Here is a 118,100-nt window from a genome sequence, read left to right as displayed (position 1 = left end):
TGAGTCTCCAGCTTCAGAGACTTTTGCAATTGGTTCCAGACTGGAAGGATAGGCTTTGGGGGTGACCAGTGAGATATACCTGCTGGAGCGCGTGCTATGGGTGGGTGCTGCTATGGTGACCAGTGAGCTGAGATAAGACGGGGCTTTACCTAGCAGAGACTTGTAGATGACCTGGAGCCAATGGGTTTGGCGACGAGTATGAAGCGAGGGCCAGCCAACGAGAGCGTACAGGTCGCAGTGGTGAGTAGTATATGGGGCTTTGGTGACAAAACAGATGGCACTGCATCCAATTTGTTGAGTAGAGTGTTGGAGGCTATTTTGTAAATGACATCGCCGAAGTTGAGGATCAGTAGGATGGTCAGTTTTACGAGGGTATGTTTGGCAGCATGAGTGAAGGATGCTTTGTTGCGAAATAGGAAGCCGATTCTAGATTTAATTTTGGATTGGAGATGCTTTACAGTCTAAGCAGACACCTAGGTATTTGTAATTGTCCACATATTCTAAGTCAGAACCGTCCAGAGTACTGATGCTGGATGGGTGGGCAGGTGCGGGCAGCGATCGGTTGAAGAGCATGCATTTAGTTTTACTTGCATTTAAGAGCAGTTGGAGGCCACGGAAGGAGAGTTGTATGGCATTGAAGCTCGTCTGGAGGTTAGTCAACACAGTGTCCAAAGAATGACCAGAGGTATACAGAATGGTGTCGTCTGCGTAGAGGTGGATCAGAGAATCACCAGCAGCAAGTAAGCGAGTAAGACATTTAAGCGTGATAACCCTCACAAGGCTGCCGGACCGGACGGTATCCCTCGTCGCGTCCTCAGAGCATGTACAGACCAGTTGGCTGGAGTGTTTACGGACATATTAAATGTATTCCTATCCCAGTCTGTGTTCCCACTTGCTTCAAGATGTCCACCATTGTTCCTGTACCCAAGAAAGCTTCTGTCATCATGAAGTGCTTTGAGAGGCTAGTTAAGGATCGATCGTATGACCTCCACCTTACTCAACACCTTAGACCCACTACAATTTGCATACCTCCCCAACAGATCCACGGATGACGGAATCGTACTGTACACTGCTCTATCCCATTTGGGCAAGAGGAATACCTAAGAATGCTTTTCATCAACTACAGCTTAGCCTTCAACACCATAGTGCCCTCCAAGCTCATCACCTGATTACCAACAATGCTGAGACAGCCTACAGGGAGGAGGTGAGGGCCCTGGCGAAGTGGTGCGAGGAAAATAACAGATGGAGCTGATCGTGGACTTCAGGAGACAGCAGAGGGAGTACACCCCCATCCACATCAACAGGGAAAGGATGAAAAGCTGCAAGTTCCTCGGCGTGCACATCACTGACAAACTGAAATGGTCCATCCAAACACAGACAGAGTGGTGAAGAAGGCACAAAGGCACCTCTTCAACCTCAGGAGGCAGAAAATTCATCTTGGCCCCTAGGGCCCTCACAAACTTTTACTGGTGCACCATTGAGAGCATCCTGTCGGGCTATATCACCGCCTTCTAAGGCAACTGCACTGTCTGCAACCACAGGGCTCTCCAAAGGCTGGTGTGGTCAGCTCGCTCACTTCACTCACCTTAAAGAGGGAGGTTTACTCGGCTGATGCTAGTACATGATCAAATACACAGCTGGAATGCCGTTTAAGGTGTTTGTATGTCCTAATAATTTGAAAGGTGTTTTAATTGGCATATGCTTACTTTGATTTTGAACCGTTTAAGATAAGCAGAGTAATGTGTTTACGTGACTATTGCTTAATCTGCCTACTGCCATAATCAGTATTGAATTATTACTGTACATGTAAACATATTCATTGTTACTAGCCGGCTACCACCCGGTACTCAACCCTGCACCTTGGAGACTGCTGCCCTACGTACAGTGCCTTCAGAAAGTATTCGTACCCCTTGACTTATTCCACATTTTGTGTTACAGCCTGAACTCATAATGGATTAATTTAATTTTCTTCTTCACCCATCTACACATAATACCCCATAATAACAAAGTGAAAACATTTTGCAAATTTATTGAAAATGAAATACAGAAATATCTCATTTACATAAGTATTCACACCCCTGAGTCAATACATGTTAGCATCACCTTTGGCAGCAACTACAGCTATGTGAATTTCTGTGTAAATCTCTTAGAGTTTTGTCAGTATTACTTTAATGCCTTGTTGCAAACAGGGTGCATGTTTTGTAATATTTTTATTCTGTACAGTCTTCTTTCTTTCTACCCTGTAATTAGGTTAGTATTGTGGAGTAACTACAATGTTGTTAGTCCATCCTCAGTTTTCTATTTTCTCCTTTGCCAAGATAATCCATCCACCTGGCAGGTGTGGCATATCAATAAGATGATTAAACAGCATGATTATTACACAAGTGTACCTTGTACTGGGGACAATAAAAGGCCATTCTAAATGTGTAGTTCTGTCACACAACACAATTGTCACGGATCCCTCCGGTACTGTTGCTCATTCTGTGCACCAGTTTCGGAGGTCTACGTCATCGGCCTCTAGGAACTGAACTGTCATTACGCACACCTGGTCCCCATTTTCTCCCCTGATTAGTATTTGTATAAGTGTGCCCTTGGTTCACCATTGGGCTGTCGATTATTGTTCCAATATCCGTTGGTCGTGTGAGTACCTGTGCTGCGTTGTTTTGGCTTTTAACAAATGTATAGTAAAACTACACTACACGTTATTTGGTGACGTGTGAATACACTAAGTTGACTGTGCCTTTAAACAGCTTGGAAAATTCCAGAAAATTATGTCATGGCTTTAGAAGCTTCTGATAGGCTAATTGACATCATTTGAGTCAATTGGAGATGCACCTGTGGATGTATTTCAAGGCCTACCTTCAAACTCAGTGCCTCTTTGCTTGACATCATGTGACAATCAAAAGAAATCAGCCAAGACCTCAGAAAAAAAATTGTAGACCTCCACACGTCTGGTTCCTCATTGGGAGCAATTTCCAAATGCCTGAAGGTACCACGTTCACCTGTACAAACAATAGTACGCAAGTATAAACACCATGGGACCACGCAGCCGTCATACAGCTCAGGAAGGAGACGCGTTCTGTCTCCTAGAGATGAACGTACTTTGGTGCGAAAAGTGCAAATAAATCCCAGAACAACAGCAAAAGACCTTGTGAAGAGGCTGGAGGAAACAGGTACAAAAGTATCTATATCCACAGTAAAACGAGTCCTATATCAACATAACCTGAAAGGCCACTCAGCAAGGAAGAAGCCACTGTTCCAAAACCGCAATAAAAAAGCCAGACTACAGTTTGCAACTGCACGTGGGGATAAAGATTGTACTTTTGGGAAAAATGCCCTCTGGTCTGATGAAACAAAAATATAACTGTTTGGCCATAATCACCATCGTTATGTTTGGAGGAAAAAGGGGGATGCTTGCAAGCCGAAGAACACCATCCCAACCATGAAGCATGGGGGTGGCAACATCATGTTGTGGGGGTGCTTTGCTGCAGGAGGGACTGGTGCACTTCACAAAATACATGGCATCATGAGGCAGGAAAATTATGTGGATATATTGAAGCAACATCTCAAGACATCAGTCAAGAAGTTAAAGCTTGGTCGCAAATGCGTCTTCCAAATGGACAATGACCCCAAGCATACTTCCAAAGTGGTGGCAAAATGGCTTAAGAACAACAAAGTCAAGGTATTGGAGTGGCCATCACAAAGCCCTGACCTCAATCCTATAGAATATTTGTGGGCAGAACTGAAAAAGCGTGTGGGAGCAAGGAGGCCTACAAACCTGACTCAGTTACACCAGCTCTGTCAGGAGGAATGGGACAAAATTCACCCAACTTATTGTGGGTAGCTTGAGGAAGGCTCCCCGAAATGTATGACCCAAGTTAAACAATTTAAAGGCAATGCTACCAAATACTAATTGAGTGTATGTAAACTTCTGACCCACTGGGAATGTGATGAAAGTAATAAAAGCTGAAATAAATAATTCTCTCTACTATTATTCTGACATTTCATATTCTTAAAATAAAGTGGTGATCCTAACTGAACTAAGACAGGGACTTTTTACTCGGATTAAATGTCAGGAATTGTGAAACTGAGTTTAAATGTATTTGGCTAAGGTGTATGTAAACTTCCAACTTCAACTGTATATGTGACCAATCAAATTTGATTTGATTTGATTAGATGTTGCTATGGATGGTCTGGCCATTCTTTCGGAGCGTGTTATTTATATCAGCAACGACAGCCTCACTCCACACATATGGGCCTCATTCTGTAAGCTTAGGAGGATACTATTAATTAGCCTTTTCAATTAGTGTTCCCAGAGAAACCAGACTATCTTTACATCAACAGGAGATAAAACCTGAAGTATTTTCATAGTATGCAATGATATGGGTTTCTAAGGCAAGGACAACATCCGTTGCTGTGAAAGCAAACATCACGTTGACTAATTTCAATGGCAAAACACACACCCTTTATCATTAGCTCTAATTACAGACGTTGGACGGACGCCAATGCTAGTCTATGCCTGTGGGAAACCACTGCAGCTAAAAACAGACTCATAATTAAAAACGTCCATGTATCCACAACACACAATGAGCCTAATGAGATTTCCAGACAAGTACTTTGATTTGTCAATCATCTCCTCAGCTCTCTTCCAGTGGGACTGAATGACACCTTAATCCAGTCTTAGTTTGCTACAGACTCACTGGAGAACACATCGCTCCATTCAACAACAACGAATCACCACACGGATAAAACCAGAAAGTCCCAAAACCTTGTGTGAGCATTGTAAACTAAAGCTAGCTTCATCCTTTTGGTAGATATAGGACTCATCTTATATCTCTGCCATTATAGCATCTGTGACAGCATGGGCAGAACCATATGGCTACAACCCATAGGAATCCCCAGCCAGTTGACTACTTTAAAATGGAGGAAGCATGGTGGAAGCCCTCAAGGGCGCTGCCCATGCTAACACAGCCTTTTTGCCACAAGAGGCTATCATTCTATCATTCTCTATGGACCCGCCATAATATTGTCCTAGTTAGCAACCCTGACCCTCTGTATAATAGACAAGTTAGGCCAATAGGGAGTGTATGAGGAAAGTTATCAGGAGGTACCGCAGAGGGCTTGGAGGCTAGTGTGGCTTGTTTGGTCCCATATGGGTCAGTTGGTAGAGCATGGCACTTGCAATGCCAGGGTTGTGGGTTCAATTCACATTGGGGACCAGTATGAAAATGTATGCACTTACTAAGTTACTCTGGATAAGGGCATCTGCTAAATGACAGAAATGTCAAATGTAGTGCTAGCAGGTGCTCCAAGAAGGGGCAGAGTCTGCAGGCTTTTTTTTGTATGTAGGTCTCCTCATCTGCGGTTATGGTTAAAGTGTTTCATAGAAAGTCTAGGATTTTAACTGGAGATAACATAATGTCACAATAAAAGACATAACCATATCACTTTACTACAAGAATGTTCTAAGACAAAACTGAAAATATATACAGTATATATATTTTTTGAACAACAGAGTAAGCCAAGCCTAACCACAATGACATGACAGCATGGTGTAGCTAATGTTGGCATATCTTAGGTGGAGAGGTGCAATCAGAGACGGAAGAGGAAGTGAGACTATCCACTCCCTAATTTCTTCTGTTTCAATGGAAGTCAATGAACTAAGTAGACCCGAACCAGCTGCTATCACATTGGTGTCTATGGGAGAGCCACCCCCTTAAGTAGACAGGAAATAAAATAAAATAAATCAATGGTAAACAGCCTGGATGAATTATCTTCAATTATCCACCATCTTTGGTGTAATTTCACACCTGAGATGGCTGACAAACACACAAAAGGCTTATTATTACTGTATGAAGATTAAATATTTCATTGGGATTTATACTGTATAGTATTATCAGAACACTGTTAGCTTCAGTCTGACAAAATGAGTAATGCAGCTTTTTCCCTTCCCTCTACTTAATTTTGGCATTACTAATTCAGGCCAACCATAAGAGCGCCCACAGACATCAGTAAATGGAAATGCTATTTAACATTAAACAGTCGTACACTATCCAGATCAGATGGAACCAACATCAAAGACCTATTTTCTCCACTGCACTCCAGTATAACTGCTTAATTCCATTGACAGGTCAGGATAACTTCCCTATCCAGAACCTCAGCTTTCCCGAAAATCGTACCCTTCCTTTCCAGGCAGTTGCTGGCTATAATTCGAACCAGTTTCGATGCCCATGTGTCTCAACAAATGAATCATGAAAAGAATAAGCCCGCTGTTTCTGTTTCCGGTTAATGACCACTATTTTCTGTCAATTGTAAATGAATGCCTCCTGATTGATGTGTAGAATAACAAGGGGAACACAAACCTATCGCAGGAGTGAGTGAGAAAGTCACAAGTGACGTCATTGTAGGTTCTATGCCAACAGTTGCTTGGTACCAGATGGCAATGCCTACTGTATCTGTTTGTCAGCAGAGTGAGTGAGTGAGTGAGTGAGTGGGTGAGAATAAAGCATAAGCTAATACATTGCTCATTATCCTGTTATATTACGCTAATCTGGCTACTACTGAGCTCTGTTTTACCTGCTGATAGAGGGGCTCAATGTATGTAGGCTGGCATACTCCGGTAGCAGAAAAGGGCCGTGATTTCAGCTAACCTCTCTTGGGAGAAAAAAAGACGCTAACCTACGCGTGGCAGGAAGTTGTTGGAATTCAGATAGGAGAGAGGGTAGCTTTGTGCAGTATGCTGAATGGCGAATGGGTAGATGATGCAACGTAGAAAGAAGGGCGCTAGGTACAAACCTTCACAAATCTATGTCTGTGAAATGGAAGCCGAGTACTTTCTTCTATCAGTCAACATATTGCTTAAAGAATTGGTGTTATGGATTAACATCCTCTACCTTATCATGGATGGACCGTTACCTATCCAATAGAACACAGAGGGTTTTCTTTAATGAAAGCTTCTCTAATGCAAATACAAGTGTGGTGGACCGCAGGGCAGCCGGCTTGGAAAATTATTGTTTTCTGTGTTTACTAATAACCTTCCACTGACCTTGAATAAAGCCTGTGTGTCCATGTACATTTACATTTAAGTCATTTAGCAGACGCTCTTATCCAGAGCGACTTACAAATTGGTGCATTCACCTTATGATATCCAGTGGAACAACCACTTTAAAATAGTGCATCTAACTCTTTTAAGGGGGGGGGTTAGAAGGATTACTTTATCCTATCCTAGGTATTCCTTAAAGAGGTGGGGTTTCAGGTGTCTCCGGAAGGTGGTGATTGACTCCGCTGACCTGGCGTCGTGAGGGAGTTTGTTCCACCATTGGGGTGCCAGAGCAGCGAACAGTTTTGACTGGGCTGAGCGGGAACTGTACTTCCTCAGAGGTAGGGAGGCGAGCAGGCCAGAGGTGGATGAACGCAGTGCCCTTGTTTGGGTGTAGGGCCTGATCAGAGCCTGAAGGTACGGAGGTGCCGTTCCCCTCACAGCTCCGTAGGCAAGCACCATGGTCTTGTAGCGGATGCGAGCTTCAACTGGAAGCCAGTGGAGAGAGCGGAGGAGCGGGGTAACGTGAGAGAACTTGGGAAGGTTGAACACCAGACGGGCTGCGGCGTTCTGGATGAGTTGTAGGGGTTTAATGGCACAGGCAGGGAGCCCAGCCAACAGCGAGTTGCAGTAATCCAGACGGGAGATGACAAGTGCCTGGATTAGGACCTGCGCCGCTTCCTGTGTGAGGCAGGGTCGTACTCTGCGAATGTTGTAGAGCATGAACCTACAGGAACGGGTCACCGCCTTGATGTTGGTTGAGAACGACAGGGTGTTGTCCAGGATCACGCCAAGGTTCTTAGCACTCTGGGAGGAGGACACAATGGAGTTGTCAACCGTGATGGCGAGATCATGGAACGGGCAGTCCTTCCCCGGGAGGAAGAGCAGCTCCGTCTTGCCGAGGTTCAGCTTGAGGTGGTGATCCGTCATCCACACTGATATGTCTGCCAGACATGCAGAGATGCGATTCGCCACCTGGTTATCAGAGGGGGGAAAGGAGAAGATTAATTGTGTGTCGTCTGCATAGCAATGATAGGAGAGACCATGTGAGGATATGACAGAGCCAAGTGACTTGGTGTATAGCGAGAATAGGAGAGGGCCTAGAACAGAGCCCTGGGGGACACCAGTGGTGAGAGCACGTGGTGCGGAGACAGATTCTCGCCACGCCACCTGGTAGGAGCGACCTGTCAGGTAGGACGCAATCCAAGCGTGGGCCACGCCGGAGATGCCCAGCTCAGAGAGGGTGGAGAGGAGGATCTGATGGTTCACAGTATCAAAGGCAGCCGATAGGTCTAGAAGGATGAGAGCAGAGGAGAGAGAGTTAGCTTTAGCAGTGCGGGGCGCCTCCGTGACACAGAGAAGAGCAGTCTCAGTTGAATGACTAGTCTTGAAACCTGACTGATTTGGATCAAGAAGGTCATTCTGAGAGAGATAGCAGGAGAGCTGGCCAAGGACGGCACGTTCAAGAGTTTTGGAGAGAAAAGAAAGAAGGGATACTGGTCTGTAGTTGTTGACATCGGAGGGATCGAGTGTAGGTTTTTTCAGAAGTGGTGCAACTCTCGCTCTCTTGAAGACGGAAGGGACGTAGCCAGCGGTCAAGGATGAGTTGATGAGCGAGGTGAGGTAAGGGAGAAGGTCTCCGGAAATGGTCTGGAGAAGAGAGGAGGGGATAGGGTCAAGCGGGCAGGTTGTTGGGCGGCCGGCCGTCACAAGACGCGAGATTTCATCTGGAGAGAGAGGGGAGAAAGAGGTCAAAGCACAGGGTAGGGCAGTGTGAGCAGAACCAGCGGTGTCGTTTGACTTAGCAAACGAGGATCGGATGTCGTCGACCTTCTTTTCAAAATGGTTGACGAAGTCATCCGCAGAGAGGGAGGAGGGGGGAGGAGGGGGAGGAGGATTCAGGAGGGAGGAGAAGGTGGCAAAGAGCTTCCTAGGGTTAGAGGCAGATGCTTGGAATTTAGAGTGGTAGAAAGTGGCTTTAGCAGCAGAGACAGAAGAGGAGAATGTAGAGAGGAGGGAGTGAAAGGATGCCAGGTCCGCAGGGAGGCGAGTTTTCTTCCATTTCCGCTCGGCTGCCCGGAGCCCTGTTCTGTGAGCTCGCAATCAGACGTCGAGCCACGGAGCAGGAGGGGAGGACCGAGCCGGCCTGGAGGATAGGGGACATAGAGAGTCAAAGGATGCAGAAAGGGAGGAGAGGAGGGTTGAGGAGGCAGAATCAGGAGATAGGTTGGAGAAGGTTTGAGCAGAGGGAAGAGATGATAGGATGGAAGAGGAGAGAGTAGCGGGGGAGAGAGAGCGAAGGTTGGGACGGCGCGATACCATCCGAGTAGGGGCAGTGTGGGAAGTGTTGGATGAGAGCGAGAGGGAAAAGGATACAAGGTAGTGGTCGGAGACTTGGAGGGGAGTTGCAATGAGATTAGTGGAAGAACAGCATCTAGAAAAGATGAGGTCAAGCGTATTGCCTGCCTTGTGAGTAGGAGGGGAAGGTGAGAGGGTGAGGTCAAAAGAGGAGAGGAGTGGAAAGAAGGAGGCAGAGAGGAATGAGTCAAAGGTAGACGTGGGGAGGTTAAAGTCACCCAGAACTGTGAGAGGTGAGCCATCCTCAGGAAAGGAACTTATCAGGGCGTCAAGCTCATTGATGAACTCTCCAAGGGAACCTGGAGGGCGATAAATGATAAGGATGTTAAGCTTGAAAGGGCTGGTAACTGTGACAGCATGGAATTCAAAGGAGGTGATAGACAGATGGGTCAGGGCAGAAAGAGAGAATGTCCACTTGGGAGAGATGAGGATCCCAGTGCCACCACCCCGCTGACCAGAAGCTCTCGGGGTGTGCGAGAACACGTGGGCAGACGAGGAGAGAGCAGTAGGAGTAGCAGTGTTATCAGTGGTAATCCATGTTTCCGTCAGTGCCAAGAAGTCGAGGGACTGGAGGGAAGCATAGGCTGAGATGAACTCTGCCTTGTTGGCCGCAGATCGGCAGTTCCAGAGGCTGCCGGAGACCTGGAACTCCACGTGGGTCGTGCGCGCTGGGACCACCAAATTAGAGTAGCAGCGGCCTCGCGGTGTGAAGCGTTTGTATGGTCTGTGCAGAGAGGAGAGAAGAGGGATAGACAGACACATAGTTGACAGGCTACAGAAGAGGCTACGCTAATGCAAAGGAGATTGGAATGACAAGTGGACTACACGTCTCGAATGTTCAGAAAGTTAAGCTTACGTTGCAAAAAAATCTTATTGACTAAAATGATATAGTACTGCTGGCTGGTGAAATAGGCTAGCTAGCAGTGGCTGCGTTGTTGACTTTGTTTGAAAGTGTAGCTGGCTAGGTAACCTCGACAATTACTCTAGACTACACAATTATCTTGGATACAAAGACAGCAAAGACAACTATGTAGCTAGCTAACACTACGCTAATCAAGTCGTTCCGTTGTAATGTAATAGTTTCGACAGTGCTACTATTCGGTAGGAGTTGGCTAGCTAGCAGTGTTAGCTAGCAGTGTTGACTAGGTAGGAGAACGGCAGCGCGGCGGACGAAAATAGCTGGCTAGCTAACCGATAATTACTCTAAACTACACAATTATCTTAGATACAAAGACAGCAAAGACAACTATGTAGCTAGCTAACACTACACTAATCAAGTCGTTCCGTTGTAATGTAATAGTTTATAGTTTATACAGTGCTGCTATTCGGTGGCTAGCTGGCTAGCTGGCTAGCTAGCAGTGTTGACTACGTTAAGTTAGGACGACGAAAAATAGCTGGCTAGCGAATCTCAATAATTACTCTAAACTACACAATTATGTTTGATACAAAGACGGCTATGTAGCTAGCTAAGATCAAACAAATCAAACCGTTGTACTGTAATGAAATGAAATGAAATGTAATACTACCTGAGGAGCGAAAGCGGAATGCGACTACTCGCTCCAACCCGGAAGTGCTCATGTACACGACTCAACTGTATAGACGTTGGCTGCAACAGTAAAATAAATAACTGACACCCTTAACATAGAGCTCCAGTCAGTTTTAGAATGGGTAACTAGAAATAGGCTGGTGCTAAATTTCTCAAAAACTAAAAGCATAATTTTTGGGACAAATCACTTGCTAAACCCTAAACCTCATCTGGATCTATTATTGAATAATGTGGCTACTGAGCAAGTTGAGGAGACTAAATTGCTGAGTGTCACCCTAGACAGCAAGCTATCATGGTCAAAACATATAGACTCAATTGTTACTAAAATGGGAAGAGGTCTGTCAATGATAAGGCGTTTCTCTGCTTTCTTGATATCTCAGTCAACCAGACAGGTCCTACAGGCCCTAGTTTTGTCGCACCTGGACTACTGTCCAGTTGTGTGATCAGGTATAGCAAAGAAGGACATAGATAAATTGCAGTTGGTCCAAAACAGAGCAGCACGTATGTACACAGAGGGCGAATGTCAATGACATGCATGTCAATCGCTTCTGTCTCAAAGTTGAGGAGAGATTGACTACATCACTATTGGTCTTTGTGTGAGGTGTTGATGAGTTGAAGGTACTGTCTGTCTGTTCAAGCAGTTGGCACACAGGACGGACATTCATCGGTATCAGAAAAGACATGCAACCAGATGTCTCTTCACAGTCCCCAGGTCCAGAACAGAGGCTGGGAAACACACAGTATTAAATAGAGCCATTACTAAATGGAACTGTCTGCCACCCCAGGTAACTCCAGCTAGCGACAAATCCAGATTTAAAAAACACATAGAAGAACACCTTACAGCACGACGGAGACTATGAAGAGAGACAAATAAATGTTTATGCATTATGTATTGTATTATGTATGTGATACGTGGATGGGGTACGACTGTGATATGTGGTTGTCTCGCCTGGCTACCTTAAGATGAATGCACTAGCTGTGGGTCGCTTTGAAGGAGAACGTCTGCTGAATGGCTAAATTGTAACGTAAATGTAGTGCAAAAAATATAAGCGTAACATGCAACAATTTCTAAGATTTTCCTGAGTTACAGTTCATAAAAGGAAATCAGTCAATTGAAATAAATGAATTAGGCCCTAAGCTATGGATTTCACATGGCTGAGCAGGGGTGCAGCCATGGTTGGGCCTGGGAGGGCATAGGCCCACCCACTTGGAAGCCAGGCCCACCCACTGGGGAACCAGGCTCAGCCAATAAGACTGAGTTTTTCCCCACAAAAGGGCTTTATTACAGACAGAAATACTCCTCAGCCCCCCCTCCAAACCCCCCTCAGACGATCCCGCATGTGAAGAAGCCGGATGTGGGGGTCCTGGGCTGGCGTGGTTACACGTGGTCTGCGGTTGGACGTACTGCGAAATTCTCTGAAACGACATTGGAGGCAGCTTATGGTAGAGAAATTAACATTAAATTATCTGGAAAAATCTCTGGTGGGCATTCCTGCAGTCAGCATGCCAATTGCACACTCCCTCAAAACTTCAGACATCTGTGGCATTGTGTTGTGTGACAAAACAGCACATTTTAAAGTGGCCTTTTATTGTCCCCAGTGCAAGGTACACCTGTGTAATGATCATGTTGTTTAATCAGCTTCTTGATATGCCACACTAGTCAGGTGGATGGATTATCTTGGAAAGGAGAAATGCTCACTAATAGGAATGTTAACAAATCTGCTCACAACATTTGAGAGAAATAAGCTTTGTGTGCATAACCCGGACAGCTAATGAAACTGTGGGTTTGGACAACCAAAGAATTTCTGTACAAAGTGTCAGAAACCTTCTCAGAGAAGCTCATCTGCGTGCTCGTCATCGTCTTCAGGGTCTTGACCTGACTGCAGTCGGCGTAGTCACCGACTTCAGTTGACGAATGCATACCTTTGATGGCCACTGGCACGCTGGAGAAGTGTGCTCTTCATGGATGAATCCCGGTTTCAGCTGTACTGGGCAGATAGCAGACTGTATGGTGTCATGTGGGCGAGCAGTTTGCTTATGTCAATGTTGTGAACAGAGTGCCCTACGGTGGCAGTGGGATTATGGTATGGGCAGGCATAAACAACGAACACAATTGCATTTTATCGATGGCAATTTGAAAATATTTACAAATCTTTTTTTCTGCTAATACAGGAATATTAAAGAACCACTGCATTACTTATGTGATTTTTTAAAATGTATTAATATTTTTGTAAATATATTTAATATAAAAAATATAGATATTCAAATTTTTCAGGGGGTGCTCTTCCCGCGGCTATGGAGCAGCATAAACTCACTGACTAAGACACCTATTTCTATATCCTCTCACTGAATATAGGAATAGGTGGACAAGCAAGCAGAAGGGACTGATGTCACACGCGCACGGTGAGGTGGTGGTGCCATGTCTTTCAAGCATCAAGACTTGCTTCCTTATCATCGCATTCAAACAGAGTAAAGTTGAACTTTATATAATAAGCTGCTTTGCAATTCGACAAAGTGGCAATTAGATCAAGCAAAGCGTGAGCTCTTCTACGTTTTGGAGCTGCCTGCGCTGAAATGGGCTCACTAGAGGACAAGTTACTGCGTTATTAATAGGCTTAGTTAAATAGGCAATGCTTGCAATAGTTTCGTAGAAAATGAGCTGACATGAACATCTGTGAGGCCTGATCAAGAGATCACAGCAATAGGGACGTTGGATTCTATTTTTAGAAACCAATTTTGTTCATACATGTGATGGGAACATTTCTGCTAGTTTGCGTCGCACCTGCTCTGGAGTAGCGTACACCGCTGGAGAATATGGAATGCAGTTTAATTTATTCATTTTCCTCAAAGGTTGCAAAGTGAAGAGTGGTTGCCTTATGCTCTCCTAGAAAGCAACATGTGAGATAGGTAACTTTTGCACTCTGGATTCCAGAACACGTTTATCTGCTAAAACGGGTTGCTATTCTTGTGGGACTTTATGTACTCTTTTCATCTTTGAAATGTAAGAGCAATTTTGTAAAATGTCATGATGTGGAACATTTTTGACAAACAGACCTGCGACTAAATCCTTAAATATATACAATTTCATCCTATTTTTTTTTTATCCATATCGAGACACCATCGCCGTGGCTCTTATGGGAATGAAACACTCCTCCCGCTGTATGCTCCTCAGGAGAAAAATGGCGGAGTCCGAGAGCACTGAGGTAGGTGTGCAAGTTACGATAAATGAATGTAGGCTACACTAAATATGTGAGTGATGAATAGGCTAGTGCAATGCGCTGTCAGGTTTGATTCTCATTTCGAGGATGCAAAAGCCACCCAGAGTAGGCTGGTACCTCTGAGATGTATTTTCTAGTACTCATCGGGTCCACTCTTGTGCACCAAATGCCCTTCGGTGACAATGGCACGCTCCACTCGTGCCATATAATTTTAATCGAAGCATAAAATAGTGACTTCAAATTGTTCTCTGAGCATAAATTGAGTCTTGTGACACCCTGTTTCATGGTAGCCTAGCTATCCTAATGATAGCCTACTCGTGTGTCTGCCACCAACTATTTGTTTGTCTCTTATTTTGAGAAATGTCGCACTCCGTCACAGGTAAAGATTCGGAGCAATGTGATTTAGGGCGCGAAGATTTGAGCTCGTGCGTCCTCCCTTGTCCTGTCCAGCTGCATTGCTGAACCATGCGCCGAATTGTCGACTAAAAACGAGTGTTATAACCAACATATTTTTAGTTTGTTGTTAGATTGTTAGGCGAGTGTTTAAACAGATTTTAGCAGGAATCTGACTGGCCAAAATCCCGTTCAGATGAGTGAGAGGTCCCTTAGTTTTATCAGTAATGTGTGTTTATCACCAGTAGCTAGCTGAGTGTGTTTGGAAAATGCACATATTTCTATTAAATGTTGGATAGGGTATTGGGAAGTCCATAACTCATATTTGTATGCATAGCATAAACTAATCTGCTCAGCATAATATGACAGCCTAGAAATCAGTTTCACTTTAGAAGTATGAGCAAGGTCCATGCTATCCAGGAACGTCCCAACCCCCATGAAGTTGAAATTTAAAATGGTTAAGGGCAGGGGTGTAAAAATACTTTAAAGTACTACTGAAGTCGTTTTTTGTGGTATCTGTACTTTACTATTTATATTTTTGACTACTTTTACTTCACTACATTCCTAAATAAATTGATGTACTTTTTACTCCATACATTTTCCCTGACACCCAGAAGTACTCCTTACATTTTTAATGCTTAGCAGGACAGGAAAATGGTCACTCACTAATCAAGAGAACATCCCTGGTCATCTCTCCTGCTTGTGATCTGGCGGACTCACGGACTCACAAAATACAAATGCTTTGTTTGTAAATTATTTCTGAGTGTTGGAGTGTGCCTCTGGCTATCTGTAAATTAAAAAGATTCACTTAATATAAGGAATTTGAGAGCATTTAAACCTTTACTTTTGATACTTAAGTATATTTTATCCATTACATTTACTTTTTTCAAACCAAATACTTTTAGACTTACTCAAGTAGTATTTTACTGGGTGACTTTTACTTGAGTCATTTTCTATTAAGTAATCTTTACTTTTACTCAAGTATGACAATTAGGTACTTTTCCACTACTGTGGCAGGGTTTAGGGTAGGGATATCAAGAGTTAACAAAGGGTCGGAAATTTTCTGGAAATTTTCCATGGGAAGTTAAGCCCGGGAATTTTGGGAATTTTGCTTAAATTCATCAAAAAAGTTAGCTTATAACAGTGAACCTTTTTTTTGTGGGATTGACACATAAGGCAATTCTAGGTCTTGTGGCATATTTTGGTTAAACTATCCCCAATTCAATGGAATTGCAACCCTCTGCCTGCACAGTGCATTCTTCCATCACATGTGCAGTGCACTCTTCCATCACATGTACAGCTGATTCTCAAGATCTTGCACACCAATGAGATGCTATTGAGCCCACACTACTACACTGTCTGAGCCAAGGACTACATGCTTCCTGGTAAGTTTTGATTACAATACTGGGTGGAGTGAATATATTTTATGTGACATGCATGACTTTTTTTGTTAACTAGTAAGTAGTAGCCTACAGCAAAGTGTGTTTAAATAATTTCTAACTTGTTAGGAATTTCTGCTAGTTAGTTTTTGCTACCATGTGGGTTTTAGCTTGCTTGAGCCTGCTAACTGAGGAGTGTTAATTCACCTGTTTCCATACATGTTTCATTTTAAAACATTTATCTTACAAAGGAGTTGTTTAATCTGACTGCTTAACTATTTATTTGTACATGAAATTGTATTATTATTGTTTTTACTCATTTTTTCCTAATCTTTATAGGAAAATGCCATGGGCACTATCTGATGTGTGGAGACATTTCACTGCAACTATTGTAGATGGAAAAGCTGTGTACATTTGCAAATACTGTGCCAAATCATTTGTGAAGATGGCAACAAAGATGCAGAATCATCTGGCCAAGTGCATAAAGTTCCCTCAGCGCTCACAACAAGCAACCTCTGACAAAAGTCCCTCTACTTCTACTCGAGGTGAAAATGATTAATCAGACACTTTAACGATAGCAACAGCTCATGGTCCTCCTGGAATCAGAAGTTTTTTTGACTCAATCGTGGAACATAGTCAGAGAAATGCTGATGAATGTCTTGCTCGAGCTGTGTATGCAACTGGTTCACCTCTGATGCTCACAGGCAGTGTATTGGAAGATATTTCTGAATGTTCTTCGCCCAGCATACACCCCTCCAACCAGACATGCTTTATCTACTCATTTGCTGGATGCGGAGTTCTGCAGAGTTCAAGTGAAGGTCAAGCAAATCATAGAGAAAGCAGACTGTATTGCAATCATCTCTGATGGGTGGTCGAATGTTCGTGGCCAAGGAATAATTAACGACATCATCTCCACCCTTCAACCAGTATTCTACAAGAGCCCAGACACAAGGGACAACAGACACACCGGTCTCTACATTGCAGATGAGCTGAAGGCAGTCATCAATGACCTTGGACCACAGAAGTTATTTGCACTGGTGACAGACAATGCTACAAACATGAAGGATACTTGGTCTAAAGTGGAGGAGCCCTACCCTCACATCACACCCATATGACTGTGCTGCTCATGCGTTGAATCTGCTCCTTAAGGACATCATGGCACTGAAAACAATGGATACACTCTACAAGAGAGCCAAGGAAATTGTTAGGTATGTGAAGGGTCATCAAGTTACAGCAGCAATCTACCTCACCAAGCAAAGTGAGAAGAATAAGAGCACCACATTGAATCTGCCCAGCAACACCCGTTGAGGTGGTGTTGTCATCATGTTTGACAGTCTCCTGGAGGGGAGGAGTCTCTCCAAGAAATGGCCATATCACAGTCTGCCGATATGGACTGCCCCATCAAGAGGATCCTCCTGGATGATGTATTTTGGGAGAGAGTGGCAAATCTGGTGAAACTCCTGAAACCTATGGCAGTAGCCATTGCACGGATTGAGGGAGACAATGCCATCCTGTCTGATGTTCAGACTCTGCTTGCACATGTAAGAGAAGAAATCCTTACTGCCCTGCCCACTTCACTGTTGCTCCAAGCAGAAGAAACTGCAGTTCTGAAATACATAAAAAAGCGTGAAGACCTCTGCCTGAAGCCCATACACGCCGCAGCGTACATGGTGGACCCCAAGTATACTGGCAAGAGCATCCTGTCTGGTGCAGAGATCAACCAGGCCTATGGCGTTATCACTACCGTGTCTCGCCACCTTGGCCTGGATGAGGGCAAGGTTCTTGGCAGTCTGGCGAAGTACACTTCCAAGCAACATATCTCATCAGCCACCTGGTGGAAGGGACTTTGTGGATCTGAGGCTCTTTCCCCTGTTGCCTCCATCCTCCCAATCCCACCAACATCAGCCACCGCAGAGCGCAACTGGTCCTTGTTTGGGAACACACACACACCAAAGCACGCAACAGGCTGACCAATACAAGGGTTGAAAAATTGGTGGCCATCCGAGCAAATTTGAGGCTTTTTGAGCCTGACAACGAGCCATCCTCAACAAGGTTGGAAAGTGACAGTGAAGATGAGGCCTCAGAGTCTGATGTTCAAGAGGTGGACATTGAGGAGGTCCAGGGAGATGACATGGAAGCCTGAGAGGAAGACAACCAAAGCTTTAGTTTCTAGACTATGATTTTACTGATGTATGTAGAAAACGTTTTTGGGAGATGCGATGGATCATTCAATATTCATTCTTTTGTTGTTCAGTGAAATCATCCCATGTGAAGAGTCAACCCCTTTCGATTCAAATTCAATTCGTAAGTAAAATTTTATTTTTTTAATTTCTCCTGGAAGGATTTAATCATTTGCAATTATGTCTACTTATGATAAGGTCAAAGGTTTATGTTTCTGTCTCCATGTGATATGGTAAATATATCCAATGCGAAAAACATCTACATTTAAATGGTATTAATCTTAATTTGCATATATTTTTGTTAATTTCCATATGTTCACGTTAATTCCCATATATTCCTGTTGATTCCCATGGAAAGTTTCCACCTCTGAATATTCCCCAAAATGTTCAACCGTAGGGATGCCCCAAGAATCGCGGATAGCATTGACCATATGAGTGCTGCTGCTTTCAATTATTCAAAAACTACTTCTCTCTGCTGACATGTTGGCACATACACTTACGTATAAGAGGCAGATTTGCACTCTGTTTTTCAAAAGGTCTTCTGTAAATTATTCATCCACAGTTTTTTCAGACTCGGATAATATAGGGGAAAAAACATTGTCAAACCCCTCATCCTGTTGATTCTCATTACTAAGGTAGAGTGTTGTAAGCAGACTAAGACCATTATCTGAGGGCAGTGGAGCCCTCCTCTGAAGTAATGGAATGAGCCTAGTTGGATGTGAAGTGTTTGAGTGCCGTGGTGGCAGGAGCCCAGATCCACAGTGGTTTTCTTGACTTCTGAAAGTGATAGACTCCCCTGACCAGGGCCAGAGTACAGAACGGGCACACAGGGCACGCGACCCGGGACACCCGACCCCACAGATAGCATGTGATAGCAAAATGTGTACAATTGCAGTAAATGGGCTTCAACACTTTAAAATGATCTCTGCTTCATGGCAAAATAAGAGGAAATTATCTTTAAAACTGTAACATTTTCCCTCAGCCTCATGGCAAAATGTAAAAAATAGCATGAGATGAGCTATAAAACAGCACATTTTTCTCTCTGACCCATGGCAAAAAGTGTAGAATTGCAGGAATTTAGCTTTAAAACTGCAACATTTGCTCTCAGCCTCATGACAGAATGTGTAGAATAGCATTATACAACTGCAAATTCTTCCCACAAAATGGGCCCTGGGGCCCCAAATGCGGTAGACTAGCCCTGAGAGCAATGATGCCTTCATGCACGAATTGCTCTTAGGGAACTATGGTCAATATCAGTAATTCGTTTATGGGGAGTTTGTCATGTCTATTCTGATGAAGAGCAGCATAATCTGCCATGCACCTATTTCTGTTTCAGCTTGTTTTTCATTTGTACTGTACATAATTCTGATTTATTTGTCTACTGTGGTTGTTCTCCAGACATCAAGGACTGAAGAGGTCACTTGAGGGTTAAGGGGCTGTGGTTTACACTAGCCAAAATAATGCTCCTCCCAAATAACAAGACAACATGTTGAAGTCCAAATCTGACTGGTCAGTGAACAGAGGTTGACGGGGACACATCCTGTACAGTGTCTTAACCTTAAAAAACATCAGCTTGCACGTTCACCTTTTCACACAAAGAGGACCCATCATTCCGCTCTTGCATTCTGAGTCTGTGCTTAGTGGAATTACCTTTTTCACTGTCATTCTATACACCCTGGAACATTCTTCTCAGGCATCTGATGTTGAGCACAGCAACTCTAACAGATTTAGGGACGGATCTCAGCATTTATTTAATTAGTGTCTCCAATTAGCATTCATTCAGATAGTCTGAGGTCCATTGCAGGACAGTACAACTCACTGAACTTTAGCAGATAGAAAGTAGTGGAGTTTTATTCTATTCTTGTGGATGTTCCAGAGTAAAATATTCCCTGCTGTTTTGGGATGCGCTGTCATATTTCACATGAAGTGAATTGCACTCATTGTGTGTCATTTCCCGATGGAACATCAGTAAATAAATAATACCAGTGGATCTCAGCTTGGCAATTCACTGGCAGCGGCTAAAGGCTGCTGTTTTCTTTAGATGTGCTTGACATGGCAATTGTACTATTTTCTGCTTGAGAGTAAAAGTTTGAGGAATAAAAAAATTGTGGTGAAAAAAAGATTACTGCAGTACCCATATAGATGCCCGCTCAGTCCCCTGCTGCTAGACCATCCCCATTATGAAAGAAAACAAGGACAAAGACAAAGCTGCACAGTCAGATTGGCTGCTGAAATCACAAGACAGAGGAGAAGCACTTATTTTTTTTAACAAGACCAGATCAATATCAGTGACAGCCATGAGAGTGAAGTCTAAATCTTAAGATGTATGTGCACTGGGGAATAGAACAAATGGATTGAGTTGAATGCTCACATTAGATTTCTTTCCCCCTCTGTCCTCTGATATGTCCAGACGGGATCATTTTGGATCATTTTTCTCCTGCTGAGCTACAGGCTGATCAGACAGTCACCTGCAATGAATGCTGGGAGAGCAGAGAAAAGCCTATCAGAGTTTTACAGGCACACGTGTGTAGAATTATGTATCTTCTACTTTCCTCAGACGGACAGACAGAAATGTAACATTTACATTTGAGTCATTTAGCAGACGCTCTCACCCTGAGCGACTTACAGTAGTGAGAGCATACATTTCCGTACTTTTTCATACAGACCTCCTGTCAATACTGTTATCGTTGTCTAGGAGAATAGGCTCTGTGAACTCACCTCTGGGGTACCATGGGAAAGCTAATGGCAGCTGAGAGATGAATATAGCAAAGAATATAAACGTCTGCAAGATCTAAGCTTCCCGCAGATTGTGAGGTGAATGCAAACAGTGTTATGTTTTCAGAGTCAATTCATTGGGTTTTTGAGTTTTATCATCATTCAGTATGCCCTTCACCCACTGTTTCTCTATGGAAGACTTGACTTTCAGAAATCTGCCCCCACTCCATGAAGTCTTTATTGTGTATTACCATTCTCTCCAACCCTTAGCAACAGCAGCAGCCGCAGCCAATCCGCATCATCCAGTCTCAGCGCGTGCAGCCAACCTCGCTGCCCAAGCCTGTGCCCTCCATCCACCATGTCCCACAGCCGCCCCACGCTGCCTCCCTGCCCAGCTGCCCTGGCCGGGGAAAGATGGCCAAGTTCCTCAACCCTGAGGAGATGACCTCCAGGGACTACTACTTTGACTCCTACGCCCACTTTGGCATCCATGAGGTAGGGCTGCCCTGTGGCTGTATGTAATGTATCAAGCATTTCAAAGTGGTAGTGCTGATCTAGGATCAGCAAAAGATTAGACTGGGTGGGTTGCTTGAGTTTAGATGAGCCTTCCTACTCTATATTATGATTATGATGATTATTATTCCTACTTTGAGATACCATGTAAATACAGGCCCACTTCTTACCTACTGTGTCTTTACATGACTATGTAAAGTTCGTGCCACAATAGATTGGCCCACTTTAGAACACATCACAGTAGTGCATCTCATCTCCAGAGATGTACTGTGTTTCAGGGAGTAAGAACACATCACAGTAGTGCATCTCATCTCCAGAGATGTACTGTGTTTCAGGGAGTAAGAACACATCACAGTAGTGCATCTCATCTCCAGAGATGTACTGTGTTTCAGGGAGTAAGAACACATCACAGTAGTGCATCTCATCTCCAGAGATGTACTGTGTTTCAGGGAGTAAGAACACATCACAGTAGTGCATCTCATCTCCAGAGATGTACTGTGTTTCAGGGAGTAAGGGAGGAAGATGTCAGAAGGGTGCAGAGCATCTTTCAAGTTAGACCTGTGAGATGAGGTTTGTTCTGTGACATTTTTAGAATGTAAGTCAGATGGGTTTTAATCATTTCTGCTCTGTGAATGTTTCTGTTAGAGAGAGAATGGCTGAAATTACTTAAGAGGGATATGCAGTAACGCATTGTTTTTCACTGTGTACCAGTGTGTCTGAAATGGAAGGGTAGAATTACTGCAGATTAATATCTACATAGCCTGTGCAATTATGATTTTTATCCATACTACACTAAATCTATTTTCACATTGTGACTTACTTGTTGTGTATATGTACTGACATGTATGTGTAACTGATAGATGCACACACACACACTACATGTTCATGTTTTTAAATGTTTGTCAATTGTAAAGTCTTGTCTGTAATGTCTTTTTTGTTTATATGTCGGACCCCAGTAAGACTAGCTGCCGCCATTGGTGTCGGCTAATGGGGATCCTAATACATCAAAAAAATGTAATTGTCATGGAAATTAAAACAGCTTTGATAAGAAAAACACCTTGTTATTCACCTTGATACACAGTTGAAAGAGATTTGGATAACTCCCACCCTGACATCAATCATTTTTCACTGAGCAGGAGATGCTGAAGGACGAAGTGAGGACGCTGACCTACAGAAACTCCATGTACCACAACAAGCACGCCTTTAAAGACAAGATCGTCCTTGATGTGGGCAGTGGGACTGGTATCCTGTCCATGTTTGCAGCCAAGGCAGGAGCCAAGCACGTGTATGGGGTAAGAAAAGCTTTCTCCCTCCATGCGCCCTGTCCGGTCTCAAACTAGAATGTTATCAGGCAGAACCATCGCGACCGACAGCATCAGGAAATGCTGTGAAACCTAGCCTGACAATCTGCTCGCTCTCCTCAGACTCAGTCTTTGTGTGTGAATTTGGACAAATGTTCTGCCAATACCAAGGCTGTGCAACACTAACTTCTCACTGCCTGCAAGTTGCAACTATATCGTTCCATCCGTCATTCTATTTTCCTGTTATATTGGTTTTGATTTTCCATCTATATTCTACTGCAACCTATATGCAGTTTCCCATCTTTGGTTTTATTATGCTCTCACTGTGAGCTCTGGGGCCATGCCGTTATCAGATCCATCACTTAGACTCCACCAGAGAGACAAACCCCAGAGAACAGATCTGGGCTCGAGGCCAAATCTGAACTCTCCCATACAGAACATCACCCTGTCAGAGAGATGTAGTCTTTCACAGAGAAAAGGAACATCTAATGTTATTATAAAAAACAGATCAAAGACCTTTCATACAGAACATCAAACCTGACATCCCAGTATCAAAATGGAGGATCATTCCTAAGCAGTGGTAGACTCTAAATCACACGATTGGAGTAAAATCCTGTATCACCATTGCTGAACTGATAAGCCACAGTCTAGGAGTTTAATTAACAGGAAAATCACACCCAACTACAGCAGTGATGACGTCCATGCTACTGTAAGTCCTTCACACTGAATAGTTTTAACAGTCCTTATGCAGATGTTTGCCTGCCTTAAAGCCTACCTAGTAGAAGTTATTCCTAAGAGGTAGCTGTGTGACTATGGGAGACTATCTCCAGGTAGGAGGAGCTGTGTGACTGCCTGTGGGTGATAGGTAGTGATGCCTCCTGGCACCAGTGAGAGATGTGAGGGGCATATAGATCTCTGTGGGTGAGAGTGCCCACTCAGGACTGGCACTGAAGGTAGATATATGTCCCCGTCTTGGGCAAGTGGAGAAATCAGTGCCAACACACACAGGCTACACATCATCAATGGCATACTCCCCTCCACATGCCTTTATACAGCAGGTCAGGCCTTGGGGAACAGATGTGGTGGCAGGCTGGCAGATGACCATGGGCACTGGGGTGTAGAGGGCCAGGCATGCCCCAGATGACAGCCCCAGAACAGCGAGGCACGGAGCGGGCAGGCCTCACCTTGGTCCCTCTACCCTGCCTTTACGAAGGGCCCAAGCATTAGCCAGCTCCACCCTGTTGCCCTGTCCTCTCTGTTTTCCAGAGACCATTACAGATTGAGAACACATGGGTGGTGTAGAGCATGATTCCCCTTGTACACCTCAGACAAACATAGTAGGCTGTGGAGCGTACATGGAGGAAAAATCAATACCTGCAGAATCCTGACACTTTTAAAGTTCAATATTGATCAATATGACTGTGTCCCGGGGCCTGCTTTAATAATGTGAAGGCTTTCAATGGAAGTCTCCACAGTTGATGGATGAGTGCTTTCATTGTAGAAAAACATGTATAGGGAGCTGTTTGGCTCTCCTGGTGGGGTTCCAGACTATGGGCCTCAGCCCCCTACAGTGTGGCCATGGTGAAAGACAGGCAGGGAGGCAGAGTACCACTGACAGGGGGAGAGATGTTTTTTTTATACAGGCAGAGAGCAAGGTGTGAAAATGTGACATTTTATTGAGATGCCAAACTCGCTGTGCTCTGTGTGTGTGTGAAAGGGAGAGAGAGAGAGAGAATAGAGAGATAGAGAAGGCAAGTGTGCGAGAGGTTCTTCAGGTCCTGCTGAACTTGGGCTCCCGAGTGGCGCAGCAGTCTAAGGCACTGCATCTCAGTGCTAGATGTGTCACTACAGACACCCTGGTTTGAATCCAGGCTGTATCACAACCGGCTGTGATTGGGAGTCCTATAGGGCGGTGCACAATTGGCCCAGCGTCGTCCAGGTTTGGCCGGTGTAGGCCATCAATGTAAATAAGAATTTGTTCTTTACTGACTTGCCTGGTTAAATAAAAATGTACATTACCTGAAGAAAACAGCTCTGACAGCTGAGCACAGGAAAGGACAGACTGTTATATTATTTGTTTCTACATCTCTACTGAAGAAGACTTCAAATCAAATTTTATTTGTCATGCTTTGTAAACAACAGGTGTAGACTACCAGTGAAATGCTTGCTTACGGATCCTTTTCCAACAATGCAGAGTTAAAGGTAAGTATACTAAATTAAATTGTAATAGTGACACAAGGAAACAATACAGTGAATAACGAATAATATTAATAAGGAGTAAAAATAACATGGCTATATACAGGAAGTACTTGTAATGTCGATGTGCAATGGTACTAGGTAATTGAGGTAGCGATGTATACTCAAAACTAAACGCAACATGCAACAATTTCAAAGATTTTACTGAGTTACAGTTCATGTAAGGAAATTAATTAGGCCCTAATCTATGGATTTCACATGACTGGGAATACAGATATGCATCTGTTGGTCACAGATACAGTGCGTTCTTGTCTCACTCCTCTTCAATGGCTGTGCGAAGTTGCTGGATATTGGCGGGAACTGGAACACGTTGTCATACACATTGATCCAGAGCATCCCAAACATGATCAATGGGGGACATGTCTGGTAAGTATGCACTGGGACATTTTCAGCTTCCAGGAATTGTGTACCAATCCTTGTGACATTGGGCCGTCCATTATCATGCTGAAACATGAGGTAATGGCGGCAGATGAATGGCACGACAAGCTTCCAGGATCTTGTCACAGTATCTCTGTGCATTCAAATTGCCATTGATTAATATGCAATTGTGTTCGTTGTCCGTAGCTTATGCCTGTCCATTCCATAACCCCACCGCCACCATGTGGCACTCTGCTTACAACGTTGACATCAGCAAACCGCTCACCAACATGCCAACAGGCGGGTTATGGTAGAGAAATTAACATTACATTTTCTGGCATTCTCTGGTGGTTATATCTGCAGTCAGCATGCCAATTGCACGCTCCCTCAACTTGAAACATCTGTTACATTGTGTTGTGTGACAAAACTGCATATGGTGTTCTTCGGCTTGCAAGCCTCCCCTTTTTCCTCCAAACATAACGATGGTCATTATGGCCAAACAGTTATATTTTTGTTTCATCAGACCAGAGGACTTTTCTCCAAAAAGTACGATCTTTGTCCCCATGTGCAGTTGCAAACCGTAGTCTGGCTTTTTTATGACGGTTTTGGAGCAGTGGCTTCTTACTTGCTGAGCGGCCTTTCAGGTTATGTCGATATAGGACTCGTTTTGCTGTGGATATAGATCCTTTTGTACCTGTTTCCTCTAGTATCTTCACAAGGTCCTTTGCTGTTGTTCTGGGATTGATTTGCACTTTTCGCACCAAAGTACGTTCATCTCTAGGAGACAGAATGCGTCTCCTTCCTGAGCGGTCTGACAGCTGCGTGGTCCCATGGTGGGACATACTTGCGTACTATTGTTTGTACAGATGAACGTGGTATTTTCAGGCATTTGGAAATTGCTCCCAAGGACGAACCAGACTTGTGGAGGTCTACCATTTTTTTTCTGAGGTGTTGGCTGATTTCTTTTGATTTTCCAATGATGTCAAGCAAAGAGGCACCGAGTTTGAAGATAGGCCTTGTGATACAGGGAATTATAAGTTAAATACTCTGTCTGTAAACAATTTTTGGAAAAATTACTTGTCATGCACAAAGTAGATGTCCTAACTGACTCTCCAAAACTGCAGCCGACGTGAGTAAAACATTTAAACGTGTTAACCCTCGCAAGGCTGCAGGCCCAGACGGCATCCCCAGCCGCTTCCTCAGAGCATGCGCAGACCAGCTGGCTGGTGTGTTTACCGACATATTCAATCAATCCTCATCCCAGTCTGCTGTTCCCACATGCTTCAAGAGGGCCACCATTGTTCCTGTTCCCAAGAAAGCTAAGGTAACTGAGCTAAACGACTACCGCCCCGTAGCACTCACTTCCATCATTATGAAGTGCTTTGAGAGACTAGTCAAGGACCATATCACCTCCACCCTACCTGACACCCTAGACCCACTCCAATTTGCTTACCGCCCCAATAGGTCCACAGACGACGCAATCGCAACCACACTGCACACTGCCCTAACCCATCTGGATAAGAGGAATACCGATGTGAGAATGCTGTTCATCGACTACAGCTCAGCATTTAACACCATAGTACCCTCCAAACTCGTCATCAAGCTTGAGACCCTGGGTCTCGACCCCGCCCTGTGCAACTGGGTACTGGACTTCCTGACGGGCCGCCCCCAGGTGGTGAGGGTAGGTAATAACATCTCCACCCCGCTGATCCTCAACACTGGGGCCCCACAAGGGTGCGTTCTGAGCCCTCTCCTGTACTCCCTGTTCACCCACGACTGCGTGGCCATGCACGCCTCCAACTCAATCATCAAGTTTGCGGAAGACACTACAGTGGTAGGCTTGATTACCAACAACGACGAGACGGCCTACAGGGAGGAGGTGAGGGCCCTTGGAGTGTGGTGTCAGGAAAATAACCTCACACTCAACGTCATCAAAACAAAGGAGATGATTGTGGACTTCAGGAAACAGCAGAGGGAGCACCCCCCTATCAACATCGACGGGACAGTAGTGGAGAGGGTAGTAAGTTTTAAGTTCCTCGGCGTACACATCACGGACAAACTGAATTGCTCCAACCACACAGACAGCGTTGTGACGAAGGCACAGAAGCGCCTCTTCAACCTCAGGAGGCTGAAGAAATTCGGCTTGTCACCAAAAGCACTCAAACTTCTACAGATGCACAATCGAGAGCATCCTGTCGGGCTGTATCACCGCCTGGTACGGCAACTGCTCCGCCCACAACCGTAAGGCTCTCCAGAGGGTAGTGAGGTCTGCACAACGCATCACTGGGTGCAAACTACCTGCCCTCCAGGACACCTACACCACCGATGTCACAGGAAGGCCAAAAAGATCATCAAGGACAACAACCACCCGAGCCACTGCCTGTTCACCCCGCTATCATCCAGAAGGCGAGGTCAGTACAGGTGCATCAAAGCAGGGACCGAGAGACTGAAAAACAGCTTCTATCTCAAGGCCATCAGACTGTTAAACAGCCACCACTAACATTTAGTGGCTGCTGCCAACATACTGACTCAACTCCAGCTCACTTTAATAATGGAAATTGATGGAAATTGATAAAAAATGTGTCACTTTAAACAATGCCACTTAATATAATGTATATGTATATACTGTACTCGATACCATCTACTGCATCTTGCCTATGCCGTTCTTTACCATCACTCATTCATATATCTTTATGTACATATTCTTTATCCCTTTACACTTGTGTGTATAAGGTAGTAGTTGTGGAATTGTTAGGTTAGATTACTCGTTGGTTATTACTGCATTGTCGAAACTAGAAGCACAAGCATTTCGCTACACTCGCATGAACATCTGCTAACCATGTGTATGTGACAAATACAATTTGATTTGATAACAAGAAATTTGTGCAGTGGTTGAAAAACATTTTTATTTTTTATTTTTACCCCCTTTTCTCCCCAATTTCGTGGTATCCAATCGCTAGTAATTACTATCTTGTCTCATCGCTACAACTCCCGTACGGGCTCGGGAGAGACGAAGGTCGAAAGCCATGCGTCCTCCGAAGCACAACCCAACCAAGCCGCACTGCTTCTTAACACAGCACGCCTCCAACCCGGAAGCCAGCCGCACCAATGTGTCGGAGGAAACACCGTGCACCTGGCCCCCTCGGTTAGCGCGCACTGCGCCCAGCCCGCCACAGGAGTCGCTGGAGCGCGATGAGACAAGGATATCCCTACCGGCCAAACCCTCCCTAACCCGGACGACGCTAGGCCAATTTTGCGTCGCCCCACGGACCTCCCGGTCGCGGCCGGCTGCGACAGAGCCTGTGCGCGAACCCAGAGACTCTGGTGGCGCAGCTAGCGCTGCGATGCAGTGCCCTAGACCACTGCGCCACCCGGGAGGCCCGAAAAACAAGTTTTAATGACTCCAACCTAAGTGTATGTAAACATCTGACTTCAACTGTACATCTCACTGTTTTTGCTATCTATCATCAAGACCGGACTGCAGACTGTGGTAAGACGAAGGGAGGAGGGGTGTGTCTATTTAACAACAGCTGGTGTGCGATCAATAATATTAAGGAAGTCTCAAGTTTTTGCTCGCCTTAGTTAGAATACCCCGTTATAAGCTGCAGACCATTTTTTTTACCAAGGGAGTTTATCTATATTTTTCGTAGCTGTCTATTTACCATCACAAACAGTTTCTTCAAGTTCTGGACTTCCAGTGCTAACTACTTTCTCAGAACTCATCTGTTGGACGGAGTTAGAGAGCAGCATATTCCACCATTGGTGATTTGATTTGATTTGTCATCCACACATCATCCACATCTGATGCACAATAGTTTTCCTTGGTGATCAGTGGTATCAGTGTCAAAATGTTTGAAGTGATTTTTGTTTTGTTTTTTCCCCAGATTGAATGTTCCAGTATATCGGAATACTCTGAGAAAATCATCAAGTCTAACCACCTGGACAGTGGTAAGAGCTGAAGGTCTTTCTTATTCACTGTGCCTATTTACTTTTCTCCTCAGAGATGCAGTACAACAGGGATGTGTGACCGTGACTGTCATTGTCTAAAAGGGGAGGATTCACCAAGACCGTGGGAAGTTGTCCATCTGTGTGTGATAGGAAATATGGCTAATTTAAAACATAATGCGAAAGTAACCTATATTCTCACTTCTCTGTAGAAAACAAGTGGGTTTACTTCTTGGGGATCAACTTCACAATTTGTACAGTGATATTTTATAGGGGATTAACCACACATTCATGCAAAATGTTTACTCAGCTAACAGCCAAGTTGCAATTTAAGCTCTAACAAATAATAGCAAAAAGTAGCATCGGCAAAATCAATCTTTCCAAAGCCCTGCCTGTTAAATATGGATGGGGTAATTGTGTAGACTAGCTCATTTGCAACCTCCAGTGTGTTTAGGGAAGCTTTTGGAAAGCCAATGACAGAGTGGTAACTGGTACCAAGCCTGGGAGGGTTCATTTTCATGCTGACAAAGACTTCTGTTCTCTGAGAAACTGTATTCAATAACTCCAGGTAGGAGAACAAACGTGATTGTTGCCAACTCATCTCAGCTGGAGTGAGATTCCACTTATTTTCTTTAGCCTCCAGGTGAGCTGATTTATGAGAACACTATGGACTGGCTGTGTGGCTATGTATAGGGATAGCCACCACTTAGAAAACATACAGTGCATTCGGAAAGTATTCAGACCCCTTGCATTTTCCACATTTTATTATGTTACAGCCTTATTCTAAAATTGATTAAATTAAAGATTGTAATCAGTCTACACACAACACCCCATAATGACAAAGCTAAAACAGTTATTTTTTTATAAAAATAACATAAACCTTATTTACAAAAGTATTCAGACCTTTTGCTATGAGACTCGAAATTGAGCTCCGTTGCATCCTGTTTCCATTGATCATCCTTGAGATGTTTCTACAACTTGATTGGAGTTCACCTGTGGTAAATTCAATTGATTGAACATGATTTGGAAAGATACACACCCGTCTATATAAGGTCTCACAGTTGATGGTGCATGTCAGAGCAAAAACAAAGCCTTGAGGTCGAAGGAATTGTCCGTAGAGCTCTGAGACAGGATTTTGTTGAGGCATATCTGGGCAAGGGTACAAAAAATGTATGCAACATTGAAGGTCCCCAAGAACACAGTGGCCTCCATCATTCTTAAATGGAAGAAGTTTGGAATCACCAAGACTCTTCCTATAGCTGGCCGCCTGGCCAAAATTGGGGGAGAAGGGCCTTGGTCAGGGAGGTGAACACTTACAGAGCTCCAGAGTTCCTCTGTGGAGATGGGAGAACTTTCCAGAAGGACAACCATCTCTGCAGCACTCGACCCCTCAGGCCTTTATTGTTGAGTGGCCAGATGGAAGCCACTCCTCAGTAAAGGCACAGCACACTTGGAATTAGCCAAAAAGCACCTAAAGGACTCTCAGACCATGAGAAACAAGATTCTCTGGTCTGATGAAACCAAGTTTGAACTCTTTGGCCTGAATGCCAAGTGAGATGTCTGGAGGAAACCTGGCATCATCCCTACGGTGAAGCATGGTGGTGGCAGCATCATGGTGTCGGGATGTTTTTCAGCGGCAGGGACTAGTCGGGATTGAGGGAACCGTGACGTGAACGGAGCAATGAAAACCTGTCAGGACCTCAGACTGGGGCGAAGGTTCACCTTCCAACAGGACAACAACTCTAAGCATACAGCCAAGACAACGCAGGAGTGGCTTCGGGACAGTCTCTGAATGTCCTTGAATGGCCCAGCCATTGCCTGGACTTGAACCTGATCAAACATCTCTGGAGAGACCTGAAAATAGCTGTGCAGCGACGCTCCCCATCCAACCTGACAGAGCTTGAGAGGATCTGCAAAGAAGAATGGGAGAAACTCCCCAAATACAGGTCTGCCAAGCTTGTAGCGTCATACCCAAGAAGACTCAAGCCTGTAATCGCTGCCAAAGATGCTTCAACAAAGTACGGAGTTAAGGGTCTGAATACTTATGTAAATGCCATATTTCAGTTTTTTATATTAATATATTAAAAACCTATTTTTATAAAAACCTGTTTCTGCTTTGCCATTATGGGTTTTTGTTTGTAGTTTGAAGAGGGGAAAAAACGATTTAATCCATATTAGAATAAGGCTGTAACGTAACAAAATGTGAGGGGTCTGAATACTTTCCGAATGCACTGTATGTGTAGACAAAGCGCATACTGACTGGAAAAGGACTTTAAATTTGTTCAACTTTATTCTCAAGAAGAGATACGTTTTTGTGGCTACAACAGTACTTTGAGCCCACTATTCAGTCATCATTAAAGCGTAAATCTGATTTGATCCGAATGTCAGAAACAACATGTTGTGTAAAGTGAATAGAAATGTTGGCTGTGTGCTGTAGCCAAGGTCACCTAATTTTCCATGATGTATTCTACTCCTTGAAAAGTAAAGGAGAACCGCACACTCTAGGAGCTCAGATGCAATAATTTACCGGTAATAACCAACGTTTCGACAGACAAGCTGTCTTCAATCATCTGTCGAACGTTGGTTATTAAATTATTGCATCTGAGCTCCTAGAGTGTGCGGTTCTCCTTTACTTTTCAGGTGTTCTACACCGCTAGCCAGCACATCGCCTAAATAGGTGTGCGTTTCTTTCGCCTCCAAATTACACTGGACTCCTTGTCATTATTGCGTTACCCAAAAGCACTTCAGCCTAGCTTGAACAGAAAGGGGAATCAGTCGCTCAAGTGAGGGACTTGATTATCCCAAAAAGTTTTCCTTAGCCTAGGACACTTCAACAGGTGACTATCCCAGAAAAAACTAAAGGAGGACTCTGTCTCTGCATAGATCTTTGTTTTTATTCATGGGACCAAACAGACAGGCTTGCGTTTCGGCATAAGACGCCTTCAGCAGAGCCTGATAAACTCATTGGTTTGATCAGAGCTAACATATTTGTCTTTGTGTCATTTGTAAACACACTTACTGTACAGATGATCTTGGGTAAACGTGAAGAAAGCCAGATGGAGATTGTTGTTTGTCAACTGGTACGATACATTTGGAACAACACGCAACACGGGTTTGTCTCTGTGTAAGGGGGAGTCACACAAGGCACAGGGCCTTTTGCAGGAGGTGGATTTAGTGAATTGCCTAACAAATCAGTTCAAAAAGTAGGTTACCTTTGCACATTTATCCAAAATAACAGTGCACTGTGCACCTCCGCCAACTTTCCTTCAATTCACAAGTGGCTGAAACATCTCACTGGAGAAAGCATCCGAGAGAGCGAAACAGCCCCCTCTGTCTTACTCTGTGTCACGATCGTCTGAATGAGTGGACCAAGGCGCAGCGTGCGTAGAGTTCCACATGTTTATTTAAATGAAACTCCCAGAATACAATAAAGAAACAAACGAAACGTGCAGAAATGGAGTGCTCACAGGCACTACACAAAAACAAGATCCCACAAACAACAGGTGGGAAAAGGCTGCCTAAATATGATCCCCAATCAGAGACAACGATAGACAGCTGCCTCTGATTGGGAACCACATCAGGCCAACATAGAAAACGAAAAACTAGAATGCCCACCCTAATCACACCCTGACCTAACCAAATAGAGAAATTAAAAGGTTCTCTAAGGTCAGGGCGTGACTGTCTGTCTTCAAGGCAGAGGACATGTTTGTGTAGCCCGTGTATCTGATGCTGTCTGGCCCAAAAACATTTATGACATGCAATAATCTTTTGGTCCAGACAGCATCAGATACATGGGCTACACAAACATGTCCTCTGCCTTGAAGACAATGGCAGTAAATGTGTAGGCTCGAGTCACTGTGCACCTCGCTGCTGGGTCTCTCTTTGTAGTCCGTAATAGAGCCGGTGTAGTAGGATTCAATCTTAGTCCTGTATTGACACTTTGCCTGTTTGATGGTTCGTCTGAGGGCATAGCGGGATTTCTTATAAGCGTCCAGATTAGTGTCCCGCTCCTTGAAAGCGGCAGCTCTAGCCTTTAGCTCAGTGCGGATGTTGCCCGTAATCCATGGCTTCTGGTTGGGATATGTAAGTACGGTCACTGTGGGGAAGATGTCGTTGATGCACTTATTGATGAAGCCGGTGACTGAGGTGGTATACTCCTCAATTCCATTGGATGAATCCCGGAACATATTCCAGTCTGTGCTAGCAAAACAGTCCTGTAGCTTAGCATTTGATTCATCGGACCACTTCCGTATTGAGCAAGTCACTGATACTTCCTGCTTTAGTTTTTGTTTAAAAGCAGGAATCAGGAGGATATAATTATGGTCAGATTTACCAAATGGAGGGCGAGGGAGAGCTTTGTATGCATCTCTGTGTGTGGAGTAAAGGCGGTGTAGAGTTTTTTTTGTTTTTTTCCCCTCTGGTTGCACATGAGGTAAAACAGATTTAGGTTTGCCTGCATTAAAGTCCCCGGCCACTAGGAGCGCAGCTTCTAGATGAGCATTTTCTTGTTTGCTTATGGCCTTATGCAGCTCGTTGAGTGCAGTTTTAGTGCCAGAATCGGTTTGTGGTGGTAAATAGACGGCTAGGAATAATATAGATGAGAACTCTCTTGGTAGATAGAATCCCTCATGATACGCTGTAGATCACACTATCTTAGGCGAGCAATACCTCGAGACTTCTTTAATATTAGACATCGCGCACCAGCAGTTATTGACAAATAGACACACACCCCGTCCATTATCTTACCAGACGTAGCTACCCTGTCCTGTCGATGAACGGAGAAGCCCGCCAGCTCTATATTATCTGTGTCAGTGTTTTTCCACGTCTCTGTGAAATACAAGATATTACAGTTTTTAATGTCCCGTTGGTAGGATAGTCTTAATCGTAGATTGTCCAGTTTGTTTTCCAATGTTTGCATGTTGGCCAATAATACGGAGGGTAGTGGTGGTTTACCTAGTCGTTGGCAAATTCTTACAAGACACCACGCCCTCCTCCCCCTTTTTCTCTGTCTTCTTCACGCGGATGACGGGAATTTGGGCCTTGTCTCGACAAAGCAGTATATCCTTTGCGTCGGACTCATTAAAGAAAAATCTTCATCCAGTTCGAGGTGAGTAATCACTGTTCTGATGTCCAGAAGCTCTTTTTGGTCATAAGAGACGGTAGCAGCAATATTATGTATGAAATAAGTTACAAACAATGCAAACAAACAAACAAAATAGCAAAGTTTGTTGGGGGGCCCATAAAACAGCAGCCCCCCCGTGCCATCAAATCAAACCAAATTTTATTGGTCACATACACATGGTTAGCAGATGTTAATGCGAGTGTAGCGAAATGCTTGTGCTTCTAGTTCCGACCATGCAGTAATATCTAACAAGTAATCTAACAATTTCACAACAACTACCTTTCACAGACAAGTGTAAAGGAATGAATAAGAATATATACATATAAATATATGGATGAGCAATGGCCGAACGGCATAGGCAAGATGCAGTAGATGGTATAGAGTACAGTATATACATATGAGATGAGTAATGTAGGGTATGTAAACAATATATAAAGTGTCATTGTTTAAAGTGACTAGTGATACATTTATTACATCCATTTTTTAATTATTAACGTGGCTAGAGATGAGTCAGTATGTTAGCAGCAGCCACTCAATGTTAGTGATGGCTGTTTAACAGTCTGATGGCCTTGAGATAGAAGCTGTTTTTCAGTCTCTCGGTCCCAGCTTTGATGCACCTGTACTGACCTCGCCTTCTGGATGATAGCGGGTTGAACAGGCAGTGGCTCGGGTGGTTGTTGTCCTTGATGATCTTTTTGGCCTTCCTGTGACATCGGGTGGTGTAGGTGTCCTGAAGGGCAGGTAGTTTGCCCCCGGTGATGCGTTGTGCAGACCTCACTACCCTCTGGAGAGCCTTACGGTTGTGGACGGAGCAGTTGTGATACAGTGATACAGCCCGACAGGATGCTCTCGATTGTGCATCTGTAAAAGTTTGAGTGTTTTTGGAGACAAGCCAAATTTCTTAAGCCTCCTGAGGTTGAAGAGGCGCTGTTGCGCCTTCTTCACCACGCTGTCTGTGTGGGTGGACCATTTCAGTTTGTCCGTGATGTGTACGCCGAGGAACCATTATCAGAGGAGTCTGATAGCATATGCAAACTAGCACATGGAACAACTCTCTGTCTGAAAACAGTGAGGAACATAACTCGTAGCACCAACGGGTATGTGGGGAGGGTTCTTGAAATATACCATTCAATCAAAATCTTGCCACTGGGAGCCAGCGAACCAAATTCTCCGGACTCCTCAAGGGAAGGGTGACAGTGACCTGATTTTGGAGGAGTGGCAACGTGGGACAATTACTAAGCTAACATATGTAATTGTTTTAAGATGGTCATACAAAGGATGATTTAGCTATTTGATTTAGAATGTTAGGACCCCAGTAGGTATAAAAAAATATATTTAAAAAATGTGAAACATTGAATTTGGCCTTACCACTATTAGCCCATAGAAATGCATTGAATAACAGATTCATACGTTAAAAAACGGATAGTAAAACATTTAATAAGAAATAAGTATGTTTTGAAACGTCTGTCCTATATCTGAGACATAGAAAAAGGCTCTGGGAAAAAAAGGTTTTACAGTGGAATTACCTGTATACCTTTGTAGAAATGCACTATTTACTTCCATAATTTTTTGACCCGATACCGGGTTACTTTCAGACGTGTCGCGGAGAACACCATCGTGTTCGTGAGTCTCATCTCTCTCCATAGAGGAGTCATATTCATTTCTAGGCCAAACTGTTCTGACGCTACAGACATTTTGATGACGAGACCAATTTTCAAAATATCTCCTGGTCTGAAAAACACTGCTATAGCTCTGCCACCTTCCACCGCAGATGCTCAAGGCCAACATCACAAATGTGGTGGATTGAAACGCAGCCCATGCAACAACAAAAAACATATCTCTAGCTTAAACATACACATTTTGATGGGGATTTAACTTTTTTGTTTTTTATTATGCCTCGAGCGGCAATTATTATAATTGTTTTATTATTATATTTTTATGCCCTGCTCTTGAGGCCCCTTGATGATGTGAGGCCTGGGGCAATTGCCCCTAATGCCTAACGGTAATTCCGCCAGTAGCATCTTGGCATCTTGGCATCGTAAGATGCTGACATGATGACATGTGTCAGCAGTGGACGAATGAAAAAAATTCCAAAACATTGTTTTTGAGTGGAATTTTCCTTTTTAAGACCAAATCCCTAACATACACTAACTGGTCAAAAGTTTTACAACACCTACTCATTCAAGAGTGTTTGTTATTATTTTCTACATTGTAGAATAATAGTGAAGACATCAAAACTATGAAATAACACACATGGAATCATGTATTCATGTATGGTAGTGGTTGGAGCGTTGGACTAGTAACCGAAAGGTTGCAAGATCGAATTCCCGAGCCGACAAGGTAAAAATCTGTCAGTTCTGCCCCTGAACAAGGCAGTTAACCCACTGTTCCTAGGCCGCCATTGAAAATAAGAATTTGTTCTTAACTGACTTGCCTAGTTAAATAAAGGTAAAAAAGAGTGTAAACTTCTCTAGGGTATGTGGGACGCTAGCGTCCCACCTCGTCAACAGCCAGTGAAACTGCAGGGCGCCAAATTCAAAACAACAGAAATCACATAATTTAAATTCCTCAAACATACAAGTATTTTACACCATTTTTTAAAGATACACTTGTTGTAAATCCAGCCACAGTGTCCGATTTCAAAAAGGTTTTACGACGAAAGCACACCAAACGATTATGTTAGGTCAGAGCCAAGTCACAGAAAAAGACAGCCATTTTTCCAGCCAAAGAGAGGAGTAACAAAAAGCAGAAATAGAGATAAAATGAATCACTAACCTTTGATGATCTTCATCAGATGACACTCATAGGACTTCATGTTACACAATACATGTATGTTTTGTTCGGTAAAGTTCATATTTATATCCAAAAATCTGAGTTTAGGCGGGACGCTACTGTCTCACTTTGCCAAAAGCCAGAGAAAATGCAGAGCACCAAATATAAATAAATTACTATAAAAATCAAACTTTCATTAAATCACACATGAAAGATACCAAATTAAAGCTACACTGGTTGTGAATCCAGCTAACATGTCAGAATTCAAATAGGCTTTTCGGCGAAAGCAAACTATGCTATTTTCTGAGGATAGCAACATTGTAAACAAAGAGAGAGAAGTATATTTCAACCCTGCAGGCGCAACACAAAACGCAGAAATAAAAATATAATTCATGCCTTACCTTTGACGAGCTTCTGCTGTTGGCACTCCAATATGTCCCATAAACATCACAAATGGTCCTTTTGTTCGATTAATTCCGTCGATATATATATCCAAAATGTCAATTTATTTGGCGTGTTTGATCCGGAAAAACACCGATTCCAACTTGCTCAAACGTGGCTACAAAATATCTCAAAGGTTACCTGTAAACTTTGCCAAAACATTTCAAACTACTTTTGTAATACAACTTTAGGTATTCTTTTACGTAAATAATCGATAAAATTTAAGACGAGATGATCTGTGTTCAATACAGGATTAAAACAAACTGTAGCTAGCTTTCTGGTCACGCGCCTCTAACTAACAGGACACTTCGAGTGACCCTCGTTCAAGATGGCCATACTTCTTCATGACACAAAGGAATAACCTCAACCAATTTTTCAAGACTGTTGACATCCAGTGGAAGCGAGGACTGCAAGAAGGTCAATTAGAAATCTGGATTCCCAATGAAAATCCATTGAAAAGAGAGTGACTTCAAAAAAATAAATATTTGTCCTCGGGGTTTCGCCTGCTAAATAAGTTCTGTTATACTCACAGACATGATTCAAACAGTTTTAGAAACGTTTCTATCCAAATCTACTAATAATATGCATATCTTATCTTCTGGGGATGAATAGCTGGCAGTTGAATTTGGGTATGCTTTTCATCCAAACGTGAAAATGCTGCCCCCTATCCTAGAGAAGTTAAGTGTTCCTTGAATTCTAAATAAATCACAGACAGTGTCACCAGCAAAACACCCCCACACCATAACACCTCCTACTTCATGTTTTACGGTGGGAAATACACATGCTGAGATCTTCCGTTCACCCACACCACGTCTCACAAAGACGCCGGTTGGGACCAAAAATCTCAAATTTGGACTCATCAGACCAAAGGACAAATTTCCACTGGTCTAATGTCCATTGCTCATGTTTCTTGGCCCAAGTCTCTTCTTATTGGTGTCCTGTAGTAGTGGTTTCTTTGAAGCAATTTGACCATGAAGGCCTGATTTCACGCAGTCTCCTCTGAACAGTTGATGTTGATGTGTCTGTTACTTGAACTCTGTGAACCATTTATTTGGGCTGCAATTTCTGAGGCTGGTAACTCTAATGAACTTGTCCTCTGCAGCAGAGGTAACTCTGGGTCTTCCATTCCTGTAGCGGTCCTCATGAAAGCCAGTTTCATCATAGCGCTTGATGGTTTTTATGACTGCACTTTAAGAAACTTTCAAAGTTCTTGAAATGTTCCGTATTGACTGACCTTCATGTCTTAAAGTAATGATGGACTGTCATTTCTCTTTGCTTATTTGAGCTGTTCTTGCCATTAATATGGACTTGGTATTTTACCAAATAGGGTTATCATCTGTATACCTCCCCTACCTTGTCACAACACAACTGATTAGCTCAAACGCATTAAGAAGGAAAGAAATTCCACAAATGAACTTTTAACAAGGCACACCTGTTAATTGAAATGCATTCATGAAGCTGGTTGAGAGAATGCCAAGAGTGTGCAAAGCTGTCATTAATGCCACTGTGTTCTTGGGGACCTTCAATGCTGCAGCCATTTTTTTCTACCCTTCCCTAGATCTGTGCCTCGACACAATTCTTTGTCGGAGCTCTACAGACAATTCCTTCAACCCCATGGCTTGGTTTTTGCTCTGACATGCACTGTCAACTGTGGGACCTTATATAGACAGAGGTGTGCCTTTCCAAGTCATGTCCAATCAATTGAATTTACCACAGGTGGACTCCAAGTTGTAGAAACATCTCAAGGATGATCAATGGAAACAGGATGCAGCTGAGCTCAATTTCGAGTCTCATAGCAAAGGGTCTGAATACTTATGTAAATACCTTTTTTTTTAAATACATTTTTTATACATTTGAGTTTTATTTTATTTTATTGAAGCCATTTTATAATTAGGCTGTAACGTAACAAAATGTTGAAAAAGTTAAGTGTTCTCAATACTTTCCGAATGCACTTTATGTACGACAGAGAATTACGCTATTACAAAAAAACACTTCAGCTAATAGAATTCTTGCCATGGTTCAAGGCTAGCATCATTTGCAGATTGTGTTATTAGAAGCAGAGCTTAAGTGATAATATTAAGTGGTAAGCGAATGTCATAGTTGAGTAAAGGTTAAGATACCATTAATAGAAAATGAAAGTCACCCAGTAAAATACTACTTGAGTAAAAGTCTAAAAGTATCAAAAGTAAATGTAATTGTTAAATATACTTATTTCAAATTCCTTATATTAAGCAAACCAGACGGCACCGTTTTCTTGTTTACGGATAGCCAGGGGCACAGTCAAACAACAATTTGCGTTTAGTGAGTCTGCCAGATCAGAGGCAGTAGAGATGACCAGGGATGTTCTCTTGATAAGTGTGTGAATTGGACCATTTTCCTGTCCTGCTAAGCATTCAAAATGTTACGAGTACCTTTGGGTGTCATGGAAAATGTATGGAGTAAAAAGTACATTCTTTTTATTAGGAATGTAGTGAAGTAAAAGTAAAAACGACTTAAGTAGTAGTACTTTAAAGTATTTTTTCTTAAGTTCTTTACTCCACTGCTCCTATGTTATCTTCACAGATACCTAATGTGATTTACTCCATGTTAATGGTGTGTAATGGTATGTCTTGCAGTTATCACCATCTTCAGGGGCAAGGTGGAGGAAGTGGAGCTGCCAGTAGAGAAGGTTGACATCATCATCTCAGAGTGGATGGGCTACTGTCTCTTCTACGAGTCCATGCTCAATACCGTCATCTTTGCAAGGGACAAGTGGCTGGTAGGTGTGTGTGTGCACATGCACTGACCAGACATGCTAGCAGCATGACGAATGCTCTAACCTCACTGACTTACCCAGGGATAAAAACCATAACCTGGCCTGGTGTTTGCTTCTCACATGCAGCACAGCTGAGAAATGAGATGTACTTCTATGCAGGATTGATTGCAGGTACTTTTTTTCTCCCCAAATTTTAAACAGAAACCCGGCGGTCTGATGTTTCCAGACCGAGCTGCACTGTATGTGGTGGCCATCGAGGACAGGCAGTACAAGGACTTCAAAATCCACTGTGAGTGTGTATGTTTACTTGGCCCTGTGCCCTCACATAAGTCCCTCTGCCCCTGACTCGCTCTCTATTCCCATGGTGGGTCTTACCTGCCTTATATTTCTGCTTTGCTAATCAACCGTGAATGTCGAACAACCACAGCAGCACACGCACCAAAGACACACACTTAAACATACACAATATATACTGTACGCAGACACACACACACACACACGGCAGGCACACACACACACACGGCAGGCACACACATTAGTGTTGGTCATACATTTGAACTTTTCAAAGGCATAAGTGATGATCGATACAATATTCAAGTCAACAAGCCTCTCCATCTCAGTGCTAGCCCACACAAAGCTCTCCTGGTGGATTTGGTGGAATTGTTCATCTCAGCACAGAGACCAGAGCCATGACAGTCGAACAGAAAACATGAAGCAGAACAATGCCTCATACCACCACACACACCCACTCCACATACCTACACACACACCAACAATAGGGAATTCCACACCAACACAATACTCTGAGACAGCGAGTTCCTTTGGCTTACAGAAACCCAGACCACATGACTGAGTGCTGAGGAGAAGTCCAGCCAGTGCTGTTCCTCTTTCTCAGCCATGTGCAGTGAGAGGTTTTAGTGAAAGCAGAGATAGGAGGTAGAGGACGAGTGGGGGACAGTGTCCATATTTGGCCCAGTCTGGTTCCAACAGACAGATGTCTTTTGGGAAAGGATGACATACCTGATCACTTGGTGTGCTAAAAATAATGTTCTGCCATCATGAGAACAGGGTCGTATTCATTATGGCATATCATAGCAAAGCATTTTGAAACGGAAAAAGGAAATGAGCATTTCTTATTGGACAAAGTCAGATAGTCACTCCCTGTTTCAATCTGTGTTCTTACATTTGCTGGAATATTACCCAGGAGTACCTCAGTTTTAGGGCCTGATAAAGCACAGCTGAGGTGCGACCTGCTCATTATTCCCTCCTCCTGTTGTCACGCTTAAGTGTTTCCACTTCAAAGGGACACATAAAGATGCTTACACACTATCTTTTTAAAAATGATTATAATACTTTTTTTTATTAACCCATCCACCACGCCCCCTATTCGGATTACACAAATCTCTTATTTTGTTTTTACATCTTTTATGCTACATATACATACATTTTACATATCCCACTTTACATGTACATTTTATATACAACAATCACATAACAATAACACATTACCAAACATAAGCTCTTAATCTCACCCCTCAGCAACTCTCAGCCCATCCCACCCTCAAAATATACAGAGCTGAGATTGTTGTATGCCCCATATATATAGCATTCTGTTGGTGGCAACAATTTCATTTAATAATTCAACTGGAACAATTTGAAGTGTTGAATCAAGTATTGTTTTTTTGTATCAGTTCATATGCCATGGGATCGGTACATCGAACATCTCTGCCCATTTATATTGCAACCTGTATGGCGCCGCTGTAAAAAAATAAAATGATAAATCCTCAAATGAAACTGGTATATTTGTCTATTTATGCCAATCCTTTTCAGCCAATTCGTATCTTTAATATATGGCAGACAAACAGGTCTTCTCCCCCTTCCACCCTCCATTTTTGCGGTAATGATGCAATCAGTTGGTTGTACATTTGGATTGAGCAGACATTCCCATTTATTTTTGATAGCTGCAAATGTAATATAACTCCACCATTTCTATTCATAGTTAATCATTAATAAATATAATAGAATTTAAACACTTTTTTTCCATAATTTTTTTTTAATCAATCACTATATTTGAGTTTAACCATAATAATTGTTGTAATATTTGTTCTTTCTTTTCTGGAGGATAAAATTGAAATTGTAACCAGCTTTGTTTGGCTTGTTTAAGAGTTTAATTTTCAATTTGTCGGAAATGAGAAGTGGTAATACGTATAAAAGCTCATTCTTTGTTCCAACTTTTGCCTTCTTAATAATTTACCGGAGAACCAGTTTGGGTTTTAGTATAACTTATGTATGAGTGAAGCTTTTAGTGATAGATTTAATGCTTTAATATTTATAAATTTTAGCCTCCCAAACTCATATTCATTATATAAATAGGGACGTATAATTTTGTCTGGCTTAGCATTCCAAATAAAGTGAAATATTTTTGGCTAAAAACGAGTCGTCTGGAGTAGGCAACACCATCAGTAAGTAAACTGTGATAGGAACAAAGAGTTAATCAATGTGATTTTTTCTCATAAATAGACATGTACAGTGCATTCAAAGTATTCAGACCTCTTGACTTTTTCCACGTTTTGTTACTGTCACGATCATCATAATGATTGGACCAAGATGCAGCGTGATATGTTTCCATCCCTTTTAATAGGAAGAGAGAACTCAAAGAACAAAACAATAAAGCGAACAAACGAAACGTGAAGCTAAATATAATGCTTGCAGGCAACTATACATAGACAAGATCCCACAAAGCACAATGGGGAAATGGCTACCTAAATATGATCCCCAATCAGAGACAATGATAAACAGCTGCCTCTGTTTGGGAACCACACCAGGCCAACATGGACATACAATTCCCCTAGATAACCCACCCTTAATTACATCCCGACCTAACCAACATAGAGAATAAACAGCTCTCTATGGTCTATGGTCAGGGTGTGACAGTTACATTACAACCTTATTCTAAAATGGATTAAATAGTTATTTTCACTCATTAATCTACACACAATACCCCATAATGACAAAGCAAAAACTGAAATATCACATTTACATAAGTATTCAGACCCTTTGCTATGAGACTCGAAAGTGAGCTCAGGTTCATCCTGTTTCCATTGATCATCCTTGAGATGTTTCTACAACTTGATTGGAGTCCACCTGTGGTAAATTCAATTGATTGGACATGATTTGGAAAGGCACACAACTGTCTATATAAGGTCCCACAGTTGACTGCATGTCAGTGCAAAAACCAAGCCATGAGGTCAAAGTAATTGTCCGTAGAGCTCTGAGACAGGATTATCTCAAGGCATGGATCTGGGGAAGGGTACCAAAACATTTCTGCAGCATTGAAGGTCCCCAAGAACACAGTGGCCTCCATCATTCTTAAATGGAAGAAGTTTGTAACCACCAAGGATCTTGCTAGGGCTGGCCGCCCGGCCAAACTGAGCAAACTGGGGGAGAAGGGCCTTGGTCAGGAAGGTGACCAAGAACCCGTGTGTCACTCTGACAGCTCTAGAGTTCCTCTGTGGAGATGGGATAACCTTCCAGAAGGACAACCATCTCTGCAGCACTCCACCAATCAGGCCTTTATGGTAGAGTGGCCAGACGAAAGCCACTCCTCAGTAAAAGGCACATGACAGTCCGCTTAGAATTTGCCAAAAGGCACATAAGGACTCAGACCATTAGAAACAAGATGTTTTTCAGTGGCAGAGACTGGGAGACAAGTCAGGATCGAGGGAAAGGTGAAATGAGCAAAGTACAGAGAGATCATTGATGAAAACCTGCTCCAGAGCGCTCAGGACCTGACTGGGGCAAAGGTTCACCTTCCAACAGGACAAAGCCCCTAAGCACACAGCTAAGACACGGCTGGTGTGGCTTCAGGACAAGTCTCTCAATGTTCTTGAGTGGCCCAGCCAGAGCCCGGACTTGAACCCGATCGAACACCCCTTGAGAGACCTGAAAATAGCTGTGCAGCGACGCTCCCCATCCAACCTGACAGAGCTTGAGAGGATCTGCAGAGAATAATGGGAGAAACTCCCCAAATACAGGTGTGCCAAGCTTGTAGCGTCATACCCAAGAACACTCGGGGCTGTCATCACTGCCAAAGGTACTTCAACTATGCACTGAGTAAAGGGTCTGACTGAAATGTGATATTTCTGTTTTGTATATTTAATACATTTGCAAAAAAACTGTGCTTTGTCATTATGGGGTATTGTGTGTAGATTAAGGGGGAAATGTATTTAATACATTTTAGAATAAGTCCAACGTAACAAAATGTGGAAAAAGTCAAGGGGGTCTGAATACTTTCCGAATGCACTGTACATACCTCTCCATGGTTGCAGCATCTTATCTGAGATATGAATACCAAGTATGTCTACTTCACCACCACCATCCACCAATGTTATTGGTAAACTACAATACGTAATATGGTACACAAAATTAGGTTTTAGTCGAGAGAGGCTAGAAAAGTGATCAAGATCTTCATTGAGACTGCAGGGATACAGATTGCGGACTCAATAAAATACTTTATTCATTGCAATACATTGACACTTTTGTTTTTATCCCCTGGATTTCTAACCCCTTGACGTTCTTGTTGGATCTAATTTTAATAGCTAGCATTTCAATGGCAATAAATAGATATGGAGACAACAGATAGCCTTGTTTTGCTCCTCTTAACAGCTCAAGACTTTCTGAGAAGTAACCATTATTTACTATTTTACACCTGGCATTGCTGTACATAACTTTTACTCATTGTATAAGAGATTCACCGAAATTAAAGTAGTCCAGGCATTTATATATATATACTCTAGTTGTACTTTGTCAAACGCATTTTCAAAATCTGCTATGAAGACCAGGCCTGGTATTGTTGGCGTTTCATAGTGTTCAATTGTTTCAAGTAATTGTCGCATATTATCTCCAATATATCGTCCTTGTAAAAAAACCTGTCTGATCAGGATGAACAGTATCTGGTAAAACCTTTTTTATTCTATGTGCAATGCATTTCGCCAGGATTTTCACAATATTGAAGTGTAAGAGGCCTCCATTTTTTTTTTTAAATGGACTGGATCTTAAACACACTATCTTAAGTACTGTAGCCATGCTTAATACATGATGAGTTAGCCTGAGGAGAGGAGCGATTAGGCAATCTCTCTGTTTACTGCGGTGCACTGCACTACAGTGATGGTTAGCCGACACTGAGTCTGAAGTGGCCCCCAATTCCCTATTTAGTCCACTACTTTTGACCAGGTATCTTGGGCCTTGGTCAACTACATAGGGAGTAGGGTGCCATTTTGGACACACACTATGTATTCCTCCCTCTCTAAGACTGATTTATTTAATTGCCCTTCTTCCACAAAGGTGTTCCATAATGCGCTGTGCATCCACAGGGTGGGAGAACGTGTATGGCTTTGACATGACCTGCATCCGTAACGTGGCCATGAAGGAGCCCCTGGTGGACATAGTTGACCCCAAACAGATGGTCACCAACTCCTTCCTGATCAAGGTCCGCTTTGTCTTCATTTCACATGTGTGGATGTGTGTAGAACTATTGTATGTCTCTGTGTGTGACTGTATGTGTGGGTAGTTATTTTTTGTATTTGTATTTGTGGAGAACCAGCAGTGTGAAAGCCCACTGTTGAATCACAAAGCATTGCGTCAGCGTTGTCCCTGCCCGTAAAAAACGACACCCTCTCTGCGAAGTTTTAAACGTTTGTCTTCTGTGCCCGTTTCATTGTACCCTACAATTGATGAGATAGATGTTCTTCTTCTTTGTTTTTCTGTTTTATTATCTCACTGCCATACTATTTTCATCCGTGTTTCAAGAGGACCACAATCCCTTTATTGTGTTATCCTCCATGATTTTACTCATGTGTACCTATGGCTTTTTCAAGTTTTATGTGTGCTTGTTTTTTAAAATAGTTGAAATATTAAAGTAAACAAAAACCTCTAGGCTAATGCAGTGTAGGATTTACATACCCAGTGTTAGTGTTATTAGTATAATGGGCCACCGGGCGATATCTTGATCTGTTCATTAGAATAGTGAACACAGCTGCTAAGCATCAGGTTTTGGACTGCTGAGGTGTGTACTTCTCATCCACGTGCCTCAACGTAACTTGGCATTGTTGAAAACACACTGTAGGAATCAAGACTTTTTAAACTGTTTAACCTAATTCAAAATCAGGAAAGAGGCCATACGTTACAGTAAAGAGACTGTAAATCATCCACATACATATCACAATCTAGTGGCGTATGTCCTCAACTGTAAATGGACAATATTTCACCCTAATGTGATCCTCCAATTCCAGCCTTCTGGCCATGCTTTCTCTGTCCTTCACTACTAGCTACAGATTGTGCCATGCATGTTAATTCCAATGTCTAGACTGCTGATTGTCTGATTGTCTTGTTTACCTAGATTATTGATTCTTGTTTACCTAGATTATTGATTGTCTTGTTTACCTAGATTATTGATTGTCTTGTTTACCTAGATTATTGGTTGTCTTGTTTACCTAGATTATTGGTTGTCTTGTTTACCTAGATTATTGATTGTCTTGTTTACCTAGATTATTGATTGTCTTGTTTACCTAGATTATTGATTGTCTTGTTTACCTAGATTATTGGTTGTCTTGTTTACCTAGATTATTGGTTGTCTTGTTTACCTAGATTATTGGTTGTCTTGTTTACCTAGATTATTGGTTGTCTTGTTTACCTAGATTATTGATTGGATTGCCATTTCTAAGTGCATGTGTTTATGTAGTTTTTTTCTAAAGCCTTTTGTCTGTAATAATAACAAGCAGGGAAATAATCTTTGAAAAGTCAGTGTTTTATCTTCAAGATTTTGGTACTGGCGCCTTCTTTTCACTCACGCCTGGCAAGATTAAACCTGACAACCCAGAAAATGACATGCCACAAGGTGTTGCATGTCTCTGGATGGATTATAGGATGAGTCCGTTAATTAATATTGTACACAGACAGTGCGCAAAGGAGCTTAGGATGTTAAAGGGATCAAACAAGTTCCTCGTGTTCAAAATGTTTCCTTTACTGTGAGTGAGAGGGCGCCGAAAAGGAATTGTCGTCCTGCACTATGAAATATGACTTTAAGGAGTTTGTGGCGCATAACCAAAGTAAACAGTTGTTACGCTTACGAAAGCTGGGAGTTGTTTGAGAAAGATAGCTGGGGGACGTTGACTTTGAATTATGCTGTTTTAACTGCTGATCGCCCGATACATAAACATTTAATTTTTCCACTGCAAATGTGTCACTTTGGAAACAGAGCCAGTTGCCCCCCGCAGTGAATACTATAGGGTACTGCATAACAACACATTATCTGAGCTCTAAACCATCTGTCTGCTTACCTAGCAGCATCGGATTCAGATGGGAGGACGCTCCTGATTTCTCTGTAATCAAACGCTAACGTGATTTGGGAACCGCTGGTGTGTTGACATTTGAGTGAAAGATGAAATGTGGGCCTCACCGGAGCAGAAAGCTGTGTTTCACAACCATATGCTCTCCTCTCTCTCTCCTCTCCCACTGCAGAATCACAAGGCAGTAGATACCCTTTTAAAATATGGGATATGAATCATACTGTAGGAGGTCTATAAAGGAGCAGGATGTGAGCACAATACAAACTTAACAATAGTTACTGCCTTGGTTCTCCAGACAAATGACCCCATCTTCTCCTCCTCGTTCATCCACCTTTAGTGGGGGTTTCTGGGCTGGTCCCTCTGGGGTGAGGGGAGATTAGTGGGGTTTGGTTTCAGCTCTGTGGCCCTTGAACCCAAAGGGAGAGGTTGGAGCAGAGTAGCAGAGAGCAGAGGCTTCAGCTCTGACAGAGAGAACAAGAGGCTCAGGGATAATACAGGACACAATGCCCAGGGGCACTGCCACATAGATCATATGACTCACATATAAGATATGCATGTGACCTGCTCCTTACAAGACTTAAGACTTGTAGGACAACAGAGGAAGAGTTAGGCCTACATGTACATACACAATGGAGAAACCACTGTGCTGGCAGTGAATGGTGTGAATAGAACCCCAATCACTATGGATTATGCATGTGATTAGCATTAACACTGCTAGCTGTAGATGTAACAGGGAAGTGTGGTTGTTGTCCCTCTTCAACAGGAGGTGGACATCTATACAGTGAAGACTGAGGACTTGTCCTTCACCTCAGCCTTCTGCCTTCAGATCCAGAGGAACGACTACATCCATGCCCTGGTCACCTACTTTAACATCGAGTTCACCAAGTGTCACAAGAAGACTGGCTTCTCCACCGGTACATTTTCAACACTCTCTTCCTGTTCTCGGCCTCTCTCTTTCTCTGTTATTGATTTTCACACAGGCTTACACAGGTGTAGCCTAATTGTAGATGTAAGATTGACATGTGATTAATAAGAGGAATGTGTAGGTCAGGGGTCGGCAACAGGCAATTGTTGGGGGACGACAACAATAAACTGGATGATAAGAAAGTATGAGCAATAAAGGAAGTCTCGGTGTGGAAGGCTTATTAGCACTCTTTGTACCGTAGTACTAGCAGCTCTTCAGTTCACGGTGTCGTTATCAGACCAACTTCTGCAGACCTAGGGTTTTATCCTTTTAATTGGCGGCAGCAGCAGCAGATTATAGGCTAGGAGAGTCCTGCTGCTCCCTGACAGGTTAGCTAGAGTTCCTGCTCCCTGCCCACCATCCATCCTCCCTATGGGTTCCATCCCAAGACAAAGAACCCCCTCTAATGAGTTCTTTGATAAGCCAGAAAGGCCTAGACTACAACAGCAAATGCTGATACACTATATATATAAAAGTAAGTGGACACCCCTTAAAATTAGTGGATTCGGCTATTTCAGCCACACCTGTTGCTGACAGAGGTATACAATTGAGCACACAGCGATGCAATCTCCATAAACAAACATTGGCAGTAGAATGGCCTTACTGAATATCTCTGTGTCTTTCAATGTGGCACCGTCATTGGATGCCACCTTTCCAACAAGTCAGTTCATCAAATTTTGGCCCTGCTAGAGCTGCCACAGTGAACTGTAAGTGCTGTTGTTGTGAAGTGGAAGCATCTAGGAGCAACAATGGCTTAGCTGCGAAGTGGTGGCCACACAAGCTCACAGAACGGGACTGCCAAGTGCTAAAGTGCACAGCGCTCCAAAGCAACGTCAGCACAATAACTGTTTGTCCGAAGCTTCATGAAATGGGTTTCCATGGCCAAGCAGCCGCACACAAGCCTAAGATCATCATGGGCAATGCCAAGCGTCGGCTGGAGGGGTGTAAAGCTCGCCGCTATTTGACTGTGGAGCAGCAGAAACGCGTTCTCTGGAGTGATGAATCACGCTTCACCATCTGGCAGTCCGACGAACTAATCTGGGTTTGCCGGATGCCAGGAGAACGCTACCTGCCCCAATGCATAGTGCCAACTGTAAAGTTTGGTAGAGGAGGAATAATGGTCTGGTAATATTTTTCATGGTTTCGGACTAGGCCCCTTAGTTCCAGTGAAGGGAAATCTTAACGCTACAGCATACAATGACATTCTAGATGATTCTGTGCTTCCAACTTCGTGGCAACAGTTTGGAGAAGGCCCTTTCCTGTTTCAGCATGACAATGCCCCCGTGCACAAAGCGAGGTCCATACAGAAATGATTTTTCGAGATCGATGTGGAAGAACTTGACTGGCCTGCACAGAGCCCTGACCTCAACCCCACCGAACACCTTTGGGATGAATTGGAATGCCGACTGCGAGCCAGGCCTAATCGCCCAAGATCAGTGCCCGATCTCACGAATGCGCTTGTGGCTGAATGGAATCCCATTGTTCCAACATCTAGTGGAAAGCCTTCCCAGAAGAGTGGAGGCTGTTATAGCAGTAAAGGGGGGACGAACTCCATATTAATGCCCATGATTTTGGAATGAGATGTTTGACGAGCAGGTGTCCACATACTTTTGGTCATGTAGTGTATCAAGCCTAAAATTAGAAGACCTTTGAGGCCCCAGTTGATTTGCATGTCCACAGAACGTAGAGCGATGAGCTGAGTTCATTTGGATCAGTCAGTGAGCGACCTCTAGTGGTGGTGTGATGTTATACATTTTGTGATGTGATACCGCATAATATCTTCATTCGTTTGCCTTCATTCGAATTTGTGACGCACATAGGAGACTTTGAACTGTGACTTTCTGTGGCGTACATTTTGCAGAGGCAGTGGCAAGATGACCATGTGTTGTCACTGCAAAGTAGACCATGTCTTCATTTTGACCTCCAATCATACAGCTCTTCCACCTTTTTGTATTGATTTGAGCCCTCGCTGCACCCCTGATACGCATCTAAATGCACACATAGAGGCCTAAGTCCTTTACGGCCATTGTTTTCCTATATTCTCCTGGAGGACCGGTATATAGTGTATGGAGCACACAGAGACACTGAGACATGCTGAGTGGAGGTAGAAAAAGTTCAAGTTATCTGCTGCTGGAAAATAACAACTCACGCATTGAATTAGCGAAACAAATCAAAACAAATTTTATTTGTCACATGCGCCGAATACAACAGGTGTAGTAGACCTTACCGTGAAATGCTTACTTACAAGCCCTTAACCAACAATGCAGTTCAAGAAATAGAGTTAAGAAAATATTTACTAAATTAACTAAAGTAAAAAAAATATATGTATGTATGTTTTACAAGATATTTAGATTACAATAACAAGGTACCGGTACCCCCTGTATATAGCCTTGTTATTGTGCGGGGGTACAGGTTAGTCGAGGTAATTTGTAAAGTGACTATGCATAGATAAACAGTGAGTAGCAGCAGTGTAAAAACAAAGAGGGGGGGAGGGGGGGCATCAATGTAAATAGTCCGGGTGCCCATTTGATTAGTTGTTCAGCAGTCTTTTGGTTTGGGGGTAGAAGCTGTTAAGGAGCCTTTTGGTCATAGACTTTGTGCTCCGGTACCACTTGCCATGCAGTAGCAGAGAGAACAGTCTATGACTTGGGTGACTGTAGTCTTTGACAATTTTTTGGGCCTTCCTCTGACACTGCCTAGTATATAGGTCCTGGATGTCAGGAAACTTGGCCCCAGTGATGTACTGGGCCATACGCACTACCCTCTGTAGCGCCTTAGATGCCAAGCAGTTGCCATACCAGGCGGTGATGCAACCGGTCAGGATGCTCTCGATGGTGCAGCTGTAGAACATTTTGTGGATCTGGGGACCCATGCCAAATCTTTTCAGTCTCCTGAGGAGGAAAAGGTGTTGTCATGCCCTCTTCACAACTATAGATTTACCTATTCTGTTTGTTACTGTTTGTTTATGCAGCACCCATGCTGATCAGAAACTCATTTTTTTCCATGAGCCCTCAAATGGCGTATCTTTTTAAGGTGCAAAGTTACCCCAGGACAGCCGGCTGAAATTTGATTAAAGGTGTATTGACCTTTGGCTTGGTCCAGCAATCGTTTAACAGCGCATTCACAAGGGGGCACACACTTTTGTTTGGGGCGGTGGTGTCGGCTATCAGCAGTGTGCAGCTGGAGATGACACACACACATACACACATACAATTCAGGTAGTGGAATGCATGAGGAGTGGCGAGGTAAAGGGAGGATACAGATTGATAAAGACAAATGTCGGTGGGGAGGTCAACCCAGTCAGTTCCTCTTATCTGTTCGTTATACCAATGATATGTATATCCTCAACCAGCATTTTATCATCACACATCTGTGGTGTTTGTAAATAGCATGATGATTAGTGATCAGGGTTTAATTCCCCAGGCTTTCAGACTTATCATGTCACTGTTCAGAGAGCCTAGCTGTCATGGAAATTCACCAATACAAGTTGAAATGCATTTAAACAAATCCTGCAGTCCCCCTGCAGTCCATTTTTGACACTAAGCGCATTCATTCCATTAACCTCTTTCAGCTAGGGGGCAGAATTTTTATGTTTGTAAAAATAACGTTCCCAAGGTAAACGGACTATTTCTCAGGTCCAGATGCTAGAATATGCATATAATCGACAGATTAGGATAGAAAACACTCTAAAGTTTCCAAAACTGTCAAAATATTGTCTGAGTATAACAGAATTGATTTTGCAGGCGAAAACCTGAGGAAATCCAACCCGGAAGTGCCTTTTATTTGGAAAAATCCCTGTTCCATTGCCTGCCCCTCCATTTAAAAGGGTATCAACCAGATTCCTTTTCCAATGGCTTCCTCAGGCTGTGACCAGGCTTTAGACATAGTTTCAAGCTTTTATTTTGAAAAATGAGCGAGATTTTTCAAAACGCGTCAGTGTCCTTTGATTAGTTCCTGCGCGCGAGAGATGTAACTCGACATTTTCTTTCTCTGTAGTATTGAATAGGTTACCGTCCGGTTGATAATATTATCGATTATGTATGTTAAAAACAACCTGAGGATTGATTATAAAAAACGTTTGACATGTTTCTACGAACATTATGGATACTTTTTGGAATTTGTCTGCCTTTCAGGACCGGAACGAGCCTGTGGTTTTCTGAACATAACGCGCAAACCAAATGGCGGTTTTTGGTTATAAAACTAATCTTTATCGAACACAAATAACATTTATTGTGTAACTGGGAGTCTCGTGTGTGCAAACATCCGAAGATTATCAAAGGTAAGCGATTAATTGTATTGCTTTTCTGACTTTTGTGACCAAGCTAATTTGCGGCTAGCTGTTCTTACTGTTTTGTCTAGTGATTGATAAACTCACAAACGCTTGGATTGCTTTCGCTGTAGAGCATATTTTCAAAATCTGACATGATAGGTGGATTAACAACAAGCTAAGCTGTGTTTTGGTATATTTCACTTATGATTTATAAATATTGTTTTGTTTGTTGAATTTGGCGCTCTGCAATTCAGCGGTTGTTTACGAAAATGATCCCGCGTCAAGAGGTTTTAACTGGGAAATGTACAAATAATGAATTTCAATTCCAAAGATTTTACTGAGTTACAGTTCATATAGGGGTCAAAACTTTGGCTCATGATTGTTTTGGTTTTAAGGGTAAATGGTCTGGGGGTCATGTCCACTCTAAGGGCCGAATTCTAAAATTAACTCTTCAGTTGACAATTATGCATAATATACGTGAAAATACGAGTATAAGGGGCAGTACAGTCAAAAACATGATTTTCCTTTGTTTTATATACTGTATATTTACACACTGAGGTTGGAATAATACTGTGAAATTGTGATAATACCCTTTTAGTGTAAGAGCTGGACACCACCTGGAATTTCAGCTCGTTTAGCATGGGTGGAGTTTTGGCCTGCCTGGCTACATCACCAGGAAGTATAAGTTAATAGACCAATAACAAAGATAATTTCAAACCTCTCTGCCAATAACAGCTTGTTTTCGGGGTGCATATCACTCCCATTAGGTCCTTGTCTCAGACCACTCCTGGCAAAATGATTGCTTGAAAAATGGCTTTTTGCTAATAAGCTATTTATTTATTTTTGACCATTGTAATTGAAAACAATTACGCAGAAATTATTTGATATTAAGATAAAAACGGTTGCATTGGACCTTTTAAGCACACTGACCTGAAGTTAGGATTTGTCCTTAACTGCCTGTCTGTCTTCCTACAGCCCCCGATGCTCCGTACACACACTGGAAACAGACAGTGTTCTACCTGGAGGACTACCTGACTGTGAGGAGAGGGGAAGAGATCATTGGCAGCATCAACATGAAGCCCAACGACAAGAACATAGTGAGTATCTGGAATCTATGACCAGTAAAAAGTCATCAACTGAGAAGTTATGCTTATAAGGGTAATTTCTGGGACACAGTCTAGAATCTCCATTGAGAGTGCTTTGTAGTCCAGGACTAGGCTAAATCTGTGTCCGGGAAACCCTCCCCATCTAGGTACCAGGTTTGTTCTGGTCCCCAAAAATGTTTTTTAAAGGCCCTAGCCCCTACCTACTGCATGATAGCTAGAGAACCAGGCCCCACAGGGATAGGTACAGGTCATACTGTCACGGGCGTTTAAAGGAGTGGACCAAGGTGCAGCGCGATTGGAATACATATTTTAATTCAACGAAGAACACTTAACAAACAAACCGTGAAGCCAATGTAGTGTTCACAGGCAACTAAACATGGACAACTACCCACCAAATCAACATGGAAAATGGCAACCTAAATAGGCTCCCCAATCAGAGACAACGATAAACAGCTGTCTCTGATTGGAAACCCACTCAGGCCACCATAAACCTACAACCCCTAGACAATACAAAATCCCCATAGATAACAAAAACCCCTAGACAATACAAAAACTAATCAAACCACCCCTTGTCACACCCTGCCCTAACCAAATCATAAAGAAAGCAAATATAACTTAAGTCAGGGCGTGACACATACATATAATATTTGTACTTGTTTTGTCTATCAAAATAAAGTCAAAAAGACTAATATCGTCATTTCAGGCAGATAAAGCATTTATTCTATCATTATATAGCTAGAAATAAACTCAATTCCACTGCTACTTCTCCACAATAGACAGCTTGTTTTAATCATCTTTGTGATAAAGGTCAAAGGAGAGAAAACACTGATCAGTCCCAGACCAAACAGGAGATGATACAGAGTCCTGGAATCCACCCTCTTTCCTCATCTGTAGAAATTGCCTGTGTGAGAACTCTGTCAAGCCCATGTTCAGGTGACAGGCCTGAAATAAGAAACGTTTGATTTAACACTCACTCTGATTTCTCTCTTTCCCCCCTGGTGAATTCTCTCTGTCTCTTTCTTTCTTTCTCTCTTTCTCTTTCTTTCTCTCTTTCTCTCTTTGTCTCTGTCTTGCAGCGTGACTTGGACTTTACCTTTGAGTTGGATTTCAAAGGACAGTTATGTGAGGCAGCCATCTCCCACGACTACAAGATGCGTTAGCTAGGTGTCCAACAGGGAGAGCCGGTGCGCAGTGCTGCCTGCAGCCCCACAAACACAGAGGGAGGCAGAGGCACTCCCCTTAACAACAGACACTGAGGAGAGAGAATGGGGTGGAGGGAGACGAGAGAGTGGGATGGAAAAATGAGAGAGGTTGAGAGGGAGATGGTGGGATGCAGGAATCAAAGAGGAGATAGAGGGATGAGAGAGAATAGATGGAGAGGAAGGATGAAAGAGAATGGATGGAGAGAAATGGTGGGATAGGCCAGATCAGAGGAATCAGGTGATGATGAGAGAAGAGTACAGGGGTGGCACTCCAAGCAATATCAACATGCCCACATCAACACCTCTCACCGGCATTTTTTAAATTTAACCTTTATTTAACTAGGCAAGTCTTAACTGTTAGGCCAACTGTTCAGAGGACAACTTTGAATGTAACACCTTGTGAATTCAAGAATGTTCTAGTCATAATGAATGTTATTGATTATTTATCTATATTGTATGTTATCTTGATTTTGTTCATTGTTCTTCCAAAATAATCAGGCCACAGGATTAGTTAGCACTTTTTAAAATGTCTTCATTTTCCCTCCTTTTTTGGGAAAATATTTTCTGTGAGCTTCAGTGTTTGGAGTCCATTATGATCAGTTACTGTACTTTACATATATATTGCATATAATGATACTTTTTAATATTCTACATCCTAGGCCAGTATCTTCTATCTTCAAATATACTTTTAAATTACCCAATTTTGCATGTTTGTAAATAATCTTCACCATATCTGATAGTGCAGTAATTAAATGTATCGGCCAAGAAAAATTCAGTGCTGCATAATAATGTATGTGTAACGATGTGAATAATAGTGTGTGTTTGCAATCAGGTCATGTACTGTAGCTTTTTGGGAGTGTGCAATATAACAGTATGAGCGCTCATACATTTGCGCAGCTTGCACTCCAAAGTGTGGTCTGTGGTTTTTCTGTTAGAGCTGTGATGTCGGTGTTGTAATCTGCGTAGTCAGCGGCTCTTGTCTAGATGCCTGCAAAAGCTCCTGATTACAAGGCCTACCCCACTGGGCAGACACTGATCTTTAATAATAACCATTGTCTCTTAAATTCTGTGTACACACTGAAGCCATACCAAGAAGTGGAAAGTGTGACGCAGCATTTAGTGGGTGGGGCCTCACATCAGTAGCTGCTGCTCACTGAACTTCTCTCAACTTGAGGGCCTTGTAGTTACCATGCTTTCCCTGGCTTTGCTGATCTCGGGTCAGTGACTGGCCTGTCCTCAGAGCCTGGCCTAGCAACTGTCAGCAGTTAGTCCTGTCCTTAGATCAGTAGCAGAGAGTTAATTCCAGCCTCTGCTCAGCGCTGGAGTTGGACACTCAGGCGGCAGCTCCTTCCCTTCACCTGTGCTCTTACTAACTCTAAGGTCATCGCCAAGGCAACAACTGGAGGTGTCCTCCAGTCCAACTGTGTGACCTCCCCTCACAGTTGTGTAGTACTGTTACACCATCCTTCCTTACCAAAGACATTCTATCTGCAGCCAAGATACAGACGCTCTTCCATGCCTCTCAATGAAGCTCATCAGCACAACACTTATGACTGTTCAGAAGACGTACAGTGTGACATGCCATGTATGAATAGACTAGTGGCTAGTAATGAGTGAGTGACATTTGGCTCATGTACAATATGTTCCGTAAAGAGTCTGCGTTTTGATCTAGAAGGGCAGGGACCGGTAGTTTCATGTTGAGAGAGCTGTCTCTTGTGAGCAGATAGTATGTCTTTACCTTTTTTGCTTTTGATCCAGTATCAACGTGTGTATGTCTAGCACAGCGTGTGAAATAGAATAAAAAAGCAGAATATTATGAAGAAAATCTAACTGAAATAGTATCCACTAAGTAGATTGCGTGCAATAGCATGCATACAACACTGTTGTCTTTGGAATTAAGTCAGTGATTTAAGCTAACGAACTTTAATGTTTACCCTTCAGCAGATATAACACTTGCTAAGTGTTATTCCTGTTTACCACTCATGGCAATCATTTAATTATTTACACCTGGTAACCTGCCTAAGTACTAAAACATGGTTACCACTAGTTCATTCAAGTCAGCTACTGAAATTGTGCTATATGTTCATTTTGTATGACAATTACATTTTCAATAGAGTTTAAAAATAGTGCTATTCAAGCATTGTATTGTATTGTTAATTTTACCTGCTGTCGTGTAAGAGTTAAATAAAAGTTAAGCTAAAGACTAACATTGTCCACTAGGTGGCATCTGTAATTCAAGTTTTCACAAGATCCCTGAAATATACAATATCCATTTATTATTCAGAGAAACCATAACATTTTTCATATTTACATTTTCACATTATTGTGCAAGAACACAGGTACAGTAACGTGGCACAAATGCAACCGGGTTGGTTAGTTTAGAGTGGCCATAGCACACTGTCAAATACACAAGAGATACTCTACACTGGAGGACCCCAAAGGATGATTTGTCAGTGTTCCTCAACATCCCAGAACATACACGTACTAATGACACCTCCATTGTCTCATAGGTATCTATTGGAAGCTAAATTACTATACTGTACAAGTGCAGTGATGGTGTACATTACAATATGTTATATTTACAACAAATTCCCAGCGGGAGCACAAGATAATTTGTTCAACAATACTTGGTGCTATATCAACTTTTATGGAATTATTATGAGAAATGTTTTAGCGCGTCCACAAACAAATACTTTAAGAGATCTGGTTATGGAAAAGGCATATCACTTGGCAAGATTGAGCAAACAACTGCAGTTCAACAGACAACTCCTTCATAGAAATAAGACTGCGCCAATTACATAAAAAAGCCAAATAGTGGTGACAGTTTGCATGCAGACGCTTTGATCGAGGTACAGTATGGCAGAGCTCTACTACCGGCCACTCATTGTAAAGGCATTTCTATACACATAGTTGACTTCTGGACAATCATCCCCACATACAACAGTAAACCTTATGTTTGAGAGAGGCTAATCTAGTAACAAAATTGATCTGAGATAAATAGAGTCAAAATCTGACAAATAATATGAACTCTTCTTTACTGTTGGAAATGTTCAAATGGTTCTGAACAAAATCCACATTTCACAAATTGTCGAAAACCTAACCCAGCCATAAACAAAGATTTACTTTCTTAACTTTTATACAGTATATAACTCACTGTTGGTTTTGGCTTAGCTGGTTGAAAATACATTTAATTAAAAATAAATTGTAGTTATTAGGAAAATACATCTATGATATTTTAATAGTACAATACTGTCTTTTTTAAAATTTAATTATATTCACCAATGGTAGTGTCATCCCATAGTCTGGCTCTTTCATGGTGTGAAGTGCTAAGGTAACATCTGAAAGAGAGCTGTTTTAAAAGCCACAGACTCATGAAAACAGGTGTACACACTGCATGTGTAGAGAGAGAGGGAGTTAGACCGAGAGAGAGAGAGAGGGAGTTAGAGAGAGAGAGACTGAGAGACCGAGTGAGATCGAAAGAGGTACAGTTGAAGTCGGAAGTTTACATACACTTAGGTTGGAGTCATTAAAATTAGTTTTTCAACCACTCCACAAATTTCTTGTTAACAAACTAGTTTTGGCAAGTTGGTTAGGACATCTACTTTGTGCATGACCAAAGTAATTTTTCAAACAATTGTTTACAGATTATTTCACTTATAATTCACTGTATCACAATTCCAGTGGGTCGTTGTGGGTACGTTGACTGTGCCTTTAAACAACTTGGATAATTCCAGAAAATGATGTCAAGGCCTTAGAAGCTTCTGATAGGCTAATTGACATCATTTGAGTCAATTGGAGGTGTACCTGTGGATGTATTTCAAGGCCTACCTTCAAACTCAGTGCCTCTGCTTGACATCATGTGAAAATCAAAAGAAATCAGCCAAGACCTTCCAAATGCCTGAAGGTACCACGTTCATCTGTACAAACAATAGTACGCAGGTATAAACACCATGGGACCACACAGCCGTCATACCCATCAGGAAGGAGACACGTTCTGTCTCCTAGAGATGAACGTACTTTGGTGCGAAAAGTGCAAATCAATCCCAGAACAACGGCAAAGGACCCTGTGAAGATGCTGGAGGAAACAGGTATAAATGTATCTATATCCACAGTAAAACGAGTCCTATATCGACATAACCTGAAAGGCCGCTCTGCAAGGAAGAAGCCACTGCTCCAAAACCGCCATAAAAAAGCCAGACTACGATTTGCAACTGCACATGGGGACAAAGATCGTACTTTTTGGAGAAATGTCCTCTGGTCTGATGAAACAAAAATAGAACTGTTTGGCCATAATGACCATCGTTATGTTTGGAGGAAAAAGGGGGATGCTTGCAAGCCGAAGAACACCATCTCAACCGTGAAGCACGGGGGCAGCAGCATCATGTTGTGGGGGTGCTTTGCTGCAGGAGGGACTGGTGCACTATATAAAATAGATGGCATCATGAGACAGGAATATTATGTGGAAATATTGAGGCAACATCTCAAGACATCAGTCAGGAAGTTAAAGCTTGGTCGCAAATGGGTCTTCCAAATGGACAATGACCCCAAGCATTCTTCCAAAGTTGTGGAAAAATGGCTTAAGGACAACAAAGTCAAGGTATAGGAGTGGCCTTCACAAAGCCCTGACCTCAATCCCATAGAACATTTGTGGGCAGAACTGAAAAAGCGTGTGCGAGCAAGGAGGCCTACAAACCTGACTCAGTTACACCAGCTCTGTCAGGAGGAATGGGCCAAAATTCACCCAACTTATTGTGGGAAGCATGTGGAAGGCTACCCGAAATGTTTGACCCAAGTTAAACAATTTAAAGGCAATACTACCAAATACAAATTGAGTGTATGTAAACTTCCGACCCACTGGGAATGGGATGAAAGAAATAAAAGCTGAAATAAATAATTCAATCTACTATTATTTTGACATGTCACATTCTTAAAATAAAGTGGTGATCCTAACTGACCTAAAACAGGGAATTTTGACTAGGATTAAATGTCAGGGATTGTGAAAAACTGAGTTTAAATGTATTTGGCTAAGGTGTATGTAAACTTCCGACATCAACTGCATTGTGCTATAGATCCTTGAGTTCCTAAGGACCGGAGGTTAAAATGTACAGTGAACATCTGAACAGGTACACTATGGTGTTGTGAAGACAGTAACTAATAGCCATTTTGTTGCTAGCAGCAGGACCTCTTCTGTGAAGGGCTGTTCACCAGATGGATCGTTTTCTCTTTCTCTCTGTCCTCCTGCTCTTTCAGAATTCTAGAAGACATAGCAGAAGAGATTTCACCCAGAAATGCGCCAGTCATACATATACTTCAGGTTAATTGTTTATTATTGAGAGTGAGAACTCAACCTCTATTACAGTGACTTGACTAGAGAAGAAATTGCACACAATATAACATTCTGATCCTATTATTGAAGTTCTAGGATAAAGTTATGTACTACGTGTCTAAAGTGTATATTTAGGAATGATAAGATTGGTCATTGTTTTCTTAATCTTGCCGTGACACATTTGGCTTAATGTGAGTCACTGCAGACCGCATAAAGCCCAGTTTGGACTATGTCCAAGCAGACAGTTATTACATTTTTGGCCTGACAGTATTAAGTTTGTTTTCCCGTCATATATAGTCTTGTTAATTAATGGCTTAAATTAAAATGACAAATAGTGTTAAGACAATAGATATGTGGAAGAAGTAGGAATTATGTCCTGTTAAAAATCCCTCACAGCACTTTACTCAACTCACCTTGCCAAATTTACCATTGAGTCTACCACGTTTTGTCCGGAACAAGCACTGCACTCGTAGAAAATCAACTGGCAGTCCTGCAAAGGAGATTTGATAAGTCTTTACCGGATGACAAACATGAAGTCAATGGGATGTACAGACCAGCGCTGTGATTGCAAGCGGCTGTAGTAGGTCTATCAGTCTCCTCTCCCACACAGCCATCTCCTAGTACTCAGGCCTCTTTAGTAGCATTAAGGTAAACATCATCTGGACTAATGGCCATAGGAGCAAAATGAAAAAGAAGAGCAGCTCTTGACTGATCTGAGGCACTTAGCAATTATCTATCACCATAGAAACTACAGACCCAAAGAAAGGAAAAAGAAAACATAGATGAAAGAAGGATGTAGGAAGTAGAAAAAAAATCCTGGGCCATATTAATAAGACCACACACAAGTCTCGTTAAAAAGCCTCATTTTGTTGCTTTTACTTATTCAGGGAGAAGATCTGTGGGCACTGTGAAGCCTGTGGGTTGAAGACTGGACCATTAACAACGCCCAGGGAATGGCTGATAGACAGACCTTGGCTAATTTTTCACCCACTCTCGTCTGAACCTTCCGCTCACTCCCCTTGTCCATTTTGTTCCCCAGCAGCATGATGGGAATGTCCTCGCCAGCCCCCTCCTGTGAAGAGAGAGGAGATGATGGACACAGAGGCATTACATTAGGGCTAGATCTCTCTCTCTCTCTCTCTCTCTCTCTGGTAGTACATGACAAAGCTGGCTTTATCAGTATAGTGGACATGATGTACTCTGAACTGTGTCACTGAATACGTAACGATATTGAATGGTAACATGTATCGTGCCTCTACAGATATCCAGTATGAATTACAATAAGTAGCACATTTGATCTGGTATTGTATATCAATGTTATGTAGGCATACAGTGAATGTGCTATTGAGCAGGAGGAGGCCCTCAGTGCGATCTACATTTTTATGAGCTACAGTGGCAAGAAAAAGCATGTGAACCCTTTGGAAATACCTGGACTCCTGCATTAATTGGTCATAAAATTTGATCTGATCTTCTGGTCTGCTTAAACACACAAACAATTATACGTGTTCATGTCTTTATTGAACACACCGTGTAAACATTCACAGTGCAGGGTGGGAAAAGTATGTGAATCCTTGGATTTAATAACTGGTTGACCCTCCTTTGGCAGCAATAACCTCAACCAACTGTTTTCTGTAGTTGCGGATCAGACCTGCACAACGGTCAGGAGGAATTTTGAACCATTCCTCTTTACAAAACTGTTTCAGTTCAGCAATATTCTTGGGATGTCTGGTGTGAACTGCTCTCTTGAGGTCATGCCACAGTATCTCAATCGGGTTGAGGTCAGGACTCTGACTGGGCCACTCCAGAAGGCGTATTTTCTTCTGTTGAAGCAATTCTGTTGTTGATTTACTTCTGTGTTTTGGGTCGTTGTCCTGTTGCATCACCCAATTTCTGTTGAGCTTCAATTGGCGAACAGATAGCCTAACATTCTCCTGCAAAATGTCTTGATAAACCTAGGAATTCATTTTTCCGTCGATGATAGCAAGCTGTCCAGGCCCTGAGGCAGCCCCAAACCATGATGCTCTCTCCACCATACTTTACAGTTGGGATGAGGTTTTGATGTTGGTGTGCTGTGCCTTTTTCCTCCACACATAGTGTTGTGTGTTCCTTCCAAACAACTCAACTGTAGTTTCATCTGTCCACAGAATATTTTGCCAGTAGCACTGTGGAACATCCAGGTGCACTTTTGCAAACTTCAGACGTACAGCAATGTTTTTTTTTGGACAGCAGTGGCTTCTTTGGTGGTGTCCTCCCATGAACACCATTCTTGTTTAGCGTTTTACGTATCGCAGACTCGTCAACAGAGATGTTAGCATATTCCAGAAAGTCTTTAGCTGACACTCTAGGATTCTTCTTAACCTTATTGAGCATTCTGCACTGTGCTGTTGCAGTCATCTTTGCAGGATGGCCACTCCTAGGGAGAGTAGCAACAGTGCTGAACTTTCTCCATTTATATACAATTTGTCTTACCGTGGACAGATGAACAGCAAGGCTTTTCGAGATACTTTTGTAACCCTTTCCAGCTTTATGCAAGTCAACAATTCTTCATCTTAGGTCTTGTGAGATCTCTTTTGTTCGAAGCATGGTTCACATCAGGCAATGATTCTTGTGAATAGCAAACTCAAATGTTGTGAGTGTTTTTTATAGTGCAAGGCAGCTCTAACCAACATCTCCAATCTCGTCTCATTGAATGGACTCCAGGTTAGCTGACTCCTGACTCCAATTATCTTTTGGAGAAGTCATTAGCCTAGGGGTTCACATACTTTTTCCAACCTACACTGTGAATGTTTAAATGCTGTATTCAATATAGACAAGAAAAATACAATTTGTGTGTTATTTGTTTAAGCATACTATGTTTGTCTATTGTTGTGACTTAGATGAAGATCAGATCAAATTTGATGACCAATTTATTCAGAAATCCAGGTAATTCCAAAGGGTTCACATACTTTTTCTTGCCACTGTATGTAGTACTATGTCAGAGGTGAGCAGTAAAGTGTTTGGGCACTTCCTACCTGTACACTGGTCAGCCACTGCCTCACTGCGGTAAAACTCTGCTCAGCAGTGATGTCATACATGACTATCACACCGTCAGCCTTGCGGAAGAACTGCTTGGTGATGCTGCGATACCTGAAATCAAATAAAATAGTATTCATCATATGCTTCTTAAACAACAGGTGTAGACTAAGAGTGAAATTCTTACTAACGGGCCCTTCCCAACAATGCAGACAGAAAGAAAATAGAGAAATAAAAGTAAATACACAAAGAGTAACGATAACTTAGCTATATACACGAGGTACAAGGATATTGTAGTCATTTAGCAGACACTCTTATCAAATCAAATTTTATTTGTCACATACACATGGTTAGCAGATGTTAATGCGAGTGTAGCGAAATGCTTGTGCTTCTAGTTCCGACAATGCAGTAATAACCAACAAGTAATCTAACCTAACAATTCCACAACTACTACCTTATACACACAAGTGTAAAGGGATAAAGAATATGTACATAAAGATATATGAATGAGTGATGGTACAGAACGGCATAGGCAAGATGCAGTAGATGGTATAGAGTACAGTATATACATATGAGATGAGTAATGTAGGGTATGTAAACAAAGTGGCATAGTTTAAAGTGGCTAGTGATACATGTATTACATAAAGATGGCAAGATGCAGTAGATGATATAGAGTACAGTATATACATATACATATGAGATGAGTAATGTAGGGTATGTAAACATTATATTAAGTGGCATTGTTTAAAGTGGCTAGTGGTACATTTTTACATAATTTCCATCAATTCCCATTATTAAAGTGGCTGGAGTTGAGTCAGTATGTTGGCAGCGGCCGCTAAATGTTAGTGGTGGCTGTTTAACAGTCTGATGGCCTTGAGATAGAAGCTGTTTTTCAGTCTCTCGGTCCCTGCTTTGATGCACCTGTACTGACCTCGCCTTCTGGATGATAGCGGGGTGAACAGGCAGTGGCTTGGGTGGTTGTTGTCCTTGATGATCTTTATGGCCTTCCTGTGACATCGGGTGGTGTAGGTGTCCTGGAGGGCAGGTAGTTTGCCCTCGGTGATGCGTTGTGCAGACCTCACTACCCTCTGGAGAGCCTTACGGTTGTGGGCGGAGCAGTTGCCGTACCAGGCGGTGATACAGCCCGACAGGATGCTCTCGATTGTGCATCTGTAGAAGTTTGTGAGTGCTTTTAGTGACAAGCCGAATTTCTTCAGCCTCCTGAGGTTGAAGAGGCGCTGCTGCGCCTTCTTCACAACGCTGTCTGTGTGGGTGGACGCAAGATTACCTGGGGTAATTTTGCGTCCACTCCAGGGCCCTGAGCTTAGTGATGAGCTTGGAGGGTACTATGGTGTTGAAGGCTGAGCTGTATTCAATGGAATGCATTCTTACATAGGTATTCCTCTTGTCCAGATGGGATAGGGCAGTGTGGAGTGCAATTGAGACTGCGTCATCTGAGGATTTGTTGGGGCGGTATGCGAATTTGAGTGGGTCCAGGGTGTCAAGATGATGGTGTTGATGTGAGCCATGACCAGCCTTTCAAATCATTTCATGGCTACAGATGTGAGTGCCACGGTGCATAAGTCATTTAGACAGGTTACTTTGGCGTTCTGGGGCACAGGGACTATGGTGGTCTGCTTGAAACATGTACGTATTACAGACTGGGTCAGGGAGAGGTTGAAAATGTCAGTGAACACACTTGCCAGCTGCTCAGCGCATACTCTGAGTAATCCATCTGACCCTGCGGCCTAGTGAATGTTAACCTGTTTAAAGGTCTTACTCACATCAGCTACGGAGAGCGTGATCACACGGTCATCTGGAATGGCTGGTGCTCTCATGCATGGATCAGTGTTGCTTGCCTCGAAGTGAGCATAGAAAGCATTCAGCTCATCTGGTAGGCTTGCGTCACTGGGCAGCTCGTGGCTGGGTTTCCCTTTGTAATCCGTGATAGTTTGCAAGCCCTGCCACATCCGACAAGCGTCAGAGCTGATGTAGCAAGATTCGATCTTAGTCCTGTATTGACGCTTTGCCTGTTTGATGGTTCGTCAATGTCGTTGATGCACATATTAATGAAGCCGGTGACTGATGTGGTACAATCCTCAATGCCATTGGATGAATGGCGGAACATATTCCACTCTGTGTTAGCGAAACAGTCCTGTATCTTAGCATCTGCTTCATTGGACCACTTCTGTATTGAGCGCGTCACTGGTACTTCATTTGAGTTATTGCTTGTAAGCATGAATCAGGAGGTTAGAGTTATGGTGAGGGAGAGATTTATATGCGTTTCTGTGTGTGGAGTAAAGATGATCTATAGTTTTTTTCACCTCGTTGCACAGGTGACATGCTGGTAGAAATGAGGTTGGACGGATTTCAGTTTTCCTGCATTAAAATCACAGGCCACTAGGAGCGCCGCTTCTGGATGAGCATTTTTCTGTTTGCTTATGGCCCCTATACAGCTCATTGAGTGCAGTCTTAGTGCCAGCATCGGTTTGTGATTCTAAAAAGACTGCTATGAAAAATATAGATTAAAACTATCTTGGTAAATAGTATGGTCTATATATAGCTTATCATTAGGTATTCTAACTCAGGCGAGCAGAACCTCGAGATGGCACACCAGCTGTTGTTAACAAAGAGACACCTCCGCTCTTGAGATTACCTGACGCTGCTGTTCTGTCCTGCCGATGCATGGAAAAACCAGCTAGATGTACACTGAGTGTACAAAACATTAGGAACACCTTCTCTTTCCATGACTGTCCAGGTGAAAGCTATGATCCCTTATTGATGTCACCGTTTAAATCCACTTCAATCAGTGTAGATGAAGGGTAGGATTTTTAAGCTTTGAGACATGGATTGTGTATGTGTGCCATTCAGAGGATGAACAGGCAAGACAAAAGATTGAAGTGCCTTTAAATGGGGTATTGTAGTAGGTGCCAGGCGCACCGGTTTGAGTGTGTCAAGAACTGCAACGCTACTGGGTTTTTCACGCTCAACAGTTTCCTGTGTGTATCAAGAATGCTTCCCCACCCAAAGGACATCCAGCCAACTGTGGGAAGCATTGGAGTCAACATGGGCAGCATCCATGTGGAACGCTTTCGACACCATGTAGAGTCCATGCCCCAACGAATTGAGGCTGTTCTGAGGGCAAAAGGGGGTGTTCCTAATGTTTTGTACACTCAATGTATATTATCCATGTCCTTGTTCAGCCACAACTCTGAGAAACATAAGATATTACAGTTCTTCAGGTCCCGTTGATAGGATAGTCTTGAACAGAGCTCATCCAGTTTGTTCTCCATTGATTGTAGAGGCGGTTTATGTACTCGCCAATGTAGTTTTGTCAGGGTGCCCGCATGCCAGCCTCTCTTTTCTCTGGGATTAGGGTCTGGTCCAGAATGAGCACTATGTCCTGTGCCTACGACTTGTTGAAGTAGAAATCTTAATCCAAATCAAGGTTATTGATCGCTGTTCTGGTGTCCAGAAGCCCTTTTCGATCATAGGAAACGATGGCAGAAACATTATGTACAAAAAAGTTACGATCAGCGCAAAAAAAAAAAAAAATTGTAGAATTGTTCAGGAGCCTGTAAAACGGCTGCTATCTATTGCAGGACCATTCTGATAGTCCTCTCCTGAAGTGGTGGAGAAGTGAGTAATTGTAAGACTGAGAATTCCCCCGTTTGTACTTTATCCTCATGCACAACATTACATGTCATTTGATCTTTTAAAACTTTTGTCTCATTATTAAAATACGTAAAAATATTGACATTTAACCATAGTAGCAGTAGTGCGCCATACAGCCTAACTGCATGTAGCAAAATAAAAGCTGCTGAGGCAAAAGGTTGAACATGTGTAAATCCACCCAGTAGAGTTCCCACCTCTCCTGTCCTGCTGTATCCCACATCTGCAGCGCCACCTGGCTGTTGTCCACCCGTATTGTCTTCACACTGTAGTCTATGCCTGTTGATGATGCAGGACAGACAATATATCATTAATCTGATTTAAGTCACTTATTGTCACTTATAGTCATTTACTATCTTTTGCCTTACAATAATATTTTGTTCCTGTAACTTTTTATCCATATTCATTTTCAAAAGTAAACCCATTTTCAGAAATGATGGGCACGTAATAAGATACAAAAATGATAAAAGGAACCAAAAATTGATTTCCGGGCTAAATCTGGATAAAACAAGGAACTTCAAAGGATAACATGTGGAACTTTATATGGCAATGTCCTTCTCTGAGTTTCTGAAATGTTACTTATCCATTGATGATTCCAATCGACTACATTTGTCCCCAGTGCTCAAATAGAAACAGAGGAACAACATGTTTTCTGTCAATGCTTGCGTCACAATTGCGTCAACAGGAGTTGATCGGATATTGTATATTGTTCTAAAGGGACCACACAATTTGAAATCTATCTGACTTTCTCAACAACAACAAAAATACATTCTCAGAATTGTATGACTATTTTGAGAATCAAATGCTTCCAAACAGGGCCTAAATAGAGAGGATATGAAGAAATGTGGAGCTGTTTGTACCAGGCTGCAGAATGACAGGAGAGGAACACTGTGACTTCACAAGCTGTTTCATGTGGCGCTGTTTGGTCTGCCTAGCTCTACTGGTAAAATTACAAGATCCCCAATACACTTAAAGTGCGCTTGATTCATGTCTACAGAATGGTGCACTGACTTACGATGGGATTGCACAGCACTGTATGAGTGAAAATACTTAATTGAATTAAACCAATATAAAATGGTATGGTGAGTCATGACATAATTGAGTATGCTCTCAGTCACACACAGAACAAACTCGTTTTGGGTGTGCAACATTAACCTACAGTACAACAGAAAGGCCAATCGGAAGAATCCAAGTCATGGTCAGTGTGAGTCAAGTCAGTCAATATACAGCACCACAATATGGTTTCTCTGCTTATTAGGCTGTGGCCTATAAGTGCAAGATCAACACAACATAATCAGCTTTCTACAGTGTTAAACAATCAGCATCTTAAAGTGCTTAGTGAGTAAAGCCAGTGTGAGAGGGAGGGTGAGGTCAACCAGCCACAGGACTGGGGCTCGGCTCTGGGTCGTGTTCATTAGGGCACACCGTAGCGAAACATTTTTCAACGTAAAATAAAATGAGAGATTCTTATACAACAATTCCAGATAGTTCCTGTTTCAGTTGGTTTTGTTCCATTGGTGCCTAATGAACACAACCCTGCTCTGCTGTAAAAAAGGAAGCCTGGAAAGGCCACTCACCGACGGTGGCAGAGGTGCCTGGGTAAAAGCAGTCATCACAGAACCGCCTGAGGAGGGAGGTCTTCCCCACACTGGAGTTGCCCACCAGGACGATCTTAAACAGGCGGTCTGGGGCCAACGCTGCAACCTCCTCCTGTAAACACAACACAGAGGGAAAGAGGGATGTGTGTGTTAAGAGTTCATAGTATAACTTTCATCCAACTCTTTCAAACTCACTATGTACTCAAGTCTACTTTTCCTCAAGTAATTACCAGGATAATTCAGATTGCAAGTATCCAATTCGATATATACTGGGAGAGAGTACACTACAAACAAACACACTACAAGAGTACACTACAAACAAACATGACATGGCAACAAATATTTGAGCATTGAGCAGCAAATTTGAAAATATTATGAACACTGCATAATTAGCCCCCTAATTCCAAGAAACTCCACAACTATTATCCTATTATATTATTCTGTTATAGTAAAACAAAGTTCTTGAAATACATAGTAATTTTCTAAAATCGACAGTAAATCATGGAAACACTCTTTCAACAAACACTAATACAAGTAGCTAATCTTGTTTATGAGGTTCACTGCGGGGTCAACTCACTCAAAGTGAGAAACCCAACACCTGTGACTGTTTTGTTCCTATCTCAGGTCTGGTCTGTTGGAAACACACTGTGCTGTACATCCACCTACACTCCTCCCCCACACCTCTCTTTACGGGGTCAGGAGAACAAACAAAAACCTGGTGACCTACAAACGACCCTGGAGGGAACATAATGTGAAAATGCTGAACAATCTCTTTCACTTCAAATGGAGGATAACTATGCCAAGCCAACTGAATCCTTCTAGTCTTTTCAGTAGACGGACCACAATGTCTCTCCACATAATTTCAAACCAACACTGATGTTGTGTCTCTATCTGAGCCCTTGTCCTACATGCTTACATTCCCCATAGTCTCCTTTCCGACAGGCTGGCCCCTGGGGGATGTAGGCATCTCTGTCTCTCTGGTGTCAACTGGCTGCTGCTCCATCGTTGGAGAACTAGGAGGATGTATAGAGGTCATCTGTAGCTCTATGTGCTCTTCCTCCTCGGCCTCCTCATGCCACTCCCAGAGCTGAGTCTGGTAGTTATCCTGAAGGAGCTGGGGTAGGTGGTCCTCCTCTATGGAGATGATCCTCTGGAGGGGTCTGGAATCCACCACGTCCTCCAGGCTGTAGCCATTCACTCCACCCGGACTCTTCCTCTTAGAGTGGGGGAGCACTACCTCCTCATCCTCACTGGAGAGACAGGGATGAGATGGAAATTGATGGGGAAATTGGCTAACAAATGATTTTTATGGAGTACAATGGTATGGATGTAGAATGTGAATTGACTTACAGGCATTTGCATATATTAAGAACAATGTAAATACTGTACAGACACGTTCTACACAGAACTAAAACTGCAGCCCTATTGAGCAGCTTTCTGTCCAACATGTGAATTACGTTTCATGTGCTCTGTTTGACTTTTTGCAATGCCACCTACTTAGAAAATATGAATCATTCACTATTAATAACTATTCAAACTACAGTCATATTCACACTGAACAAGAGTGTATTGTAGGTGAATTGAACGTTTGTATCAATTAAGGCTTCCATAACAGCACCAGGCACTATCCATTCAATTTGTATTAAAAGCCTTTCTAAGCAAATAGTATACCTAAAGGCCTTTCTGTCAAAGGGATTCATAGTTTTTGATCCAGGCCTCGGGTTGCAAGCAGGATTTTTAACAGTATTCCTCAGTTTCTGCAAAACAACAAAAGAAAAACAAATTCATCTGCAATTTGATTGCAATTGGATTTGATTTAAAATGTTTTCTAGATTCCATGCTTTTCAAGGAATCATGTTTTTAGGTTAGTATCTATCAAACTTGATAGAAACAGACATACAGATACTGTAGATAGATAGAAGGGGATTTCACGAAAAGAGAATGATTAATAAATACATTGCACATGTGTATACTTACTTGATAAGAGCACATGTCTCGCTCATCTCGTAAGTGCTTGTTCATTTCCCTGAAGATAATATAACAAGGAAGGGGTTCATTGCAACAGAAATACATACTTTCTAAGCACTATTATAAATTGGATGGTTCGAGCACTGAATGCTGATTGGCTGAAAGCCATGGTATACGAGACTGTATACCACAGGTATGGCAAAACTAATTACATTTGTAAGCAGTTTATAATAGCAATAATGCACCTCGGGGGTTTGTGGTATATGACTAATTTCCCACTGCTACGGGCTGTTTCCAGGCACTCCGCAATGCGTCGTGGTTAAGAACAGCCCTTAGCTGTGGTATATTGGCCATGCACCACACCCCTCGTGCCTCATTGCTTTAGTATAAAACAGCTTGAGGAGTTTGCCTGAGGTCAATGCTATCTGTTGGATTGATGTGTGGCCTTGGTTTGTAGTGAATATAACATAACCTTCAGTATTGTACAGTATGATCATTGCTCCTTGATTTGGAGAGTAGTGGCTCTGAACTGATATACAGTAACCCACTGCCCCTCTCCTAGTGTGTGTGTGTGTGTGTGTGTTTGTCTGTTCCATCTCCACTTTTACCTCAGCAGGTCAAGTTGTTTCAGCAGGCTCGCTCGCTCCCTCTGCAATCCCTCTGTGACCCGGTACATCTCCCTGTGTTGGACAACAAATACACATATTCATGTTATAATATCAATATTTCATTAGGATCCCCATCAGCTAGCAGCTGCTACTCTTCTTGGGGTCCAAACAGAACATAAAACATTATATAATACAGAACATTAACAGACAAGTACATCACAAGGACAGAACTACATCAACATAAATTAGGTATAGAGGCTTTTATACATTTATGCCTTCATAATCATGTGATTTATAGACGCTACTGAATGCAAGTAACGCCTATGACAGATGTTCCCAACTCCGGTCCTTGAGTACCCCAAACCGTACACATTTTTATTGTAGCCCTGGACAAGCACACCTGATTCAACTAATTATCAGGCCCTCAATGAGTTGAATCAGGAATGCTTCCGGGGCTTTTGGGGTGCTCAAGAAGCGAAGTTGGAAACCACTGGTCTAAGATATGGACTCACAAGGAGAAACAAACACCCAAACAGGATCCCAGACACAGCCAGCCATCCAGCCAGCCAGATAGACTTACATCTCCCTCTCCTGGTTCAGGTGTGAGGACTGCTCCTGCAGGAGGACCAGCTGCTCCTGGGCAAGGCTCAGCTCCTGACTGGTGTGCTCCAGCTCCTGGGCCAGCTCCTCATTGGTCTGCTTCAGCGCCACGTTCTCCACCTTGGTCACGTGCTGCTCGCTGTGCAGCTCCCGGCACTGATGCTCCCACTGGGTAGGGGACACGGTCACAGAGGAGACAAGCAGAGGTGACAACACACAAAACAACACTACAGCCTAAAGCAGACGCACTACAATAACCTGCACTTTCATTTCATTCATATCTGTGTTGATATGATACCATTGAATGATACCAATGATACCATTGAAGAATGGCAAGGCCAGTTGATCTGGGGTCACCATATCCCAGATGCTACTATGCAGTAACAATCACGGTCTGAGGTCTATGATTGGTAGAGTATGATCAATGTGTGATTGTTATGATACACCAAACATTGATGAATCAAAGGATGAAACAAGTGATATCTTCTAAACACATACTGGTCTGGTCTGACACGCATCCATTGAAGCCAGAGGTTGTGTGAGGACACGCAGATAAGGCTATTGTCTGAATGCAGCCTCAAACACTACTATCACTGTTCTAAATATATAAGCCCAAGTGTCACAACGGATCCAACACAACAACATAAGAGACGTTTTATCTAGCGACACTGTGATTAGGCTAGCCAGCATAGCGCCTGTATGCCTGCTCTACAGAGACGTGTTGGCACCATAGAAATAGAATATCTACAATGGACATTCCCAATCCAGTCAATGTTCTTCCATTCAATTTCTGGGTGGCAGAGAGGAATGTGGATGGTGCCAGGGAGATCTGAGTGAAGGCTTTGGTGACTTGGGCACAGTACGAATTAAGGCCTTGTTTCCTTTTATAAAGCAAATTGAGATGCACTGGTAAGACTCCTTGATTAATTCGTTTTAAAAGCTTCTGTGGAGTTCAGTTGTTTTTATATATATATATATTTTTTTTAATTGTACTTTTCTCCCTTTTCTCCCCAATTCCGTGGTATCGTATCCAATTGTTAGTAGTTACTATCTTGTCTCATTGCTACAACTCCCGTACGGGCTCGGGAGAGACGAAGGTCGAAAGCCATGCATCCTCCGAAACACAACCCAACCCAACACAGCACGCATCCAACCCGGAAGCCAGCCGCACCAATGTGTCGGAGGAAACACCGTGCACCTGGTGACCTTGGTTAGCGTGCACTGCGCCCGGCTCGCCACAGGCGTCGCTGGTGCGCGATGAGACAAGGATATCCCTACCGGCCAAACCCTAGACCACTGCGCCACCCGGGAGGCCCGGAGTTCTGTTTTTGATAGTGTTATTGTTGCGTATTATCATCATCTAATTTTCATTTGCGAGTAAGCTGCAGACACTCAGGGACAGCTCTTAGAGCTTCAAGTCTACTAATAAGGCTGGTCACAATTCATTCCAGATCAATCAGAGTTGATATTTCACATTGTTCAAAACACTTTCAGGAAAATTTGATTTAATAAATAATAATGATACGTTCTGTACAGTAGAATTCTATCCTTTACTGTGATGCCAGTGATGATCAATTTCTCATCATTGGTGTCCTGACTCACCCTCCTCTGTTTCTGGAAGATCTGATTCAGCTCCCTTTCCTTACTGGACAGCTGATCCTCCAGATCCTGACTCCTAGACAGGAAGCGCTCAGAGTCCTGTAGGTGAGAGTGAGAGACAGTGTGAGACAGAGTGTGAGAGAAAGAGTGTGTGTGTGTGAGAGAGAGTGTGAGAGATAAAGTGTGTGAAAGAGAAAGGTTGTGTGTGTGAGAGAGAGAGAGCGTGAGAGAGAGCGTGAGAGAGCGAGAGCGAGAGCGAGAGCGAGAGAGAGAGAGAGAGAGAGAGAGAGAGAGAGAGAGAGAGAGAGAGAGAGAGAGAGAGAGAGAGAGAGAGAGATCTCAGAAAACTGAAGTTACTAACAAGTGTGTTGTATTCAGTGGGAGATCTCTTTACCTGCAGTAAGATCCTGTCCTTCTCATTTTTGATTTGCTGTTCCATTTCTTCATATAAGCGATGGATCTCATCGTCATGTGTTGCTGATTTTCTGTTCGGATTTAGAAATATTTTCATCTTGTTAATGCTAATACAGCATATTCCGTTAGTTTGGTGAATCATAGGCATATAATCACATGCATAGGCATAGAATCACATGCATAGGCATAGAATCACATGCATAGGCATAGAATCACATGCATAGGCATAGAATCACATGCATAGGCATAGAATCACATGCATAGGCATAGAATCACATGCATAGGCAGCACATAAATGCCGTACTTGAGATCTTACATGAGCTTCCAGTCTGCCATTTCAATCATACAGTAGGTATTTGTAACCTATTGTGATGCATTCCAAACAGGCACAGCAACAAATTGATTTTCAAGGGAGTACCATGAAAAAATAACACTTATTATCAGTCTAGCATTACATGTAGTTCACATCTGAAGATAAAAGGGATAACTGTAATTACTGAACCATTCCAGGCCTGACTACTCTGGTCAGCTTTAATCAAACATCCCTGCGTGTCTACAGCTCAGACTACAGCAAGAAAGACATTGACAATACATTCTGAAACAGCTGCAAAGTGTGAGCCACATAGCAGCCTTATGCAACATTTGCATTCATTTCTGTCAGAAACAGCCCACCGAACTGGATGCTTTTCAACTATGTGAAACTGTGTGATAATGCACCACTGTGGTACAAAAGCTGTGCTCAGTTGAAACGTGACATAATAAACAAGTACTGTAGGTAGAGATTGTGGAGTAGTATTCCTTGTGTAAAATTGCCATACTGTACATATTGCCCGACATGATTTGAAGAAAGTTGGCGTTGAGGGAGAACATTCACAAACACTTAATGTGGCTTTGGAACTGGAAGGTTGAGTAAATGTGTCTGTTGAAGTAAATGTTTGTTGCGCCCACACTGTAAAACTTTAACACTTCTACCATCCCAAGGCAGAACTAACACTCAATGTGTGGAATTTAGCTGGCTTAAGGACTACAAATCTGAAAGAAAAAGTGATGCTTTTAGTAATAGAATGAAAAAACGGGGAAAAAACAGATACATACCTGGGGTCGACCATTTCGTAGATGCCCTCATGCCATAAAGGTCTAACTGGCACACATAGCAAGTACATGCAGTAGGCTACTTCGCCCTTCATTACTCAGGCAATGAGGTTTTCTGTAAAGGAACATTTTGAACTAGCCTGATCCCAGATATGTTGGTGCTGCCTTGCCAATGACCATAGGAGTTGGCAAGACAGCCCAAACAGATCTGGGACCAGGCAACAGTGGGCTGCTAATTGCCTAAATCCTACATGTGCACCAATATCTGATGAATGAAGTAGTGGGCTACTAACCTTTTAAGGGCGCTCTCCATCTCCATCCTCTCCTGGTTGGCCCCTGTGATCTGTAAAATTACTCTGGCCAGGAACTCCTCAAAGTTGTACAGGAGGTGCGGCTCGTCCCTCCTCAGCTGGGCCCAAAGACTACGCACCTCACCAGGGCTTATGGGAAGCGGGTCAGAACAAAGATTAGCCTGAATGACAAGACCTGGAATACAGTCTGTATACTGCAGTTAGATTTCTGTAGAAGAACTGTACTGAGGTTCTTCTTGGAGGAAAGAAATTGAATTATACTTGAAGTAGAATTGTATGGACATAGAAATATAGCCATGAATAGACTTTCTTTTAAGACAAGGTCAATGTGAACAATTAGGACAATGTAGGCAGGCAGGCAGTGGGTGGCTGTGGGCAGGCAGGCAGTGGGTGGCTGTGGACAGGCAGGCAGTGGGTGGCTGTGGACAGGCAGGCAGTGGGTGGCTGTGGACTGCCTGCAACCATGCTTACATATTTGTTTAAAATGTACACTTGGACAAGATGATCTTTGCCTTGAAAATCCCCTTTCCGGTTAGTAGAAAATAACTATTTTGACGGTTTAAAGCCATCTTTGTCTGTGCCCAGGTATTCACGTCAGTGTTCAGATAACGACTGCTATTGAACATTGTATTGTAAAAGGCAGGTGAATGTGTGGAAAGACAAAACAATCATCCTCCGCCATGCAATGCATATGTTTGATGGATTTGTTCATAGAAATGTGAACTTGTTGACTTGACTCGCAGACCTCTGGAAGACTCCTTACAGTAGACTCCTACGCCATGTCAACTTCAGGAAGACACACCAGAGGTTGGTGCACAAACCGATCTGATGTAAATTGTCAGCATTCCTCTCTGGTTCTAACCCAGGTTTACACAGTCAATAGGATGTCCTTATCAAATGTACATCCTCCACTACTACTGTTGAACTTTATTGAGCTGTACTTGTTTGCTAAAGGTGAGTCTAGTCATGCGTTATACGAGGCCTGGCTTTATCTTTTCCCTCCCAATGCCTGGAGTTCAAAAAGCCAAAATCGTTGGTACCAGCACCCAGTCACCAATGTCAGGAATACTTTCATAGACATGAATGTCGTCGACTGTAATGATTTGTCGAAGGTTAAGCAAGCCAAATCAATTTTGATGAACTTTTCCTATGTCTGATGTTTTTAGGGAAGAAGACAGTACACTTCAGGATTTAATCTGTTCTATGCTTGGTTGTTAAGCTCAGAATTTCCAGATAAATATCAAAGGAAGTAGATTGAAACAGCAAGTAAAGTGGCTAGCACTACTAAGGAGTGGCAATTTACAGTGCTTTTTGTTTTGCACAGCTGACCAATCTAATGGAATAGACAAATAGGTCATTTGAGGGCATTGTTGAGGGGTGGACAAAGGATTGCATAAGACAAAAACACTCACTCCTCAAAGACATTGCTGGCTCCCAAGCTCTCCATTAGCATGCAGAAGTGCTTCTCCTCCTCGTCCTCGCTGCCCACCAACCTCTCCTCCCACTGGGTCTGGTACAGGGCGCCTGGAGGGCCCTGAGTGGGTTCCTTGGCAATGGGGCTGGCCTCCCCCATCCCCTCCGTTGCAGAGATCCTCCGGCCAAACAGGAACTCACCTAGAGAAACAAGAGTCCAGGAGATGATTCATAATATCCTTTACTCTCACTCTCCACTCTTTCCCTTCTCTTTCTCTCTACCTGCACCTGCACCTACGCTGAGCTACCATACTCCGCCTGCACGGTGCACTAGCACTGTTGATGTTATTATGTGGAAATGGAAGACACTACAATCACAGCACATAAACATACAGTGGATAGTAGAAAGTGAGAAGGGAACATAGTCAACCTACTAAAGCCCAAGGAGAATTCCTCCAGGGTGAGGTATCCATTGCCGTCAGAGTCCAGGGTGTCAAAGACGTTCTCCAGCTCCTCGGCACTGAGTGGCAGCTCTCCATGGAGCCTCTGTGGAGCAGGACACACTGTCAGGTGCCATTGACACGACTGGGGACCTGAAGGATTCTGGAGTATTTACATTAACAATACAGTACATGGTACAACAGCTGCCAGCCAGGCATAAGCCCCTGGGAAAACACTTCAACACTATGATTAGCATCAGAAGAGATTTGTATCCAAGTACAGGACGAGTCGTTGTAAGAACTTCATGTTCATAAGGAGTGGGATAGTGTATTATTTGCGCTCACATAACTGATCTAATGGATGTAAACGTGTTCATGATGAAGGAATAGTAAATAACTACTCTATTTGTTTAATAAAATGTTTATATTAATGAACCTGTGACATCTTTATTCGGATTGAACCCAAACATTTGAGAAATTAACATATCTGCCCAGTCAACAAAAACAGCAAAAAAAGTCAACAACATAAACCTTAATCTGTGTTAATACATAGCCCAAACCACCATTTACACACCAAGGCCAAGCAGAGTGTAAAAACTGTTTGTAATATAGACAAGCAAACAAGAGACTTAAAACCTACTCAAACCCTGAAAATAAACAGTAAAGACCAGAATGATCCTGAAAAGCCAAATGCTGCCACACCTCTGTGAGCTGTGCATGTCAATGTTTAAACTGAAACCACTTGTGAAATTCTATGAGACCTAGTCTGCTTTCCACTGCTTGTACATTCTGTTATCTGGACTGAACACATCCCTTATGTCAGCAAACAGAGTTCACAGCCTGAGACACACCACTGCCAACCGTTAGATCATGGTGTGAAAAACATTGTACAGGCTGTACATTATGTGCATCAGCACAAAATGCTACATGTGCACATCTATGGCAATGCTGGCATTTGCTAGAATACGTTATTAAAGTAAATAAAATATATATTTTAAAAAGGGTTATTGTGCCACCAGATTCTTAACCCTTGTGGATATACAAGGGTTGCCTTATCAAGCATTGTAAATACCTGACTAAATCAAAATGACTTTCCTGTACCACCTGCGCTGGTTGTATATAGTGGATTCGAAAAGTATTCAGACCCCTTGACTTTTCCCACATTTTGTTACGTTACAGCCTTATTCTAAAATGGATTAAGTAGTGTTTTGCCCTCGTCAATCTACACACAATACCCCATATTGACAAAGCAAAAACAGGTTTTTGAAATTTTTGCAAATTTATTTAAAAAAAACATCAATATCACATTTACATAAGCATTCAGACCCTTTACTCAGTACTTTGTTGATGCCCCTTTAGCAGCGATTAAAGCCTTGAGTCTTCTTGGGTATGACGCTACAAGCTTGGCACACCTGTTTTGGAAGTTTCTCCCATTCTCCCATTCAAGCTCTGCCAGGTTGGATGGAGAGCGTCGCTGCACAGCTATTTTCAGGTCTTTCCAGAGATGTTCGATCGGGTTCAAGTCCGGGCTCTGGCTGGACCACTCAAGGACATTCAGAGACTTATCCCAAAGCTACTCCTACGTTGTCTTGGCTGTGTGCTTAGGGTCAGTCTGAGTTCCTGAGCACTCTGGAGCAGGTTTTCATCAAGGATCTCTCTGTACTTTGCTCCGTTCATCTTTCCCTCAATCCTGAATAGTCAAATCAAAACACGTGCCGAATACAACAGGTGTAGACCTTAAAATGAAATGCTTACTTACGAGCCCCTAACCAACAATGCAGTTTAAAAAATACGGATAAGAACAAGAAATAAAAGTAACTAAGTAATTAAAGAGCAGCAGTAAAATAACAACAGCGAGACTATATACAGGGGGGACCTAGACTTGGCGCTTCGGTACCGCTTGCCATGCGGTAGCAGAGAGAACAGTCTATGACTGTTGTGGCTGGAGTCATTGACAAGGGCCTTCCTCTGCCTGGTATAGAGGTCCTGGATGGCAGGAAGCTTGGCCCCAGTGATGTACTGGGCCGTACGCACTACCTTCTGTAGTGCCTTGCGGTCGGAGGCCGAGCAGTTGCCATACCAGGCAGTTATGCAACCAGTCAGGATGCTCTCGATGGCGCAGCTTTAGAACCTTTTGAGGATCTGAGGACCCATGTCAAATCTTTTCAGTCTCCTGAGGGGGAATAGGTTTTGTCGTGCCCTCTTCACGACTGTCTTGTTGTGCATGGACCAAGTTAGTTTTTTGGTGATGTGGACACCAAGGAACTTGAAGCTCTCAACCTGCTCCAATGCAGCCCTGTCGATGAGAATGGGGGCATGCTCGGTCCTCTTTTTCCTGTAGTCCACAATCATCTCCTTTGTCTTGATCACGTTGAGGGAGAGGTTGTTGTCCTGGCACTACACGGCCAGGTCTCTGACCTCCTCCCTATAGGCTGTCTCGTCGTTGACGGTGATCAGGCCTACCACTGTTGTGTCATTGGCAAACTTAATGGTGTTGGAGTCGTGCCTGGCCGTGCAGTCATGAGTAAACAGGGAGTACAGGATGGGGCTGAGCACGCACCCCTGAGGGGCCCCTGTGTTGAGGATCAGCGTGGCGGATGTGTTGTTACCTACCCTTACCACCTGGAGGTGGTCCGTCAGGAAGTCCAGGATCCAGTTGCAGAGGGAGGTGTTTAGTTCCAGGGTCCTTAGCTTATTGATGAGCTTTGAGGACACTATGGTGTTGAACGCTGAGCTGTAGTCAATGAATAGCATTGTCACATAGGTGTTCCTTTTGTCCAGGTGGGAAAGGGCAGTGTGGAGTGCAATATATTGCATCATCTGTGGATCTGTTGGGGCGGTATGCAAATTAGAGTGGGTCTAGGGTTTCTGGGATAATGGTGTTGATGTGAACCATGACCAGCCTTTCAAAGCACTTCATGGCTACAGACATGGAGTGCTATGGGTCGGTAGTCATTTAGGCAGGTTACCTTAGTCCTCTTGGGCACAGGGACTATGGTGGTCTGCTTAATACATGATGATATTACAGACTCAGACAGAAAATGTCAGTGAAGACACTTGCCAGTTGGTCAGCGCATGCTTGCAGTACACGTCTTGGTAATCTGTCTGGCCCTGCGGCCTTATGAATGTTGACCTGTTTGAAGGTCTTACTCACATCGGCTGCTGAGAGCGTGATCACACAGTCTTCCGGAAGAGCTGGTGCTGTCATGCATGTTTCAGTGCCATTTGCCTCGAAGCGAGCATAGAAGTAGTTTAGCTCATCTGGTAGGCTCATGTCACTGGGCAGCTCTCGGATGTGCTTCCCTTTGTAGTCTGTAATTGTTTGCAAGCCCTGCCACATACGACGAGCTTCAGAGCCGGTGTTGTACGATTCAATCTTAGTTCTGTATTGACGCTTTGCCTGTTTGATGGTTCGTTGGAGGGCTCCTTGAAAGCGGCAGCTCTAGCTTTTAGCTCAGTGCGGATGTTGCCTGTAATCCATGGCTTCTGGTTGGGGTATGTACGTACGGTCACTGTGGGGACGACTTCATCAATGCACTTATTGATGAAGCCAATGACTGATGTGGTGTACTCCTCAATGCCATCAGAGGAATCCCAGAACATATTCCAGTCTGTGCTAGCAAAACAGTCTTGTAGCTTAGCATCTGCTTCATCTGACCACTTTTTTATTGATCTAGCCACTGGTGCTTCCTGCTTTAATTTTAGCTTGTAAGCAGGAATCAGGAGGATAGAATTTGGGTCAGATTTGCCAAATGGAGGGCGAGGGAGCGCTTTGTATGCGTCTCTGTGTGTGGATTAAAGGTGGTCCAGGTTGCACATTTAACATGCTGATAGAAATTTGGTAAAACGGATTTAAGTTTCCCTGCATTAAAGTCCCCGGCTACTAAGAGCGCCGCCTCTGGGTGAGCGTTTTCTTGTTTGCTTATGGGTGGAATACAGCTCATTCAATGCTGTCTTAGTGCCAGCCTCTGACTGTTGTGGTATGTAAACAGCTATGACAAATACAGATAAAAACTCTCTAAGTAGATAGTGTGGTCTACAGCTTATCATAATATACTCTACCTCAGATGAGAAATAGCTCGAGACTTCCTTAGATATAGTGCACCAGCTGTTATTTACAAAAATACATAGCCCTCCGCCCCTTGTCTTACCAGACGCCGCTGTTGTATCCTGCCGGTACAGCGTATAACCAGCCAGCTGTATGTTGATAGTGTCGTCATTCAGCCACGACTCCGTGAAGCATAAGATATTACAGTTTTGAATGTCCTGTTGGTAGTTTAATCTTGCGCGTAGGTCATCTATTTTCTTCTCCAAAGATTGCACGTGTACTAGCAGAGTGGAAGGAAGTGGGGGTTTATTGGATCGCCTACGAATTCTCAGAAGGCAGCCCGCCCTTTGGCCCCTTTTTCTCCACCTCTTCACGCAAATCACGGGGATCTGGGCCTGGTCCCAAGAAAGCAGTATATCATTCGCGTCGGGCTCGTCAGACTCATTAAAGGAAAAAAAGGATTCTGCTAGTCCGTGGTGAGTAATCGCAGTCCTGATGTCCAGAAGTTTTTTGCGGTCATAAGAGATGGTAGCGGCAACATTATGTACAAAATAAGTAACAAAAAACGCAAATAAACTAACAAAAAAACACAATCGGAAATGTTTTGGTACCCTCAATTTCGAGTCCCATAGCAAAGGGTCTGAAAACTTATGTAAATAAGGTATTTCAGTTTTATATTTTTGAATACATTTGCAAAAATGTCTAAAAAACGGTTTTCGCTTTGTCATTATGGGGTTTTGTGTGTATAGATTGATGAGATTTTTATTTATTTAATACATTTTAGAATAATGCTGTAACGTAACAAAATATGAAAAAAGTCAAGGGGTCTGAATACTTTCCGAATGCACTGTAGCTATAGACCAGCAGAACTGCATTTCAGTTGCTAACACTGATTACCTACTTGTATGTTAATTAGACTAATTTACACAGAGTGGGAGAAGCAATGTACTGTACACTCCTGCATATGTTGAGTTATCCATTTCCATTACTAAAAAAATGTAATTCTTCCACAACTCCTAATGAACATGGGGAGTGGGTATAAGGTCATTTTCAATCTATTTCCGTAAGCAATGATCAAAGAGACCCATCCATTCTATTGAGAGACCCTTGTCACGGCGTGGGCTCACAACTGCTCCATCAAAATAATACTGCCATGGATGAATGTGAAAGGCTTCTGGATCTGCACAATAACACAGCTGAAGGAGATATATGACAAAGCGTGGATCTGCTTGGCTCTTTGCTGCCAGTAGGTGTTGTGGGTTCCTGGCACTCTTTTCACATACACTCCTGAATTAGAATGATAGAGACTATGTCCTCAGAAACATCTCTAATGAGCACACAACATAGATATAGAAGTGTTCTAGCTAATTCTAAGGAGCACACAGAGTCTCTGTCCTCCATGTGCAGCCTAATGAAATTACCAGATATTTGTCTCCAAATCTAACATAAATGTCTATGGAGGATTTGTTGCAGTTGTTAGATTGCTATAATTTCCTCTTTGTTTAGTGTATTCTATTGTTAACAGCAGTCATTCAGATGCCCTTACAAAAGCCTGAACGATAACAATAGTGAGATACGGGACAGATGTGTAGGCTAGAATACATCTAGAGAAATCCATCACAACTCCAACCAACCGACTACAACTCAGAATTATTTTGAACCTTCAGAACGGCAAAACAACATTCAGCATGAATCACAGTTCAAAACAAAACGGTTATAACTTATTGCATCGTAAAAATCAGTATCAAAAGTTGGAGCTTTAAAATATTTGGTACTCTTGACATAATGACATAAAAGTAACATCGACACATGACTAGGTAACTACACAGTAGGGATTGGAACATACATAATGCACGTCTGGTGTAGCCTAAACATTTCAATAACTTCCCATGAGATGATTCTGTCAGACTCGGTGATCCCATATAGGTGATCTTACCTGCATGTCCCGGCGGGTGATGAAGCCCTTGTCCTCGATGTCACAGGTCTGGAAGAAGTCCTGGGTCTTCTCCAGCATGGTGCGGTGTCCTCTAGACCTCTCGCTGCCTCCAGTGTCACAGTCCTTCCAGTCACACTCCGCTGGGCTCTCCTCCCTGAACCCGTGGCGAGGAGCACTCCCGGAACTCACTTTTGGGGTACTGGTGAAAGCTGCCATGGCGTGTGGTATGTGGTGTGGTGTGGCTCCGCTTTCTCTCTCTCTCCCCCTACTCCTTCACATGAGTCAGGTGCACTCAGGTCTAGATGGGGGTTGAGAGAAGAGACCCAGAGTAGAGATGCAGGTTCAGGCTGCAGCACATCAAAGGCTCTTAGCAGCGATGTCACTGCTTGTTATCTCTTAGCAACCACCTCTTTAATTAGTAGATGAAGCCTAGTCTGAGAGAGATAGACAGGAAGGAAGCAAAGGTAAAATAGATCCCTTTAAATAACCCTCTCTGAATGAAGGAGCATGTCAGACTATTGTCTTTCTATACATGGCATTTTTATGTTGTTCATTTTCTCTAGATAACATAACCTAGATCTTATTAGAATATAATGACATGTAGTCTAATAATTAGCGATGAGGGCAAAAAAAATCGATAGTTACATATCGGGATATTATTTTTGACGATATATCGTATCGTATCATTTTGACAAAATCACAATAAAAAAAAATCTCAAGTTGGCTGTACCAGCACCAAAACTCCAGTATTTTTCCTTCATAGCTTGTTCTTCATCTTCTTTTTAAAAAGGGAGCCAATTGCTTTCAACACTTTTATATCCATGACTGATCAAAACAAATTTTCTCATGGCTCTCTGTCCCTCTGCTGCAGACATATGTTGAGCAATATGTTTGGAACATCGAATCGGAATAAAATCACAGTATCGAATCACAATAAATATAGAATCGTGATAATTGCAATTAGGGTTGCACATTTTGGGGAATATTCAGAGGTGGAAACTTTCCGTGGGAATATATGGAATTAACGGAAATATATGCAAATTAATGTTAATACCATTTAAATGTAGATGTTTTTTGCATTGGAAATATTTACCATATCATATGGAGACAGAAACATAAACCTTTTACCTTATCATAAGTAGACATAATTGCAAATTATTAAATCCTTCCAATAGAAATTTTTAACAACATTTAGTGGCGAATTCGACTTTAATTAAATGAGTTGACTCTTCACATGGGATGATTTCACTGAATAACAAAAGAAAGGGAATATTGAATGATCCCCAACGATCAATCGCATCTCCCAAAAACGTTTTCAACATACATCTGTAAAAAGTCTAGAAAATAAAGCTTTGGTTATCTTCCTCTCAGGCTTCCATGTCTTCTCCCTGGACCTCCTCAATGTCCACCTCTTGAACATCAGACTCTGAGGCCTATTCTTCACTGTCACTTTCCAACCTTGTTGAGGATGGCTCGTTGTCAGGCTCAAAAAACCTCAAATTTGCCCGGATGGCCACCAATTTTTCAACCCTTGAATTGGTCAGCCTGTTGCGTGCCTTGGTGTGTGTGTTCTCAAACAAGGACCAGTTGCGCTCTGAGGCGGCTGATGTTGGTGGGATTTGGAGGATGGAGGCAACAGGGGAAAGTGCCTCAGATCCACAAAGTCCCTTCCACCAGGTAGCTGACGAGATATGTTGGCACGACTGCCATATTGCATCTCCATCCCAAAGCCCTTGCTTGGAAGTGTACTTCGCCAGACTGCCAAGAACCTTGCCCTCATCCAGGCCAATGTGGCGAGACACGGTAGTGATAACACCATAGGCCTGGTTGATCTCTGCACCAGGCAGGATGCTCTTGCCAGTATACTTGGGGTCCACCATATACGCTGTATATATACCATACGCTGTATGGGCTTCAGGCAGAAGTTTTCATGCTTTTTTATGTATTTCAGAACTGCAGTTTCCTCTGCTTGGAGCAACAGTGAAGTGGGCAGGGCAGTAAGGATTTCTTCTCTTACATCTGCAAGCAGTCTGAACATCAGACAGGATGGCATTGTCTCCCTCAATCCGTGCAATGGCTACTGCCATAGGTTTCAGGAGTTTCACCAGATTTGCCACTCTCTCCCAAAATACATCATCCAGGAGGATTCTCTTGATGGGGCAGTCCATATCGGCAGACTGTGATATGGCCATTTCTTGGAGAGACTCCTCCCCTCCAGGAGACTGTCAAACATGATGACAACACCACCCCAATGGGTGTTGCTGGGCAGCTTCAATGTGGTGCTCTTATTCTTCTCACTTTGCTTGGTGAGGTAGATTGCTGCTGTAACTTGATGAACCTTCACATACCTAACCATTTCCTTGGCTCTCTTGTAGAGTGTATCCATTGTTTTCAGTGCCATGATGTCCTTGAAGAGCAGATTCAATGCATGAGCAGCACAGCCAATGGGTGTGATGTGAGGGTAGGACTCCTCCCCTTTAGACCAAGCAGCCTTCATGTTCGCAGCATTGTCTGTCACCAGTGCAAATACCTTCTGTGGTCCAAGGTCATTGATGACTGCCTTCAGCTCATCTGCAATGTAGAGACCGGTGTGTCTGTTGTCCCGTGTGTCTGTGCTCTTGCAGAATACTGGTTGAGGGGTGGAGATGCTTGCAATGACAACAAGTTCAGTCCGATGATACTGTGACACACCGCACAGACCATGACGGACCCTCCACCTCCAAATCGATCCCGCTCCAGAGTACAGGCCTTGGTGTAACGCTCATTCCTTTGACGATAAACGCGAATCCGACCATCACCCCTGGTGAGACAAACCACGACTCGTCAGAAAATAGCTCTTTTTGCCAGTCCTGTCTGGTCCAGCGATGGTGGGTTTGTGCCCATAGGCAACGTTGTTGCCGGTGATGTCTGGTGAGGACCTGCCTTACAACAGGCCTACAAGCCCTCAGTCCAGCCTCTCTCAGCCTATTGCAGACAGTCTGAGCACTGATGGAGGGATTGTGAGTTCCTGGTGTAACTCGGGCAGTTGTTGTTGCCATCCTGTACCTGTCCCGCAGGTGTGATGTTCAGATCTACCGATCCTGTGCAGGTGTTGTTACACGTGATCTGCCACTGCGAGGATGATCAGCTGTCCGTCCTGTTTCCCTGTAGTGCTGTCTTAGGCCTCTCACAGTACGGACATTGCAATTTATTGCCCTGGCCACATCTGCAGTCCTCATGCCTCCTTGCAGCATGCCTAAAGCATGTTCACGCAGATGAGCAGGCCCCATGGGCATCTTTCTTTTGGTGTTTTTCAGAGTCAGTAGAAAGGCCTCTTTAGTGTCCTAAGTTTTCATAACGGTGACCTTAATTGCCTACCATCTGTAAGCTGTTAGTGTCTTAACGACTGTTCCACAGGTGCATGTTCATTAATTGTTTATGGTTCATTGAACAAGCATTGGAAACAGTGTTTAAACCCTTTACAATGAATATCTGCAACGTTATTTCAATTTTTACGAATTATCTTTGAAAGACAGGATCCTGAAAAAGGGACGTATCTTTTTTGCTGAGTTTATTTACTAGTTAACAAAAGAATCATATACTGTATGTCATATAAAATATATTCACCCCACCCAGTATTGTAATCAAAACTTACCAGAAAGCATGTAGTCCTTGGCTCAGACAGTGTAGTAGTGTGAGCTCAAGAGCATCCCATTACTGTGCAAGATCTTGAGATTCAGCTGTACATGTGATGGAAGAATGCACTGTGCATGCAGAGGGTTGCAATTCCATTGAATTGGGGATAGTTTAACCAAAATATGCCACAAGACCTAAAATTGCCTTATGTGTATCCCACAAAAAAAAGGTATATTGTTATAAGCTAAGTTTTTTGATGAATTTAGTTCCCTTCCCGTTCAGTGGGAAGTATCCCTTCCCGTTCAGTGGGAAGTATCATGTTCTCTCTATCACAGTAGTTCAAACAAAACAATTAGGTTGGCACTAGGCTTGGCCAATTCTTACTGGTTTCTCAGGGTAAAGAGGCTAACAGGAAAGATACTTATTCTGAATTAAGCATCCAGTCCACAGAGGCAAAAGCCTCAAATGCTACTACATTCTTACAGAACAGTATCATGCAATGCATTAACATAGGACATTGTTGAATACTCAATCCAACAAGGTCCACTGTGTGTTGTGCATCCACAAAAGACTACAGTAGTGCTGTTCGCTTGGTACGGTACACATCAAGACTACAGCAAGTATGAGTGATGGGATTGATGATGGGCAACAAGTTGAGCCAGAGTTGGAGGACTTCTTTTGCCTGTCTGGAAGGGATTCTTGGAAATATTGACTGGTAAAGCCACACACAGTGGTTAGTGGTTAGGCCTACATGGGCTCCTGTGTGCACTGGTTTGGAAGACTGCCTTCAAGGAGCTGTCCCCCTAGCCCGTAGGCTGCAGGCTGAGTCACTGCAGGGCAGGCAGAGAACAGACAGAGCACCACCACACATGCATGCAGTCAGAGAGACAGAGACACACACACTACCTATTCTTCCTCATGCTCCAAACAATCTCGGATGCCCCGTATTAGAATTTTTGAATGGTTATTTTGTTGGCAAAAAATAGCCAACAAACACCCTGTTGGCCAAACCCTGGAAGCTGAACCAGGAAGATATCCTCAACACTATTGATGATCCAATTTGAAACACTTGATTGTGCATTTCACTCTAAAGCGCTAAAGTTGCACAGTTTTATTTTACAAAGGACCAGTAATCCCAACACTTTTCAGTTGACACAACACAACTACCCTCTCGCCTAGGCCAGGGGTTTTCAAACGTCTCCTCGGGGACGCTCAGCCGTTCCTTGAATTTGAACTATTGCACCGCTAGCACACCTGTTTCAACTTGTCAACTAATCATCAAGCCCTTGACTAGGTGTATCAGGTAAGCTAGTTCAGGGCTACAACTAAATTGTGAAACGTCTGTGGGTCCCCGAGACAAGGTCTGAAAAACACAGGCCTATAGGCTCTCATGAATTGGCCTAGTCAGTTTAAGAGCTTGACCGATAATCTCATTATCATGGATGTATTTTGAGCCAGGGATCGGACCAGTCTCAAAGACAATATTTGACACTTTAAAGTTGAACACTGTGATGATAACTTATGTAATAGGCTTATAACAATACACACAGCATGATGACACATCGCCAACTCAGACATAGGCTATTTATAATGCAATGAATGACACATGGTACACCCACTGTTGAATGCAAACAGAAACCTGTACGTCTTAACTATGAGTCTATGACCTACAATGTCAGCTAATGAGAAAAGTAGAACAGAGTAGCCTAGGCCTAGTGCAGTTTCCATAACAATTGCATTTGAAACATAGGCTACATTTCAATGTAAGGTATTGGCTTGTTTCAACTGTCAACTTCGGAAAATAACCTGCTGTACTACTTTGCATACAGTTAGCTGACTTATCTTTCAAGTACAACAAAACAGCTACAGAGCCAGCCTGTACCAGAGACAAAAAGTCACGTAGGGTTACTGGATTGTGGAAACAGGATAAATGTACAGTTGAAGTCGGAAGTTAACATACACCTTAGCCAAATACATTTAAACTCAGTTTTTCACAATTCCTGACATTTAATCCCAGTAAAAAATCTCTATTTTAGGTCAGTTAGGATCACCACTTTATTTTAAGAATGTGACATGTCAGAGTAATAGTAGATTGAATTATTTATTTCAGCTTTTATTTCTTTCATCACATTCCCAGTGGGTCAGAAGTTTACATGCACTCAATTAGTATTTGGTATCATTGCCATTAAATTGTTTAACTTGGGTCAAACGTTTCGGGTAGCCTTCCACAAGCTTCCCACAATAAGTTGGGTGAATTTTGGCCCATTCCTCCTGACAGAGCTGGTGTAACTGGAGCTGGAGTCTTTGGAAACTATGGAAGTATGCTTGCGGTCATTGTCCATTTGGAAGACCCATTTGCGACCAAGCTTTAACTTCCTGACTGATGTCTTGAGATGTTGCTTCATTATATCCACATACTTTTCTTTCCTCATGATGCCATCTATTTTGTGAAGTGCACCAGTCCCTCCTGCAGCAAAGCACCCCCACAACATGATGCTGCCACCCCCGTGCTTCACGGTTGGGATGGTGTTCTTTGGCTTGCAAGCCTCCCCCTTTTTCCTCCAAACATAATGATGGTCATTATGGCCAAACAGTTCTATTTTTGTTTCATCAGACCAGAGGACATTTCTCCAAAATGTACGATCTTTGTCCCCATGTGCAGTTGCAAACCGTAGTCTGGCTTTTGTTTATGTTGGTTTTGGAGCAGTGGCTTCTTCCTTGCTGAGCGGCATTTCAGGTTATGTCGATATAGGACTCGTTTTACTGTGGATATAGATACTTTTGTACCTGTTTCCTCCAGCATCTTCACAGGGTCCTTTGCTGTTGTTCTGGGATTGATTTGCACTTTTCGCACCAAAGTACATTCATCTCTAGGAGACAGAACGCGTCTCCTTCCTGAGTGGTATGACGGCTGCGTGGTCCCATGGTGTTTATACTTGCGTACTATTGTTTGTACAGATGAACGTGGTACCTTCATGTGTTTGGAAATTGCTCCCAAGGATGAACAAGACTTGTGGAGGACTACAACATTTTTTCTGAGGTCTTGGTTGATTTCTTTTGATTTTCCAATGATGTCAAGCAAAGAGGCACTGAGTTTGAAGGTAGGCCTTGAAATACATCCACAGCTACACCTCCAATTGACTCAAACGATGTCAATTAGCCTATCAGAAGCTTCTAAAGCCACAACATCATTTTCTGGAATTTTCCAAACTGTTTAAAGGCACAGTCAACTTAATGTATGTAAACTTCTGACCCACTGGAATTGTGATACAGTGAATTATAAGTGAAATAATCTGTCTGTAAACAAAAAAAAATGACTTGTGTCATGCACGAAGTAGATGTTCTAACTGACTTGCCAAAACTATCGATTGTTTACAAGAAATTTGTGGAGTGGTTGAAAAACTAGTTTTAATGACTCCAACCTAAGTTTATGCAAACTTCCGACTCCAACTGTATACTAAATGTGATAACAAACAGATCATTATTCTGCCTCCTACCACGCCAATTCATACACCAAGGGTGTGTGAGTATAGTTTTTTTTGACATTGTTTTATATATATTTGACCAGACAACTATTAAGATTTGAAAATGTTTAAGATCTGAGAAAGAGAGAAAACAATGTAAAATGACTCACTATCCAGTCTCCATTGACTTCCATTAGATTTGCTTATACTGCATGTACTCTAGAGGTGTGTGTGTGTGAAAGAGAGTGTGTGCATTCGGAAAGTATTCAGACCCCTTCACTTTTTCTACATTGTTACGTTACAGCATTATTCTAAAATTGATTCAATTGTTTTTTTGCCCTCAATCTCAAATGGGTCAATGACCCATTGACCATTCATGTAGAAAATCAATCAACACAATGCCTAACACTATGAGACAGACAGATACCTTCATCTTCAATGACTTACACTACTTATTTTAACAGATCATCAAGCCAAGGCATGTGAAACATTCAGTTCACAACTGTCACGACTCACAACGAAGGTGGCTCCTCTTCCTGTTCGGGTGGCGCTCGGTGGTCGTCGTCACCGGTCTACTAGCTGCCACAAATCCCTTTTTCCGTTTTCTGTTGTTTTTGTCTTATTGGTTACACCTGTTTCTTGTTTAGGTTTTAGTTGGGCTATTTAAGCCGGTATGCCCGCCTGCTCTTTGTGCGGGCTTATTTTTCCTCTGTTCATGTTTGTGGTTGTGCGATTCCTTTGTTTTTTCCTCCGGACTGGTTGGGTCCTGGTTTTGGGCCGGTCTTGTTATTTGCGCCTGGTGTTTTGGCGTGACCATTTTCCCTGCGCCGGTATAAAACATTGTTCTTTACCCTCTGCTTCCTGCGCCTGACTCCACACCCACTACGCATAGATTGCATGACAACTACACCTGAAACAAAATGTAACCGACACTTCCTGATCACGTCATACTTATAAGGCGACGTGAGTGACTTTCGTTACTAAAATAGAAAATGTTCCTCCTCCCTAAGAAAAACATCTTTATATGTGTAAGGTAAAACCGCTGGCACCGTTGCAATGAAAGAGTTGCCGACATAAAGTTAATATCAAGCCAGGGTGATGATCCGTCAAATCTTTCTCAAGTTAACGTTAACTCACCCGCCACTGTAGACAGTTGTACAGTCCAACTAGCTAAAGTAGCCTAAAAAAGTAAGATAAAGTAAAGTAATACGTTACCATGTGAAGACAATAAAGATAGTCGTAGACGACTTCAAAAGTGTATCTTTGTCACAATTTGATAAAGCTGTATTTCCTCTGTTTACAATGTAACAGTGGAGGAATTTCACTGAACTGCCTGCGGGGAGGAACTTTCAAGAAAGCTGACATCGTATGTAGCTATAGTAACCTTTCCACGCAGAAGTTACGTGGGACAACCTGGGGGAACAGGTCGGAAAATCCCCTTGCCACAGCTGGACTTTCTCAAGACATAATGCAGTGTGCCAAATGTGGTTGAGACAAATAATTAATTCACTCCACTATCCAGAGAAGAAAAAATAAATTGACATTTCTTATTAGCCTAGCTAGATCTTTTTACATCATAATTAGGCCTGGCCTTTACACTGTATCTCCAAATTGGGCCATTACCTCTGAACCTTATGCATGACATTTGCAGCTGAATCCCATTCACAGCATAATTTCACAGAGAGCTTTGAGAATACCCCATAATAGGGGCTCCTGAGTGGCACAGCGGTCTTCCCCCATTCTTCTCTGCAGATCCTCTCAAGCTCTGTCAGGTTGGATGGGGAGCGTCGCTGCACAGCTATTTTCAGGTCTTTCCAGAGATGTTCGATCAGGCTCTGGCTGGGCCACTCAAGGACATTCAGACTTGTTCTGAAGCCACTCCTGCGTTGTCTTGGCTGTGTGCTTAGGGTAATTAACCTGTTGTAAGGTGAACCTTCCTGAGCGATCTGAAGCAGGTTTTCATCAAGGATCTCTCTGTACTTTGCTCCATTCATCTTTCTCTTGATCCGGACTAGTCTCCCAGTCCCTGCCACTGAAAAACATCCCCACAGCATGATGCTGCCACCACCATGCTTCACCGTAGGGATGGTATTGGCCAGGTGATGAGTGGTGCCTGGTTTCCGCCAGACGTGACGCTTGGCATTCAGGACAAAGAGTCCTGAGAATCTTGTTTCTCATGGTCTGAGAGTCATTTAGTGTCTTTTGGCAAACTCCACGCAGGCTGTCATGTGCTTTTTACTGAGGAGTGGCTTCAAGGCTAAGGGTGGCTACTTTGAAGAATCTCAAATATAAAATATATTTTGATTTGTTTAACACTTTTTTGGTTACTACATGATTCCATATGTGTTATTTCATAGTGTTGATGTCTTCACTATTATTCTACAATGTAGAAAATAGCAATAATAAAGAAAAACCCTTCAATGAGAAGGTGTGTCCAAACTTTTGACTGGTACTGTAGGTCCGGACAATCTATATACCAAATATTATTAAGACCTGATCATTTGAACATCTATTCACATGACTTGCTTCATGAAATGTGCAAAAAGCAAAAAACAGTCAAATCAAATACATGTATTTGGCATATATGGGCTTAGAACAGGTCAAATAATACTATATGCTTCTAAACAATTAAATTCTGAAATGATACATGCTTAAGTTATTTGAATGATTTCTTAACATTTTCTCAAAATCCCAACTTTGATTGACACTGGGACTATGGTAGGAAATCTTAGCATTTCAATGTGGCCTCTTTAGACACTTGTACCAACTATGTTGACACCAAATTTCATGCATTTACAAACAGAATTTGTTCTGTGGTGAATTTGTTCTCCACCGCTTCCTAGTAAGATGGCACTGACAGACATGGCAGCTCTGCTTCTAGCTCCTAAGCAACTTTGCAGTATTTTGTGTGCTATTTCTTACATTATTAGCCCAGAACGTTTTTTGTGTTATTACATACAGCCGGAAATGACTTTTGGATATCAGAGAGGCGGTAAGTCACCAACATTACGACTAGGAATACGACTTTCCCGAATTGGATCCTTTGTTCGTACCTCCTAGGGCAATTGAAATTATCCCAGTGGCTGCTCCAAAACGCCGCCAGAAGGAGAAGAGGTATTTGGAGTGGACTTGTAGTCCGACTCAGGAGGCGTGCACATCAACCACCGCTTCCGAGTATATTACTCGCTAATGTTCAGTCTCTGGACAATAAAGTAGATGAGCTAAGGGTGAGGATCTCATCCCAGAGAGACATCAGGGACTTTAACATACTCTGTTTCAAGGAATCATGGCTCTCTCGGGATATACTGTCCACGTCCATACAGCCAGCTGAGTTCTCAGTTCATCGCGCAGACAGGAATAAAGAACTTTCTGGGAAGAAGAAAGGCGGTGGTGTATGTTTCATGATTAACTACTCATGGTGTGATTGTGATAACATACAGAAACTCAAGTATTTTTGTTCACCCAACCTAGAATATCTCACAATCAAATGCCGACCGTATTACCTCCCAAGATAATTCTCTTTGGTTATAGTCACAGCCTTGTATATTCCCCCTCAAGCCGATACCACGACGGCCTTCAAGGAACTACACTGGACTTTATGCAAACTGGAAACCACATATCCTGAGGCCGCATGTATTATAGCTGGGGATTTTAACAAAGCTAATTTTAGGAAAACGCTACCGAAGTTCTATCAACACATTGACTGTAGTACTCGCTTAGAAAAAACACTAGACCCCTGCTAGTTACCTTTTCAAGATGCCTACAAGACCCTCCCCCGCCCTAGCTTCGGCAAATCAGATCACAACTCTATTTTGCTCCTCCCTTCCTATAGGCAGAAACTCAAACAGGAAGTACCTGTGCTGAGGTCTATTCAACGCTGGTCTGACCAATCAGAATCCACGCTTCAAGACTGTTTTGATCACAGACTGGGATATGTTCCGGGTAGCCTCTGAGAATAACATTGACGTATACACGGACACAGTGACTGAGCACATCAGGAAGTGTATAGGGGATGGTGTTCCCACGGTGACTACTAAAACCTACCAAAACCAGAAACCGTGGATAGATGGCAGCATTCGCGCATAACTGAAAGCGTGAACCACCCCATTTAACCACAGCAAGGTGACTGAGAGTATGGTTGAAATCAAACAGTGTAGTTATTCCCTCCGTAAGACACTCAAACAGGCAAAACATCAGTACAGAAACAAAGTGGAGTCGCAATTCAACGGCTCAGTCACGAGTTGTATGTGGCAGGGTCTAAAGACAAGCACGGATTATAAAGGGAAAACCAGCCACGTCGCAGACACCGGCATCTTGCTCCCGGACAAGCTAAACACCTTCTTCGCCAGCTTTGAGGATAACACAGTAGCACCGAAGCGGCCTGCTCCCAAGGACTGTGGGCTCTCCTTCTCTGTGGCCGACTTGAGTAAGACATTTAAGCATGTTAACCCTCGCAAGGCTGCTGGCCCATACGGCATCCCTAGCCGCGTCTTCAGAGCATGCGCAGACCAGCTGGCTGGGGTGTTTCCGGACATATTTAATCTCTCCCTATACCAGTCTGCTGTCCCCACTTGCTTCAAGATGTCCAACATTGTTTCTGTACCCAAGAAAGCAAAAGTAACTGAACTAAATGACTAATGTCATTATGAAGTGCTTTGAGTGGCTAGTTAAACATCATATTATCTCTGCCTTACGTGACACCCTAGACCCACTTCAATTTGCTTACCGCCCCAATAGATCCACAGACGATGCAATCGCCACTGCATTGCAAACTGCCCTATCCCATCTGGAAAATAGGAATACCTACGTCAGAATGCTGTTCATTGACTACAGCTCAGCTTTCAACACTATAGTACCCTCCAAGCTCATTATTAAGCTCGGGGCCCTGGGTCTGATCTCCGCCCTGTGCAACTGGGTCCTGGACTTCCTGATGGGCCGCCCCCCAGGTGGTGAAGGTAGGAAACAACACCTCCACTTTGCTGATCCTCAACACAACAGGTAGTCCAGGAGGGGGCGTGCTCAGCCCCCTCCTGGACTACCTGTTCACCCATGACTGCGTGGCCACGCACACCTCCAACTCAGTCATCAAATTTGCAGACGGCACAACAGTAGTAGGCCTGATCACCAACAATGGCGAGATAGCCTACAGGGAGGTGTTGAGGGCCCTGGCAGAGTGGCTGCAGGAAAATAACCTTTTTCTCAACATCAAAAAAACGAAGAACCTGATTGTGGACTTCAGGAAACAGCAGAGGGAGCACACCCTATCCACATCTACGGGACTGCAGTGCAGAAGATGGAAAGCTTCAATTTCCTTGGCGTACACATCACTGACAATCTGAAAAAGTCCACCCACACACGCCTCTTCAACAACGGCACTTCAGGAGGCTGAAGAAACTTGGCTTGGACCCTCACAAACTTTTACAGATGCACAATTGAAAGCATTCTGTCGGGCTGTATCACCGCCTGATTTGGCAACTGCACCGCCTGCAACCGCAGGGCTCTCCAGAGGGTGGTGCGGTCTGTCCAACGCATCACCGGGGGCACACTGCCTGCCCTCCAGGACACCTACAGCACCTGATTTCTCAGGAAGGCCAAAAAGATCATCAAGGACATCAACCACCCGAGCAACGGCATGTTCACCCTGCTATCATCCAGAAGGCGAAGTCAGTAAAGCTGCAATAAAGCTGGGACTGAGAGACTGAAAAACAGCTTCTATCTCAAGGCCATCCGACTGTTAAATAGCCATCACTAGCCAGCTACCACCCGGTTACTCAACCATGCACCTTAGAGGCTGCTGTTTACATACTGCTTTACTCATCTCATATGTATATACTGTATTATATTCAACTGTATTTTAGTCAATGCCACTCCGACAGTGCTCTTCCTAATATTTATATATTTCTTAATTGCATTCTTTTACTTTTAGATTTTTGTATTGTTGAGAATTGTTAGATCCTAACTCCAACAGTGCAGCAGTAAAACAAGCATTTCACTACACCCGCAATAACATCTGCTAAATATGTGTATATGACCAATAAAATTAGATTAGATTTTTGATTTGGTAGTAAATATAGTACAGGAACGTGAAGGGGTTAATACATTATAAGTGATCTTGTCCATATATTTATGACACCTTCAAATGGGTGGACTAGATACATAAAGTGCTTTCATTTCTAAATGGCAAAAAATACCCTCAAAATAAAAGGTGACATTCTGTACTGTATCTCAAATCCAAAATGCTGGAGTATAGAGCCAAATTAAAAGTTTTAGCTTCACTGTCCAAATAAATATGTAGGGGAGTGTAAGTAACTAGGTCAATGTGTGTGGTAACTAAACAGCATCCTGTCTTGATATGTGACAATCTTGTTCTATCAGGCCGAGGCCACACATCTGTCTGTGGTTCCAGCACATCTTACCGGGTCAGAGGTTTTTCAAGTACACCAAGTCAGACAACTGGCAATTGAAACTCACTTCCTGGTTGAGGCCACTTCCCAATGCTGCTCTCAATTTAACCATTGTGGATAGTGGAAAAATTATACAATTCTAAAGTAGTGTAGTGAAAATGTCTAACAGCTCTGCACTGCAATATTGTAATGCAATGGCAAAGCAGTGTTGCAGGCTATATTATAAAACTAATGACTGGATGAAAAATTAGGTTCTGATCTGCATTTTCTAAAGATGTAGACATACTTTTTTAGTGGACTTAAGTATGCCCAATTGATCATTCGTGTAGAAAATCAATCAGCACATTGCCTAACACCCTATGAGACAGACAGATACCTTCATCTTCAATGATTTACACTACTTATTTTAACAGATCATCATGCCAAGGCATGTGAAACATTCAGTTCACAACACCTGAAACAAAATGTAACCGACACTTCCTGATCACGTCATACTTATAGGCGACGTAAGTGACTTTCGTTACTAAAATAGAAAATGTTCCTCCTCCCTAAGAAAAACATCTTTATATGTGTAAGGTAAAACTATTGGCACCGCCGCATTGAAAGAGTTGCCGACATAAAGTTAATATCAAGCCAGGGTGATGATCCGTCAAATCTTTCTCAAGTTAACGTTAACTTACCCGCCACTGTAGACAGTTGTACAGTCCAACTAGCTAAAGTAGCCTAAAAAAGTAAGATAAAGTAAAGTAATACGTTACCATGTGAAGGCAGTAAAGATAGTCGTAGACGACTTCAAAAGTGTATCTTTGTCACAATTTGATAAAGCTGTACTTCCTCTGTTTACAATGTAACAGTGGAGGAATTTCACTGAACTGCCTGCGGGGAGGAACTTTCAAGAAAGCTGACATCGTCTGTAGCTATAGCAACCTTTCCACGCAGAAGTTACGTGGGACAACCTGGGGGAACAGGTCGGAAAATCCCCTTGCCACAGCTGGACTTTCTCAAGACATAATGCAGTGTGCCAAATGTGGTTGAGACAAATAATTAATTCACTCCACTATCCAGAGAAGAAAAAATAAATGTATATTTGTTATTAGCCTAGCTAGATCTTTTTACATCATAATTAGGCCTGGCTTTTACACTGTATCTGCAAATGACCATGACCTCTGATCCTAATGCATGACATATGCAGCTGAATCCCATTCACAGCATAATTTCACAGAGAGCTCTGACAACCCTGACAGTTTTCCACTTCAAAGCCATAGATACCTTTGAAATGCTTATTGACATGGGCAATAATTCCTGCTGGTTTACTCTTCTCTGCAGTTGAGACAGTGCATTAGAAATGAATTAGTGTCTATGTTGATTATCAAAATACCTAAGTATGACGTAAAAAATGAAGACATTTAGGCCTACTCTATCTCAAAATTTAGAGAAATGTCATTAACCAGAAAATTATTGGAAAGAGGTTCTTGGCTTTTGTCCTTTTGTCAACTTTCCTCTTGGCATGCAGAGATGCTTCAAATGGGATGCAGATTCTTAGATGAAGGTGCCACCAAGTGGTGTCAAATGAAACAACACATCAATATGATGGAACTTGAACAATGCAAAGCCATTACTATAATAGTGAGACCATGACAGAATAGGCTACTTATAATAAAAAAAGGTGGGTGTTAATGTCACTCTCAATGTTATTTTTTACAGAATGGTATTTGTATGGTGACTGTACAGATCAGAGGTATGAGATTTGTAGTGTCAACAATATGCAGATAAGGGCATTAGAGGAGCATGTATCATAGCCTGTAAAAAATGTATGTACAGTGGGGAGAACAAGTATTTGATACACTGCTGATTTTGCAGGTTTTCCTACTTACAAAGCATGTAGAGGTCTGTAATTTTTATCATAGGTACACTTCAACTGTGGGAGACGGAATCTAAAACAAAAATCCAGAAAATCACATTGTATGATTTTTAAGTAATTAATTTGCATTTTATTGTATGACATAAGTATTTGATACATCAGAAAAGCAGAACTTAATATTTGGTACAGAAACCTTTGTTTGCAATTACAGAGATCATACGTTTCCTGTAGTTCTTGACCAGGTTTGCACACACTGCAGCAGGGATTTTGGCCCACTCCTCCATACAGACCTTCTCCAGATCCTTCAGGTTTCGGGGCTGTCGCTGGGCAATACGGACTTTCAGTTCCCTCCAAAGATTTTCTATTGGGTTCAGGTCTGGAGACTGGCTAGGCCACTCCAGGACCTTGAGATGCTTCTTACGGAGCCACTCCTTGGTTGCCCTGGCTGTGTGTTTTGGGTTGTTGTCATGCTGGAAGACCCAGCCACGACCCATCTTCAATGCTCTTACTGAGGGAAGGAGGTTGTTGGCCAAGATCTCGCGATACATGGCCCCATCCATCCTCCCCTCAATACGGTGCAGTCGTCCTGTCCCCTTTGCAGAAAAGCATCCCCAAAGAATGATGTTTCCACCTCCATGCTTCACGGTTGGGATGGTGTTCTTGGGGTTGTACTCATCCTTCTTCTTCCTCCAAACACGGCGAGTGGAGTTTAGACCAAAAAGCTATATTTTTGTCTCATCAGACCACATGACCTTCTCCCATTCCTCCTCTGGATCATCCAGATGGTCATTGGCAAACTTCAGACGGGCCTGGACATGCGCTGGCTTGAGCAGGGGGACCTTGCGTGCGCTGCAGGATTTTAATCCATGACGGCGTAGTGTGTTACTAATGGTTTTCTTTGAGGCTGTGGTCCCAGCCCTCTTCAGGTCATTGACCAGGTCCTGCCGTGTAGTTCTTGGCTGATCCCTCACCTTCCTCATGATCATTGATGCCCCACGAGGTAAGATCTTGCATGGAGCCCCAGACCGAGGGTGATTGACCGTCATCTTGAACTTCTTCCATTTTCTAATAATTGCGCCAACAGTTGTTGCCTTCTCACCAAGCTGCTTGCCTATTGTCCTGTAGCCCATCCCAGCCTTGTGCAGGTCTACAATCTTATCCCTGATGTACTTACACAGCTCTCTGGTCTTGGCCATTGTGGAGAGGTTGGAGTCTGTTTGATTGAGTGTGTGGACAGGTGTCTTTTATACAGGTAACGAGTTCAAACAGGTGCAGTTAATACAGGTAATGAGTGGAGAACAGGAGGGCTTCTTAAAGAAAAACTAACAGGTCTGTGAGAGCCGGAATTCTTACTGGTTGGTAGGTGATCAAATACTTATGTCATGCAATAAAATGCAAATTAATTACTTAAAAATCATACAATGTGATTTTCTGGATTTTTGTTTTAGATTCCGTCTCTCACAGTTGAAGTGTACCTATGATAAAAATGACAGACGTCTACATGCTTTGTAAGTAGGAAAACCTGCAAAATCGGCAGTGTATCAAATACTTGTTCTCCCCACTGTACACTGGTGCTTTCAAGAATGAAGTACAAAACAGTATGGTAAAGGTGTGGTGGCCCTAACACGGAACCCAAACCGGCTGCGCGCGTGCACCATCGTGCGCTATCCTGCATAAATGTATTTTGCCACCCCACACCAAACGCGATCACGACACGCAGGTTAAAATATCAAAACAAACTCTGAACCAATGACATTGATTTGGGGACAGGTCGAAAAGCATTAAACATGTATGGCAATTTAGCTAGTTAGCTTGCACTTGCTAGCTAACGTTAATTTGTCCTATTTAGCTAGCTTGCTGTTGCTAGCTAATTTGTCCTGGGATATAAACATTGAGTTGTTATTTTACCTGAAATGCACAAGGACCTCTACTCCGACAATTAATCCACACATAAAACGGCCAACCGAATCGTTTCTAGTCATCTCTCCTCCATCCAGGCTTTTTCATCTTTGAACTTATATGGTGATCGCATCTAAACTTTCATTGTATTACCATGACAACAGGCAACAAAGTTTGTCTTTCAATCACCCACGTGGGTATAACCAATGAGGAGATGGCACGTGCGTACCTGCTTCTATAAACCAATGAGGAGATGACTTTCAGCGCGATCTGCGTCAGAAATAAGAACGACTTCTATTTTAGCCCTTGGCGTCGCAGACGCTCGTTGGTGCACGCGAGCAGTGTGGGTGCAATAATTGAATAACATGGATTTCTAAATGTATTTTGCGATGCTCGCGCACGCGACGTGTCCGGTCTGATCAGCATGTAAGGGGCAAACCAGCTTTCAAAATAGACGTGCAAAATATTTCAATGGACAGCAAAATATATTAAATGCTCGCAAAACATTTCAAAGGCCTGCCAAATATTTCAAAGGCTGTCAAAATATATTTCAAAGTCCTTATATATATATATATATATATATATATATATATATTTCACCTTTATTTAACCAGGTAGGCCAGTTGAGAACAAGTTCTCATTTACAACTGTGACATGGCCAAGATAAAGCAAAGCAGTGCGAGACAAACAACACAGAGTTACACATGGGATAAACAAACATACAGTCAATAGCACAATAGAAAAATCTATATACAGTGTGTGCAATTGTAGTAAGATTAGGGAGGTAAGGCAATAAATAGGCCATAGTGGCGAAATAATTGCAATTTAGCAATTAAACACTGGAGTGATAGATGTGCAGAAGATGAATGTGCAAGTAGAGATACTGGGGTGCAAGGAGCAAAAAAAGAAATAACAATATGAAGATGAGGTAGTTGGGTGGGCTATTTATAGATGGGCTGTGTACAGGTGCAATGATCGGTAAGCTGCTCTGACAGCTGATACTTAAAGTTAGTGAGGGAGATATAAGACTCCAGCTTCAGTGATTTTTGCAATTCCTTCCAGTCATTGGCAGCAGAGAACTGGAAGGGAAGGCGGCCAAAGGAGGAGTTGAAATAACACATATGGAATCATGTAGTAACCAAAAAAGTGTTAAACAAATCAAAATATATTTTACATTTTAGATTCTTCAAACTAGCCACCCTTTGCCTTGATGACAGCTTTGCACACTCTTGGCATTCTCTCAACTAGCTTCACCTGGAATGCTTTTCCAATAGTCTTGAAGGAGTTCCCACATATGCTAAGCACTTGTTAGCTCCTTTTCCTTCACTCTGCGGGCCAATTCATCCCAAACCATCTCAATTGGGTTGAGGTCGTGTGATTGTGGAGGCCAGGGGGCTCATTTATAACACTGTGTGGCGGATTCACGTCAAAAGATGGCGTACGGACGAAACACAGAAAGTGCTTACGCACAAAAATATTCTGATTTGTAACACAGTGCGCACGCACGTCCCACGCCAGTTTCCATTTATAAATCACAATCAACTCGAAATTTGGCGCACTTCAGCGAGCGTCTTGTCCCACCCTTTTAACGCCCATAGTTGCCTATAAATAGTCAGTGAAGCGCTCCTAATCAATATTCATCCATAATGACTGCATGATGACAATGACGTCAAATCCTGACAGAAAGGCTAAAAAAACTAATTTCACCCAGTGTGAAATGAAAGTTCTTGTAGGGAAGGTTGAAGCAAGAAAAAATATATTGTGTGGGCATTACAAATGCCAAAAAGGTGTTAGTGTGGCAGCATGTGGTGGAAGCTGTGAATGCTGCTGGCTCAGAAGGTCGGACCCTCTCAGAAATAAAAAAGAAGTGGTCAGACATAAAAGTGGAGGCCAAAAGGAGCATAGTGTTTGTGCCACTGGCGGGGGAAAGGGGACACTTGCCAGTATCGTAGGGCAATCCCTCCTGAGTGGAGTAGTGACGGAGGTGGAGGGGGACACGAACATGCAGACGCACCGGATGATCCAGGTTTGTAATTAGTATTCCCGCGTTTGAAAAGAGTAAACCAAATGCATTCATGTTGTGTTTAAACATTTGTTTACACAAACAATTGTGACATTTTCTATTGTTTTTAGTCGCTGCGTGTTCCAGCGGGGTCGGTGGTGCTGCAGCTGAGCATGAGCTGAGTGTGCCAAGCCCTGGTGTCTCCACTGCAACTCGTGCATCACAACCCTCCAGTGGCCGTGTCCTCACAGATGTAGTCCTGCAAACGCAAAGAGACACCATCAATGCTATTAACGAGGTTGCCAAGGAGTTGAAGTGGGACAGGCACGGCTTGGTTTCTGCGGGTGCTTCTCTGTAAAGCTGGGCCCACTACAGCACAGAGGTCAAAGAGAACAGCTCTTGGTAATCGAAACCAGCTCATAAGCCACTCATCATCATTGGCCAGTAAATCTTGCTGGTCTCTGAAAATTCACTCTCGTCTAATTCTTCCATTTGCCAAATCTTCCAGCAGTGCCAAAGCAGCCATTGCGTGTCATTACGCATTGTAATTGCATGCCTTTTTATACCCACCCATTTGATTGTCAAAGCTACACAATTGCATAACACCTTCAGGTGTGGAAATTACCCTGATTGTAACTGACAATGACAGGGCCATTATCACATTGACAGTTCTGCGCAACGAACTTGTGATAAAATTATATGAAATTGTTCACTCGTATCTGCCTAACTGAGGCTTCGAAAACAGCTCAGTTTAAATGTAATTTGTCTTACTGTTTACCTTATTATTTATGAGCATAACATGCAAGTATTATTTAATAATTACAGATCCAATTAAATATGATTCCCGATTAAACTGTACAACATATTTGAGGGGTTCTTTTGCAAAAACAGATATCTCCATTTGTATTTATTATCATAAATCATGTTTTTTGTGTGCACTTAATTTATAATACGTGAGAGGTATTATTTCAATTTATTTTACACAATGGTATCAATTTCAAAGTGTTTCTCGAGTTTCATCCATTCTCATTTCTCCAGTTTATGTGCGTACGTATGGGTCAAAGTGTCTGTGGAGGACCGCACATTCTCCTGTCAAGTTTGTTTTTTATAAATACAAAAGTTTTGTGCCTATGCAATGATAATAAATCAAATCAAATCAAATGTATTTATATAGCCCTTCTTACATCAGCTGATATATCAAAGTGCTGTACAGAACCCAGCCTAAAACCCCAAACAGCAAGCAATGCAGGTGTAGAAGCACGGTGGCTAGGAAAAACTCCCTAGAAAGGCCAAAACCTAGGAAGAAACCTAGAGAGGAACCAGGCTATGAGGGGTGGCCAGTCCTCTTCTGGCTGTGCCGGGTGGAGATTATAACAGAACATGGCCAAGATGTTCAAATGTTCATAGATGACCAGCATGGTCAAATAATAATAATCACTGTAGTTGTCGAGGGTGCAACAAGTCAGCACCTCAGGAGTAAATGTCAGTTGGCTTTTCATTGCCGATCATTGAGAGTTTCTCTACCGCTTCTGCTGACTCTAGAGAGTTGAAAACAGCAGGTCTTGGACAGGTAGCACGTCCGGTGAACAGGTCAGGGTTCCATAGCCGCAGGCAGAACAGTTGAAAACGGAGCAGCAGCACGGCCAGGTGGACTGGGGACAGCAAGGAGTCATCATGCCAGGTAGTCCTGAGGCATGGTCCTAAGGCTCAGGTCCTCTGAGAGAGAGAAAGAAAGAAAGAGAGAATTAGAGAAAGCATACTTAAATTCACAGGACCCCGGATAAAACAGGAGAAATACTCCAGATATAACAGACTGACCCTAGCCCCCGACACATAAACTACTGCAGCATAAATACTGGAGGCTGAGACAAGAGGGGTCAGGAGACACTGTGGCCCCATCCGATGTTACCCCCGGACAGGGCCAAACAGACAGGATATAACCCAACCCACTTTGCCAAAGCACAGCCCCCACACCACTAGAGGGATATCTTCAACACCAACTTACCATCCTGAGACAAGGCCGAGTATAGCCCACAAAGATCTCCGCCACGGCACAACTCAAGGGGGGGCTCCAACCCAGATAAATGATGCAGCACTCCATCACTCTTCTTCTTGGTCAAATAGCCCTTACACAGCCTGGAAGTGTGTTTTGTGTCATTGTTCTGTTGAAAAGAAATGATAGTCCCACTAAGCCCAAACCAGATGGGATGGTGTATCGCTGCAGAATGCTGTGGTAGCCATGCTGGTTAAGTGTGCCTTGAATTCTAAATACATCACAAACAGTGTCACCAGCAAAGGTGACACACCTCCTCCTCCATGCTTCACGGTGGGAACCACACATGCAGAGATCATCCATTCACCTACTCTGCGTCTCACAAAGACACAGCGATTGGAAACAAAAATCTGAAATTTGAACTCAGATCAAAGGACAGATTTCCACCGGTCTAAGGTCCATTGCTCGTGTTTCGTGGCCCAAGCAAGTATCTTCTTCTTATTGGTGTCCTTTAGTAGTGGTTTCTTTGCAGCAATTCAACCATGAAGGCCTGATTCACCCAGTCTCCTCTGAACAGTTGATGTTGAAATGTGTCTGTTACTTGAACTCTGTGAAGCATTTATTTGGGCTGCAATCTGAGGTGCAGTTAACTCTAATGAACTTATCCTCTGCAGCAGAGGTAACTCTGGGTTTTCCTTTCTTGTGGTGGTCCTAATTTGTCTACTGCGCTTGAAGCAACTTTCAAAGTTCTTGAAACTTTTCACCGGATTGTCTTAACACTTTTTTGGTTACTACATGATTCCATGTGTTATTTCATAGTTTCGATGTCTTCACTATTATTCTACAATGTACAAAATAGTACAAATAAAGAAAAACCCTTGAATATGTAGGTGTGTCCAAACTTTTGGTACTGTATATATATAAAAACATAACGGCTGCCAGCTGGGTAACCCTGTGCTAAAATGTTGTGTTGTGAGTCTGGTGCTGCTGACAGATACAGGTGGGATTCCAAATAAGATTCTAAAGCCAGATGCGTGTACGGAGTTTTGATCATTTTTTAAAATGGATTGACAGTGTTACTCCAATGTAAAGATCACAGGGAATATATATTTCATGTTCATTAGGTAAATGATGCACAGCACTGATGAAGAGTGTGATGGTGATTGCACTAGAAGCAAGGCTATATGCCTCCTCCTTATTGTGCTTACACAATCAATGGACTCTGGCTGTGGAGAGCACTGGTTTCCCCTGTCTTCCAAGGGCTCAAGGTTTACAGCTTTGACTCATCCAGCCCTAACTCCCCGGGAGGAGCCCAGGAGAGGAACAGGAAGCTCAAGAAGTCATCTGAAACATACCAAAGACTACTAGACCCCTGGGAGCCATCTGATTTAGCGGAGAGGAAAAGCAGACCGCATGAAGAGAGTAACAACACCGCCAGGCCGGAGTCACACGGCACAGGTTTAAAGGGCGTGGAAGGACTGACATCACTCTTGGAGTGTCCCTCTGCCTCGCTGAGAATGACCGTGGCCTGAGGACCCACCGTGGTATTCCTGTTTCAGGCTCCAGGAGAAAAGCCCACTGCTCTTTTAGCGTTACAACACAATAAATGCACTGAGAGGTGGAGGAGTATGTTAAATTACATGGCTTACGGTTACGGCAGTCTTGCTTATTAATTCACATCTAACCTTTTCTGTCAAAAAGGAAGACAAGAGTCATCAAAACTTTATAATGAGCAACCCATGCACTTTCTCCATGTACCACTGCAGTCTCTGCACTGCAAATAAATAAATGTAAGGCTTTCAAGTAGGTCAGAGACACTTTGAAGGATTGCTTAATTTCTGGCATGAGGCCTCCAAATTTAGCCCCAGTGTGACAGCTATGATACAGTGAGTGTCCTCAGTCCTCTTTTTCACCGCTCTACTGTTTTGTTTTGTGTGATTGCCATCTGTTTTTTAGCAACTTTTGATAGTGTTCTTGGGTTTGATATATTTACTTTTATCAGCACTAAAACAAAACATAAGTAGGCTAGTTTTAGGTAGTGTAATGTAAATCGTTGAGTTGCAGTCCCCCCAGAAAAAGACAATAAAGCAAATAGATATTGAGGCATTTGAATCAGACAAACTATTGTTGAGCAGTGGCTGAATATCAATCAATCATTGTGATGTTTTTAGGGCATGAAATGTGTCATTGAAGAGTGTTCCTGTGCATGTGAAACATTGGAAATATGAGAGCAGAAATATATTGGTATCATTTGCTGGTTGCCACCCCTAGGTGGCAATCTTTAGCAGTGATAATGATGTTGTGAGCAGACTATTTGGTTGAGTACCTGTTTTGTTACAAACACTGACAAAGGCTTCCATGCACTTGAACTCTGACTCTCCCTTGCAAGAATATGTCACTTTAAGTTTTCTTCAATTTATATTTGAGCAACATTTTATGACTTGAAGACAAACAAATATATTAAACTAATCAATCTAATACTTTTGACTTTGTGGAGGTACAGTACTCAGCAAATTGGCCAGTGTTACATACTGTAGTGTTGATTTTTCTGTGTAACATTTCTAGTGTTGATTTAGGGCTTAAATTAACTCTGTAAAAGTGAAATGAACACGCAGTGGTGTAAAATAACCCCAGCGTTGGTGTTAATAACCCGTGTTGAGTGTGAAAATGTGAACATGTCAGTTTTACTCTGTGGAGAGTAAAACATTCCCATCAAACCATGCCCATCATTATCAGATTTCCCACCATGCTCTACTGCAGGTAGACATTTTTAGGATTGTTTTCACTATCTTTGTTTTTGCATGAAGGCCTACATTGATTGATTGATTGATATTATGCTACACAAAGATAAATAACGTAAATGTGTCTAAACTAATCCGATAATTTTGTTAGATTTATTGCAGCCGTTACTGAAATGGTTGTCCCAGTTTAAATGGTTTAGCTAGTCTCCTCACAATCTTTCTAATCCTGACAGTCATTCTGAATGCAGGTTGCAGGTGAATACAAATTACCACTGTTGGATGTCCTAACTCCTCTTGGATTGCAGTAGGAATTACACACCATTTTGTAAGCCAGCGTAATGTTACTTGCAGGCCTGAAGTGGCCTGTGAACCAGGGAGGTTCCTAACACCACTGTGTTAAGGAGGAACTTGGCCTTGATTTGACAACCAAGGCCTTATTATATATTTAATGTATTGTCCTGAAGAGTTTGATTTGAATGATAACATCCGCCTCCAGTAGGAACTTACTTAGTGAAATCCACAGGACTGAAAATGACCGAATTCAACAACCATGTCTCTCTCACTAACAAAACTGTTATGGGTGGTAACGCTACAATTACCTCGAAAAGGCAAGGCAAGGCGTTATAATGTAGGCGTGGCTTAGTGGGGGTGTGGCTTTCAATTCATTGTTTTTGGCCAGCCATGAGTGGAAGTGTTGTACTAGTTCAAGTGGTCTATGGTTATGTTAAAATAGTTTGAGCTTGTCTGCTGCCAGTCCTGAAGTCTTTGGAAATCAGCACATAAGAGCATATGAAAATAAAGACTTGGAAATAATATTGTTATATCCTTAATGCAGCATGAGCTGGATCTCTTTGTGTAATGGTTAAAAATATTATATGAGGTGTTATTGCATAACACCATTGGTGTAAACTTTATACACTTCCTAGTGTTAAATGCTAAAATGTTAATTCCCTAGCACTGACAAAGTGTAACAGTGTCAGCACTAAGCACAGTGTTAACTTAACACTGAAAGTTGTGGACTCGTATAGACACTGGCCCAGTGTTAAATTTGCTTGCTGTGTAAGGGGCAGATAGTTATATATACGTTGAATCAATGTGGAAAACTGATTGGATTTGCAAAAAGTCACAAGGGCATTTTGTATTTTTTTCACCCAAAGTTAACCTAAATCCAATGACAATGGTGAAATTTATTTTTTGATTTCACATTGAAGGATGCAGTCAGGGTTGGCCTGCAGTCATGCAACAACCTGGCTCCTAACTCTAGCCAAGTTAACGCTTAGGACTGCATGCAGAGTAGGCTGCTTTCCTTGCTGCTATCGCCTCTTATCACACACAGTCTTATTGTGCAAGACAAGCTATTACACACCCCATTTTCCGCCTGGCTGCAGATATGATGTGGAAGGTCAGAGTTGCCAGATTACTTTGTGATATGGAACAAAGCTGCCCATTACGTAGCATTATCAATCCAGCCACTTAGACTGGATTCAATCTAGATTAGGATACTGCATGTACAGCTAATTGATTGGAAAGGCACCTGTATTTGTGCTCACCCTTACAGTATATGAATTAGCATTAGGGTTTTCCATCGCCTCTTGTAACTGGACTACGGCCATTAGACATGATTGTATGTAAGCACCACTCCCCATAGGCCTCTCCCTTGAGAACATATGGTTCCCATTGCTTAGTGTGTTCCACCATTCAGTACAGTATTTGGCATCTCAGGCTTTCCAGTGTCTCATATGCCTCCACAGCTCTCCCTCTTTCTCTGTATTTATATCATAGACTAATTCCAGCCCCTGAGGTTAGTAGCACATTGCATGCTTAGTGTACTGAGTATCTAATCTAGTGTGAATCAACCACATTATCGCTGCATTACTTGTATGTTGTGCAGTGGCAATTGGTGAGCTGTAAATGACAGATTTTTGTTTGTTTATATAACAAACAATAAAAATGCCAGGTCCCAACATATCGTAGCGAACGAGAAACAAACTCAGGTGTCTGGCGTGAAAGGCAAATATCCTACGCATCACGCCAATAGGGTTAACCCACTTGGTAGGAATTGTAGCGTGGCTCATATATAGGGAGGATCACTAAACTATTGAATTATAATTGAGAGTTGAGGTGATCTGAAGGGTCAAATAGTGGTTGGGGGAATACGGCAAAGTGTTCCCCATGTCAGAAGAGAACATTTAAGCCCCGCACCACTGTTTTTCCAGTTAGTTGCTAAGTGTGCTACACTGCATTTTCAAACATCTGTCTGAGTTTCTGCAATCCCTTTAATTTCAGCCCCAACCATAACCTGGGCAAGTGAAAACATTATATTTGGATCTTTTATTTGGCTCAACCTCTCAAAAGTCCTTTTAAACAACCCACAGGAGTCAAAACCTCATACTCGAAGACAACTTTTTTGGCCTGCACAGCTTCAAGATAAATGTTACATGTAGAAATTAATTACAGGTGTTATTTCAATCATGTCACAGCCCTGTTTTAAGATAAGTAGTTTAAAGTCCTACATCAGTCTCCTTTTAGCTCATTTATTACCTGTTTTACTTAACAAACGGCTCATCTAAGTTAGTGTTCCTGGTGTCCTCTGACATAGCACTTGTTCCTCAAGCAATGGGAGACCGCTGACATCACGAGGCACCATTAGACCAACTCCTTGAATGGCCTCCTTCATGATGTTTGCACATGTTTTTTACCCTTAAGTGTGTGTACATTACTGTACTTAAACATGCCGTGGGATTTTTCAACAGGAATAGTTCAGAAATAGCTGGAGTGTGTCTTTAAGGCTTGTTAAACCAAACTAAACTTAGCTTATGATTTTTGGCTGTGCACGTCAAGCTAACCAGAGGTGAACCTGAACTGTAGCACCCCTCCCTTATACAGAAACAGGTCTTTGTAGTTCATGCGCTGTCCTCCTGTACCCACATTAAAATACAACCAGAAAAGCCTCAAGATGAACTAGAGCCATTGGAATTTCACATTTAAAATTCCCATTCATTTTGTTGTTAGTTCTACATTTTTCCCAACTCGGATTTGGATACGTTGAAAACTCTACGTTCGTCAAGGTGTGTGCCAAGTATTTGTTGTCCCTTAAACACTACACTACAGCATCGTAGCATGGTAAGATGTAACATGGCACTTTTTTGGTTTGAAGAATGACAATTCCCATATATTTTGGGAAAGTGGGGGAGTGGTGTGAATGTGTTTACTTAAATGTACTGAAATGTTTCCCGGCTGAAGTGTAAGGTCATAGGTAATGAGGTCATGCCTGGTGTGCCACTCATTTCGCACCATGACACCATCAGTCCTCCCACATGACATCATGCTCTCAACCTCCAATGAGTCATGTCATTTTGCTGGGTTTTTTGACGTACACCACATTTCCATAGGTTGTCTGTTTTTTGTTCTACAACTGGTCCCTTGCCCAGTTTTGTGTGAAAAGGTGAGGGTGTTTGATGAGGTGCAGGATGGAATGGAGGGATGAGATCACTAGTTTTCCTTATATAAAAATACATCTCATAGATCCTCCCAGTAGAGGGCACTGTAAGTTGTAGTGACTCTAAATTAAGCAGACACTTCCCACTGGGCAAAAACTGGTTGAATCAACATTATTTCCATCTCATGTGATGAATTGAATAACGTGAAAAACATTGAATAACGTGAAAAACTGATTGGATTTGCAAAAAGAAATCAACTTAATGGAATTTCGTCTTCTTTTTTTGACATGGTGAATGTTTTTGTTGATTTCACAGTGAATTCACGTTAGTTGACAACTCAACCAAATGTAAATCAAAATCTAGACGTTGAAATGACATCTGTGCCCAGTGGGTTGGTTTTGCAAAACTGTCAAATGTATTGGCAGCAAAGCCAGCATTAAATGTGTAATTGTTGTTATTTTTCCAGAATAAATGTGTTTCACAGTCATGGTCAAATCAAATCAAACCAAATTTTATTTGTCACATACACGCGATTAGCAGATGATATTGCGGGTGTAGCGAAATGTGTATCTAACAATACACACAATCTAAAGTAAAGGAATGGAATTAAGAATATATAAATATTTGGACGAGCAATGTCAGAGCGGCATAGACTAAGATACAATAGAATAGGATAGAATACAGTATATACATATGAGATGAGTAATGCAAAATATGTAAACATTATTAAAGTGACTAGTGTTACATTATTAAAGTGGCCAGTGATTTCAAGTCTATGTATATAGGGCAGCAGCCTCTAATATGCTAGTAATGGCTATTTAACAGTCTGATGGCCTTATATATTTTCCAGTCTCTCTGTGAACAGGCAGTGGCTCGGGTGGATATTGCCCTTGATGATCTTTATGGCCTATCTGTGACATCGGGTGCTATAGGTGTCCTGGAGGGCAGGTAGTTTGCCCCCGGTGATGCGTTGGGCATACCACACCACCCTCTGGAGAGCCCTGCTGTTGCGGGTGGTGCAGTTGCCGTACCAGGCCGTGATACAGCCCGACAGGATGCTCTCAATTGTGCATCTGTAAAAGTTTGTGAGGGTTTTAGGAGCCAAGCCAACTTTCTTCGGCCTCCTGAGGTTGCAGAGGCGCTCTTGCGCCTTCTTCAACACACTGTCTGTGTGGGTGGACCATTTCAGTTTGTCAGTGATGTGTACGCCGAAGAACTTGAAGCTTTCCACCGTCTCCACTGCGGTCCCGTAGATGTGGATAGGGGGGTGCTCCCTCTGCTGCTTCCTGAAGTCCACGATTAGCACCTTTGTTTTGTTGACGTTGGGTGAGAGGTTATTTTTCTGGCACCACACTCCCAGGGCTCCTCCCTGTAGGCTGTGTCGTCATTGTTGGTAATCAGGCCTACTACTGTTGTGTCGTTGGCAAACTTGATGATTGAGTTGGAGGCATGCATGGCCACGCAGTCATGGGTGAACAGGGAGTACAGGAGGGACCTAAGCACGCATCCTTGTGGGGCCCCAGTGTTGAGGATCAGCGAAGTGGAGGTGTTGTTTGCTACCTTCACCACCTGGGGGCGGCCTGTCAGGAAGTCCAGGACCCAGTTGCACAGGGCGGGGTTCAGACCCAGGGCCTCGAGCTTAACTTCTTGACGCTTCTTCCCTTTAGTGGGATCATTTTCGTAAACAACCGCTGAATTGCAGAGCGCCAAATGTAAAAAAAATTGCTAAAAATATTTATATTCATGAAATCACAAGTGCAATATAGCAAAAAAGTATCCGTAAAGTTCGTAGAAACATGTCAAATGTTTTTAATAATCAATCCTCAGGTTGTTTTAACATCAATAATCGATAATATTTCAACCGGACTGTAAACTATTCAATACTGGAGAGAAAGAAAATGTCCAGCAACTAGTGTCGAGCGCATTAACTAATGTAAGGACCTCCGTCTATCCACTGACGCGTTTTGATAAATCTCGCTCATTTTTCAGAATAAAAGCTTGAAACTATGTCTAAAGACACCCTGAGGAAGCCATTGGAAAGGGAATCTGGTTGATATCCCTTTAAATGGACGAAAGGCAGGCAATGGAACAGTGATCTTTCAAAATAAAAGGCACTTCTGGGTTGGATTTCCTCAGGTTTTCGCCTGCAAAATCAGTTCTGTTATACTCACAGACAATATTTTTACAGTTTTGGAAACTTTACAGTGTTTTCTATCATACTCTGTCAATTATATGCATATTCTAGTATCTGGACCTGAGAAATAGGCAGCTTACATTGGGAACGTTATTTTTCCAAACATAAAAATAGCTTCAAGAGGTTAATGATGAGCTTGGAGGGTACTGTGGTGTTTAATGCTGAGCTATAGTCAATGAACAGCATTCTTACATAGGTATTCCTCTTGTCCAGATGGGATAGGGTAGCGTCCAGTGAGATTGCGATTGCATCGTTAGTGGACCTATTGGGGCGGTAAGCAAATTAAAGTGCTAGAGGTGATATAATCCTTGACTAGTCTCTCAAAGCACTTCATGATGGCGATAGTCATTTAGTTCAGTTACCTTTGCTTTCTTGGGTACAGGAACAATGGTGGACATCTTGAAGTATGTGGGGACAACAGACTGGGATAGGGAGAGATTGAATATGTCCGGAAACACTCCAGCCAGCTGGCCTGCGCATGCTCTGAGGACGCGGCTAGGGATGCTGTCTGGGCCGGCAGCCTTGCGAAGGTTAAAACGCTTAAACGTCTTACTCACATCGGCCACGGAGAAGGAGAGCCCACAGTCCTTGGTAGTGGGCCACGTTGGTGGGACTGTGTTATCCTCAAAGCGGGCGAAGAAGGTGTTTAGCTTGTCCGGAAGCAAGATGTTGGTGTCTGCGACGTAGCTGGTTTTCCCTTCGTAGTACGTGATTGTCTGTAGACCCTACCATGTACATCTCGTGTCTGAGCCGTTGAATTGGGACTCCACTTTGTCTCTATACTGACGTTTTGCCTGTTTTATTGCCTTACGGAGAGAATAACTACACTGTTTGTATTCTGCCATATTCCCAGTCACCTTTCCATGGTTAAATGCGATGGTTTTCACTTTCAGGTATCACATCTAAGAAGACGATAAGGATGAGTATTATTTGGATGCATGTGAAGAAGAGCGCTGTAACCTCTTGACGCTAGGGGTCAGATTATTATTATTTTTTTAAATAACGTTCCCAAGGTAAACAGACTATTTCTCAGGTCCAGATCGTAGAATATGATTAGGATAGAAAACACTCCAAAGTTTCCAAAACTGTCAAAATATTGTCTGTGAGTATAACAAAACTGATTCTGCGGGCGAAAACCTGAGAAAATCTAACCCGGAAGTGATTTTTTTTTTGTATCTGTGTTTCCTGGCCCGTCTTTCTTCCATTTAAAGGGGTATCAACCAGATTCCTTTTCCAATGGCTTCCTCAGGCTGTGACCAGGCTTTAGACATAGTTTCAGGCTTTTATTTTGAAAAATGAGCGAGATTTTTCAAAACTAGTCAGGTGTCCTCTGATTAGTTCCTGCGCATAAGAGGGGTAGCCCTCCATTTTCTTTTTCTCTCTTATTGAATAGGTTACGGTCCGGTTGAAATATTATCGATTATGTTTGCTAAAAACAACCTGAGGATTGATTATAAAAAACATTTGACATGTTTCTACGACCATTACGGATACTTTTAGAATTTTTGTCGAACGGAACGAGGCTGTAGTTTTCTTTTTTTGTTATAAAAGTAATATTTATTTAACAAAAATAACATTTCTTGTGTAACTGGGAGTCTCGTGAGTGCAAACATCCGAAGATTATCAAAGGTAAGCAATTCATTTTATTGCTTTTCTGACTTTCGTGACCATGCTAATTTGGGGCTAGCTGTTGTAGCATTGATTGATACACTCACAAAAGCTTGGATTGCTTTCGCTGCAAAGCATATTTTCAAAATCTGACACGATAGGTGGATTAACAACAAGCTAAGCTGTGTTTTGGTATATTTCACTTGTGATTGCATGATTATAAATATTGTTAGTAATATTTTGCGCCCTGCAATTCAGCGGTTGTTTAGGAAAATGATCCCGCTAAAGGGATCCGTAGCGCAGAGAAGATAACACTGAGTGATTGGAATGTAAAGCACTGTCCTGGAAGCCAATATACAGTAATTCCACTAAAAATATATTCTTGTCTGGTTGTTGGCCGTTGGACCCTACATCTGATGATGTCACTTACTGTTGACAGGGGGCAGCTGGGTACTCTCTATTATTTCCTCAACTGTTCAAGACAACTTCCTTTAAGTTCCTTCTACATTTCAAAATGTACTCCTATGTAAAAAATGAAATTCTTCACTATATTCTTTACAGGCCCAGACATAAATAATTGATTGATTTATAACGCTGATAGCGAGCCAGATGAAATAGTCCCTGTTCCTTCTCGCAGATCGTACAGACTTTCTATGCTATTTTAATTATATTCTGCCTCAGCTCGTTACCCCGTCTCGATGGGTCATATTTCCCATTTGACTGGTTAGAAAAACTTCCTGGGTCAGTGGATTCAGGTCGTTGTTAAATGCATTTTCAACTTCAAAAGGTTTCTCAAAGTCAGATACCACTCTTTCTGCGATGTAGTGTACTCAGCTTTTTTCCCCTCTTAGAATCTTTTCATTTGCACAAGAGGGCACTTGTTCATATTTTACCAGACTTGGTTGAATTACTTTACATAGTCAGGTTAAATTCACAGCCTAAACTCACAACTTTTTTAGTCTCTTGATCCATATCATGCATACCTTTGTCATTCTCAAAGTGAATTTGCCATAAATTTCAATTTCAGACTAAAAAGAATGGAGCATCGCTATACCTCTGTTTATTTACTTGTTATAGGCTACCATGAGATTTATTTTACGATCAAAGAGTATTTTCTGTATAAACACTGCTGAAAGCAGGACAAAAGCTCCACCTGACGGTATAAAGGTTTAGAGAGGGAACAACTATATTTCACTTTTCTATATTTAATGTACGGGACTGTAGGCATTGTCACAGCAGGTTATCTGTTGAAGTAAAATGCTCTTGTTATCTCAGACAATCCATGTGATATCTTTACTTTATTATAACTTGCAACATATCTAATTTAATTGTAACATATTAAATTAGATTTGAACACTTCATCTGGTAGTCACTCCATGGTGCTGTATGAATGACTAGAACCAGATGTCTCAATGCTTGCATATCAACCTACTGTTCCGTCTCATAATTTTGAAGATATCTCACACCAATGTACTGTTATTCTCCCCGTTTCCATGATCTAACATTCCAGCCATGTCTTTGATTTATGGGGAGATAAACTTTGCAGGTGCACCAGAAACGATAGCCAACGTCATTTTGTAGATTGTGTGACCTGTCTGAATGCAGAGGCCATGATTAACATGGTGACTTGTGAATGACGTACCGTTGTGAACTTTTGACATGGAAATATTTTTATTGCCAACTATAATGTTTGATCTCTCACCCTCAATGTTGAGATACTGCTGTACCCTGGCACTGTCTGCTTGTTGACCTGACTTGGATTTGGAATATGCCCAGTTTAATAGGTCTGCAGACAGTATCCAAACTCCCACAAAGTGCCCCTCAATGACATGCAGTTTGCCAGGAATACACTATGCCAAGATGGAAGACCTAAGAAGCCAGATGATCCATTGATGGCGTGTTTAGTGTGTATAAAATGGAAATTGCTGAAATCAACTATAGATGAATGAGAAATAACTGTAGCTATGTATCCCTCCTCCTGGACTATACAACTTGAAATTATTGTGTTTTTCCCTTGGAGTCAGCAGTATGTCAATGTCTCTGTGCAGTTGACTTGGTTTACCAACCAAGATCTTTAAACCTCCCTCTTTAATAGGGTGTGGGTAAACACAGCTTTAAAAGCTTGTCATCTTTTGGTAATCAACGGTAAGAAATGAAAGGATGATTTATTCTACAGCCTTTAGCCCAAATAAATAGTTTATTAGTTCCCCCAGATCTCAGTGTAAAATGTCCTGGGAACAGAATGGAGTGAGCAGCGAAGCTTCTGTGTTCCTGTGTGAGTATAAAACATTTCCAGCATCAGAAGTACTGATTAAATAGTTTTGCTGGAAATATTGCACATGTAGAATTCTGTATGTGGATTTATCCTGTGTCAGGGTCTCGGGTCTGCTTAGGTATGCTTGAGAGGCCACAGAACTATCCACTCAGAACAACATGTACTGATTTGAAATCGAGCTTGATTCAATTCACTCAAAGGAAGACTGTGGAAAAAGCTACACAATAATTTCAAAATGGCTGTCCCATATGCTTACTGGTTCTTATTTGTTATAGCCACATAATCCTCAGATTCAAAGGATAAGTATATTGGAGATCAAACTGCTTTCTGGCACTATAAATACTTCCTCCTGGAGCTATGGACCACCGTAACTCTCAAACACAGAGTTTTGTAACCAATTCCAAGTGTTTCAGTGTTCTTAACAACCTGGACTCTTTCTTGCCTCACCATTCTTTTCATAATGGAACAGAGGAATGAATAGTAACTGCTGTTGAAGGAATCAATGTAGGGTAAGAGCACAAATGGTTATGAAAGCACCATTAGAAACTCTGGACTTACTCAGCCTTTAAGCCCTGTGGCTCCTTGTGGTGGAGGGGCCACAGACGACACTTATCCTCCACACAGGGTTTCAGGCTGCTTGCTCCACCGGTTCCTGTCTCCTAGGCTCTCTCCACACCAGGTGTTTACGTTCTCATTGGCAGTGGTTTCTCAGTTTCAACCTCACACTTACTGTAGGCTATCGACAATGACAGATTTGTTTATATAATGTAAATGATAAAGCTAACTCCTATACCATATGATGTTGGGAGAGGCCATATCTTATAGTGATAACAACTTAATTCATCAGTCATATGGGGGTGGGGAGGGTGAAACACTAAAGAAGTGATACAAGGTCATGGATATTGTTTTGGGGATCTCCTGAATGTCTAATGTCTCTATAATGCATGAGTAAGTACAGGGTCAGGGAAAATGGCTTGTGCTGTTGAATTGTATACAATTACATAGATGATATGGTATCATGCTAAATAGGTATTTAGGCCTATGTTTTCTGATTTTAGAGAAGGCAGTCTATGTTGCCCTCAGCCTTGTTCTCTGGCTAGGCTGTATCATAAAAACGGTTGCTTGCTTTGTTGGTATGTTAACATTAGCTTCATTAAAAGGGTTATGATGCTTTAGTACATTATTCAGCTGGTATACACTTCAAAATGGCATTGTATGTCCATTTCAAAGTGTAATCCACCTGTGCAGCTGCACAGGCCTGTCAAATGATAGGCAACAGACTGTAAATAACAGAAGGGTCTGTGGAAAATACTGTACATACCTTGAGTTGCACACTGAGATTTCTCTTTTAGTTTCCATGATCCAAGTTCAAAAAATGTAATTCGCCTC

At 42.6% G+C, this 118,100-nt stretch overlaps 2 protein-coding genes across 7 annotated transcripts; one reads left to right on the top strand and one right to left on the bottom strand.

The window, feature by feature from the left end:
- Positions 1 to 13,314: 13,314 nt before the first annotated feature.
- On the top strand, positions 13,315 to 57,385 carry LOC139584485 (protein arginine N-methyltransferase 8-B-like). Of its 4 annotated transcripts, none has more exons than XM_071416406.1 (11): positions 13,353 to 13,850; positions 14,058 to 14,146; positions 21,099 to 21,323; positions 22,478 to 22,633; positions 29,140 to 29,203; positions 40,151 to 40,297; positions 40,492 to 40,579; positions 45,634 to 45,778; positions 48,400 to 48,550; positions 53,846 to 53,967; positions 55,053 to 57,385. In XM_071416406.1, exons 2-11 carry the CDS (start codon positions 14,078 to 14,080, stop codon positions 55,134 to 55,136), a joined length of 1,251 nt encoding a protein of 416 aa, XP_071272507.1. In that variant the 5' UTR covers positions 13,353 to 13,850; positions 14,058 to 14,077; the 3' UTR covers positions 55,137 to 57,385. The 4 variants fall into 4 exon arrangements, with proteins under 4 accessions (XP_071272508.1, XP_071272507.1, XP_071272506.1 ...); XM_071416405.1 differs by having other exon boundaries at positions 13,353 to 13,944; XM_071416408.1 differs by lacking the exon at positions 13,353 to 13,850 and adding an exon at positions 13,891 to 13,944 and having other exon boundaries at positions 40,151 to 40,293; positions 45,663 to 45,778.
- A 49-nt stretch (positions 57,386 to 57,434) lies between these two features.
- On the bottom strand, positions 57,435 to 97,624 carry LOC139584484 (EF-hand calcium-binding domain-containing protein 4B-like). 3 transcript variants are annotated; one of them, XM_071416402.1, is made up of 18 exons: positions 97,457 to 97,624; positions 83,216 to 83,513; positions 77,226 to 77,337; positions 76,791 to 76,992; positions 75,361 to 75,507; positions 73,956 to 74,046; positions 73,565 to 73,660; positions 71,943 to 72,130; positions 71,363 to 71,434; positions 70,764 to 70,812; positions 70,458 to 70,543; positions 69,703 to 70,036; positions 68,766 to 68,898; positions 67,386 to 67,467; positions 63,516 to 63,630; positions 61,475 to 61,576; positions 60,918 to 60,994; positions 57,435 to 60,432 (listed from the first exon to the last, which is right to left on the bottom strand). In XM_071416402.1, the coding sequence occupies exons 2-18, from the start codon at positions 83,429 to 83,431 to the stop codon at positions 60,348 to 60,350; spliced, it is 2,187 nt and encodes a 728-aa protein (XP_071272503.1). In that variant the 5' UTR covers positions 83,432 to 83,513; positions 97,457 to 97,624; the 3' UTR covers positions 57,435 to 60,347. The 3 variants fall into 3 exon arrangements, with proteins under 3 accessions (XP_071272503.1, XP_071272505.1, XP_071272504.1); XM_071416404.1 differs by lacking the exon at positions 97,457 to 97,624 and adding an exon at positions 91,510 to 95,253; XM_071416403.1 differs by lacking the exon at positions 97,457 to 97,624 and having other exon boundaries at positions 83,216 to 88,979.
- Positions 97,625 to 118,100: the final 20,476 nt, after the last annotated feature.

This window comes from Salvelinus alpinus, chromosome 9 (genome assembly GCF_045679555.1).
Source record: "Salvelinus alpinus chromosome 9, SLU_Salpinus.1, whole genome shotgun sequence".
NCBI classification, from domain to species: Eukaryota; Metazoa; Chordata; class Actinopteri; order Salmoniformes; family Salmonidae; genus Salvelinus; species Salvelinus alpinus.
Note: the sequence above shows the minus strand (reverse complement) of the source record. Positions and strands in the feature narration are given on the sequence as shown.

Coding starts and splice junctions, on each gene's coding strand:
- LOC139584485 (XM_071416406.1), top strand. CDS start 14,078: ATGGGAATGAAACACTCCTCCCGCTGTATGCTCCTCAGGAGAAAAATG. Junction 21,324..22,477: donor CCCACTTTGGCATCCATGAG/GTAGGGCTGCCC, acceptor TTCACTGAGCAG/GAGATGCTGAAGGACGAAGT. Junction 53,968..55,052: donor AGCCCAACGACAAGAACATA/GTGAGTATCTGG, acceptor TCTGTCTTGCAG/CGTGACTTGGACTTTACCTT.
- LOC139584484 (XM_071416402.1), bottom strand. CDS start 83,431: ATGGCAGCTTTCACCAGTACCCCAAAAGTGAGTTCCGGGAGTGCTCCT. Junction 77,338..83,215: donor TCACCCGCCGGGACATGCAG/GTAAGATCACCT, acceptor CCTGCTCCACAG/AGGCTCCATGGAGAGCTGCC. Junction 75,508..76,790: donor GCCAGCAATGTCTTTGAGGA/GTGAGTGTTTTT, acceptor GCTTCCCATAAG/CCCTGGTGAGGTGCGTAGTC.